This window comes from Diabrotica virgifera, chromosome 8 (assembly GCF_917563875.1).
Source record: "Diabrotica virgifera virgifera chromosome 8, PGI_DIABVI_V3a".
NCBI lineage: Eukaryota > Metazoa > Arthropoda > Insecta > Coleoptera > Chrysomelidae > Diabrotica > Diabrotica virgifera.
Window position 1 is genome coordinate 155,906,972 of NC_065450.1, and position 144,179 is coordinate 156,051,150.

At 33.2% G+C, this 144,179-nt stretch overlaps 2 protein-coding genes across 2 annotated transcripts; one reads left to right on the top strand and one right to left on the bottom strand.

Annotated features, from left to right (window-relative positions):
* The first annotated feature begins 21,576 nt into the window (after positions 1–21,576).
* LOC126889704 (GTP-binding protein Rit1-like) lies at positions 21,577–88,932 on the top strand. Its single transcript, XM_050658235.1, has 4 exons — positions 21,577–22,037; positions 42,774–42,830; positions 59,628–59,701; positions 67,446–88,932. Exons 1-4 carry the CDS (start codon positions 21,851–21,853, stop codon positions 67,887–67,889), a joined length of 762 nt encoding a protein of 253 aa, XP_050514192.1. The 5' UTR covers positions 21,577–21,850; the 3' UTR covers positions 67,890–88,932.
* Positions 88,933–99,681: 10,749 nt separating this feature from the next.
* LOC126889705 (adenosine deaminase-like protein) lies at positions 99,682–120,108 on the bottom strand. Its single transcript, XM_050658236.1, has 5 exons — positions 119,853–120,108; positions 116,596–117,049; positions 110,458–110,694; positions 103,365–103,465; positions 99,682–100,010 (listed from the first exon to the last, which is right to left on the bottom strand). The coding sequence occupies exons 1-5, from the start codon at positions 119,910–119,912 to the stop codon at positions 99,729–99,731; spliced, it is 1,134 nt and encodes a 377-aa protein (XP_050514193.1). The 5' UTR covers positions 119,913–120,108; the 3' UTR covers positions 99,682–99,728.
* Positions 120,109–144,179: the final 24,071 nt, after the last annotated feature.

Sequence of the window (144,179 nt, forward strand, 5' to 3'; positions counted from 1 at the left end):
CTGTTGTAAACTTTTCATTACCAAAGATCATAATAACATCAGGTGACAATAATTGTTTTGTAAAAATAATTTTTTAAGATTGGGATTGTTAATAATAAATTCAAATGTAGAACAAAGGTGATAATAAATAAATTTTACTGAATCCGTTGCTAAGCACAAACCAACCCTTTGCAAATAATCCTAGTAATGTGCTCCAGTTGTCTCTCCTTTACTGTAAAAAACAAGCTGTTTGAACTAGAATCATCTTAATAACATACCTTTTAAAGCGCTTTATAATTTGTAGCACGAAAGATTGTAAAATCTTTCAGTTTCTCTGTAAATTTGGTGAATATTGTATACAAACAAATGAGAACTGACAGAACTAACCGGTCCACGATACACTCAACCAGAGATAGGATGGTACACATTTGTGGGCGGATCCTCCTTGGCGCGAAATACGTCACTCACAGAGTTGTTTTAAAAGTTAGCGTGCAGTACACATATAGTTGACATACGTTTTCGCTTATAAATTCGTTTAATTGTGTTTTTTTGAGGTTTTTTGGCTTCTTTTTATTAAAATGAGGTGTGCTGTGTGTACGGTCTAATTCTGACAATCAGTCAAAGAAAAATCCGTGTGATAAAAGCGTCAAGTTTTACCGATTTCCCAAAGACTCTAGTTTGTGCAAGCAGTGGTTACATGCTGCAAAAAGAAGAGACAAAGTGAACGTTAAAACCGCTGTTATTTGTTCCAAACATTTTCTGGAGAGTGATTATGAAACCAATTTAAGACATAAATTTCTTAGTTACACTCCCAAAAATTATCGTGGTTTGAAAGACGATGCGGTTCTTACCCAGAATCTACCCCTATCCTTGGGGCCCATTCCCGGGAAATCAGTAAAAAAAATTGAAATCCTGATACCCGGGTACTCTTACAGATTTCCAGGGATTTTTTTTAATATTTCATTTTAAATAGGACTTTTCCACACTTCTTATTTGTTGTGAGCTTCCGTCATATTATGTCGTATATTTTAATATTATACACGGATTATACGACATATGACCGAAGCTCGAAACAAATGCCACTTAAAATATTTCATTTTTTAGTTACATTTTTAAAGCATAAAAATTCTATTGTTTATGCAAAAGATCTGATTCATTTTGAAGGGTCCAGGATTATATCGTAAATATTAATTTTTAATTAAATTTATGTTTATGAAGAATGCGATGAAAAATTATAAACGGTCATTAAAAAGAGGTCACGTTGTACGACAATTCAAATCAGCTGACCGGACATTTACAAAATTACTCACTGCACTAAAAAACATCAGACCTTTCTGACCTTCATCAACAGAAAGCGAAAAGCGAACGTGTGTATAATTTCAGCAAATTTCTGTTCAAAAAAGGAATCAGCTGGAAAGATCAAACACTGAACAATTTATGTTTTCCTAAAACTTATTTCAATAATAAAAACAACGAAATTTCAGATTAAACACAAATTTATAATTTTTCTGTTTTTAAAATTTTCTTCTAAATTTTTGAATGTTTCTAAATATGTTCAATATTTAATCAAATTTATACGTTTTAATACTAATTGCATTGAAAAATAATGAAGATAAAATAGAAAAATAAAAAAGAGAGTAAAAAATAATTAAAAACCAATTTCTTCTCTTCATTTTTAAATTTCCCGATTTCCGGGAAATCATAGGGGGCGGGAAATGGAACTCTAACTGTAAAAGATACAGAATGGAGTTAAATGATCTGGCAGGATTCATTTGCCATAAATTTAAGAACGACTTATCATTGCAAAGTTCGTCGAGTGCATCATTTACGTGGATAGATCATTTGAGCGAGGGTGGTTTGTCAAAACCATCTTCTGCATTCATGAATGCCATTGAGAGTCTCAACAGGGTATTTTTTGTTGCACCTAATAAAGATGTATTAGTATGTTGTGAAAATTTCATAAAAAGTCTTTTGTTGCAAAGTGTAGATATTCAATGCCCAGAAAAGGCAAAACGCTTGTTCTTTAGAACAAGAATGTTCATTCGCATAAAAGAACTAAATAGATCAATTACCCTCCAGAGAGCTACCAAAAGAAAATGGAAAAAATTTCTCAGAAAATTAAAAGTTAAAAGAAAATTAAGTGTTGAAAATTCTGGGAAACTGTAGTAACCGTCTCGTAACCTCGTTCAGGTTACAAGAATTTTCCCAGAATTTTCAACACCTAATTCTCTTTTAAATTTTAATTTTCAAAGATTCAAGCTCGACTCTTCAATACGATTTGATTGTTATGTCACAGGTACCATTTCTGAGATTATATTATATGGCACTTCCGGTTAGAACTTTTTAACCGAAAATTATATAATAACCAAAAGTATCTCTACATTTATTCTCATCTTGCTAAGGCACGTCAAATAATATATCGCTATAAAACGGTAGGTACTTCCGGTTGCAACTCTAAAACCGGAAGTCCGATGTCAAGTGTCTTATCTTTAACACCACCCCTGGGTTATAAGCCTCACTTGTCATTCTACCTGGTATAATGACGTAAGAGTTGTGTCTACGGACGGACGTACGGACAGACATACGTAAATAATTCAACGTTTTCACATTTTTTCAAAATTGGGTGAAAAAAACATGCATATTTTATTTAAACTGCTGCATATGGGCATATTTCATACGTTTTTATTAGCATACTTGCCTAAGTTTAGTAATAAGTATAGGAATAAAACTTTTATTTATACAAACGTTAATTCGAAAACAGCACTTTTTTATTTCATGTTCTCTATTCAAACCTAACTAAATATTTAAAATAATGCTCGAACATATTTTGTAATTATGTACTTGTTTAGTTTTTAAGTTACTTATTTATACAAATTTATTTGGTCTTCTAAATACCTTTTTTAATTTTAATTTGTGGGTAATTATTTTAAAATTTCTTGGACAAAAAGTTGTATTTACGTATATAGTAACTTCTGTGCAAATTTCAAATTTTTACCTTTTGTAATTTGAATAAAATAAGAGAAGTTTGACGTTATTTATATTTGTTTCCTTATATCTCGCCAGCGATTACTCTGTGAGTGACGTCATGCGCTCGGCAGACGAAAACTCGTTTTTAGGAACATCCGGGCCTGTAACCGGTCTACCATTACTTGTTGCCAAGTTTCAACTTCATGGCTTATGTTAAGTAAAGGTGGCTATGACTAAACGCAACAGCAAGTGACAGTAAGCAGCTACTGCTCCTATAACTGGTTAAAATTTTAGTTATCAAATATGTGTTTTATCTCGCTAGGTATTAATGACGCACGGGTAAAGAATCGTGGACTCAACTGTACGGGGGTTTTTGGGCATTGCGCTTCCGTTTAATACTTGCGCGCATCTATGCATTTCACGACTTTTGTGGTAAACAAGTTCGTTAGTGTAAAATTGAATAAACAAGCACACAAGATAAACGTTTTATTAATTCAAAAATGAATAACCATTTTCAATTTCGTTGCAACACGAAACTACAGCCGCATCATTATTCCAGTTCAATCAGAGAGTGCAGCAAGCACCTCTACCGGTTTCGAAACTTTAGTCTCTCATCAGGAGGCACATATGCTGCTCTCTCTCTGACCCAACTAGGACAAACTCCGGCGTGCAGTCACGGATTGCAACGAACGAAATGGCAGGGATGCCCTAGCGGCAACTGCTATCAAAAAACTAAGTTTTCAATCTAATAGCACATAAAACAACATCCATAAATGCTATTCCACATCACAGAAGGGAACCATTCTCGGAATTTTTTTTTTATTATTGTAAAGAATTATCTCTTATAATATTAAACCTCTTGACTTTTCGTAGTTTATTTGTAAATATCACTTGTAAATAATTTATAACTGAAGATAAAGTTTCCAATAATTTCTTCTCTCAAGCAAATTTACTGAAAAACGCACTCTCTCTCTCTCTCTCTCCCTCACCCTCTCTCTCTCGCTCTTACACATAACATTTATTTTCCTTATTTAGGGCGGGAGAATTATGTTAGAAAGTTTTCTGACATATGTGTAATTATAATTTCTGCTTATATAATCTCAATATATAATTCATTGATTGCATCTTTGACTGTTTCAAAATGAACATATAGGTGCCTTTTGTAGATTCCAACTAACTAAATCCGAGAAAATATTGCATTTCCGTTGGTCCCTATTTGAGTCTTTGATACAAGAATATGGTATGACTAGACCCAAACCAGACATCCAAAATGAAAGTTATCCTCCAACAAATTGTTCTATATGGTCCACATAATGTTCAGAAAAAAGTCACACCATTTTGAGCGTCGGGTTTGGGGGGGGGGGGGGGGGTAAATTCGTAGTTTTTACGTTTTTCGTCAATATTTCTAAAACTATGTGGCTTAGCATAACAACCTCCTATACAAAAATGTTCTACATTAAATTTTAAATAAAAAAAGGCCCTATGCATAATCCTTCTAAATGACCGGTTCCAAAGTTACGGAGGTAGTATAGTATAATTGGTCTAAAAAAGGCCTATCCCAGACATCCAAAGTAAAAGTTTTCCTCCAACACCAAATTGTTCTATATGGTCCACATATTGTTCAGTAAAAAGTTACACCATTTTGAGCGTCCGGTTTGGGGGGAGGGGAGATGGGGGAGAAGTCGGTAAATTAGTAGTTTTTTTACGTTTTTCGTCAATATTTCTAAAACTATGCTTTATCGTAAACAATGTTCTATGCAAAAATGTTCTACATAAAATTTCAAACAAAAAAGGTCCCAAGGTCCCATACATAATTGTTATAAAATCAACGGTTTCAGAGTTACGGAGGGTGAAAGATGCAGGTTTTCGATACTTTTTATATTTATCGGACAATTTATAATATTATTACTGATGAAAGAAATTTTCTTTAACAGGATTGTGTTTTGTAAATAAAATTTGCTATTTCAGGAGCCGATGGTATGTTAGTGATAAGCCCTTGAAGAAACGTCAACCTCACCACCCAAAATCATCATCAATTGCCCAAAAGATATAAAAAGTATCGAAAGCCTCCACTTTTCATCCTCTGTAACTCTGGAACCGTTGATTTTACAACAATTATGTATAGAACATTTATGTTTGTTTTAAATTTTACGTAGAACATTTTCGTATAGAACATTGTTTACGCTAAAGCACAGTTTTAGAAATATTGACGAAAAACGTAAAAAAACTACTAATTTACCGACTTCTCTGCCATCTCCTCCCCAAACCGGACGATCGAAATAGTATAACTTTTTACTGAACACTATTTGGACCATATAGAACAATTTGGTGTTGGAGGAAAACTTTTACTTTCTTCGTAAATTTGGAACCGTTCATTTTAGAAGGATTATGTATAGGGCCTTTTTTATTTCAAATTTAATGTAGAACATTTTTGTATAGAAGGTTGTTCATGCTAAACCGCATAGTTTTAGAAATATTGATGAAAAACGTAAAAAACTACGAATTTACCGATTTCCCCCCCCCCCCCCAACCCGACGCTCAAAATGGTTTGACTTTTTTCTGAACATTATGTGGACCATATAGAACAATTTGGTGTTGGAGGATAACTTTCATTTCGGATGTCTGGGTTATGCCATCTTTTGGATCAATTGTATCATACTAGAAGCTTTGCGCTTTAAAAATATTCGATTCTAAGATATGTATATCTTATTTCTCACAGGTTTCGGCCGAAATAAAAACAGTTTTATATCCTAACTTGACCATGTGTGGACAGTTATAGTTGGAATTGGAAAATTAAGCTGTTTCGTTGCTGGATTTATGTTTCCTAACATTAATAAAAGCCTTTGTGGTCCCACAAATTCTTATGCTCTCATTTAGTTCAGTTTCTCAGTCAATTATTAGCCACCCTCAGAGCTAGTCGCTCGCGTTTTTAGCTCAACTCAGAATGTATTCTCTCGAATGATTACATTCTCACTTCACGGCACGCATTTTCTTGTTACACATTACACGGTTATTCACGCGAATTATTTCTCCCACTCCTTATTACTCACATACTTTACTCTCTAATCGAGGTTCACTTTACTTTCAATTCTACATAGCAAATGTATGTAGCTATGTTTTTGTAGTTAACCCAGTAATAATTATATTGTACAGTGATTGTAAATAGCGATTGTGTTAAATAATAATAGCTATATGTATAAGAAGGGAGGAAAGTGCTACTTTTCCTCCCGGGAATGAAGTTTACTGCCCGACGCGTAGCGGATGGCAGTAATCATTTAAGGGAGGAAAAGGCACTTTACTCCCATGTTATACATGTGATTTTGCCACCTTCCTCAAATAACAAGTCAATTTTTTATTTTAAATAATTTATTTATGTAACTAACAAAATTTATTAGAGAACTAAAACTAACAAGTAGGTACATTCTAACTGTCAACTGTCAAATATAAGTCAAATTATTAATGTAAACATTGTTAAATCAAAATAACAATTTACTGTTTTTTACCATTCTGCAAAATACAGGGTGTACTATAAATAAACCTTAAAATGTGTAGATACTTACGTATAATAATAGATAACACATTATTGTATAGGGCGTCAATAAGTTATTTCATCAATTACATAGCATGACGTCACTTTTACTTTTACTCCGTAGGGAGGAAAAGCACGACTTTGCTCCCTACAATCAGGTCAGGAAAAGTTTACTTTCGGTAGAGGTAGGTGGAAATAGTTATTTTCCTAACAAGTGCAGAAAGTCATACTTTTCCGCACGCGACTGCAGTTTGCCGAACGACGCGAAGCGGGAGTTCGGCAAGCAATCGAGTGCGGAAAAGAGACTTTCTGCAAGCGTTAGGAACAATATTTTTTCTACCAGTCTTTAAAAAATGACCAAATCTTAATCAATTAATTTAATTAACATGAAAATACATACACAAATTAATTCTTTGACAAGGTTGTCAAAACCAAAGTTTCAGCATAATTGGTTAGCATGACGACGATCTTGGTTTCCATGACGACGATTCAAAACCACTGTTATTATCTACTGATTTGACTTTCGAATATTATGTCAAAATTATTTTTCCACCTACCTCTACCGAAAGTATACTTTTCCGGACCTGATTGTAGGGAGCAAAGTTGTACTTTTCCTCCCCAGGGAGGAAAATATTTTTCCTCCCTAGGGAGGAAAAGTAAAAGTGACGTCATGGTATTTCATCCATGAAATATAACTTATTGACGCCCTGTACAATATCTATTTTCTATTACGTAAGTATCTATACATTTTAACGTTTATTTAAAACCACTCTGTATTTTACAGAGTGGTAAAAAACAGTAAATTGTTATTCTGATTTAACAATGTTTACATTAATAATTTGACTTATATTTGACAGTTGACAGTTATATTGGACCTACTTGTAAGTTTTAGTTCTAATAAATTTTGTTGGTTAGTTACATAAATAAATTAAGTAAAAATGAAAAAATGACTTGTTATTTGAGGAAGGTGGAAAAACCATATGTATAACATGGGAGTAAAGTGCCTTTTCCTCCCTTGAATGATTACTGCCCTCCGCTACGCGTCGGGCAGTAAACTTAATTCTCGGGCGGAAAAGTAGCACTTTCCTCCCTTGTTATACAAATAGCTATTATTTCATCGAATTCTCGCGTTAATTTCATTAAAACATGAACACAATAAGATATATTTGAAATAAATTAGTAAATAATATCTAAATATTAGTTTATTGCATGTATTATAATTATTTTAAGGCCATATTAACATCTAAATTAACACGCGTGCGGAAAAGTAAAACGCGTGCGGAAAAGTAAAACGCGTGCGGAAAACCAGGAAAAGTAAAACTTTCTAAACTAAAATGCGTGCGCGAAAGTAGACATTTTTGCACGCTCGTAGAAAAAATAATTATCCCACACGTTTCTTAATCATTTCAACACATATAATGTACACCTTACTTCGACTCGACAAAGATTATCAGAGTCTACTTATCAACCACTACAGAAACCTGGTTCCCGTCTTGTCTGAAGGACAGAGATATTCACCAGGTCCATTTAACAACTGGTGAAGCGTTCTGCACATTCTGATTTGTTCTATTATTTTTTGTATTAGTTTTAATAGTCGTTTAGTCAGATCTTGTCCCCCGTACTTTAGGAGCTCGTTCGATATTCTGTACTCTCCTGGAGATTTTCTATTTTTTAATTTTCTTAATGCTTCCTTTACCTCTCTTTCCTCGATATTTATTTCTTCGTTTGTCGTAACTTCAAGTGTTGATGGTTCATTTTCGTCGGCTTCAGCAAATAGAGATCGGAAGTAGTCTGCCCAGGCTTCCTTCTGAATGTGTTTCGTTTTTATTAATTCGTTCATCTCCTTTCTTTGATAATTGTCCATACTTCTTTTTGTGTTCCTTAGAAGTCGTGTTCAATCTGTTTTTTGGGAAACTATATCATTGTTCCCTTTTAATTTGGCTCACTAAAGTATTCGTTTCGTTTCTGATTCGTTTGTAATGGTTGTATGCCCCTTGTGGTTGTTTTGATCTGTATTGTAAAAACACTTTCTTCTTTTCTTCACATTTTATCCTCATTTCCTTTTTGAACAACGGGGTTTTCTTTATAATATGTTTAGTACTTCGTTACTTTTCTTTTTCCAAGTGATTATGTTGCAGCGTTGATTATGTTATCTGAGTTTTTGCCAGATTTTCTCGATGTTATCGTTTTCTAATATTCCATTCTCAGCAATCTTCTCTGATATTATTTTTCTGTATAAGTATTCCGTAGATTCCGTATTTAGTCCTTCGACTCTGATTTTTTTTGTGTTGGTGCTGTCCTCTTGGGTGTGAAGTATTTTATAATTTACATATAGTACTAGGCTATGTCGCTACCTACATCTGCTGAGTTGAGGCATCTTACGTCGATTATTTTTGATGGATGTATGATGTATATAGTATATCTCTGTTGGTTATAACATAATCTATCATAGATCTTTGTCCACGGGTGTTATTAAATGTATATTTGTGTTGGTCTTTGTGGTCAAAAAATGTGTTGTTTATCTATGTTCGTTATTCGTGCAGAAGTTTATCATCAGTTCTCCATTTTCGTTTTTAACATTTTTATTATGTTTTTGCTTAATTCCGGGTATTACTTGGTTACCTATTCGAGCGTTAAAATCCCCCCAGTATTATCATCTTTCCTCTAACTTGATCTACTACTTGTTGTAATTCGCCATAAAAAATTTCCCTTGTTGTTTCTTGTTTCGTGTTCAGCAAGCCCAAATACCCCGCAGTAATAATATTGAACTCATTTTTGTCAATTATTTCATAATTACAAATTTATAATTTTTCATCCCTTCACAATGCATTTTGGAAAATGGATTTTAATTGTTCAATGATGCAATTGTTATTTCGTCATCATAATTTTTGTTCACAAAGTTACCTAAGGCTCTTACGAATTGAATGTAAAAAATTTTATTGTGATGCAGAAATTTTGTAGCTTTTGGGCTTTTTACTGCTTCATTTTCTCGCCTACAAACACAATGAACCATGAACCTCTTCATTTGGCATTTGTGGATTACAATATGGCATTCGATTCCAGAGAACTCAGGGCTGTATTATAAGGTAATGTAAAAAGATAAAAAGAATAAATAGATTTTACAGAAAAAACAAAAATCAAATATATTAATTCATAAAAAATGTAATCCGACCCTGTCTCACAACTGTGGGAAGGTCAGTTGTTATTTGCTACCAATGTTCTTAAGTCAGACTCACACGACTCGTGTACTTGGCGAATAATCGTTACTTGTGTATGCTTGCCATGTCGTGTAAGTGGTTTACTAGTACAATAATAATTATTGTACTAATTAACAAATATAATTAACAAATGTAATAATTAACAATAATAATAATTAAGCATATATTGTCAAATAATTGTAGTAGTAAATCACTCATACGACATGGCAATGGCAAGTATACACAAGCAAGGGCGCAACCAGAAATTGAGTTTGGGGGAGCCCAAAATAATACAATAATATAAAAAGTTTATTGGACCACATTACACTACATTACATAACATATTGTTTGTACCAAAGGAGGAATATTTAACAAAATTTTAGATTACCTGGAAAAAAGAGGCACAAAATAAAAATAGCCCAATAAATGAACGGGAAATTCGGCGATTCCGTGTAATTTTCAGGGGCAACTCCGAATTGCATGAAAATTTGGATTTAGGTTCTACTTACCCTCCACTTCAAAGTTGAAATTGTGCCGTTGGTTGCTTTTACTTGGGGGATGACAGTCACCCCTTCTCGGGGGTGAAAAAACATACGTTCAAGATAAGACCGGAAATGAATAAATTGACTGATTTTAAGCATTTTTTGTATAGAGTTTTTTTACGTAAGTCAATACTTTTCGAGTTATTTGCCATTGAAAATGTTGATTTTTCGACAACAAAACTACGTTTTCAGACGGTTTTTCGCAAATAACTCACAAAGTAAATATTTTATCAAAAAAATATCCTTAGCAAAAGTGTCGCTTATAAAAAACCCAAAAAATGGTGTAACAGTAAAGTCTATCAATCAAATAAAAACAAAGTTGTAGCTCATGAAAATACGTTCTTATTCGTCTAATTCCAAATCGAATATTTCAAGGTGAAATCACCGAAAAATTAAGCACTTTTCGGGAAAAACCCATTTAAACTTTTTTAAAGTGTTTATAAAAAGCTTTGTTTTAATTGTTAATAAAAGTTTTAGCATTAAAAATAAGCGAGTTACGCTCAAAATAAAGTTGGCCCTCTTTTTTTTGTAAAAAATCACGAAAATCTCGCCGTGTTTAGCTCCCCAAATGAAATTAATCGCTAGCGTTTTACAAACAATTTACTTACCTATCTATTTTTTATATGAACTGTCAGTCTCACCGGTTAAAGTGTTTATTTTTGAAAGGGTTATAATTGAGAAAGCTTCAATGGGTCACTAACACGAGTGTATGCAAATTTTGAACAGCCATATCTTAACCAATTTTTGTCTTAAGGCCGCGTCTCACCATCAAATAATTTCATCAAACAGTTTGAGCAAACTTGACGTACTTGAGGAAGTACGTCAAAGTGACGTCACAATTGCAGTTTTTTTGAAATTCTAAAAGTCTGTGCTCTCACTATCAGTCTAGTTTTATCAAATTTTTTGTATTGAGTTGTCTAACTTATTTGTACTTTATTTAAAATTAAAATTTTTCATTATTATCCACAATGAACACTCAGGATGTGACGTCACTAACTTTCAGTTTGCTCAAACCAGTTTGATCAAATTATTTGATGGTGGGACGCGGTCTTTACGAAGAAACAAAATGGAACTAGCATATTTATAATAGCAAAACCTACATTTTTTTTATTTTTTAAGATTTTTCTTATCACTAATACTTTTTAAGTTATTTTGAAAAAAAGGAATTTTTCAAAAAATTTTAGAAAATTTTTTTTTACTATAAAATTAAATGTTTTAAAAAATAAGCACTTCAAACCAATCAAACTTACAGATCATCTAAACAATACAAATACAGTTAAAATAGATGGTAAAGCCAAACGATGAATTTCATTTGGGTGCTAAATAGAGGGAGGTTTTCACGATTTTTTTACCAAAAAAAAGGTGTCAACTTTTTTTTCAGTGTAACGCGTTTATTTTTGATGCTGTAAACTTAAAAAAAAAACAAATGATTAGCTTTTTTTCGATACTTTAAAAATGTTAATAAGGTTTCCCGAAAAACGCTTCTTTCTTCAGTGATGTCGCGTTGAATTATTCGATTTGTAATTAGACGAATAACAACGTATTTTTCATGAGCTACAACTTTGCTTCTACTCAATTTGTAGACTTTACTGGTACACCATTTTTTTTTCGTTTTTTTTTTTTATAGGCTACACTTATGCTAAAAATATTTTTTTCGATAAAATATTTACATTTTGAGTTATTTCGGAAAAATGGTCTGAAAACGTAGTTTCTTTGTCGAAAAATCAACATTTTAAATCGCGAATCACTCGAAAAGTATTGACTTACGTAAAAAACTTTATAGAACAAAAGGTGCTTAAAATAAGTTAATTTATCCATTTCCGGCCTTATTTTAAACACGCGTTTTTCACCCCCCGAGAAGGGGTAAATGTCACCCCCCAAGTAAAAGCAACCAACGGCACAAATTCAACTTTGAAGTGGAGGGTAAGTAGAAAAATTAGTCCAAATTCTAAAGACAAAAAACGTAGACAAAAGGGACTTACGAATAATAACAAACCTTTACTGGAATCAAAGAGCACAAATTGTAATAGATAACGAACCCAGTCCAGAAATTGAAATCAGGAGAGGAGTTCGGCAGGGATGTATTATGTCTCCATTACTCTTTAATGCATATAGTGAAGCCATTTTTGAAGAAGCATTGCTATCTCAAAGTGAAGGAATAATAATTAACGGAAGATCTATTAACAACATAAGATATGCAGATGACACCGTGATTGTAGCAAGCTCTGCTCTGAACAACTCCAACTACTACTGAACAAAACAAACAATTTCTGTAAAGAATATGGACTAAAAATGAATATAAAAAAGACCAAATACATGATAATAACTAAGAAAACAAACATACAAACAAGCATACATTTGGGAAATGTACCGATAGAAAGGGTTGATAAATACAAATACCTAGGAACCTGGATTTCAGAGAAAAATGATCAAACAACAGAAATAAGGACCAGGATAGAAATAGCAAGAAATGCGTTTGTAAAAATGAAAACAGTTCTCTGCAACAAAGACCTTAGCTTAGAACTGAGAGCAAGAGCTTTGAGATGCTACGTGTTCTCGATACTACAATATGGACTTGAAAGCTGGACATTAAAGCAAGAACACATAAATAAGCTAGTCATTTAAAATGTGGTGTTACAGAAGAATGCTTAGAATAGCATGGACACAGAGGAAAACGAACACGGAAGTACTGCGAGAAATGGGTAAAGAATGCGAAATAATAAACACAATAAAAATAAGAAAGTTACAATATCTGGGACACGTAATGAGGGGACCGCGATATGAAATGCTAAGACTGATAATACAGGGAAAGATAAGAGGCGGAAGGAGTATAGGAAGAAGGAGAGTGTCATGGTTAAAGAATTTGAGGGACTGGTTTAGATGCAGTTCTATAGAACTCTTTAGAGCAGCGGTGGATAGAGTAAAGATAGTGATGATGATATCCAACCTCCGATTAGGAGACGGCACTTGAAGAAGAAGAAGGAGAAGTAGAACCTAAATCAAAATTTTCATGCAATTCGGAGTTGCCCCTGTAAATTACACTCCAAAACTGTCATTTATTGGGCTAAAAGGAGTTGAAGCAAAGGAGACCTATGTTCAGCAGTAAAAGTCTAAAGCTGATTACGATTATTTTATTTAAATAACAAATTCATGTCTCCTAGGTGATTCTTTTAAGATTTTTAGATTATCCTTAAAAGGAATCTCGCGATGTATATATTAAGACTCGCTAGTCCATTCAGTCGAACTTCACCCGTCGACCTGCGAAGATAAGTTTTCAATCGTCGTAACATTGAAAACGAGCGCTCAGCAGTACTGGTGGTCACTGGTAAAGTAGAATAAATTTTTAGCAGTGCAGATACATTCGAATACATGCTTTCATTACACTGATTCAGACAATCAATCGCAGTGTGAGGTATATAAGATGATCCACTAAAACTTGCATGCCACAGCTTAAGTTCACTTATAAGGATGCATGTTGATATTGTACGAACTAATGTCAGTAGCGTACATCGTGGTCAGTTTCTGCATTGCGATTTCTTCTTCTTTATCAACCTCGCGCTTTAGTGTAGTTGATTTAGCTAATTTTTGTTGATAATATTTAGGGAGGAGGCAAACGTAACTTGTCAATACTTCTTTATGTTTTATGAGGCGTTGTTTAATACTGCTTGATAAACCCTCGGCAAAAGGAAGGCCGCGTCCCACCATCAAATAATTTGATCAAACTGGTTTGAGCAAACTGAAAGTGTTAGTGACGTCACATCCTGAGTGTTCATTGTGGATAATAATGAAAAATTTTAATTTTAAATAAAGTACAAACAAGTTAGACAACTCAATACAAAAAATCTGATCAAACTAGACTGATAGTGAGAGCACAGATTTTTAGAATTTCAAAAAAACTGCAATTGTGACGTCACTTTGACGTACTTCCGGAGTTTGCTCAAACTGTTTGATCAAATTATTTGATGGTGAGACGCGGCCTTTACCCTCCGAAAATATTCTTCACCATCAACACCTGGTACATTGTCTCGATGAGCTTGCTTGCCAACTCTTCTTGGAATTTTAATCTCCGTTCCCAAAAAGTTTGCTCTCTCACTAGCGGCTTTAAACAATTGTTGAAAAGATTGTTCTGCGTTTTCTCTTAATGACTGAATTTGATCAACTGCACATTCGGCATGAGCAATAGCAGATACTAGATCCGAGTCAACTGTTTGGAGTAGCTTACTCAAAATTAATGTGAAACTCAGCAGCTTTTCGGACGTCGATAACGCGATCAAAAACTCAGACTGTCTTATTAGTCTGGGCTGATTATCGGAGAATAGGCCATTTTTGGGAAAAGTTATTTACCAGCAATTTTATTGCTGGAATCGAATCTTATGATTGTATATATTAATAATATAGATATGCAAAGTCCGCAGATAGTGTGCTACTTTTTTTATAAACAAAATGGCGCTCGAAAATCGTGTTTTTTTCAATTTTTGCTCTGTAACTCCAAAGATTTTAACTTTAGACCAAAAACACCCAAATAAAAATTCACCGCAATTAAATTCTACATAGAGATCTGTTTTTCCGATTTACTTCGACGAAAACTTTCCCCGGAAAAAGCGGGTTTTTCCAACAAAATCTTTAATTTTCAACTAAACTTTTAGATAAGTAATTAATAATCAATAATTAAATAACTTGGTAACGTAAAAGCCCTTTCCGTATATATTATAATTCCAGAAGCAGATGGAAATTAAATGAATAGTTTAGCAACAATTGAAATGTTAATTAAAAATTTACGGTCGCTATAATAACGACAATAATTATGATGCATAAGAATAACTATGATTTTTTCATAAAAAGACACTATACCTATCTAATGTACTTTACAGAATTGAAATTGGACTATTTAAGCGGCCTCAAGAATATTTTAAAATTATAACCAATTTTTTGACTTAAAAACAAATAGAATATCTCGGGAAATATTAAACTAAATTAAATTGTGAAAACGGTATTCGAAAGACAGTGGCAGGACGCTTCTTTTCAAAGAAAAAACGTTTAATTACGACGAGTGGTTCCTGAAATACAATCGGTCAAAGTTGACCGAAATTTACAGCAAAGATATAAACAATAGGATCATAATTCTCGAACCATCACCTTTTTATTTTTGTCCTCTTTCTCCACACCAATTTTCATATCTTTAAAATTCTCATAACATATATTATTATAATAAAAACTATCGATAATACGTGTGAAAATTGCCAAAAATAGCAAAATTCCAATCAAAAATTGGTTGGAGAAAATGTAACCCTCAAAGTTCAAAATCGGTATACGTTAACAAAATGCATTTTCTCGGCTTCCCATGGAGCAATTTCCTTCATTCTTTTTTTGTTCCCAAGTAACTCGAGTAGAGCCATCGAACTAACGCATTATTAAATGTCAAACTTGCTTTTGTTTTGTTATAATAAATTAATTTATTTATTATAACACAATATTTTAATTTGTTTAAATAAAAATTGTTTAAATAATTATACAGTTTTAAAATGAGAATATTTATGTTTTTAACTTTAAAAGGTACACTTGTAGTAAGTTTATCTAAAAAAAAGCCTACAACTGGAAAAAATATGTAATTTTCTGTTCTTATAAATAAATTAATCTATTATAACAAAACAAAAACAAGTTTGACATTTAATAATGCGTTAGTTCGATGGCTCTATTCGAATTATTAGGGAACAAAAAAAGAATGAAGGAAATTGCTCCATGGGAAGCCGAGAAAATGCATTTTGTTAACGTATACCGATTTTGAACTTTGAGGGTTACATTTTCTCCAACCAATTTTTGATTGGAATTTTGCTATTTTTGGCAATTTTCACACGTATTATCGATAGTTTTTATTATAATAATATATGTTATGAGAATTTTAAAGATATGAAAATTGGTGTGGAGAAAGAGGACAAAAATAAAAAGGTGATGGTTCGAGAATTATGATCCTATTGTTTATATCTTTGCTGTAAATTTCGGTCAACTTTGACCGATTGTATTTCAGGAACCACTCGTCGTAATTAAACGTTTTTTCTTTGAAAAGAAGCGTCCTGCCACTGTCTTTCGAATACCGTTTTCACAATTTAATTTAGTTTAATATTTCCCGAGATATTCTATTTGTTTTTAAGTCAAAAAATTGGTTATAATTTTAAAATATTCTTGAGGCCGCTTAAATAGTCCAATTTCAATTCTGTAAAGTACATTAGATAGGTATAGTGTCTTTTTATGAAAAAATCATAGTTATTCTTATGCATCATAATTATTGTCGTTATTATAGCGACCGTAAATTTTTAATTAACATTTCAATTGTTGCTAAATTATTCATTTAATTTCCATCTGCTTCTGGAATTATAATATATACGGAAAGGGCTTTTACGTTACCAAGTTATTTAATTATTGATTATTAATTACTTATCTAAAAGTTTAGTTGAAAATTAAAGATTTTGTTGGAAAAACCCGCTTTTTCCGGGGAAAGTTTTCGTCGAAGTAAATCGGAAAAACAGATCTCTATGTAGAATTTAATTGCGGTGAATTTTTATTTGGGTGTTTTTGGTCTAAAGTTAAAATCTTTGGAGTTACAGAGCAAAAATTGAAAAAAACACGATTTTCGAGCGCCATTTTGTTTATAAAAAAAGTAGCACACTATCTGCGGACTTTGCATATCTATATTATTAATATATACAATCATAAGATTCGATTCCAGCAATAAAATTGCTGGTAAATAACTTTTCCCAAAAATGGCCTATTCTCCGATAATCAGCCCAGACTAATAAGACAGTCTGAGTTTTTGATCGCGTTATCGACGTCCGAAAAGCTGCTGAGTTTCACATTAATTTTGAGTAAGCTACTCCAAACAGTTGACTCGGATCTAGTATCTGCTATTGCTCATGCCGAATGTGCAGTTGATCAAATTCAGTCATTAAGAGAAAACGCAGAACAATCTTTTCAACAATTGTTTAAAGCCGCTAGTGAGAGAGCAAACTTTTTGGGAACGGAGATTAAAATTCCAAGAAGAGTTGGCAAGCAAGCTCATCGAGACAATGTACCAGGTGTTGATGGTGAAGAATATTTTCGGAGGGTAAAGGCCGCGTCTCACCATCAAATAATTTGATCAAACAGTTTGAGCAAACTCCGGAAGTACGTCAAAGTGACGTCACAATTGCAGTTTTTTTGAAATTCTAAAAATCTGTGCTCTCACTATCAGTCTAGTTTGATCAGATTTTTTGTATTGAGTTGTCTAACTTGTTTGTACTTTATTTAAAATTAAAATTTTTCATTATTATCCACAATGAACACTCAGGATGTGACGTCACTAACACTTTCAGTTTGCTCAAACCAGTTTGATCAAATTATTTGATGGTGGGACGCGGCCTTCCTTTTGCCGAGGGTTTATCAAGCAGTATTAAACAACGCCTCATAAAACATAAAGAAGTATTGACAAGTTACGTTTGCCTCCTCCCTAAATATTATCAACAAAAATTAGCTAAATCAACTACACTAAAGCGCGAGGTTGATAAAGAAGAAGAAATCGCAATGCAGAAACTGACCACGATGTACGCTACTGACATTAGTTCGTACAATATCAACATGCATCCTTATAAGTGAACTTAAGCTGTGGCATGCAAGTTTTAGTGGATCATCTTATATACCTCACACTGCGATTGATTGTCTGAATCAGTGTAATGAAAGCATGTATTCGAATGTATCTGCACTGCTAAAAATTTATTCTACTTTACCAGTGACCACCAGTACTGCTGAGCGCTCGTTTTCAATGTTACGACGATTGAAAACTTATCTTCGCAGGTCGACGGGTGAAGTTCGACTGAATGGACTAGCGAGTCTTAATATATACATCGCGAGATTCCTTTTAAGGATAATCTAAAAATCTTAAAAGAATCACCTAGGAGACATGAATTTGTTATTTAAATAAAATAATCGTAATCAGCTTTAGACTTTTACTGCTGAACATAGGTCTCCTTTGCTTCAACTCCTTTTAGCCCAATAAATGACAGTTTTGGAGTGTAATTTACAGGGGCAACTCCGAATTGCATGAAAATTTTGATTTAGGTTCTACTTCTCCTTCTTCTTCTTCAAGTGCCGTCTCCTAATCGGAGGTTGGATATCATCATCACTATCTTTACTCTATCCACCGCTGCTCTAAAGAGTTCTATAGAACTGCATCTAAACCAGTCCCTCAAATTCTTTAACCATGACACTCTCCTTCTTCCTATACTCCTTCCGCCTCTTATCTTTCCCTGTATTATCAGTCTTAGCATTTCATATCGCGGTCCCCTCATTACGTGTCCCAGATATTGTAACTTTCTTATTTTTATTGTGTTTATTATTTCGCATTCTTTACCCATTTCTCGCAGTACTTCCGTGTTCGTTTTCCTCTGTGTCCATGCTATTCTAAGCATTCTTCTGTAACACCACATTTTAAATGACTAGCTTATTTATGTGTTCTTGCTTTAATGTCCAGCTTTCAAGTCCATATTGTAGTATCGAGAACACGTAGCATCTCAAAGCTCTTGCTCTCAGTTCTAAGCTAAGGTCTTTGTTGCAGAGAACTGTTTTCATTTTTACAAACGCATTTCTTGCTATTTCTATCCTGGTCCTTATTTCTGTTGTTTGATCATTTTTCTCTGAAATCCAGGTTCCTAGGTATTTGTATTTATCAACCCTTTCTATCGGTACATTTCCCAAATGTATGCTTGTTTGTATGTTTGTTTTCTTAGTTATTATCATGTATTTGGTCTTTTTTATATTCATTTTTAGTCCATATTCTTTACAGAAATTGTTTGTTTTGTTCAGTAGTAGTTGGAGTTGTTCAGAGCAGAGCTTGCTACAATCACGGTGTCATCTGCATATCTTATGTTGTTAATAGATCTTCCGTTAATTATTATTCCTTCACTTTGAGATAGCAATGCTTCTTCAAAAATGGCTTCACTATATGCATTAAAGAGTAATGGAGACATAATACATCCCTGCCGAACTCCTCTCCTGATTTCAATTTCTGGACTGGGTTCGTTATCTATTACAATTTGTGCTCTTTGATTCCAGTAAAGGTTTGTTATTATTCGTAAGTCCCTTTTGTCTACGTTTTTTGTCTTTAGAATTTGGACTAATTTTTCTACTTACCCTCCACTTCAAAGTTGAATTTGTGCCGTTGGTTGCTTTTACTTGGGGGGTGACATTTACCCCTTCTCGGGGGGTGAAAAACGCGTGTTTAAAATAAGGCCGGAAATGGATAAATTAACTTATTTTAAGCACCTTTTGTTCTATAAAGTTTTTTACGTAAGTCAATACTTTTCGAGTGATTCGCGATTTAAAATGTTGATTTTTCGACAAAGAAACTACGTTTTCAGACCATTTTTCCGAAATAACTCAAAATGTAAATATTTTATCGAAAAAAATATTTTTAGCATAAGTGTAGCCTATAAAAAAAAAAACGAAAAAAAAATGGTGTACCAGTAAAGTCTACAAATTGAGTAGAAGCAAAGTTGTAGCTCATGAAAAATACGTTGTTATTCGTCTAATTACAAATCGAATAATTCAACGCGACATCACTGAAGAAAGAAGCGTTTTTCGGGAAACCTTATTAACATTTTTAAAGTATCGAAAAAAAGCTAATCATTTGTTTTTTTTTTAAGTTTACAGCATCAAAAATAAACGCGTTACACTGAAAAAAAAGTTGACACCTTTTTTTTGGTAAAAAAATCGTGAAAACCTCCCTCTATTTAGCACCCAAATGAAATTCATCGTTTGGCTTTACCATCTATTTTAACTGTATTTGTATTGTTTAGATGATCTGTAAGTTTGATTGGTTTGAAGTGCTTATTTTTTAAAACATTTAATTTTATAGTAAAAAAAAATTTTCTAAAATTTTTTGAAAAATTCCTTTTTTTCAAAATAACTTAAAAAGTATTAGTGATAAGAAAAATCTTAAAGAGTAAAAAAATGTAGGTTTTGCTATTATAAATATGCTAGTTCCATTTTGTTTCTTCGTAAAGACCAACCAATTTTTGATTGGAATTTTGCTATTTTTGGCAATTTTCACACGTATTATCGATAGTTTTTATTATAATAATATATGTTATGAGAATTTTAAAGATATGAAAATTGGTGTGGACAAAGAGGACAAAAATAAAAAGGTGATGGTTCGAGAATTATGATCCTATTGTTTATATCTTTGCCGTAAATTCCGGTCAAATTTGACCGGTTGTATCTCAGGAACCACACGTCATAATTAAACGTGTTTCCTTTTAAAAGAAGCGTCCTGCCGCTGTCTTTCGAATACCGTTTTCATTATTTAATTTAGTTTAATATTTCCCGAGATATTCTATTTGTTTATAAACCAAAAAATTGTTTACAATTTTAAAGTATTCCTGAGGCCGCTTAAATAGTCAAATTTCAATTCTGTAAAGTACATTATATAGGTATAGTGTCTTTTTATGAAAAAATCATAGTTATTCTTATGCATCATAATTATTGTCGTTATTATAGCGACCGCAAATTTTTAATTAACATTTTAATTGTTGCTAAATTGTTCATTCAATGTCCATAGACTTCTGGAATTATAATATATACGGAAAGGGCTTTTACTTTACCAAGTTATTTAATTATTGATTAACAACTACTTATCTAAAATTTTAGTTGAAAATTAAAGATTTTGTTGGAAAAACCCGCTTTTTCCGGGGAAAGTTTTCGTCGAAGTAAATCGGAAAAAACACGTCTCTATGCAGGATTTAATTGCGGTGAATTTTTATTTGAGTGTTTTTGGTCTAAAGTTAAAATCTTTGGAGTTATAGAGCAAAAATTGAAAAAAACACGATTTTCGGGCGCCATTTTGTTTATAAAAAAAGTAGCACACTATCTGCGGACTTTGCATATCTATATTATTAATACATACAATAATAAGATTCGATTCCAGCAATAAAATTGCTGGTAAATAACTTTTCCTTGTATTTTGCTAATTAGCCCAGAGTACATGGCATTCACTAAAATATTCGCTTGTGATGCCGAATCTCGTTCATCCCATTCGCTAATTTCTTCTAATGCTGCTGCTATTGAAATTAATAAATCCCCCGGCACCGTTACGTAATATCAAATGGGGGCTTGGGCCCCCTTGGCCCCCTCCTTGGTTGCGCCCTTGTACACAAGTAACGATTATTCGCCAAGTGTCGTATAAGTCCGGCTTTATAATATTATTCTTGGTTTTATAATTTGCGTTTGCGGTCAAATGTATAAAAATAAAAACAGATGTTATCTAATAATTTCACAAACAAAACATCTATTTAGTAGTAAAGTTTCCTAAGAATCTATGGTAATGTTATGACAACTGACAGTGACAGTGTCTCATCAAGGGATTCTAAATAGGGAGGGATGGAATATCGGTAGTTGGGTTTATTTAGTGTGGGGGTATTTTCATGTGCATTTTCTTGACAGTTATGTATTTCGCATAATTAGTAATTAAATTTAATTATGGCCTGTAAAACGTACTAATTAATCTCTTTACGGTCCCTCTCACTCCTCTGTTTCCAGTTCTATGCTGTTAATTAGTTACCGCTCCTAATTTTCTACTTCTACTTGACAAGGCAGGACCTCACTTATAGGACATGGCCGGAGAGGCAAGTCATAAGAAAAAAGGAAAAATATCACGACAGGAGTCAAATAGATCAGGAAAAGATTCAGAAATTGACGTGGATAGGCCTATCGCAGGTGCCAGCACTCAAGACAAGACCAGGAGTGGAATAAGAGTGTACAAAATTGTGGTTTTAGGTGATGGGGGTGTAGGAAAATCAGGTAAAATAACAATGTATACAGAATTTTAATCTATTCTAAATATGTTCACAATCATTATGTTTATGTTCCATTTTATATTCATTTAATAAAAATATTTATTTACTATAGAAGTAGAATTTAAACATAATGTACTCTGGACCAACTAGATCCAGACAGAGAAATCAAACCCAGAATAAAAATGACTAAAACTACTTTTATGAAAATGAAGTCATTTCTTTGCAATGAATGCAATGATCATCTCAGTTTAGAATTGGATTTAGTGTCCGCAGTCATATAAACCCAAACAAACAACAACAGTTTAGAATTGGACGGCTTTATGCATAACTCGACCAAGTGCCATTTCTTTAATATCGAGATAAGGGCTAATTCTGGTGACACATAGCTAAAACTATCTTGGAAAAAATCCCTGTTATTGTTACGTTAACGGTTACTAAGAAAAACAAAATTAAACCAAGCGACATTAATCCACTTACCATTAAGCGACCATTAAGCAACCAAGAAACGAAAAACTTTGAAGCCATTTATCTCAAAACTATGTTTTGGCGCTTGGTCGAGTTATGCATAACGCCGTCCAATTAAGACAAAGAATCAGTGCCGGTTTAACCTAACTTCGGGCGCTGGAAGTTTAGGGGCCCCCTTCATTGCTATTCGTTGTCAGTTTTTTAACAAGAAAACACATGCATTAACTATAAAGGTTTATTGTAAAATCCATAAAATATTTTTTTAAACAAGCAAGAAGAATAGCAAACATAAAAAATAATCCAAAACATAAATAAAAACATAAAATAAAAAAAAACATTTAAAAACATAAATAAAAACAGAAAGTTCCACAAAACAACACATGACAAGCAAAAAACATTCTAAAAAATACATAAAGACAAACATTAGATCACTTTTTTTCTTAACTTGGCATTCGCAAACTGCCATATAATATTATCACAATTCAGTTTCTCCAGTTCTCCATTCTCTATATACAATAGTGATAATGCATCTAGGTTTTCTTGACCCAAATTTGACCTTAAATATGTTTTTATTCATTTTAAAGCCGAAAAAGACCGCTCGCCTGACGCATTAGAAATTGGTATCGTCGAATAAATTTTGCAGTAAAATTAAAATATTGGGAAAAGTTGCTTTTACATCCTGGAAGAATCAAATTTTTCATAAATTGTATGATGTTTATTCAAATTTTGGTATAACGTTACAAAATGGGTAATTTCATTATGCAAGTTCTCTTTGGTTTCATCAACATCGTTTTTATGTTTCTCGCATAAAGTATTTAATTGACGTCTTGACTTCTTCTTTATTTCTAGATTAAAAAATCATCTAAAAGCTGATGTTACATCCTTGTAGCATTCAATTCGCGATTCTGAAAACAGCGACTAATTTTCTAGACTCTAGATTTTCTGCGACAGCGATTTTTTTGTCGCTGCGACTACAAATCGCAAGTGGAGTGCTAGCCTTAGAGGCCACTGTATAATGCCAAATTGCAATTTTTGTAATCGCTTTACTTTTTAATGTTTGAAAGAGTATGTACCTATTGTTTGGGTATTGGCATTTTCTAAAATAATCTATTCTTTATCTATAAACTAGATTTATGTATATCTATTTTTGTCTTTCGTTTAACTATTTTAAAAGGACTTAATTTGTTCCTATTTTAAAAGAACTTATTTTAAAGCCGAAAAGTGGAATAAATTATTTTTTAAGCCACACAATTCAAAATGAAATTATTAGAAACTAAAAAACTCCGTTTGTACGATTATTTTGAATACAATTCGAGACACGGCCATTGATTAATAACCGACACAGTTTTTACCCATTACCTGGGTAGTTTTTAATCAATGAGATGGCGAAATCTGACAACTTTCTGTAGTTTTTATAACAGGAACCCGCCACAAACATTGACACGGGGCCCCTGTCCTGTGGGGCTAGGCTAAGGCACTGTGTATAGGCGTGAAGAGATGTAACAATAGAACAAAGGTATTTGCAGTGTATTGGCGTATCTGCGTATGAGATTTTTTCGAAGAATATGTAAATTATTTAGCGACTTTATTTTTTTATAATTATAAGGAAGCCCGCCCGCCCCAAGCGCCCAGTGGATAAACCGGCACTGCAAAGAATGGTTAAGTGCTTTGTTTGGTCTGTACTTTTGTACGATGCAGAAGTCAGAAGTGTGGACACTAAAAGTATCAACCATGAACAAAATTGAAGCATTAGAAATGTGGATTCATAGACAGATGTTGAAGATACATTGGACAGCAAGAAAAACTAATGAGGAAGTACCGGGGAGGATCAACAAAGATGTGGTTGGTACAGTATAAATACCCTTGGACTCAGAGATCTAAGTTGACATTCTTGCCAAATTGCAAAAAAATTCCTAAATTCATTTTAAATCAAATATATCACATAATTATTGCAGAAGTGGATTATACAAGAAAAAAACATTATTATTCAATGTAAATCAATAAAAAAATTATAAATAGAAAACAAGAATTAAGTACTTAATAATCTTACATTAAAGTATATAATAAAAACAATAAATATAATAAAACAAATACTTATAGTAAATATAACAAAAACAAATCTGAGGTGTCAACACAGCAATTGTTAAATAAGTGTTAACAATTTATGCCAAAATGCCATCTTCATTCAATCACAGTTAAAGTGATAGCTGGACAAATGTGCTTCATAAAAATGCTTTATACGCTGTGAGCTCGTACGTAGAGGGGATATTTAAAAGTTCGTGAGCGCCAGTAGTGACAAGTCAGTGAACATTTTCTGGAAATTTGACATAAATGTCAAAGTGATTAATTTAAAATATTGAAGTTTTTTTAATACTTCGTAAAATGTAATTATAAATTAATCTCTTCAGCTAAGCGCCATCTACAGTCCCTGGCCATATTATTATGACCACCTATAAATTTTTATAAAAATCAACTATTCCACTAGGTACGTTTTGTTTAACCTTTAACTACCCGCGCATCAAGTTATAACATAACTACACGCGTGGCATACTTTGTATGCCACAAGAAAATACACGTAAAAACAGCAGATTTGTTTAATTTTTTTTGAAAAAATACACTTAGTTGTTTGTTATAAACCTTATTCGGCATCAGTGAATACTTGGAGTTCCTTTTCAGTAAGCCAATTGGGATTTATAACTGGAATCATGGAATAACTGGATTCCATGATAAATAAAATTACTAATAAAAAATTTTTTTAAATGTGATTTTTTACAGGAGAAAAAGTATTGTTTACAAAGAAAAATATATTTTTTGCCATAATGACTAAAAAACAATTAAAATATTGTAGCGGAAGAGAAATCTTGGCCGATCCCCGTATAACAGTAAACACCTCGAGAATGACGTAATCGGATGTGCTAGGCCTCGCCGGAGAATTCTGGAAGGTACGTCACGTAGGCGGAACAAGCCGATAGCTCGAGATGGGAGTCGATTGTTCCAGAATAACAACTGGGTATAAATACGGGCATATTTTGTGAATAAGTTTAGTGTATAAGATAAATTCGTCTGTAACTTATATAAATAAAGTCGTATATAAATACCCGAACGCTCGTTTTTGGTACAGTTGGTGTCGGTGTTCGGTAAACTTAGTGCGATATAAATAAGTGAATTACAGAGAGACTTTAAAAGACTTTTGAACTTTATTCGTCGGGAATAACCGGAGTGCGTTAATTGTTCGGTATTCGGAAAGACTTTAAAAGACTTTTGGACTTTATTCGTCGGGAATAGTTAAAGTGCGTTGATTGTTCGGTATTCGGAAAGACTTTTAAAAGACATTTTGGAAAGTACGTGTGTGCCGACCAAAGATGTTGCTACGAGAACTTACAGTAAAACAGCTCCGTGAACAGCTAGAGGAACGGGATCTGGACAGCAGTGGGCTCAAGATAGTCCTACAAGCACGACTCGAGGAAGTCCTAACGAAGAACGGAGATGATCCAGAGACGTTCCATTTCCAGTCAGCAGAACAAGCAATCTTATCGAAATTAAAAACTGTTTCTGAAACGATTGATGATACTTCTAAGATAAGCAACGAGAAATTTGAAAGTGTTTCTCAAAAGATCGATGAAACTTCTAGACAGAACAACGAGAAATTTGAAAGTGTTTCTCAAAAGATCGATGAAACTTCTAGAAAAAGCGACGAGAAGCTTGAAGAAGTTAGTAAAAAAAACAATGAGAAATTCGAAACCATTTCTCAAAAGATCGATGAAACTTCTAGAAAAAGCGATGAGAAATTTGAAAGTGTTTCTCAAGTAATAAAAGACGTTTGTAGACAGACCGACGAGAAATTTGAAGAAGTTTCCAGAACATTCGATAAGATACAGAAAAGTGTAGACGACAATAAAGAAATGCTAGAAGAGAAGATCAAACAACTAGAGAGCATGATAACTGATACAAAAGTACAACCATCAGTTAATGCAGTAGCTTTAGATCTTGTAGTGAAAGATGAACTACCGAGAGACGAAACGTCGCATAATATGAGATTCAAATTACCACCATTCGATGGAAAGTCCTCTTGGTCCATATATCTTAGACAATTTGAAGCTATTGCGACCGCCAATCATTGGACCGAACAGGAAAAGGCTGTTTCCTTGACTGCTGCTTTGCGAGGTGATGCTGCAGATATATTAAGATCAATTCCTAAGGGTCAAGAAAATTGTTACCAGACCTTGTTCACTCGTCTAGAAAAACGCTATGGAGATGCCCATCTACAACAAGTATACAAAGCACAACTGCGAAGTAGAAGTCAACGAGCAAGTGAGAATCTGCAAGAATTTGAAGCAGATGTGGCTCGTGTGGTGCGGTTGGCTTATCCAGAGGTGCCAGACAGCGTTTTAGAAGAAATTGCAGTAGATACCTTCGTCAATGGGCTGAAAGATAATGAACTACAGAAAGCTTTACGACTAGCAAGGCCGAAAGTTTTAGATGAAGCACTTGCTATTGCCTTGGAACACGAAGCAGCTAGCCAAGCTTCACGAAACAATCGAGTAATAACCGTGGAAAAAGGCGATAAGAGAAAAGATGAACGTTTGGTGGAAATGGTACGGAGGGTGATTCGTGACACGATGCCGAAGAGACGCATGAAGAGGGCTGGAAGAGTTGGTTCAAATACAGATGCTTCCTCGATACGGCCATGCAGTGAAAGTTGTAATCACCGGCTTAAAGTAGATGAACAGCTTTGCCCTGTGAGACGAACTACCGTCGTTAATGAGCAATGGCAGCCACAACAGTTACAAGAAGCCCAAGAAGACGATCCATGTATAAAAAGAGTATTGGATTGGATGCGTCGAGGTGAGAGACCTAGTTGGCAAAACATTAGTGCATGTAGTCCGGAAGTCAAGGCCTACTGGAGCCAATGGAATTGCCTGATACTAAAAGATGATCTTCTGTACAGAACCTTTGAGAACGATGATGGTACAGAATCTAAGCTTCAGTTGATTGTACCTAAAAGTAAAGTGTCAGAAGTATTGCGTCAGTTGCATGACGGTACATCAGGTGGACACTTTGGTATTACGAAGACTCTGCAAAAGGTTCGAGAACGGTTCTATTGGGTGAACTGTAAAGATGATGTAAGAAGATGGTGCCAGAAATGTGAACTGTGTGCATCCGGTAATGGTCCAGTTGGTAAAAAGAGAGCACCCATGAGACAGTACAATGTTGGCAGTCCTATGGAAAGAGTAGCAATCGACATTGCAGGTCCATTTCCAGAAACTGATGCTGGAAATAAATACATCCTGGTAGCCATGGATTATTTTACGAAATGGACCGAGGCCTATGCATTACCAAATCAAGAAGCTGCTACCGTTGCAGAGGTACTTGTTAAAGAATTCTTCAGCCGATTTAGTGTTCCCTTGGAGATCCACTCCGACCAAGGGCGAAACTTTGAGTCAGCTCTTTTCCAAAACGTTTGCAAATTGATTGGTGTCAATAAGACCAGAACAACACCCCTGCATCCTCAATCAGATGGGATGGTCGAGAGGATGAACCGAACGATGGGTAAACACTTGTCCAAAGTTGTATCTGAACATCGGCGAGATTGGGACCAACACATTCATTTATTCCTGATGGCCTACCGCTCGGCCGTGAATGAAACTACAGGTCAAACACCAACCTGCCTGATGTTGGGTCGTGAAGTTCGTTTGCCCTGCGACCTAGAGTTTGGCTGCAGACCTTCCGAGGAATATGTTGCAGGCGAAGACTACGTTGACCGCCTGAAATTACGAATGAACAACATTCATGAACTTGCCCGACAACACATCCAGATAGCCAGTGACAGAATGAAAGATCAATATGATTCTCGATGCAAGAATGAAAGCTTCGAAGTAGGTGATCTTGTCTGGCTTTATAATCCGCAACGTCGTCGAGGCTTATGTCCTAAACTGCAAAGACAATGGGAAGGTCCATATGAAGTTAAGAAGAAAATAAATGACGTAATATATAGAATTAAGAAGTTGCCAAACGGTAAACCAAAAGTTATTCACATAAATCGTCTTGCACCATATGCTGGCTCAAATGAAACAGAAGAAGCACGAGTCCTCCAACAGGAGATGAAAGATGTCGCACAGCCAAGTTTTAATCAATTTATGTCAAATTACGCAGCGAGAAAGAGTGCTAGATTCGGCGTGACCACAGAAGTTCAGCAAGATCTGTTTGGTGTTCCAGAAAACGTCTCTCTGGCCCACTGTGTTGCCCAAGACCTCGAGATGACTAAAGGAATATCGTCCGTATTCAATAGAAAGTTCGGCCGCCTGGACGAGTTAAGAAATCAGCAGCCTAAAATTGGAAGAGTACTGCGATTGGAAGATGGTCCTCGATCTTTGCTGTATATGGTGACCAGAAAGTCTTATACGGACACGCCAAGCTACGAGAACATATGGCGTGCTCTAACTAATTTGAAGAAAATCGTGTGTAATTATGACATCAAAAATTTGGCTTTACCAAAAATAGGCCATGCAGTAGAAAATCTGGATTGGAAGATTGTGAGAAGCATGCTTGAAGTGGTCTTCAGAGGAACTGGTGTACAAATCACTGTGTGTTGCATGAACCCGAAGATGTCGTACCCTTCAAAGACAGTAGACTGTTATTTCTTCTTGAAGGGTGTATGCAGAGCTGGAGAGTCGTGTAGATTCCGCCATCCTGGGCCTTCATTTAGAGTTGCTGATCGAGACGCTCAGATCTTAAGAGGGGAGCAGTGTAGCGGAAGAGAAATCTTGGCCGATCCCCGTATAACAGTAAACACCTCGAGAATGACGTAATCGGATGTGCTAGGCCTCGCCGGAGAATTCTGGAAGGTACGTCACGTAGGCGGAACAAGCCGATAGCTCGAGATGGGAGTCGATTGTTCCAGAATAACAACTGGGTATAAATACGGGCATATTTTGTGAATAAGTTTAGTGTATAAGATAAATTCGTCTGTAACTTATATAAATAAAGTCGTATATAAATACCCGAACGCTCGTTTTTGTTACAATATGTACTTATATTACGACTTATAGTAATATAATCCTGGGGTATCTTGTCCACCACCGTAAATAACAAATAATAAAATGTAAATTACGATCTTTCCAGAACGCCGATTATAACGAAACTAAAACCAAATTGTAAAGCACATTCCAGTGATAGGTTAGAAAAATAAGCAAGGTCAAAAATTAAATTTTTAAATATATTTCCAGTAGAATTCTTATATCTGGCGTACAAAGTATGCCAGCGCGTGTAGTTAAAGGTTAAAATATGATTTTTTAAATTTAATTTTGTTATGTAATGTTAATGTTATACATTAACTATATTATATTTAATAATAAACACAAATAAAACATTTGAAAATATTACATGTTTATATACTTTTTAATAATGTGTTGAACTTCTGACCTTAATCAGATGGAAAATATTTGGGAGCTTTTAAAACGAGAAATTTCTGATGAAAAGGTCACTAACGAAATTGTTTTGATTAAAGGACTAACATATCATTGAAACCACAATGACAAATTGAAGCAAAAAAAATTAATTGCATTCAAAATATGCCAATACGGATACAAGCGGTAATCAAATTTAAAGGTGCCGAAAAACCGCTTATCCGAACCCCAACTCCTCGTGTAAAAACTTGATTGAAAATGCCTAAACGTAAGCGTATTTTCTGTTCTATGGAAAATAAACACGAGATTTACAAACGGTTAGAGGGAGGTGAATCTGCAACCAATTTATCCAATGAATACAAAGTTGGTAGACTGGTAAGACGAATAAAAAACAAAAGACGGGCATTAGTAACTTTATGTTCTGGCTTAATTCGTCTGACGGATCCACAAATCGTAATACTATAACACTTGCCTTAAACACGCGATGTGGATGATGCTATATATAAGAGGTATACTAAAAAAACCGGGGGAGAACCTATTTTTCCTTCCTAGATCCCAGAGAGTTTTAACTTTGTTGCATGTAGTTTGTTATGCCAAACTGACACCGAAAATCAAATTTCATATTTTTTAATCCATTCTGAAATACTTTGCCATATACATGGTTAAAAAACACGTAACTCAGCTGCTCGTAAATTGAAGATTTTTAATGCTTAAAAAATCTTCATGTTGTTGCAAATACATCACTTTTTTGTTTAATTTCTATCCTATTTGTCACTAAAGATATGCATGTATGTATGTAAGTATGTAAAGATTTATGTAAATAAGGATTTCATTCGCCTATGGATAAATAGTGTTGCTATATCAATACAGTTCGATTATCCGAAAAAATCGATTTTCCGAATACCCCTGTCCCCCAATTAGTTCGGATAATCGACGCTCTACTGTATTGAAAAAATAAAAATATGTGATATTTTTAAATGTTTTATTGGTGTTTATTATTAAATATAATACATTTAATAATAAACAGCAATAAATCATTTGAAAACATCACATATTTGTATTTTTTTAATATTTTGCTGAGCCCCCTCTAACTTTGATTACCGCTAGTACCCGTCTTGGCATACTTTAAATCCAGTTAATTTTTTTTGCTTAAATTTTTCATTGTGGTTTCAACGATATATTAGTTCTTTTCTCAAAACAATTTCGTTAGTGACCTTTTCATTGGAAATATCTTGTTTTAAAAGCTCCCAAATATTTTCCATCCAATTAGGGTCATAAGTTGAACAAAATATTAAAAAAATATAAATATGTAATATTTTCAAATATTTTATTGCTGTTTATTATTAAATATATTTTAGTTACTGCATAAACTTAACATTGCATAATAAAATTAAATTTAAAAATCATATTTTAAACAAAACGTACCTAGTGGAATAGTTGATTTTTGTAAAAATTCATAGGTGGTCATAATAATATGGCCAGGGACTGTACATGATAATTGTGAAAGTATCCGAAGTAAGAAACTAATATTTCATCAATAGAACGTCAAAATGATTAGCAAAATATTTAAAAACTCAATTACAATTTAATTACCTTTTTGCATTGTAAATATTACAGGATAAAAATTAAATAATAAATTTAAAAATTTCCGGCGGAAGTCGCATTAGTAATCTGCTATGGTTTATTTTTTAACCAGGAGGAGTAAACTAAAAAGACAGATTCACACCCAAGAAAGTCACTAGAAAAATAACCAAATACATCTTCTTTTTTGGTTGATCATGTCGGCCCTCAACGGTAATCCATAAATATGTATTATATTATATCAATACGTCCCTGAAGACTTTTTCTATCTGTGATTGTAAACATGTGCACATGGGCTCCAGAAAATATGTGATTTTATTGTGAAATACGTTAAACTTAGAGGAGAAACTTATACCTATCAAAAGGAAAATTCCAGGACTTTCTTATGAAAGGTTGAGCTCAAAAATATAATAAGATTTGACATCAATATTGTAAATATTAAGCAAGTATTAAATTGATAGTAATTAAGGAAGACTGATAACAACTGACTAAAAACTGATCTGACTTTTTTTGTGTCATTACCAATTTATTTGAAGATAATTAGAATTAGGCCAGGAGTTGAGGTGACTGATTATTAAGATATTAAGACATTATATTTGGAAGATGGCAAGTGTGTGCATTTGTTTTTATTGTGACCGGGAGGTTAAACCAAAGCAAATTTCCATTGAGTGTATCACTTGTTGCTCATGGGCCCATAAGGGATGCACGGGTTTGACTGAAAGTGAATATGAAAAAATCTGTGCTGACTTTCGCAAAACTAAATCGCATAACTGGGAATGTAAAGTATGCAAAGAGACGGTGGTGAAGAGATTATCTTTGAATTCTGCTTCAAATAGCCGGAAAAATTCGGTATCAAAAGAAAGTGCTGACAATGGAAAACAGGTGCCCAATGCTGATTTTTCAAGTCTACTGTGCAATACTATGGATGCTGTAGAGAGTGAAACTGCAATCAAGGATGAAATAAATAATTTATTAAAGAAAAGTACCACTACCAATAAAGATGTACTAGTAGTTATTGTTCACATAATTAACCTATTGTTAAATCAGAGGACTGAAGTGCAGGCACCAATAGAAACAATTAAAGCGTCTGTAAAATCTAATGAGGCGAAACTTGAAACTTTAGAAAAGAAACTTGAAGGGTTACAAGAAAAAATTGAAACCATGTGTGGAAATGGAAGTGAAGAGATAAGAAATCAAAGTGTACCTATTATCAAAGATGAGCAAGATATGTTCCTGGAATTAGAAGATAGAAGTAGTCGATCTAAAAATATACTAATCTATAATGTTGATGAGAGCCAATCTAAGGTTACTAATGAGAGAATAGATCATGACAAGGCAAATACTCGAGAAGTACTAACGAAACTGGAGGTTGGAGCAACTGAGTTTAAGGTTTTGAGAGTAGGACGTGGTAACACCACGGTTTTGAGTGACAGGACAAGACCACTTAAGGTAATTTTTCAAAATAATACCACAGTGATTGCATGTCTTAAAAACAAACATAAGTTGAAGCCATCGAGCATATTGATTAACCCTTTGACTGCGGGAACCGCATATTTGCGTAGTTTCAGTTCAGTAGTAATGATACTGAAATTTTGTTTTGTGACGAGTTTAATTTCTTAGGATTAGGTCAATATAATTATTTTAAAAACCAGTATGACTCAATTCTTGATCTGTGTTTCTCTGATACTTATTTAAATCTAAAAAAATCATCCCTCTATCCCTATCATCCCTCACTTGAAGCATTAATATTATTTGATAATCAATATATCAGTTTGGAAACTAATATTTATTATAACTTTCACAAGGCGGATTATGGTGCCTTGAATAATTATTTGCTTCAGATCAATTGGATTGAGTTGTAGTGTTTAGAGGATGTAAATGACATTTTAGATGCTTTTTATTCCATTATTTGGAACGCAATTGAACTTTTTGTACCAAAGATATCTGTAAAAAGATCGAATTTTCCTGTTTGGTTCTCATCTGAACTTAAGAGTAAAGTCATTGCCAAAAAGATTGCGCATAAAAAATATAAAACTACAAATAAGTATCACCACTATATTGAATTTAAAAATTTGAGAGAAGAATGCTCATCACTCACTGAGCAGTCTTACAATGCTTACTTTCAAAGATGGAAGTGAGAATAAATGAGAACGCTGGTGAATTTTGGAAGTTCATCAAAAATAAAACCAACGGACATGGTGCTCTCCGTGGCTCTATGTTTCTAGGTGAGGAAAGTGAGAATGACAAACAAAAAATAACAGAGTTGTTTGCGAAACATTTTGGTACTGTATACAGCACTTTTAATGGTAAATTTCTGGATAACCTGGAGAGTAATGAAATTTTCTCACAACAGCTGGAGGTGGAAATTAGTAACCTCGAAGTCACTTTCGACAATTTACTGAATGTGTTGTTGTCATTAAATGTCAATAAAGGGGCTGGCCCTGATTTGATACCGAATTTGTTCCTAAGAGAAAGTGCAGTGTCCTTGTGTGAACCATTAGTATATGTTCTTAATAAATCTCTCCAGACGGGAATTTTCCCGAACAGATGGAAACATTCCTTTGTGTGTCCTATTTTCAAGGCAGGAGATCATAGTGATATCAAAAATTATCGGCCAGTTTGTATTCAGTTATCCTTATAGTCCTGTCGCCAGGGGGGGTACAACGGCCTCCTTAATTCAGATGGACTTACCCAAGTTTTTTTTATATATTTTGACCCGTAAAATACGAATTTTTTGGGTAACAGTTGATTCGGATGTCGATAAGATTGTTAAAGACAAAGAACTTGAGGAATTACATAACAGCGATTTCTCGCAAAACAAAACATATTTTTGTATTTCTTGGGTCATTTTAAGCAAAAAATATTCCTACAAGTTTTTTCGTAGAATGCATAGTTTTCGAGATAACCGCGGTTGAACTTTCAAAAAATCGAAAAATTGCAATTTTTGAACCCGAATAACTTTTGATTTAAAAATAAAGTAGCAATTCCGCTTACCGCATTTGAAAGTTTAAGTCAAATTATATCGGTTTTGATTCTTTTCATTGCTAACAATTAATTTTTTTATTGTTAAAGAAAGCTATAAGCACATAGTGTTTCTCATGCCTAATACATGCGTTTTAACGCATGCTACGTAGAAATTGCCTCGCTTGCACTTGTAGCTACTCTACCTACTCGTTCGATTTTAAATGAGAAATCATTGAAAACATCACTCACGCACTAGGTGTTTATAGCTTTGTTTAACAATAAAATAATAAATTTTTAGCAATGCAAATAATCAAAACCGATATAATTTGACTTAAACTTTCAAATGCGGTAAGCAGAATTGCTATTTTATTTTTTAATCAAAAGTTATTCAAGTTCAAAAATTGCAATTTTTCGATTTTTTGAAAGTTCAACCGCGGTTATCTCGAAAACTATGCATCCTACGAAAAAACTTGTCAGAGCATTTTTTGCCTAGAATGACCCAAAAAATACAAAAAGATGTTTTGTTTTACCAGAAATCACTGTTATGTAATTCCTCAAGTTCTTTGTCTATAACAATCTTATCGACATCCGGATCAACTGTTACCCAAAAAATTCGTATTCTGCGGGTCAAAATATATAAAAAAAACTTGGGTAAGTCCATCTGAATTAAGGAGGCCGTTGTACCCCCCCTGGCGACAGGACTATTATCTAAAGTATTTGAAAAAATGGTTTTGCCAAGTTTGGATAATTGTTTTAGGAACATTATTACGGACAACCAACATGGATTTGTAGGCGGACGTTCTACTCTCACTAACCTCTTTTTGTATATCGATAGTATAGGTACAGCAATGGATGAGGGTTACGAGGTGCACTCTATATACACCGATTTCAGTAAGGCCTTTGACCTACTAGATCATAATGTCTTAATTACAAAGCTGAGAAACTTTGGTATCACTGGTTCTTTATTAGCTTGGTTTACTTCGTATTTGCAAGGAAGAACATTGCAAGTAAGATCAGCAGGATGTGTTTCTAACGGATTTGAAGCCGTGTCAGGGGTTCCGCAGGGTTCCCATTTGGGTCCTAAGCTTTTTCTGTTGTTGGTAAATGATATTGGTAGGAACTTTAAATCTGAATATCTGATATTTGCAGACGACTTAAAGATATTTAAATGCATTAGGTCAGAATCTGATTGTGAGGGTTTGCAGAGAGACTTGGATTCTTTAGTACATTGGTGCCAGGAAAATAATCTTAGATTGAATGCTTCGAAATGCTCATATATTATTTTTTCACGTAATAAGACCATCAGTGATTTTAAATACAAGATAGGAGATGTGGATTTATCTAGGGTTCAGGTAATTAAGAATTTAGGTGTGTTACTGGATAGTAAGCTAAGTTTCGTGGACCATTATGATGCCATTATTGCGCGTGCTAATCGGACATTAGGGTTAGTCATCTAGTCCTGTCGCCAGGGGGGGTACAACGGCCTCGTTAATTCAGATGGACTTACCCAAGTTTTTTTTATGTATTTTGACCCGTAGAACACGAATTTTTTGGGTAACAGTTGATCCGGATGTCGATAAGATTGTTATAGACCAAGAACTTGAGGAATCAAATAACAGCGATTTTTGGCAAAACAAAACAATATTTTGTATTTTTTGGGTCATTTTAAGCAAAAAATATTTCTACAAGTTTTTTAGTAGGATGCACAGTTTTCGAGGTAAACGCGGTTGAACTTTCAAAAAATCGAAAAACTGCAATTTTTAAACCCGAATAACTTTTGATTAAAAAATAAAATAGCAATTCTGCTTAGCGCCTTTGAAAGTTCAAGTCAAATTATGTCGGTTTTGATTATTTGCATTGCTACGAATTTATTGTGTTATTGTTAAACAAAGCTACAAACAACTAGTGCGTGAGTGATGTTTCTATGATTTCTCATTTAAAATCGAACGAGTAGGTAGAATAGGTACTAGTGCAATCAAGACTATTTCTACGTTACATGCGTTAAAACGCATGTAAAAGCACGGGAAACCCTACGTGTTTATAGCTTTGTTAAACAATAAAAAAATAAATTTTTACCAATGCAAATAATCAAAACCGATATAATTTGACTCAAACTTTCAAATGCGGTAAGCAGACTTGCTATTTTATTTTTTAATCAAAAGTTATTCGGGTTCAAAAATTGCAATTTTTCGATTTTTTTAAAGTTCAACCGCGTTTATCTCGAAAACTGTGCATCCTACGAAAAAACTTGTAGAAATATTTTTTACTTAAAATGGCCCAAAAAATACAAAATATTGTTTTGTTTTGCCAAAAATCGCTGTTATTTGATTCCTCAAGTTCTTGGTCTATAACAATCTTATCGACATCCGGATCAACTGTTACCCAAAAAATTCGTGTTCTACGGGTCAAAATACATAAAAAAAACTTGAGTAAGTCCATCTGAATTAACGAGGCCGTTGTACCCCCCCTGGCGACAGGACTAATCAGAATGTCATATGATTTTAATAATTTGTTTGTAATTGTGAGATTGTTTTTGAGTTATGTTCGTTCATTACTAGAGTATTGTTCAGTGATTTGGAGTCCAAGTTATGAGAATCACAAATATCGAATTGAATCGATTCAAAATAAATTCGTTAGATATCTGCGGTATAGATTAGGTACTAGAGGAATGCAATTGAATTCCAGTCAGGTCATGCAGATGTTTCATTTGCACCGTCTAGAGGATCGCAGGCGATACTTTGACCTTAATTTCGTGTTTAAGGTGTTATATGGTATTATTGTTGCACCTAGCATTCTGGGTCGAATAGATTTTTATATTCCAGCTAGGAATTTGAGAAGATGTCCCTTGCTATCCGCTAGATCGTGCAATACACGTCATGCAGAAAATATGCCTTTAAATAGAATTGTTTCTAGTGTAAATGAGTTTCCAAATATAGACTTTATGGGAGTCACACTAAATGCTTTTAAAAGGACTATTTCACGTGAATTATTTTAATTTGATTTAAATTTTTTTTTTTGATGTCGTTAGTTTAATTGTAAGTAATGTAAGTTAACTTGTGTTCAATGTTTAATTTTGCCTTCTAATTGTAATTGTAAAATGGAGTTTTCCGTCAATAAATATTAATTTAATTTAATTTAAAGAGTTCTAAAAACAACTTCTTTTTATATCAAATCAGACTAAAAATCTAAAAATTAAAGAAATAACACAGAAAACACAAAAAATCGCCGATATAACTGAATTAACCTATGAAATGCCAAAAGTGTCCAAACTTGATAAATGTCATTAGTGTCAAAATTTTATAACAGTGGAGTAAACTTGCCTGCGGTTGGACCAATTACAAACAAGCATTACAGAGCGGTAAATTTGAATCACTCCTCTTGGTTTAAAAACAAACTATAGTTAGCAACACCAGCGAAGCTCAGAGCATATAATCCATTTATACAAATTAAACGAAACAAGTTATGGTATATTTCTATCATCATCATCATTTCTATAAGTTTACATTAATAGAAATCTTCAAATATTACTTCTAAGTGTATAATAAATATAAAATATGTCTAGTGGCTGTAATTCCAGGGTACTTGGCTAAACCATTCTAAAACTGAACAGACTTACGACTTAAATATTTTGTATTGGTATTATGTGATGTTACTTGCTAGGACTTGGATCCTCGGATGACACATCAGGATGTATACTGTACGAACCATAGAGAACTTGCAAAAGACTTAAATTTCCGAAAATGTCTTATCTGGGACATATACTGACGGGAAATTGATATAGAATACTACAACTGATCCTAAAAGACAAAATAGAGGGCTGTAGAAGTGTAGGAAAAAAACAAGTTTCTTGGTTAAAAAACATTGTTATGACTGAACTCAGACATTAACCTTTAACTACCAGCGCATCAATTTTTAACATAAGTACACGCCTGGTGTACTTTCTACCCCACTTAAAAACAGCGGTTTTGTTTTTGAAAAAATACACTTAGTTGTTTGTTATAAACCTTATTTGGCATCAGCGAATACTTGGAGTTCCTTCTCAGTAAGTCGATTGGGATTTTTAACTGGAATCTGATCCATTGAAAAATAAAATTACCTACTAATAAAAAAATTTTTGAAATATGATTTTTTACATGAGAAAAAGTATTGTTTATACAGAAAAATATATTTTGTGCTATAATGACTAAAAAAAAATTGGAAGATGTACTTACATTAGGTACTACAATCGTGGCATATTTTGTACACCACCGGAAACAACAAATAATAAATAAACAATACTTACGACATTCTCAGAACGCCGATTCTAACGAAACTAAAACCAGTTGTAAAGCACATTCCAGTGTTAGGTTAGATAGATAAACTAGGTCAAAAATTAAATTTTTAAATTATTAACAGTAGAATTCTTATATCAGGCGTACAAAATACGCCAACGCGTGTAGTTAAAGGTTAAATATTGTAGAAGATCAAGAAGCCGTTGCAATGGTGATCGCCAACGTCAGATAATTCTAATAGGGGGCCACATAATGCTAAAGAGTGCTATTGCTTGGGAAGGACATACCAAACTTGTGGAGGTGAATGGTCAAATGACAGCTGTCATGTGCATTGAAAACATTATGAAAGATCAAGTTTTGCCATTTTCTACTACTGCATGATACACACATCCTCATGTCGCTAGAATAGTAAATCTTGCCTTTAATGAGGTTCAATGTGAAAGATCATAGTGACCACCATATAGCCCGGATTTAAATCCTATCGAGCATTTGTTGGATACTTTAAAATGTCACATTCAGAAAAGAAACCCTGTTTCTATGCGACATGCAGAGCTAAGGATTGCAGATGAGAAGAGTAGACTTTAATTCCTCAAGTATATATTCAAGATTTAAGTCAAAGCATTCCAAGACGGTTACAAGCAATAGTCAAACTCAAGGAGGGAAAACATTAAAATATGACATCTTACATAAAACTTAGTTTCAAGCTATTTTTTGTTTACATTACACAAATTTCAGTGTTTAATTTCTTAAAATTATTTACTAAAAATGACTTTCATTTTTATATTTATTCACATAACCCCTTAACCCTTAAACGCCTAAGGGTGGGTAAAAAATGTCCACCTAATGCGTATTCCCTTGTAACATATTTATTACGTGCTGAAAAATTAAAAAAAATTATTTATTGTTAAAAAGACAGCCCTTTATCGAATGTTAATTTGGTTCTACCGATATTATTGAAAATAAAAGTAGCATCTTGAGTTAAATATGGGTGGGCATAAAAAGTACACCCTTGGTAAAACTTTTTCCTAAAGGTTTGTATATAATTTCTTGTCGGTAGGAAGATAATCCATATAATTATCGACGTATAATTACATAATCTACATAATTATCGGCCAATCAGGAGGCTGAAAGGAAGAATGTGGAGAAAATCGACAAATCTGAATTACAGGCTTTTACTGGTATGTTAATTTTGATGTACATGGTAATTTTGTTGTAAGGTTTGTAAATTGTTTATATTAATATTTTAGAAGATGCTGTGTTTATTAAGCATAAGATTCTTAAGTCTAATCCATTTCTAGTCCAGTCATTAACGGTAAAATATTGCAAAACCTTTAAATTTTAAAGAACCGCTTGGATTGATATGAAATTTGGCATACACACAGCTAACAAGTCAAAGAAAAAAAGTGATATTGTGCCGATATGTGCTTTTGCCCTGGGGGTGGGTTTCACCCCCTCTTGGGGGTTAAAAAATATTCGTCCAAACAAAGTCAGGAAATGGGTAAACTGGCTAATTTAAAGTAACTTTTGTTCTATAGAGTTTTTTCACTAAGTCAATACTTTTCGAGTTATTTGGCAGTGAATATGTTCATTTTTTCAACAAAATAACCACGCTTTTAGACGGTTTTTCGCAAATAACTCAAATTGTAAGTATTTTGTCGATAAAGCATTCTTAGCAAAGATATAGCCTATAAAAAATTTAAAAAAATAGTGAATATATCACGTTTTTTTATTTAGTAGAAGCAGAGTTATAGCTAATGAAATATAGGTTCATATTCGTCAAATTCCAAGTGGAATATTTTAACGTGAAATAACCGAAAATGAAGCACATTTCGGGGAAAACTCATTTAAACTTATTTAAAGTGTTTAAAAAAAGCTTCATTTTTGTTTTATAAAAAAAATTTCTAGCATCAAAATTAAACAAGTTACGCTCAAAATAAAGTTAGTCCCTTTTGGTTTTGGTAAAAAAATCGAGAAAATCACCCCCTAATTAGTATCTTAAATGAACTTAATCGTAACGACTTCACAAGTTTCTTGACTCGTGTATATATTGTTTATATGATCTGTAAGTTTCATCGGTTCAAAGTCCTTATTATTGAAACGGCTGTAGTTAAAAGGGGTTGAACGAGTCACTGATCACGAATGTATGCAAATTTAGAAACACCAAATCTTGATCAATTTTTGTCTAACAGAAAAACAAAAAAATACATGATATTCAGAAAAGCAAATCTGACTTTTTTTGTATTTCGAGACTTTTGGTATCTCTAACAATTTTTAAGTTATTTTGAAAAAAAGCATATTTTTCAAAATTTAAATTTTTAAAAATTTTACTTTGAAACCAAATTTTTTCAAAAATAAACACTTTGAATCGATGAAACTTACAGATCATATAAACACGATATAAGTAAAATAATTTATGGAGCGGCAACGATTAATTTTATTTAAGTTGCTAATTAGGGGGTGGTCTTCCCGATTTTTTTTTGCAAAAACAAAAGGGACCAACTTTATTTTTAGCGTAACTTGCTTAAATTTAATGCTAGAAACTTTTCGTAAAAACAGAAATAAAGCTTTTTTTAAACACTTTAAAAAAGTTAAAATGGGTTTTCCCCAAAAAGTGCTTAATTTTTTGGATATTTCACGTCGAAATATTCTATTTGAAATTTGGTGAATATGAATCTATATTTCATTGGCTATAACTCTGGTTCTACGAGATCCAGAGACCTAACGCGTACACCATTTTTTTTACTTTTTTATAGGCTATATTTTTGCTAAGAACGGTTTTTTCGACAAAATACTTACTTTTTGAGTTATTTGCGAAAAACCGTCTAAAAATGTGGTTATTTTGTTGAAAAATGAACATATTCACTCGCAAATATCTCGAAAAGTGTTGACTTGGCGAAAAAGCTCTATAGAACAAAAGTTACTTAAAATTAGTCAGTTTACCCATTTCCGGAGTTGTTTTAGACATATATTTTTTCACCCCCAAGAGGGGGTGAAAGTCACCCCCAGGGCAAAAGCACACGTCGGCACAATATCACTATTTTTCTTTGACATGTAAGCTATGCGTATGCCAAATTTCATGTCAATCCAAGCGGTTCTTTAAAATTTAGAGCAAAAACCGTGAAAGAATGGACTATTCCAACAACTCTTAATAAATATATATTAGTTATTTTCGAGGTGGACATTTTTAACCCACCCTTGGGCGTACATGGAACCTAAAAAAGGTTGGGCGTTTAAGGGTTAATGTAAGCGCTCAACTCTGACACGAGCATGCCTTACTGGCAATTTTGTACATGCTTCACTGGGACACGAACAACCATTAAATTTTAATTCTTGAATTTTTTAAGCACTTGGGAAGATGGTATTTGTATAGAAACATATAATTACCTAAATACTGGTAACTAAATGTAGGGTCAGGGGGTAAAACGATGAATGTCAATTTCTGGTCATTTTGCGATTTTTGTGCAATATGTTAGCTTAGAAAGAGTACTATCAACCTGTGAATGACCAAGGGGAAATAATGATGAGAATAGTCTTAAAAACACATCACAAGATTGGACTCAAGGGGAAAAAACAATGAATGTGTAACTTTGTTTCTCATTTTACCGAAAATGCTTCCAGATAGACATTCATCTTTCTTCCCCATGACCCTTCAAATACTTTTTTTTATTGCCCAGCCGGTTTTAAGTCATTGTAAAATGATATTTATTTATCTAATAACTTGCAGTCGGAACCATTGACAATTGATATGAATTGAATTTTGTTGAATTGTCAGAATTTTGTTCTTATACAAAACGGTTTGAAGTGAATCCTGTTTTTTCTTTATTCTTAGAACTTAAGGGGTTAATAAGGGAGAAGGCACAGTGACTTCTTGTTTGTGATCTTCTTCTTGACAGCTCCGATGGTCAATTGAATAGAAACACTGACATTACATAAATCATAAAATAAACGATTCCTTTCAGCTTTCATATTAGTCTCTGTTCTTTATTTTTATTTCTTATATTTAAATGTTACTTTAATTTAAAAACGATTTAAATTCATATTTATTTGTTTTAGCTGTAACCTTGCAATTTGTTAGCCACAGTTTTTTGGACTATCATGATCCAACAATCGGTAAGTCTCTTGTTATTTATTTAATAAGCAGTGTAGTGTAGTCTGTGTTGTCATCTTAGTTAATGTCATATGCATATTATGTCATGTCATTTTAGTCATTCAAACAAAAGAAAACCTCATGCTAATTTCTTTAGCATGGTATATTAAAACCTAGTTTATAAAGGTTTTGCAGTTTCATTACATGCAGTATATATTATGTTACCGTCCAAACCAGATTTCAGGACAAACTAGTTTAGCCTAGGCCAAAATAGTTTGTCCTGAACACGTTAGGATAAACTAGTTTGTCCTAAACGCGATAGGAGCAGAGTATGGGCCGGTTGAACCTGGGAAAATTTTGACGACCGTGGGAAAGAGCGGCATCCTTTGATGTTTGCCGCCACAAAGCCACGCCCACTGACCAATGAGAACGAAGCTCCGCCCACCGACCAATGAGAACGAAGCCCTGCCCACCACAAGCCCCGTCCAGCGACCAATGGGAACACAGCCAGGCCCACGTATGTCACAAAGCCCCGCCCCCAAGATGGCCGCCTCTTCATTTCTTCTGTCTCTTCTTATAATATACAGGATGTAGTCAGAACGTCAAACAAATCGCGTTCGCATGCCCACCTACGTCACAAAGGCCCGCCCCAAGACGACCGCCTGTTCTTCTTCTTTTCATCTATGAAATCTTCTTCTTTTCTGATTATCAATTATTAGTCCTTTCATATTGTTACAGTTCTTCTTCTTCTTATCTGTCAAATGAGACAAAGTTTTTGCTTATCTGCCAAAACGTTGTCTGTCACGTGAGACATAAAAACATTGCCAAAATGGCACTATAGGATCCTGGACACTCCATATAAAAGCATGGAAAACTTTAAGTCCACCTTGGACAGTGGAGTCCTGTGGTGGACATTTAAGTCAACCTTGGACAAAAATTCAATACAAATTAAATGAGTCAATTTTCTGTTAGACATTATAGAGTCTAGCTTGGACTGAGCTATTCTAAAGAAAGTTTTAAGGATTATCGCATTCAAAAAGTGTTTTTATGTTACGAAATAAAGCACCAAGATGTTCGTATTATTTATTTGAAAAATTATAATAGTTCTAGTAATTTTAAAATTGTTACTCTTTGCAGTTCTGCCTTTTTATTTAAACCTATATTCATTAGGTCACTAATTATTTTACGTTTCTGAAGCATTTTTTCTTTGTGTGATTTTCGTTTTCCATCCCATCGCGTTACCCAATATCTGGCGGCTCTTTTAAGTGTCAACGACATCAAAGCTCTTTCGCCAGCGCATATGGCAAAGGACTACGAAGAGTCACCGAGAGAAGGGTATAATTTACTCTTAAATGAGAGTGACTTTTCTCTTCTAGCATGTGCTCCTAATGTAAAATGGTATTCCATTTGCCGTTGTCATTTAGTAGCAGACGACGGAAGTACTGCACACGAACATCTCCATTCATTAATTCACTTTACAAATAGATCTACAATGTTTTTCTTACAAGAAAAAAATACAACGTGCAGAGAAAAGATTACATTCAAAAACTACATTTAGAAAAATTATTTGTTTGGATCATTGTGTTGGTGTGTTAAGATACATTGCCTGTGCTGATGGTCAAAAACCCCTTCGTCGCGATGGAGATGGACTTTTAGGTAAACCTCACTCCCATTACGAGAGAAGAGTATTTAAATCAGAATGGTTACATTCGAGAGGAAAATTCTGTGAAGTATACGCAAAGAAATTTCTAGCCTAGCGAGCAGAGTCGTTAGCAATTTAGAAAAATATACATCAGAGCATGAACTACACGTAAAATCAACCTGGAAGTGTGAAAGAGGAGAGGAAGGTATTAGAAAAAAAGTTGAAGCAAATGAAAAAAGAAGAAAATTTTACAAAACTGAACTAGACCAGGGCACATCTGTAAAAATATTAGTACATTTGGACGTTGAGAGGTGACTCAAATTTTTTTGCAGACATTTCTTGAAAATAACTCAAATAATAAGATTTGAGTTATCCTCCCTCTCAAAAAAGTCCGGAACATTGTTTAAATAATCAAAATGTCAAAAAATGAAGGAAAAATTCGATGTTTTTCTTCGTTTTTTGATTATAACTTTAAAAGTATTCATTTCCAAGAAAATTTTTACTGACAAAAGTTGCGTAATTAAATTTCCTACAATATAGAATTGGTTAAATATTTAGAAAATAGTCACCTTTGTTGCAAAATAGCAATAATTGCGAAAAAACCATACACAAACAAGTATTTGCATTTTACGTTTTTCAACCATTTATGCCACACTTAGGACCTTCATATTTCACCAAGAAAAACTTTATGATACGGTAAAACAATACTGTAAATTTCATTAAGATCGGTGTAATAGATTTTGCAAAATAAATTTTGCAATCCAGCTTTCGCAAAAAAAATTCATTTTTTCAAAATGTTACAGCACTGAAAATAAAGCAGATAGCAAGTTTAAATTTTTTTTGCGTATAGAAGTGTAATGTACCTTTAATATGCAATTTGCAAAATTAAAATCGATTAACTACGACGGCGTTAAGAATTTTTTTAAATAAACATTAATTATTGGTGCTACTCACAGGACAGCGGATAGTTTGTTCTGATTGGGCATTCCAATGACCTTTGATAATTATTGATACATTTTAATTTTTATTTCATTTCGATATAAATAAATAAATTTGTTTATTGCAAAATAAAAACACATACACTATCCTTTGAAATAATACTTTTTTTAGCAAAAACTTTCGTTGTTCATATATTTTAACTTAGAGAATAAAAGTTTATTATTTTTAAACATATGCAATTGTTTAAACAATATTTCACAAACAATAAAATTAGTTTGATTTTTGTGGAATTAAAATATTAAAATACAACAAAATATAGAGTAAGAAAATAATATATTAGATAAAGATAGAAAGAAATTTTGGTGGAAATCAACTTGTGTGAATCGAACACCGCTGTCCTGCGCGTAGCACAAAAATTAATGTTTATTTAAAAAATTTCCTGACGGCCTCGTAGTTAATGGATTTTAATTTTGCAAATTGCAAATGAAAGGTACTGTACACTTTTATAAGCAAAAAGAAATTCAACATGCTATCTGCTTTATTTTCAGTCCTGCGACATTAAAAAAAAACGAATTTTTTTGCGAAAGCTGGATTGCACAATTTATTTTGCAAAATCTATTAAACCGATCTTAATGAAATTTACAGTGTTGTTTAACAATATCATAAAGTTTTTCTGAGTAAAATATGAAGGTCCTAAGTGTAGCATAAATGGTTGACGAACGTAAAATGCGAATACTTGTTTTTGTATGTTTTTTTTTTCGCAATTATTGCTATTTGCAACAAGGGTGGCTATTTTTTAAATTTTTAACCAATTCTATATTGTAGGAAATTTAATTACGCAACTTTTATGTTAGTACAACATTTCTCAGAAATGAATACTTTTAAAGTTATAATCAAAAAACCATAAAAAATATCGAATTTTTCCTTCATATTTTGACATTTTGATTATTTAAACAATGTTCCGGACCATTTTGAGTGGGAGGATAACTCAAATATTATTTGAGTTATTTTTAAACAGATGCGCCCTGGACTAAACGTGGGATGGCGATACGAAAATCATACAAAGAAAAAATGCTTCAGAAACGTAAAATAATGAGTGACCTAATGAATATAGGTTTAAATAAAAAGTCAGAACTGCAAAGAGAAACAATTTTAAAATTACTAGAACTATTATAATTTTTCAAATAAATAATACGAACATCTTGGTGTTTTATTTCTTACTCTATAATGTCTAACAGAAAATTGACTCATTTAATTTGTATTGACACGTTTTATGTCTCACGTGACAGACAACATTTTGGCAGATAAGCAAGAACTTTGTCTCATTTGACAGATAAGAAGAAGAAGAACTGTAACAATACGAAAGGACTAATAATTGATAATCAGAAAAGAAGAAGATTTCACAGATGAAAAGAAGAAGAACAGGCGGTCATCTTGGGCGGGGCTTTGTGACGTAGGTGGGCATGCGAAGGCGATTTGTTTGACTTTCTGACTACATCCTGTATATTATAAGAAGAGACAGAGGAAATGAAGAGGCGGCCATTTTGGGGGGCGGGGCTTTGTGACATACGTAGGCCTGGCTGTGTTCCCATTGATCGTTGGGCGGGGCTTGTGGTGGGCAGGGCTTCGTTCTCATTGGTCGGTGGGCGGGGCTTCGTTCTCATTGGTCAGTGGGCGTGACTTTGTGGCGGCAAACATCAAAGGATGCCGCTCTTTCCCACGGTCGGCAAAATTTTCCCAGGCTCAACCGGCCCATACTCTGCTGATAGGATAAACTAGTTTGGCCTATGGAGCGTTTCACGTTTAGAATAGAACATTGCGGAGATAGCCCCATGTATATACGAGCGATAGCAGCGCAGCGATGCCATGCCGTGTTGACTAGAATGAATCGTATATCGGTAGTCGAGTATCCACCCGTACGCGAGAGGTTTGGCAATACTGATCTCCGTAAGCGTAATGTTCTTAACTTGAAATAAAGATTGGGCCAAACTAGTTTATCTTGATATTAATATGGATACTGCAGGACCCACTAATAATACGGCCTAGTATAAACATTATAGTATACCTACAAAGCCAAAATAAATAGATAAACTGAATAAAATCCTCTGTAATTGGAAAATATTCATTTTTATTAAAACGATAACGAATCGTCGTTTAAATTAATGGACAATTGGCAGTGGTGTCATGGCAAAATTAGCAGTGCGGGAACGCAGTGCCGGGACGCACTGCTAATTTTTGTTTACAAAACCTAAATTCTCTATTATTTTTTTTTCTTTTCTTAACCAGTGCGGGAACGGCGTTCCCACGCGTTCCCACACCATGACATCACTGACAATTGGTAATACAAACAAACATATCATAAAAAATAATAAGTGTTACGAGAAATGTTAAGAAGCTACGAGAGGTTCAGTTGGATCGGGACAAGGTTTTGTCAGATGTACCTGCAACAAAAGCTGTTCCACAAACAGATGCAAGAGCAAGAAGGCAATGATAATCCTCAATTCTAAGTTTCACCAAAACACTCCATGGAAAAATAAATAATGTTTATAATTGAGGTCGGTATGAATATCATTGCTTTTATAAAAAACACTGATTATTTTTTATATGATTGTTTGTATTACCAATAATTGTCCATTAATTTTAACGACGAGTCATAATCATTTACTAAAAATGATCCAATTACAGAATATTTCATTCGGTTTATCTATTTATTTTGATATTGTAGGTATATTGTGAAGGGCTTACTAGATTATCCTGCAGTATCCGCTAATGTCAGGATAAACTAGTTTGTCCTAGGCCAAACTAGTTTATCCTATCGCGTTTGTCTAGTTTTTCCTGAAATCGGGTTTGGCCGGTAACATATACATATAACCAATTTTTGGAAATTCCAGCGAGACGCGTCAAAGATTTTGCTTTCGAATATTTTAAAAACAGAAATTTATGATAGATATGGAGGAATAGGTACATTTAACCAATTATATTGTATTATGTACTTATTACTAATTTAAATAGAATAAATGCATTACTTACTTCCTTTTATAGTTCATAAAAAACCCTTCTTTCACTGCGTCATAGTTTATCGAATTCTCTCCACCACCTTAAGTTGCAAGTGACAGAAAAAAACGAACCTCCTTGATTATTATACATGAACTCAGAAAATTATGTATATGTTGATGGGTAGTTGCGTACTTTCACAATGTCAAGGGGTAAAATTACAATTGTCATTCTAGTTTAGTATATTTTGATAATTTATAGTGAAAATTTTATTTTATATTTATTTATTTTTTCATTAAATTATTTTAAATTAATATTCAGGCAAATATGTAAGTATATGCACATATTTATATTAAATATATACATTTTATATAAATACAGGGTGATTGATTAGTGGGGTAAAGCTCAATAGATCCGCTATAGTAATAGATAGCAATAAAAGTTAATAACAAAAATTGTAGCCAACTTTGAGCTTCACATTACAAAATTAGTTAGAATGTTACAGGTTATTCAATAACACAGTGGCAGACCAAACTTATGTTTTTTAAATGGAACACCCTATATTTTATTTTATATTCGAAATCCTGTTAACTTCTTCATCACAAAAATATGAAGGTTTGTTATGTTATATAGGGTATTTACAAAGTTATAACCAATTTTGTATGAAAATCGTAACAAGTTCAACTCCCTGTATAAATAAAAATAAGCACAACAGCAACGGTTTACTAATACTATATTTTTTATTTATTTTTCAAAATTTTCAAGAATTATTGACATTGCTAATTTTCTTTACATCACATACGGGGTGAGTCAAAACGCAACTACATTATTTTCTAAGTAATGTTAAATGGAACACCCTGTATTTTATATCATTATTGAAAAGTAACATTATCGTACTTTAATTTTTATATAACATTCCCTTTGTCCAAATTTATTAGTTTTCGAGATATTTTCATTTTTCAGAGTAAATTATTTTAGGTGTCTAAATTTATCTAAATTTTAAGTAAGCCATGACTCACGACGATTACTGATTATCAATCCGGTAATCAATGTAACAACGTAGCAAATAAAGAAATAAAAATAATTTATTAGTACTTAATACATTTTACAAAAAAAAAACACAACCACAACATGCAACATTTTTGAAACAATTAAAGACTACTTTTTTATGTAAATGTTATTAGAAATAGTAGATAATAAAAGGTACAAATAATACTAAACAAACTATTTATTTTAACCGAACCGTATTATAATAATATACAAACAAAGAAATTAAGATGTGTCTTTTACAACGTATACTTCGAGACTACTGTAAAAATATCAAAAACAAAACTACTAAAATCGCTTTCACATCCATATGTCTTGTAACACGATACTTTCATGCAATCAATCCTATGTAAGAGTTTTCGACCTAAAAGGTTCGGGGAATTAGCCCGCCCACTTTGACTGCTATGTCCATTTTAACACTAATAAGAATACCATAATTTATAGTTGAATATATTCTAACATCCCCTCGCAACTAAAATTATTTTTGAATTAGTCAAACAGACCCCCTTTACTACTTAAGTACTCTAACTTAACCCTATTCAGCGGCTTAGTCAACATATCAGCTATCATATCCTCGGTAGGACAATACTTAAAGTTAACAACCCCTTTTTCATGCAATTCTTTTACGAAATGGTACTTTGTATCGATATGTTTTGTCCGATTACTGAATTTGTGATTTCCTAAAAGTTTTAGACAGCTTTGATTGTCTTCGTATATAACTATTTCCGGGTCTAAACCCACAAATTCCTTTATAACCTGTTTTATCCAAATTGCCCAATTTATAGGCGAACCCCGTAATAAAAATATATACCCGCTATTGGATTTTCTGTTCCCCTTGTCTTCTGCCCAGTCAGCGTCTGCATAGCCGTATAATGCATTATCTGTTCCTTCTTGTCCTAAAATAAGCTTTTTATATTTAGTTTTCTTTAAATATCTTAACACCCTCTTTGCTTCGTTCCAATCTACTTCTTTTGGATTTTTATTCTGTTGACTTAGTATGGTGACGCTTGCCAATATATCCGGTCTAGTATTTACCGCAATATATAATAAACCACCAATCAGTTGTTGGTATATTTCACTGTTTTTCATCGGCTTCTCTCTGCTAAGCTTATAGTATCCAACATCCAGCGGTATATTGGACTCTTTTGCATCTTTCATCTTAAACTTGTTCAGCAATTTGTCAATATAACTGGCTTGATTTAAACTATATATCCCTTGATCGCACCTTTCAATCTTCATACCTAGATAATTTTGTAATAATCCCAAACTCGTTATTTCAAAATTACATTTTAGATTCTCTTCAAATGTATCAATTACCTGTGTATCCTTTGCTGCTATTAAAATGTCATCCACGTATATAAGTACGTAAACCCTTTCATTATTTATTACCTTGATATATAAACATGTATCAATATTGCTTTTACAAAAATTCTCTTTAGATAAAACTTCATCAAGCTTTTTGTTCCAAGTTCTGGCAGATTGTTTCAAACCATATAAACTTTTATTTAATTTGCAAACACAACTTGTATCCTTTTCTTCAAATCCCTCAGGCTGTTTCATAAAAATTTCTTCTGACAGTTCTCCATTAGAAAGGCTGTTCTTGCATCTATATGCCTTACTATGAGATTTTTTCTCCATGCCTCTGTCAATAAAATTCGAAGAGTAGCTTGCCGCGCAACCGGAGCGAACACTTCATCGTAGTCTACGCCGAACTTTTGGCTAAAACCCCTTGCTACCAGCCGTGCTTTGTACTTCTTCGAGCTTTGATCTTCGCCTGTTTTTAACTTGAATACCCATTTACATGAGACTATATTCTTTCCCTTTGGTGCTTGTATTAAATCCCAAGTTTTATTTTTCCTTAATGACGTGATTTCCTCTTCCATAGCTTGCTTCCATTTTTCACTATCACTTCTTTTAAGCGCTTCTTTAAAGTTTCTAGGTTCTACTTCTTCGAGTTCTGTCAACTTTGCTATGTAGCGCTCAGGTGGAATACCTTTATTTATTCTGCTAGATCTACGATCACCTGAATTCTCTATATCGAGATCTGTATCTAATTGATAGTTAGAATCACCGTCATCGTCATGGGATTCTTCCCAACTTAAGCTCTCATACGTGTTAGATGTGTCCGTAGAATTTTCTATTTCCTCCGTGTTTTCAAAATTTGCAACCTCTCTGTCTTCTACGTCGTTTGGCTCTATTTTTTCCCGTTCCATCATGGACCCAATGGATATTTCCTCACTTTTTGCCTCCTTTTTCTCGACGCATATATTTCTCTTGGAAAACACCACACTACGGCTAATTGTAATACGTTCTGTATCTACATTTAACAATCTATACGCTTTTGATCCATCAGAGTAACCTACAAATATCAGTGACTCACCTTTTGGATCAAATTTATCCTTCATTTTTTCTTTGGGAATGTGGCTATAAACCGTAGACCCAAATATTTGCAAATTCGACACATTCGGTGTTACTTTATGCCACAATTCATAGGGCGTTTTTTCTTTCGACTTAGTAGGTAATCGATTTTGCAAATAATTGGCTGTCACTATCGCTTCCCCCCAAAATTTCTTTGCTAAACCCGCATCGATTAACATACACCTAGCCATTTCAACTAGAGATCGATTCTTTCTTTCTGCAACCCCGTTTTGTTCTGGAGAGTACCCCGCTGTATATTGAATTTTTATACCTTTACCCTTTAAAAATTCCCTTAAATTATTATTTACGTACTCGCCACCCCTATCCGACCTAATTACTTTTGGAACCCTACCTAACTGATTACTCGCAAATTCTATAAACTCTTTTATACATTTTACCGCTTCATTTTTATGATTTAATAAATATATAGTTGTATATCTAGAAAAATCATCAATTAAAGTCAAAATATAACGTTTACCCCCTGGAGTAACAGTCTTCATGGGCCCGCAAATATCCGAATGTAATAAGTCAAGAATATTAAATGTATTGCTATGAGAAAATTTTGGAAAACTCTTACGTAAAATTTTACCTTTCATACAGCATTTACAAGTTTCCCTAATCCTACAGTCTGTCATATCAATCCCGACTGCTATTTTCTTTTCCATTAAGTGTTTGACTGCATCCATGTCCCTGTGTCCAAACCGTGTATGCCATATATGTTGACAGTTGCTGGAGTGCTCCAAAGCACTCAATCCATGGTCCACAGTTGAAAGTTTGTATAAGTCCGGTGAAGGCACCGCACTCGCGACGACTTTTCCGTGTAAAACGATTTTACACTCGTTTTTATCGAATTGCACATTATGTCCCGCACTTGTTAGCTTTTTCACCGAAAGCAGATTTGAGTCTAATCCCGGCACATACAACACTTTGTCGATTTTTAAATTTTCCACTCCCGATCCAGTCACGCACTCAATAAGTCCTGTCCCTATACCCTGAACCTCGGAGTATTGCCCTTTCTCCGCCAAACTTACAACGCCCTTTCTGCTACCGTCAAATTGGGTATAGAATCCTTTGTAATTAACCATGTGGCTCGAAGCTCCTGAGTCCACATACCACGAAGCAGAATCCCTTTTTCCGTCCCTTGAGCTATAATTGACCATAAAACATGCATCATCAGTACCTTCAGTGACTTTATTGGCCTTTTCCTTTTTAAACGCTTTGTACTTAAAGCAATCTCGTTTAAAATGGCCCTTCCGGTTACAAAAATAACACTGCCTTGCTTCTGCCCTTGCAGTACCATTATTTTTGTTACCCTCGTATACTGACTTCATCACCGACTCCTCCTGATTTCTTCCCAAAGCTCCCTGACGTCTCCTGTACTCATCTATTAATTTACTCGTAACAAATTCTAGAGTAAATTCACTCGATGGCCTACTTTCCAGCGCTGTAATCAAAAAACTGTATGAGTCTGGAAGAATTCCCAGCAAAATTCCTGCTGAGAACCTGTCCTTAATTTCTTCCCCTAAGGCGGCCAGTTTATTCAACGATTCTAGGAATAAACTAACGTGTGCTTCCATATCACCATTCTCCTCTAGCGATAGCCTACAGATTTGCTTTAACAAAAACACCATACTAGACAAACTTGATTTCTGATGATACTCCCTTAGCGCTATCCACGCATCGCGCGCGAATTCCCTGTTCCGGATATGCACTAATTGATTAACGTCAACAAGTAAGGCTATAGTTGACAAAGCCTTATCATTTTGTTTTTTCCAAGAACTGCTTCGATCTGCTTCTAATGGTAACTCACTCGAAACTATTTCCCATAGATCAGCATTGATGAGTAACATTTTCACTAAATAACTCCAAGATTGATAGTTCTTGCCGTTCAACTTTTCGACGTTATATTTCGCACTCTCCGCCATTATGTATTCGGTTAACACGAAAATTTCGCGACTGTACACTTTTAATTATTATCTTAATACAGGTGAGCTAACAACGTAACTGAGCCCAGAACCTATTAGAAATAGTAGACAATAAAAGGTACAAATAATACTAAACAAACTATTTATTTTAACCGAACCGTATTATAATAATATACAAACAAAGAAATTAAGATGTGTCTTCTACAACGTATACTTCGAGACTACTGTAAAAATATCAAAAACAAAACTACTAAAATCGCTTTCACATCCATATGTCTTGTAACACGATACTTTCATGCAATCAATCCTATGTAAGAGTTTTCGACCTAAAAGGTTCGGGGAATTAGCCCGCCCACTTTGACTGCTATGTCCATTTTAACACTAATAAGAATACCATAATTTATAGTTGAATATATTCTAACAAATGTAACAAATAAAGAAAGAAAATTAGTAATAAGTTTTACAAAAAAAAAACACACACACAAACACAAAATACAACATTTTGTGAAGACAATTAAACACTACTTTTGTATGCAAATGTAACAATTTAACAAATAAAGAACGAAAAATAATTTATCAGTAATACATTTTGCAAAAAAACATGTTTGAAAAAATTAGAAGCTACTTTTAATAAAATATTTTTAATATTTAATTACATAAGGTGTTCAGAATTACCTCCTAACACATTTATGCACGCCTAAAAACGATCATTGGTTGAGCTACTTACTCTACGAAGCATTTGTAAATTAACACATCGAAATACACTTTGTATTCTATTTTTCATCTCATCCCTTGTTGTTAGAGGTATTTTATAAACTTCATTATTAACGCAACCTCAAAAAAATCAGTCCAGTTTATTAAATTCTGGTGATTTGGGTGGCCACGCTACTGGTCCATTGAAAAATGAAAATATCTCGAAAACTAATAAATTTAGACATAGGGAATGTTATCTAAAAATTAAAGTACGGTAATGGTACTTTTCAATAGTGATATAAAATACAAGGTGTTCCATTTAAAATTACTGAGAAAATAATGTACTTGCGTTTTGGCTCACCCTGTATTTGATATAAAGAAAATTAGCAATATCAATCATTCTTGAAAATTTTGACAATACGTAAAAAATATAACATTAATAAATCATTGCTGTTTTGCTATTTTTATTTATACAGGGAGTTGAACTTGTTACGATTTTCATATAAAATTGGTTATAACTTTGTAAGTACCCTGTATAACATAACAAACCTTTATATTTTTGTAATGGAGAAGTTAACAGGATTTCGAATTTAAAATAAAATATAGGGTGTTCCATTTAAAAAAACATAAGTTTGGTCTGCCACTGTGTTATCGAACAAGCTGTAACATTCTAACTAATTTTGTAATGTGAAGCTCAAAGGTGGCTAAAATTTTTATTATTAACTTTTATTGCTATCTATTACTATAGCGGATCTATTGAGCTTTACCCCACTAATCAATCACCCTGTATAAATATTGGCTTAGTTACTTAAATATAAATATTCTGTCAATTGTCAGATTTAAGTAAAATGGCATGCAATGATTTGCGACATTTTTAAAATCCTATGTGACGTCAAAATTAATGACGCACTGAAAGAAGTGTTTGGTATGAACTATATCTAAAAATGTATAAACATTTTCAATTTCTTTGCAACCTGAAAATGCAGCAGCATTATACTCTAGTTAAATCGGAGAGTGCAGGACGAGTGTATACCGGTTTCGGGGATTTATTCTTCTTATCAGTAGTCCCATATCCTCTTCTCTCCAATTCAACCAGGTACCTCGATCTGTGCCTTCCTAGATTGCAAAGAATGAAATGTCACGAATATCGTAGCGACATCTGCTAAGAAACAAACTAAGTTCTCAATCCAGTAGTAAAGAAAAACGACAATAAATATCGTTCTCATACCACCAGATTGACAACAGATGGAAACTCTCTAGTTACTACCTCCGCGACTTTCAAAAAAAGTGAATGAGCTATATCTGTTTCCTTGTATGGTTTTTGTGCCGTGTTCATTATTTTCTAATATCATCGTACAATATGGTCATTGGTCAGTCTCGTTTTCATTTTTCTACCCATTGCTTTCGTCATGACATTTTATTAGTAACTCTAGTACAGTACATTATTTTTGAATGTCAGCCCATCTTCATTTATTTGTCGTTACGTTATTCCCTTTCCATATTTTGTTATGTAAATTGAAGTGTGCAGATGATATAAAAGTTAAATGCCACGAAAAAATAGAATATTTGTAATAAGTACGTATAATAAGTATAGAATATAATACTTATAATAAGTATAGAATACTTATAATAAGTAATAGAATACTGAAATGTAAATTTAAAAGAATGCAGGAAGCCTGTGAACAATAAGAGAAGCTTACGAAATCCATAAGAAGTCAAAGAAGATAAATGAAATAGTTGATAGAAATTAACCACAATGCCAAAGAAGAATGGACAACATATCTCAGGCGAATAAACTGATCAACGGAAACTGAACATATTCTAGAAATTCCAGAAATAACATCAAATAAATTAACAGAAATAACAGAAACTGAGATGAGAGAAGTCATAACAAAGTTAGAAATAGAAAGGCGCTCTGAAAAGATGGATTAATGAATGAGCTTATAAAATATGGAAAAGGTCATACGACTTTGTTTTCTCTTATCTATTTACATGTTCCCCCACTCCAATCAAAAAAATGTACGTACAAAAATTATGCAGATTTTTTTTACGAACATTGACAAAATAGAAATAGGTGACGGAGAAATTGTTGAGTGATTTACTATAATAAACGAATTAAATGAGTTATAGTTCGAACAAAACTATTCTAAAGTTTTAAATTAAATAATTTATGCCTTTATCTAACAAGTAATTGGACTTCGTAAGTCCTAGGTTTTCACCCAAAGTAATCGAAAGTAGAATTGGAAGTCGATATTTGAATTCTTCGTGTAACTTTGCGTGGATTGATATACAAATTTACTAATTTTGAGTCATTTTTACTAAACTGTTTACACAGAAATAACTCTGTGTCAGAAGATTCAAACCTTTCAATACGCTTCGATTTATGTGTTACATATACTATTTCTGAGTCTATTGGGACCGTGTAAGTTCGGCAAAACGACACCTGGTTTCTACGCTCTGCAACTTTATTCGCACTTTTAATTATATTGGCCAATTATATTAGTCCTGGTTACTGGATAATTGTCAAGGCCATAGTCCAAAAAAATAATAAGAAGAAAAAATAAGATTCAGGTTATGTTATTAAAACGTATGTAGTAAATAAAATTAGTTATTAAAATGCAGTACTGCAAGCAAAATACAATTAATTTAATTTACCTAATTGCATATAATATCAATATTGTAGAGCAACATATAATTTTTCTTCTTCATTGACAGTAGGTATAAAATGTACGTCAATTTGACAATTTCAATGGACAATATGAATTATTTAAGAAAGTTGCAATATTTCTCCGCTATTCGCGCATGATCGTTTCTCGTATCCCTTCCAAGTACTTGCACACCGCGAATAATGGCATTTCCGGTTATAACTTTTTAAGCGGAAATTACGTAAAAACGAAAATTTTACATTTGTTCTCATCTTGCTAAGCCATGTTGAATAATATATAACTTATTCTCTTTCGGCGACTTTAAAATAGTAAATACTTACGGTTGCAACTCTAAAACCGGAACTCCGACGTCAAATTTCTCATCTTTAATAATACCATCCTTAGGTTAAATGCTTTCATTCGACACCCCATTTATCATTCTATCTGTGTTAATAACGGAGGAGTTGTATTCGCGGATGGACAGACAGACGGACAGACAGCCTAGGTAAAATTTTTCATCTTTAGTACCTTGCTTGAACTATAAGCTATCATTTGGCACCTCATTTGTCATTATACTGGTATAATGACAGAGGATTTATACTCGCGGTCGGAGGGATCGACGGACAGACAGCGTAAGTCAAATTTCTCACCTTTAGTACCATCCTTGGATTATAAGCTTTCATTTGACACCTCATTTGTCATTCTACCTGGTATAGTAGAGGAGTTATATTCGTGGTCGGACGGACCGACGGACAGACAGCCTAAGTTAAATTTCTCACCTTTAGTACCATCCTTCGATTATAAGCTTTCTATAAAGCACGGGAAACCCTACGTGTTTATAGCTTTGTTAAACAATAAAAAAATAAATTTTTACCAATGCAAATAATCAAAACCGATATAATTTGACTTGAACTTTCAAAGGCGCTAAGCAGAATTGCTATTTTATTTTTTAATCAAAAGTTATTCGGGTTTAAAAATTGCAGTTTTTCGATTTTTTGAAAGTTCAACCGCGTTTATCTCGAAAACTGTGCATCATACTAAAAAACTTGTAGAAATATTTTTGCTTAAAATGACCCAAAAAATACAAAATATTGTTTTGTTTTGCCAAAAATCGCTGTTATTTGATTCCTCAAGTTCTTGGTCTATAACAATCTTATCGACATCCGGATCAACTGTTACCCAAAAAATTCGTGTTCTACGGGTCAAAATACATAAAAAAAACTTGGGTAAGTCCATCTGAATTAACGAGGCCGTTGTACCCCCCCTGGCGACAGGACTAAATAGCTGTGTTTAATAATAAAAAAATTAATTTTTAGCAATGCAAATAATTAAAACCGGTATAATTTGACTTAAACTTTCAAATGTTGTCAGCAGAATTAATATTTTATTTTTTAATCAAAAGTTATTCTCGTTCAAAAATTGCAATTTTTCGATTTTTTGAATGTTCCACCGCGTTTATCTCGAAAACTATGCATACTACGAAAAAACTTGTAAGAACATTTTTAGCTTAAAATTACCCAAGAAATACAAAAAAATGTTTTATTTTGCGAAAAATCGATGTTATGTAATTCCTCAAGTTCTTTGTTTATAACAATCTTATCGACATCCGGATCAACTGTTACCCAAAAAATTCGTGTGCTACGGGTCAAAATACATACCCAACTGTTACCCACAAACTTGGGTAAGTCCATCTAAATAAAGGAGCCGTAGTACCCCCTCCTGAACACAGCACTAATTTGTTTATAAGCCAAAAAATTGCTTATAACTTTAAAACATTGCTGAGGCTGCTTAAATAATCCGATTTCAATTCTGTAAAGTGCATTAGATAGGTGGAGTTATTCTTTATATGTAAAAAAATTCACAAATTTTTGTATGTTCTAGTTTTTGTTGTGCAAGATTTTAAAAAATTTTAATTTTTTTAAAAAAGTTTAGATTGCAAAATTATTATGCAAAATCTAGTAAGTCAATTTTAATGAAATTTGGTGGACGGTTTTAGCACATTAAAAAATTTTACAAGCGAATTAGGAAGGTTCCAAGTGTAACCTAAGTGATGGAAAAACATTGAATAAGGACAGGCTTGTTTTGCCCCATTATTTTATATTTATTGCTATTTTGCAGCAAGGGTGTTAAATTAAGACATTTTTAACCAATCATATCTGATAGAAAATTTAATTATCTTTGTTTTATTCCTGTACGACTTTGTTCCAAAATGAATCGTTTTAAAGTTATAAGCAAAGATAGTAGAAAAAAAAACGAATTTTTTTGAAATTTTTTGAAATTTTTAAATATTTTATTTTTTTTATTAATGTTCCGGGCATATTTGAGAAGGAGCATAAGTCAATTATTATTAACGAAGTTATCACCTAACTTTATCCGCAAAAATCTGAATGCCAACATCCACCTAAAAACAGATATTTCCTGGTCTATAAATAATTTTAGCAGTTTATAGAAGTTGTATAGATATTTGAAAATTTTGTTAATATTATTTTTAGTACAGTTATGATTTTAATTTTGCAGAGGACTCTTATCAACAACAAGCTGTTATCGATGGAGAACCTGCATTATTGGACATTTTGGACACAGCGGGACAGGTAATGCAATTCAAAAGAGGTTTGGTTATTGGTTTTATTAAATATACGAACATGTTTTTCTAACAATAATTTTTTTTTGTACACAATATACTATACAGTGATAGCCAAAAGTCCCCTTCTCCCTCGTATCTTTTGAACGGTTATATATTTGTAATAGTATAATTTGAAGGGAGGAAATAAACGGGCGTAGGCTTCTCAACTATAGGCGATGCAACGAAGCATTCAACATAGGAATTTTGTGCAGTAAGATGAATCGTCATGCAATTTTTTTCATTCGATTCGGGAGAACGTCAGGAAATTTTGTGAACTAAATTGATCTCCGGGAGATGAAAATTGCATTTTGGGCATAAGAAAAATGCATGTTCAATGAGCATCTCAAAGAGATGGAAAATGAAAAATTTAGAACGATATTTTTAGATTTATCTCAACATCATTTAGGTACCTCACTGTAATACATTCTAACTAGTAGATTAGGCAAAGTATGGGCCGCTCTGTGCATCGAGGTGTAACGCCAATATTATGAATTGAGTGGTGGTCTAGCCATCTTTGTCTGTCACATGCGCGGGATCGCTTGGTTAAAAGGGATAGATAGACCGATAGACTTTTTGCTCTGTATTCCCTGTCTGTCTTTCCCTTAATAATATGTCTATGAATACATTGCCATTTAAGATTATTATAGTCCAAGCTATAGAGACTAAAAACTGTCACTTTTGACAATATAATTCATAATAAATTGCAATCGTAACTTCAAATTTAAACTAATCGATTTATTTTGGCAGCAAATTATTTCTAGCCATGTGACATATTACATTATATTATATTTCATTTGTAGAAATTTGAGAAAAATTAGGATATCAAATTTTAATAAATAATTTATTTAGGTACCCTTCTTCAATCAAGCCCTTTTTAACTAAAAAAGCATTATAGCACGAAGAATGATATCCAATAGAATTTTCACAATTATTTGGCAACTGAACCTCATTGAATTGATGGCTAAGTATTTTACGAACTTTGTAAAATGTTCGACAATTAATTACTCAAAAATATTCCGTTGAATTGTTTCTCTTTTTCATTTGGTGGCTTAAAATGTAAACTGTTCACACTCAAAAATAGACACAAAACACTCCATAGTTAATATAAATTTTAATTTCCAACACACGAGGCAAACAGAAAGTGAGAGACTATGTACTTTCAAATACTACTTTGTATAGTATAGAGCACAAAGTGTCACACAGACAAATGCAGCCTTCTACATATACATACTTCTAAGTAGTTTTTTATTTTTATTTAGCATATGGCACCTGACACATTTACATTTACATATATTTTGTATAAGATAATACATAGGTTCACAAACGTACATCTAACTTATTTACATAGTCTATCGACTCTAGAGTCGCCATCAGGAAATCCTCTGACCTGCCATGATATAATCTTGTGGGACACTGTTCTGTGATGTGATAGATGGTTTGTGGTTGTCCACAGTCACAGAGTGGGGATGGTCGTTTACCCCATTTCTGCATCATGTAACCACATCTGCCGTGTTGGGTTCTGATTCGGTTCAGCATAGACCATGTGTTGCGTGGTAAGTCAAAGCCTGGTGCTTTTTGTGTGATGCAGGGTAAGTTGCTATTTTGTTGTTCCATCCATTCTCGAGTCCATGTTGTCGTTAAATTGAACTCACCCTCCACAGCAACCTTTGCTGTTTTTATTGGTGTTCGTCTGGAGCGTAGACGGTTACGGTTGGCGGCATCTATATCTTGATGGATTGGCAGGTTCTCGTTATCTACTATCTTTCTGTACTCACTAGTGAGTGTGTGTATGCGTCGTAGTTTGGGTGGTGGAATGTGGCTCAGTACTGGGAGCTATTGCGTTGGGGTGGATTTGATAACTCCAGCAATCATTCTCATTGTATTATTCAATTGGGCATCTACTTTGTGTATATGTGGGCTGTTAAGCCATGCTGAAGAGCAGTATTCCGCAGTTGAAAAGACTAGGCCCAAGGCAGATGATCGCAAGGTGGAAGCCGATGCTCCCCATGTTGTGCCGCACAGCTTCTGGATGATGTTGTTTCCGGATTTAAGTTTTTCCGCTGTTTTTGTCAGATGTTCCTTGAATGATAGGGTTCTGTCAAGAGTCACTCCAAGGTACTTTGGTGTTTTATTGTAGGTGAGTGTGGTGTTTTCGAACTGAATATTGAGTATTCTTCCTGCAAGCTTGTTATTTAGGTGAAACTGGAAACCTCTGTTTTCGTAGCGTTTGGTTGGAGCCTCCATTTACGGAAATATTTTCCCACTATGTGTAAGTCCGCCGTGAGGATTTCTTCTGTTTCTTCAAATGACTTACACCTTGTTGCAAGGACCCAGTCATCGGCGTAACCAAACTTTCTTGATCTGGTTTCTGGCATATCAGAGATGTATAGGCTAAAGAGAAGAGGAGCCAGGACAGATCCCTGAGGCAGTCCATTCTTCAGTTTCCTTGGGGTGCTGATGTCAGATCCCATGACCACTTGAATCGTTCGGTCGGCTAGCATGCTGTTGATTATTCGAGCGGTGGATTTACAGGGGATTGTACGGAGGAGCTTGTATATCATGCCTTCTCTCCAGACTGTATCGTAGGCCGCTGTTACGTCTATGATTGCGGCTGCAGTTTTAAGTTTTCGCTGGAACCCTGCCTCAATAAATGTGGTAAGTGAAAGAACCTGATCTGCGCAGCTTCTTTTGGGTCGGAAACCTGCCTGATCAACCGGTATTGTTTCAAGCAGTTTTGTGCTAATTCTATTGTAGATAAGGCGCTCTAGAAGCTTAAACGTAACCGATAGTAGAGCTATTGGTCTGTAATTCTTAGGGTTGTTATAGGGTTGTTATCATTTGGTTTCCCTGGTTTTAATATGGCAATTACCTTCGAGCGTTTGAGTTCCTGTGTTATGATACCGGTCTTCATAATGTCCGTGAAAAAGTGGGCTATCCATTCTCTCGCATATTTGCCGCAGTTAATTAAGAATTCGGGATGAATATTGTCAAAACCTGGGGCTTTATCTGGCTTTACATCCTTGAGAGCAATAGTGACTTCTTCGGAAGTGAAAGGGCGGCAGTATTCGGTGTCTGTAGATTGGAATTTTAAAGTTTTGAGCTCTCGTTTTACCTTGGTTGTATGTGGCTTGTCTTTCGGTGCTCTAGATGTTGATACCAGATGTGAGGCAATAGTGTTTGGGTTAATTGTTCTTTTGTTCCTTGTTATAGGAGTTCCGCTTCCTAATTTTCTTAATAGTGTCCATGCTTGCCTGCTTGATGTTGTTTGAAAATTAAGACTTTCTACAGTTTCGGTCCATTTTTGTTGCCTCGCCGCATCTAGGCTATGGAGCAATTCATCTGCTATTTCTTGATCGCCACTTTCAAGGAAATTTTGGTACAGTTCTTCACTATTATGGGACCAACCGGCTTCTAAGTAGTCTAGGAAACAGAGGTTGAACCTCGCAAAATAGACACAAGTCCGGTTTTATCTTTTTCTGGTTTATCAAGGGGTGCTTATTATGAGACTAACTTTTTCTTAAAAAATTTCTTCCCTGAACCCCCCTTTCCATCCTTTTAAAGGGGGTGATTTGTGTTTTTGCGAAACGTAGCCCTTTCTGTACGTTTTGCAAAAAATTTGCTTTTTGCCCTCTGTTTTTCAACCCTCCATTTTATTTTTTGAAGATATTCTTCTTTAGCGGCGAATCGATTGAGGGTAAAATTTGATTGATCCGCGCGCATGCGCACACCGACAGTATGGTATTAGTTGTTATACGGGCTCTGATTGGGTGTTGAAATTTTGAAATGATCTGTCAATAATTGTTCAATATGGAGGTTATCGGTAAACAAAAATATTGTATAATATTAGTTTTTATTGATGTGGGGACAGAAATAAAATCAAATTTATAATTATAGTGACTTTTTAAATAGTTTTGAAAAGCCGCAGGTACGTACCTAATTCTAAATGTTTCAGTTGGAAATACCTAATAGTTTCAATACCTATCTATTTGGAAAATGTAAACAAAATAATGTAGTTACCTATTAGTAGGCAATGCTTTAATTTACATAATCTGATTACGAACAAACTTTCTACAAATCTTCATCTCATATATCGTTTTCTTACTCTATATTTTGTTGTATTTTATTTCGACAAAAATCAAACTAATAATTTTATTACATTCATATAAATTTATGGTGTAAACGTTTAGTTTGTGTATATTCCCACATGACGTATACGAGAGTTTGGTGCAGTTTGAAATGGCGTCAACTTTCGTACGGCGCGGTAGACGTGAAGTGGGTTCAAGCCCCAAGCAAGTTATTATTTTTTTATTTTTTTTTATAGATTTTATGATTGTAAGTATATTATTATATAATTTTTGAAGATATTCTTCTTTTTTGAAAGTGGTAGATAAGAAAGTTAGTTTGATTTTTAAATAAAATAAGTACAAATAACCTTTTAAGTATATTTACTTCGTTTAAATTACCTATTATATAATAGAAGAATATCTTCTTACGTGCGTACAAAGTACACACACATTCTTTTTCTACTACAGGGGTTGCACTTAGAAATCGCTTTTGGTGTCCATGCATGGGTAATAAGAACGTGCACAAAATGATATATGAAGCATTTTAATAAAGGGTGTGTGAATGATGGTGTGTGAATGATTCCAAGAAAATCACTTTCTTTATTAATTTTCCTTTTTTTTGGGGTGGTTCCGGGGAAAAATTGGGGTGCATTATACAAATTTGTAAATAACATCAGTACATGGATAATTGCTGAAAGTTTTTTACTCTAGCATAAGCGGTTCAGATGGTATAAAAAGAGGTTTTTTAAAATGTAACACCCTGTAATTAAAAAATAGGCAATTACCCTTAAATGAAACCTATACCAAAAAATCAGCCGCTTATTTGTGATTAATTGCCACAGGGTTTCTTCTTGATTTACATTACAGGGAAATTTTTTTTTTAAAACATCTTTTTTAAAAACTTGTCAACTTTGGGGCGCCACCCCCGCTAAAGGGTGGGTGATAGACATGCTGTCGGGAAATAAATAATATGAAATATAGTCCTCTTCATTTTATTATTCCCCTTTAAAGAGATGAAAAGAAGGGTTCCGGGGCGAAATTTTTTAAGAAAAAGTTAGTCTCATAATAAGCACCCCCCGATATACCAGGAAAAAAAAAATAAAACCGGACTTGTGTCCATTTTGCGAGGTTCAACCTCTGTTTCCCACACTATAAGCATATGTCATATTTACGTCTATGCTTATAAGCACCGAATTTTTACACTATTCATATTTTCAACGTCGCTTACAGTGTTAAGATTTGATTATTCAAAGTTCAAATGGTACTGGTTGTACCTTTTATATTCCAGATACATCTATAGAAAAAATGTTTAAACTGCCCTCAAATTTCTCCATTTTTACTGCTGAGGCCACGGCGGTATTTGAGGCTTTAATTTATTTCAAGTTAGCGTCCTATAATTCTGCAGTAATTTTATCTGATTCATTATATGTGCTTACTGCTATTCAAACACCTCAACTACCTTGTAGTACTTCTAATCCATACATTTTTTTAATAAAAAAATCTTATTTGAAATTAATAAAAACACCCCAAAAATATAACTTATGTGGATCAAAGCACATTCAGGACTTACACATAATGAACATGTAGACAAATTAGCTAAAAATTCCCTCATCCATGGAACAGTAACCCAATATCAGCCCTGCATTCTAGATGCTTTTGCTTGTGAACAGATGAAGAGCTGGAAAACACATTGGGAAAGGTACTGTAACATATCAACAACACAATACAGTTTGATACAACCGATTATTCCGGAAAAACCGTGGTATAAGAATTTCACCCTTCCTCGCAAATACATATCCACTATCAGTAGAATTAGATTTCCAATCAATCACCTAATTAAAAGAATTATAGACCAGAACATCCCACTCCCTGTAAATATTCTCTTTATTCTTACACTGAATAAAAAGAAATTTTTTGACTGTTTGGTATCTTTCTTGTCGGATAGTAAAATATTATTGTAATTAGTTCTAGGTATTTGTAAAATATGTTTAACAAAATAAAAAAATAATAATAATAAAAAAATTAAGCAACAAAATAAAAAAAAAAAATAAAAAAAAATTTAAAGAAAAAAGTCACTAAGAGGATTTAAACCTCCGAGGGAATGAACCGGGTTGACATCTTATCGTAGTGACAAAAAAAAAACAAAATAATCTAAAAAAAATAAATAAAAAAAAAAACTAAAAAAAAAAAATACAAAAAAAAGAATGCATTTATTTTAATATTAACATTAATATTTTTATTTGTAAAATGTATACACTATGCGTTCTTAATAAACATTAAGTAGTATAATATATTTATAATATTTATTAACATAGTATGTACATTAGCTGTAATGAGTAGGTAAATAAGAAGTAAAAAATTGTAATATTATTATAATAATCATGTTTCACTAATTGGCAATATCTTTAATACATTTACTTTTGATTGAGGCTGGCTGAATGACTACAGTCCAAGCCAAAAAAAAAGGATTTGATTATGGAAAAAAATGTATATATTATTTTTATAGGAAATTTTCCAGACTTTCTGATGCGCCTAATTAGAAAACCCTAAAATATTGCTTTCACATGTTCTATGACATTTTTTATTATCACTTTGAGAATATCTAGAACAAATTCCACCCAAAAAAATAATTTTTTTGCAATATATACATACATTGATACCTACCTCAATGTTTTTGGAGTGTGCATTTATGTATATACAAATGCAAGTATGTGAATATAAATAATAATATACAACTAAAATAGCTTTATCAATATACGACTAAGTCATTCTGAAAAAATGATTTTTTATTTATTTCCTTCGATTTTTCCAAACCATTTGTCCGACATATAACTTTTTCCGTTACAAAATATAATTTGTACATAAAAAAATCAAAATTAGCTTGCTATTTATCACCAGCATTTTTGTCTATATCTTATATGTTTAGAATCGGACTACGAAAACTTCCCATTAATTTTGTCGAACAGAACCAATTGATTTTTTAACCTTTCATTAAACTCTTATGCAAAAATCAGGCTGCTATTTATCACCAACATAATTCCTGTGATGTGACATGTTCTACGTGCCGGACTCGTTAAAATGCCCAACATTTTTGTCGGACGAAACATTTTTTCATATATTATATAACGATGGCTATGGAATAAACTTAAAAACAACTTGCATTTTTCACAATCATAAACTTGTCAGGACGACACGTTTATAATGCTCCACAATTAAAACTTCCCCTGTTCCCATGCATCAAAGTTTGTCCGACTAGACACCGTTAAGCTATTAACGAATTTTCAGCTTGCTATTAATAAACTTTCCTTTCTTACTCGGGATCCAGGACTATAAACCCAAACAAAATTAGTATGATTGAATAGGTATGTTCAATAACTTTCAAAGGAGATATCACTTGCTTTAAGGTCCCATTTAAAATTATCGCCCACAGTGACTCTGTAATGTCATCTGTGACTACTACGCCACCTGTTATGACTATTTGAGAAACCTCCGTTCGTTTATTTCCTCCTTCCAAATGTCACTATTATTATAAGTATAACCGTTTAAAAGATACGAGGTGAGGGAACTTTTGGCTAGTTCTGTATATTTCTTTGTTAGTTGCTTGCATACATTTTAGTTACATATTCTAAGGGAAACAAATCTTTTTAGGTGGAGTTCACTGCCATGAGGGACCAATACATGCGATGCGGAGAGGGTTTTCTAATCTGCTACAGTGTAACCGATCGACACAGCTTTCAGGAAGCTCTCGAATATAAGAAATTAATCCAAAAAGTGAGAGCTTCCGAAGACACGCCGTTGGTATTGGTAGGTAACAAATTTGACCTTCACGTACAACGTAAAGTTAGTACAGAAGAAGGTAAGTCTTTGGCCAGACAGTTCGGATGTCCCTTTTACGAAACATCAGCTTGTTTAAGAACCTATGTAGATGATGCTTTTCATACTTTAGTTAGGGAGATACGGAAAAAGGAAAGGGAAAAGCTAGGATTGCCCAGCAATGAACACAAGCCTCATAGACATAGCAAATGGTGGAGGCTTAGGAGCATATTCGCGTTAGTCTTCAAGAGGAGGAGACATCAAAATTATAGCTCATAGGTTTGTGGACATTGTGGAAAATTTCAAATATTTTTTAACATCATTAATTGTTTGGATAAATATGCTGAATACGGTTGGATGATGCATTGTTTCTAACAATGTATATATGATTTAATTCAAGATTTGCCAAAGTATTATGAATATTATACAGCATGTTTGACTGTCTCGTAAGAAGACTAATGTCTCACTGTCACAATATTGTACCTTGTTGTAATTAAAGGTAGCAGGACCTACCTATAACGTACCAATTGAAAATAATCACTTGGGAGAACAGTAAGTGATATTTTTTTTCTAGAAACACCAGAATGATCAAAATTAGAATCTGGATGATATTTATATTGCCTATCACTTAGTTTGCGTTTACTGATTTAGACATTTATTTAAATGTTAAAGCAGATTAACAAAAGCGAACTAATTTGTTTAGGTTTTTTACTTGATTTTGCCGAATATTATATCCGATATCTTGGGTATTATTACGGATCATTTAAACAGACAGAAATATTGTACTCTTTTACTGTGTTCATCTAAATGTCAAATATTTGCCATATTTATTAATGGAACAATAATAGTAGTTATTTTAATTATGCAGTATTCTATATACAGAGTCAGAATTTCCTATGTATTATTTAAGTAGTATACAGTACAAAACAACAAACTAATTCACTAAAATTTATTCATGTATGTATGTCGTGTTTTGTTTTTAAAAACAATTTCAAACTCCGATGAATACGTTGCCTCCATTGTTTTTTCAGAAATCAACTCATCAATAAATCTTACTGCTATCCTCAAGACTTTAAAGACAAATTGGTAGCCTGATTTTCTGTCTTCAAGTTTTATATTCAGCCTATCACTATCTGTTGGGATGCAAGTAAAGCGAAACTATAAAATAGGAGTACAATGTTTTATGTAGAAATGCCTTTTGAATGATGTTTACACTGTGCTGTGTAACCCTCTTGCAATTGTGTGCCAAAAGTCCAAAAGGCATACATGCGAGTCCTGTCTCTGCTTCAGCTTTCTTTTGAAAGTTAATCATTTACAGTATGACTTTTAAATTATTGAACTTATGAAACCTTCGATTCTGTAGATAACCTTGTAACATCATAAAGAAAGTACTAGTTGAAGAAAGCAGCAACTTTCATATCACAATTCACTAATGAACATCATAGATATGCCATAGGCATTTTTCTAGATATCCAGAAGGCCTACGATCAAGTCTGGCACGCTGGCTTAATTTAAAAAACACCTTTGTGGACTGACTACTTCCTTCATAAAAATAATACATCCCTATTTCTCTGACAATCCGAGTCAGGGTCGCCAACCATTTCTCAACACCATTCACTCAACAATGGAGTCCCCCAGGACTCAATTTTAGCTCCAATTTTATACACAGTCTATAACAGTGACATCCCCTCATCCCCTAAACACGTCAGAGTCTATCCTGTTATATGCTGACGATACTGCACCCTTCTTTACAGATACCGCTCATGGGATGCTGAACCCATGTCCTCAGGTGTATTCGATAGAGTTCAAAATCAATTAAATAATAATTTGTAAGGTGGTGCAACAAATGGAGTCAGGCATCCTCGCAGCCTTCGATACGAAGATGCGAGGAACCAGACAGTGCTCGTTGGAGGGAGGCTCGAATTCAGACCCTCGGTGTCCTATTTGGGAGTCCATTTTAGTAGAACTCTCAACTGGAACATCGATGTAAAAGACATCCTGCCAGGACAGGGTAAGAAAAAGAGCTAAACCAATTATCGAATACAAGGCGTGTGTTTCTGTGTTAATGCGTTTGTTCATACGAAATATGCATATTATCCATCAATATTAATCCATCCTCTTGCCAATATCTCCACTATAGACAGAATCCGTTCTTTCAGCAAAAGATACGTTTTACACACCTTAGATAGCTCCAAAAATAGAGCTAAAGACGTCCTAAAAACTCCTTGCCACCGCTTAGGCACATAGTCACCAGGCGCCCCAAAAAAATATGTAGTTCTATTCCTCCCAGCCAAGCTTCTACCCAATCCAAGCTCTCGCAACAATAAAATGGGAGCAGCCTCACCTTGAAGGCGAGGTCTCATAACGTTCAGATTTGATTGAAGAAGGGAAAATTAGAAATGTATATCAAACTCCAGAAATGTATACAGTAGGTTCAGCATGGACAGCATTCAGAAAGCTAAACTACATTTTGAGGAATAGGTATAAATAAAAAAAAATTTAATGAAAAAATCCTTTATAAAAGGCATATTTTTATTAAAAAGCTCTCAAAGGGTCACATATATCACAACGTTTTCGATCTACATAGATCATTATCAGTGCTGTTACAGGCAAATCACGTGCTGAGCTATCAAGAATACATGGGTAAAAACCCTTTAAATGTTAACAAAATATGTTACAGTTACATAATTATTAAGAAATCCAAGTGATGGATAAAAATCAGTAAGGCATGTATGGTCCGTCAGTATGGTCTTTGGCATCTTATGACTCCCCACGAGGCACGTGGGTTGCTTGTTTGAAAGTATGTTGTTACTCACCGTCCTTAATGTAAAGATATACTTTCAAACAAGCAATCCACGTGCCTTGTGGGCAGTGGCGGCCCGTGAGGTAGTGCCATAGAGGCATGGCACTACCTTCCTAACTATGAAGAAGCATATTTTTTATTTTTAAAATCTTTTAATGCCTGTTATTTTTTGTGTGTATTTCTTTTTATCTTCATAAATTATATAAAATCTGGTAACTGTGCGCGTAGTACAATCGCTGCTACTTACAGCGGAGATTATTCGGCTGGAGAATCTTGAGCCAAAATTGGTACTGGCACGGCTAAAAAGAGAAAGATTTTATGAGCATCCTATATAAGTGACAGAGAAAGAGCTATATTGGACTATTTAGTATACCTTAAATGAGAATCGGGTGCCGGGCACGGTATCTATTTATTTTGAGTTTCTTTAAGTGCTGGCTTGTCGCTTTTGTTATGTCTATTTTCTGTTAAAGTTTTTGTATTTATAATATTATTATTAAACTTTTAGTGCATCATGATCGTGGGTGTAGTATAAATAATATTTTGATTATTTAAGTTTAATTTCTTAATTGACAATGAATCAGATTAGTATCTTAAAAAACTCTTTTGGTGGTTTTTCTTTACAAATTTTATAAGGTTTTGTGGAGCTTTCGAGTTAGCTTAGAGAGGTCACGACGTAAAAAATTCACAAAATAGAGGCATATTTAAGGAACTGGTCAATTTTAGCGCCGAATTAGACAACGACCTAAGAGGTTCATAATATTTAAAGTTCCAGATCTTTCAAAGGTCTACCTTCTCCTGACATGTAGTTGCTTCTAATTTATTTATGTCGGAGAAGTTTTCTGCTTACAAGCGTCGGTTCCCCGCATCATTTTTTAATGAAATATGGAGACAATTTTAATTTTTAAACAAAACTCGGTTTAAAACTGAATTAGAAGTACTGTATTAGTGAGACGAATTAAGTACTACCTCTGGGGCTATTCCGCTATGAGTTTTATTAAACGATGAAGGTTTAAAAAGCACATTGGAAGAAACTATTAAACTTTTAAGCATTTTAATTACCATTCCTATATCAATATCTGAAGCAGAACGCTCTTTTCCGATGTTAAAACGAATTAAAACATTAGTTAAAAATACAATGAAAGAAGAACGACTTAGGTACGTTATCAGCAGAAAAGCATTGTGTAAATGGTATTGATAATTTTAATAATAAAGTCATTGAAAACTTTGAAACCAAAAAAACCAAGAAGGATGTATCGTAAACTTTAAAAGTGGTATTGACACAACTTTGTGCATGCGTGTAAATAATGAAATAGTATTATTTTTGTAATTTTGTAAATAGAGACTAAATCGTAATACAAGCTAAGTAATATTAGCAGTAAATAATGGTTGTACGTTGAGAGTTTTTTATTGTTAATGAATTTACGGAACTGTTTTGATAAATTTTGAACAATTTCTTGGCACCTCAGATAAATATACATAAGATACATAAGGTACCCGTTACTAAAAATTTTGGAGGCTGTCCGAATTCTGGCACTACCTTCTTAAAGTGGTACGAGCCGCCACTGCTTGTGGTGGTCATAGGATGTCAAAGGCCATATCCTTACGGATTTTTATCCATCACTTGGATTTCTTAATAATTATGTAACTGTAACATATTTTATTAACATTTAAATATGTAGTTTTTACCCATGTATTTTTGGTGGCTCAGCATGTGATTTGCCTGTAACAGCACTGATGATGATTTATGTAGATCGAAAACGTTTTTTTGTGATTAATGGTTTAGAGCCAGCTACAGGACAATTTTTTCCTTGTGGATGAAGTATAAATCATATTCATATCGTAATATCCAATTTATCCTTTTTATTATTTATTAATTCGCTAAACTGAGTCAAAGTATGAATATTTAAAAATATGAATTAAAAAAAGGAAACAATGTAAACAGCCGATTCGTTACGGGTTTGAACGACACAAATACTCACTTAGAATATTAAGTGCTATTTAAAATGCACCGTAAAATTAAGTTAATTACATGGTTTTACCCTTTAGTTACCGATTTATAAAATTCGTTGAATGTAAATTGGCAGAAACTATGTTATATAATATAAGATAGATAATTTTTAACATAATGAAACCTTTATAATGAAAATCGGAATAATATCGAGGTCATAAAAATTATTACGTCGTATTCATATTTAATTTTTTATTACCGATTGCTGAACGGCAGCGTGTAATCTTGTCAATTTCTATTGTGTTGTTTAAAATAGTGTGTTGATGACAGTTTTTGTCGTCGCCATTTTCGAGCAAAAGCTCAGTACAGTGGCAAAGTGGCAAACAGACGGAGTGGGAAAATGGAGAAATTCCGCCCCCCCCCCCAAGAAGCTAAAAAAATTGTTCAAACATAAAAGTATATTAGTTGACATGAAACTAAACCACATAGACCAAGAGGCAGCGCTGAAAAATCTCTTTGCATTTACTAAAGCTAGATTTTTCACAGTTGATTACTGTGAGTGTGTAGAGAAACATACTGCGGTCCGTCAAGCGAAACGTAGAACAGGGTTACTGAGAGGGTATCAAAGTTTCTTTCCTACGAAGGTAATTAAATCCATTTACCAAGGCTGAAAATCAGTATACATATTCTAAATTAAATATAAATAAAAGTTATTATAGTCGGTCAGCTGTATGATGGGACAGAGCCGGTCGGTCGGCCCCAATAGTCGATTGAGGAAATGAAACATTTTGGCTCGCAATTTTTTCGTCCAGCATGGATTTACTTGAAATTTTCACAGAAGATAGGGAATAGTCCAAGGATAATTTTCTATATCATACCGCTATTATAGGCTAAAACCTTGGGGGTGGGAATTTTTTATGTAATATAATATAATATTCCATGTAATTCGATGGAAAAAGTGATTCTAAGAAAAAAATGGTTTTTACATTTTCTTCGTAAAACTAATATTTTTCGAGTTATTCGCCCTTGAAGATAACAGTTTTTCGACTAAAAAATCGACTTTTTTAGAGGGTTTTTTGAGAATACCTCGAAAAATATGCAGCGAAAAATATGAGCGACAAAACCGGATAATATGAAGAATTAATATATTAGAGGAAGTCTAGGTGTGGCACCAATTGATGCCAAAATGAGAGGGCATAGGTTAAGATGGTTTGGTCATATTTAAGTCGAGAGGTTAAACGCCAAATATGAAGAATTGCCGATCTGCGGGTTCCTGGTAGGAGTAGCAGAGGAAGACCAAAGGCGACCTGGGGAGAGACGTTTAGGCAGGACATGTCGGTAAAGGGAATTGATATTGGCATGATCCAAGATAGAAACTTATGGACAATTGTAAATAGGAAAGCCGATCCCGCATGGGGTAAAAAGCAAAGAGAATGATGATTATGATGATATTTTAATAATTTTATAAATTATTACACCAATTACATTAGAAGTTATACACTTCAAATTCTAAAATAGTTTGATCATGTGATTAGAAAAAGAGTTGATATAAAAAGGCAGGTTGAATTGGCAGATGAAATTAACATCATTACCACACAGAATGTTATCCAAATATACTGTTAACTGTCTCTTTTCTTCTACAATTCTATGAAACTTTTTATGGCGCATGCTAACTTCAGTTCAAATTGCTTCAAATTTTTGAAGCGAAGTTTCTATACTAGTGTTGTATTACTTTTTCTCTATAGTAAAATGCTGAGGCGAATGTGACTGAACTAGCGACACGAAACACGAAATATTGGTTTGTGGTTCGCAGTCACAGTAAATTGTTGGAAGAGTCCATTTACGCGACAAGGAGAGTCCTTTATACATGTAAAATTTTTCAGTTTTATTAAAATCTATATAAAAAAATAAATAATAAAATTACTTTATTCCATTTTAAAAACATTAAGTATTTGAAATGAGAATAGTTTGTCATGGTCAATAGATAAGGAATATGACAAAGCCTGATAAAGAGGGAAGTAGATGAAGAACTTGTAAGTGTAATAAAGAGTTTGTATATCAATACAAAAAACCAGGTCAGGACAAGTAACCTAATCTCAGGAGAATTTTCTAATAACGACGGGGTTAGACAACATGGAGTGCTGAGCTGACTGTTATTGTTATTTATTTTTGTTATGGATGAAGTTATTAAAAAGTGTTAGAAAAAAACTAAAAAATGCGCTATATGGTATAGAAATGTGCAACAAATAAAAATTGAAGCCTGTGCATTTGCTGATGACATTGTTTTAGTTGGAAGAACTGAATATGCTCTCGCAGATAATATAAGAATCTGGGCAGAAGAACTAAAAAACTACAACTTAATAATAAATATGGAGAAAACTAAAGTAATGATAATCGCCAACAAAGAAGCAAATGTAAATATTCAAATCGAAGGGCAAAAAATCGGGCAAGTAGACCTCTTTAAGTATTTGGGAATAATGTTAAACAACAAAGTTACACAAGAAGATGAAATTGGAAACAGAATAAAATTGGCAACGAGAACTTATTATTCACTGTATAAAAATTTCCTAAACAAAAAGGAAATATCAAGAAAAACCAAATTGACAGTATATAAAACCGTATATATGCCAATTACAATATATGGGGCAGAAAACTGGGTACTTAATGACAGACAAAGAAAAAGATTACAATCTACAGAAATGAGATACTTAAGAAAAGTGGTGGGAGCAAGAAGATTAGACAAAAGAAGAAACGAAGATATAAGACATGAACTACAGGTAAAATCGCTCAACGAAAAAGTTGAAGAAAGGAAGTTAAAATGGGCTGGACACATTATAAGAATGAGTGGTGACAGACAAGTGAAAATGACATGGGAGGCTAAAGCAGTGGGTAAAAACACGAGGGACAGACCAAGAAAAAGCTGGAGCACTAGTGTAAACGAAATACTTAAGAAAACAGGAACATCGTGCCAAGAAGCAAAAGTTTTAGCAGCAGATAGGAAGAAGTGGCGTAAATTTGAAGAGAGTTTCATATAAAGGAGGAATCCTCGACACCTAATGGTAAAAGAGGCAATTGATTAAGTATTTGAATTTTAAAAGGACAGACAACATAGTATGAAGTTTCGCGCTAGACTGCAGTACCGCCTACTGTATTCCTTTTTTTGTAAATATAAATTGATTGTTGGCGATCTTAAAAATTTCGGTATTATTTGAGATTTTCATTATAAACGTATGTTGTATGTACGTATGTATCTAAATCGTATTGTAGACTTTGTAGGAAGTAACTTCGAAGCTGTAATAATGATGAAAATCATTAGGAATAATTGTTTACTCTATGTAAACTGATTTTATTTTCTTGAAAATTGTTTAACTAGGAGTGGTTGAATTGTAAAACCAGTGTTGCATTTATAAAAAATTATTGAGGATTTGAGATATTTGTTGTGTAGTGTTAAGGTACCTAGAATATTGTTGACGATTAAGATTTTATTTATTGTTTTTTTTACAAATATTTGCCGCTAAGAGGCTTAAATGCAATATGACAATTTTTTAGATATGTATAGATTTAATCTACTTACAGGGGAAGTTGAGACCAAAATATATGTTTAGTCAAGCATTTAAAATGTTCCTCAATTTTGTATGCACCAGGTAATCGGTTACATTGCAACCCATGCCCTTTTCCTTAATATTTCTCATCTTGTCCGAAAAAGCATGGGAATCACCAAAATCTATGCTGTATACAAAATACTGCTTTAAGATCCTCAGATATTATATACTACTGAGAAAACTCGACATAAAGGCTGATATGTGTATACAAGATACGGAACCGAAAGCGAAACAGATCGAATATCTGTAATTATTAAACATTTTTTGGTGCAAAAAATTCAAAACACGTCGATTTTTATTCCACAGGGGAGATTCTTCTATTATCTCCTCCTCTGTAATCCCTCCCACCTCGCCCCTCGTGTGTCACACAAGTACTGAGCATAGGCGTAACCAGGATGATCCTAAGGGGGGGGTTACAACTACCTGAAAGGGGGGGGTTACAACTACTGGAAGGTCTCTGAGGGCTATGGTGTTAAGCGTATAGAGCTCAAAGTACATCCCAATGGGGGGGTTATGACCCCCAAAACCACCCCCTGGTTACGCCTATGGTACTGAGTGTCACATATCATTGAAAAGGTTATTTCATAAGGAATTTAGATTCGTTAAGTATTTGTCCTCTTATTCTTCTCCAGGTCTGTCCACTGCGAACATTGACTATTAACATGGCAATTCTGATCTTGCTTACAGCAGTTCTGAATAGTTCAAACAATAAAAAACCCGAACAAATTCTGCAGATTTTGGAGCTACGAGTATCTTCTCCTGCTGGTCCTTCGTCTGCTGTCTTTTTTTCTCCTGGATAATCTATTTAAGTAGACGGTTCTTATCGCGTCTCAACATGTAGCCTAGATTGTTTAATTGTGCTCACAATTTGAAATACGGAACAGTTTTTTTGTATGAGGGAAAAGGTTATCTAACGAACAAATAGTCACAACGGTCATATTCAGTTCTTTATCTCTTTAAATTCTACTAGCGATAGTGGCGCAGTCACGGGTGGGCAGATATGACATTTGTGAATATGACCGAAATGTGTTCCATGTTTCCTTGTTTCCTAATGAATAAGACGTTTTGTTATGGTATAAAGTAAGTGCCAAAATGTGATCGATTGCCTGCTACTTTAGTATTTTTTGAATGACAGCATTTATACTACTTAAAATTTATATTTTGGTTCTACCAAATATTCTGTAACCTTTGTGCTGCAGGTGTGATTAAAATGCATCATTATTTTTAATATGAGACTATGATAACTATTCTGTTAAACTGAATGTTGTTCTGAAGCGATTTCCTTGTGGCATTTTTATAATCAACTATTTTCAATGGGAAATAAGCCACAATTTTACCAAAAAAATGATTTTATTAACGTTTCGAAGCCCAAATATAATACTACTATATCATACTACTATATATACTACTATATACAGTGCTAATCAAAAGTCCGTACCCCCCCTCGTATCTTTTGAACGGTTATAAATATAATAGTGAAATTTGGAAAGAGAAAATAAACGGACGTAAGCTTCTTAATTCCGATAATTTTAAATGGGACTTTATGGCAAGTGATACCTCGTTTGAAAGGTATTTAAAATACCTATTCAGTCATACTAATTTTTTTGGGTTTAAGTTGATTTTGATTTCGGTGAATAAATTAAATAAATATAATATTGTAGTTTCGAATTTAATTAATAAAAATTCAAATGTCCGCCTATGAATTTTCTGTCAAAAAACTTGACGTTCTCTAAACTTGAAATTCTCTAGTAGTTTTTACGTCAACGTCAACCTGTTTGACAAGTAATCATAGGAGGAATTTTGAATTTTTATTAATTAAATGGGAAACTACAATTTTATATTTATTTCATTTATTCATCAAAATTAGCTTAAACTAAAATTAGCTTAAACAAAATTAGTATTAATGAATAGGTATTTTCAATAACTTTCAAACGAGGTATCACTTGCCATAAGGTCCCATATAAAATTATCGGTCACAGTGGCTCTGTAACGTCATCTGTCACTATTACGTCACCTGTCGTGACTAGTTAAGAAGCTTACGTCCATTTATTTCCTCCCTCCAAATTTCACTATTATAGGCATAACCGTTCAAAAGATACGAGGGGGTACGGACTTTTGACTAGCACTGTATACTACTCTATATACTACTATTATAGTAGTATTTTGTATTTTGACAACGAAACCCGATTTGGGCTTCGAAACGTTAATAAAATCATTTTTTTGGTAAAATTGTGGCTTATTTCCCATTGAAAATAGTTGATTATGTTAAACTGAATTTATGAAACTACAAGACTACGAAATGTTAGGTCAAACGAGCCTAAGTCTTACATTAAAAATATAATTTGTTAGATCTCGGTATGCAAAAATTATTGGGTCGATAAACATAGCTATAATAAGAATATATTAACACGGTTATATCAATGCCAGAACGTAAAATACAAAAAAAATATATTTTTAATTATATTTCATTGTAATTTATTCTGAAATAAAAAATATTCAGCATTATAGTGGTGTGGTGGGGTGTGATATATCTTTTCAGTGCGACCTCTGGATATGCCGATAGTAATGTAATGACAATATGAAAATTATAGTTCTATATACTAGAATAATGTTAGATAAACAACAAACTGAACAATAGAGGGGACAACGATGTTCTAAAAAGTTCTATTGTTTTATATATCTTGGATGTATCATACCTTACCACACCGTAATCCTAAGATGAAACACCACATTATTTTGACTAATTTAAGAGCGATCAGTATCAATTTATCGCTTTTATTTAAGTGAAGTTATTAGGTCTAAGAACAATATTTAAAAAAATAACTTTATTGACAAGGAACTTCTTACTACATTGAATGAAATATAAAAAGTAACGCTATGATACAAAACAAAAGCAAATTTATAATCTCGGTGACGCCAAGGTGAAGCTTGCTGACGCCGCCTTATTAATATAGTTGAACTAGCAGTTCTTGTTTCTTAAGCCTGCGTTAGGCGCGTGTTTAATGTACCCACCAGTCAAAAACTCCTTTCTCATGTTCAAATGATACATTTTAATCACATCTACTACATAAATTATTTTTAGTTACCTATTTACTAGTAATCTTTTCAGGCTAGTTACCTAGAAATTTTATATTAAAATTTGTACATTATCACGTTACATTACAAAGTTTTTAAATATATCTTTTTGTTCTAGTCATTTTTTGCGAAATGTATCTTATTGGGAAGCACATTTATAAAGGTTAAAATAACAAAACGTGTTGCTAGTGTTTCATAAAAAGTATTATCTGGAGTCCAACACTAGCAGCTTATATGATCAATTAAAGCCACCTTGTATCCCAGATATTTTTGCTGCCCTATGCTTGGTATTTTTTGGATAAAATCCAAGTGGTTACTGCAGTTCTTCCTTCTTTTTTAGAAAGCTTAAGATATTGATAGCCTCGATTTAGGACGCCTCCCCAAGTCAGAGGTTTCACGGCACTATCATAATCTTAAGAGAAAATCTGAAATATTTATATCGAGTGCCACTTGCAGATCAACAGGGATTTTCTGAAGACGGGAATACACAAAAAATCTTAGAATCTACGTACGTTATATTCAGAAACGTATTGTTTAAAACAGAAAGTTTTAACAATACGTTAATTGCTAAAATTCATTCTATGGGAACCTACGTCCGACTTAAGATAGAAGAAATGTAATTAGTACAAGAGATTATTATAATTTTCTATAGTTAAGCCACTAATATCAAAATGCTTCTTCTTCTTCAGGTACCATTTTCTAACGAATGTTGGCGAGCTTGGTGTTGGTAAAAATTTAATTCTAAGTCAGTCCATTCTTTGCCGTTTCTTAGCCACGTCACCTATCATGTACCAGAGCCTGGTCTGCTCCTAATTTTTTCCCTCCATTATCAGCTATAGAAACTTACATCTCTCGTGCCTCAGAACGTGTCCTAGAAAAGCTATTTTTCGATTTTTTACTATTCTTTAGTCTTTAACATGCGTCGAAATACTCACATCTCATAGCTTTTTAGTCTTCATATTGTACTAAAAGTTTCAACGTCCATGTCCATGCTTCCATACACATAGCAGGATGATACTAACATAACATTTCACATGTGGTGTCTGAGAGTAAGTTTAAGATCATTTGCAATAAAGAACGGTCGCATTCTTAGGGAAACGTTTCTGGTGTGTGGTCTGTTGTACCCTGCTTTTTATCTCATATTCTGGATCTATTGTATTATTGATTGATAGTCAAGGTATCTAAATTTTTCCACCTGTTCAATGAAATGCTGATTAATCGATTTATTTATTGACACGGGGGAGGGGGTTGTTTGAAAAATACTTATTGTTTTTGTTTTCTTTCTATTGACTCTGATACCACATGTTTCTCCTTATTGTACGATTCTATCTATTAAATTTGTATATCGTTAGCGGTTACTTGGTATTAGGCAGACAAAAATACAAATAGGACTGCTACACACTTATTAGTCAAACATTAGCGACGTCAAGCGGATTTGGTACATCGCAAACCAGGTGCTACATTGAGCATGTGGCTGGGCATAAAGCACAGACCAGATGGTGTACTATAGTTTACTCTTCTCCAGAGTCGAATAGGACCGACTCACAGGGGAAGCTCCATTTTATTCGGTTGGCTTTGAATCTTGTCACCCCAGCACGAAGTCTATTGAGTTCCTTCCATATTCATCCATCTATTCATTACTGTTATCACTCTGAGCTCTTCACGCTCAGTCTAGTCTTGACCTTGGTAGCCACAGAGGAAGTGTACATGTAAGGTGGTGCCACAGTGGTGCTATGCTGGCCTATAAACGTATACACCTTGTTGAATGGGTCCTTCTCAGACAGTTCGTCTGCACTCTGCTGCTCGGCATGATTTGTACGAGGCAAGCATATTCCCCTGGGGAGTAATATTGAGACCGTGCAAGTTCGGAAAAGCGACACCTGGTTTCTACGCTCTACACTTTTATTCACACTTTTAATTATATTGGCCAATCATATGGTCCTGGTTACTGGATAATTGTCAATGCCATAGTCCAGAAAAAAATAATAAGAAAAAATAAGATTTAGGTTATGTTATTAAAACGTAAACAATTGTATGTATTAAATAAAATTAGTTATTAAAATGCAGTACTGCAAGCAAAGTACAATTAATTAAATTTACCTTTATATAATAATTGCATATCATATCAATATTGTGGAGCAATATATAATTTTTGTCCTTCAATGACAGTAGTTATGAAATGTACGTCAATTTGACAATTTCAATTGACATCATAGAAAAAAGTGTTGTGTGATTGGGTAGAATGTGATCTTACCCTTCAAAAAATATGTCACGTATTTCAGCACCTGGTTAATTGGAAGGATACTACAAATCTGGCCTCCACATAAGTGGTCTGTAGCTTTGACATGATGGGTGTGAAATTTTAAACGTTCTTGTTGTTGATTGGATAGGAAGGGTGCCATAATCTAGCCTCCATGCTAGGTACATAGCCTCCATACGGTACTTCCAATATTTAATATTTTATTCAAGTGGACAGTAAAGCTAAAACACAAACAACTTTTGTTTCTTACTTATTTATTTATACAATAATGTGACATTTTACATAGAAATATGAGTATTTAATTTGGATTAAATAAATGTTTACTTGTTGAATTTTTCCACCGTCTGCACATAACTGCTGAACGGAGCCATTAGACCTAACAACAAAACGCGAAATAAAGTGTGTATTTTAAAACTGTTGGATAAACAGTACCTACAATCAGAAAATCTCTACCTTACAATTAGAAAAACTTACCTTTAAAAAGGTACTCGATTACAAAATAACAAAAATATCAAAAAACACGACTGAATATCAGCTTTTTATGGTGACACAAACACATCACATAACCGACCATATAAAATAACTGAACGACAACGAACGAACGAACACGAACACTGAACACAGATTCACAGATGGCGCAGGATTTGTCAAAAGTCATGTTCCACCAATCACAATGCCGACATCAGCGCCTCTGACAAAATGGAAGGAAAATAAATACGATTACATGTTTTTTATTAGAGTGCGCGGGGCATGATTGACATGAATTATTTAAGAAAGTTGCAATATTTCTCCGCTGTTCGCGCACGATCGTTGCGCGTATCCCTTCCAAGTAATTGCACTCCGCGAATAGGAACATAGCACTAGTTTTCACTGTCTGCGGTTGCCACCCCTCCAGTAAATGCATTTGTCATTTTTAGCCTTAAAATATTAAATGATCTATTTTATTGATTATACACTGTAATATTGTTGTTAATTTAATATATTTCGGCAAGTAATGAAAACAGTTTGAAATCATTAATTATTAGAATAAATAATTAAATATTATTTGTACAGTCAACAAGAACAAAGAATCTTGCTCTGACAAGTAATGATGTCATAACTTCTCACTACGAGGAACAGGGCCATGATGAAAAGTCTTATTCTAAGGTTTTGGAAACGCTCTGACGTCAGATATCTTGAATGACGTAAGCGATTGTACTAAAAATTCATATGTATTGACATTAACAGTCATGTATAAATTAATGTGCTTCCTTAAGATACGTTCCGCGTATTTTTACGGGGTCTGGTAATATATTATTTAATTTAAATTAATCGTATAGACAATTTTTCACTGTGTCCCGAAACAATAAACGAATTTCTATCACAATATTTTTTAGCTTACGAATATGCAGCTTTCATGCCTGCCGTTGATATACAAGGATTTTTTTAATCGAAACAATTATTTTATATAGTTGTTCCATTATATCTTTGCACAAACGTCATGGTTCATTTGCAAACAAGTTAAATCAAAACATTAAGTGAAACGTACGTCGATATGTACTATCATTAGTTATAAATTCCAATAAACACAACAAATGTGCTAATGTCACTTTCACTGAAAATGATAAACGTCAAAATTCATAGTAAACAAGGTATCAAAGATATGCCGTATTATTTATACTTGTTTAACTTATTGTGGTTTCTATGGACAAGCGGCTTAATTTAGCGATACTAGTTTGTGTGAGCAAAAAAGAGATACAGTATAAATATTCGTGACCAATTTCATGCATGTGCAAAGATACAATGGAAGAGCTATATACGTGTTGCTCTATATGCACGTTAAACATGTTGACAATCAAAAATAGACGAAATATGTTCCAAAGTTGTTTACTAGGGTTTTCTTTTTAGTTCTTTTTCGATACATTAGCCCTGCGAATTTTTAGAAACAGTTCTGGAAGTCTAATGTTACCTCCTTCATGACTCATGTCGCTAAAAAATCGATGTTAAATAGATAGTGGCTTGGTACAAGTTTTTATACGAATTATAATAATTATAATTTATATAACTATGTCCTAAAAGTTTGGCACAAATTTCATTGGCTTTAATTTTAACGAAAACAAAATAATATCAAGTTGAATTTGGAAACAAAAGCTTGTTTAGGTATATTGTATACTGTCAGTTAAGATTTATTTATCTTTAAGTTTTCACTTTAAGATGTAGTATAAATTAGAAATAAGAAAGGGTATCTTCAACTTGGGTGGGCGGGTACTCAAATCTGAAACCTGTAGAATATTTCAGAATGAAAACAATTGACGCAGAATATTTTATATAATAATAACGGAGTGCGATGATGGAGTACCATGGATGAATCTACCAAAATATGAAAAATCACGCCCATTTACTGCACAGAAGTCGGAGAAATTGGTGAGAATTGCAAATCACCAGCTTGGAATGGAAATTAGAAGATTGGCTCGTCAATGCAGATCTTCTAAGAGTACGATATCGTTGTAATTGAGGAGGAATGGCCTTAAATATCTAAAGAGACGCAAGTGCCCCAAATACTCTCAAGCTATGATTTTTTTGTGACGGATATTCTTGGGTTAGGGTTGATTTCATGTAATCGAATGAACTATCTTTCAGTAAAGTCGTCAAAGGAAACTGAATTTTATCTTTTTCTGTTACACTTTTCTCTTTCGCAAAGCGCGCGTCTGCATGCTCCGTCGGATTTCTGTTTTAGAATGCCACATATATCATTTCTAAGTGGACCTAATATGAAAAAAGAAGTACATAATATACAGAGTGTAACAAAAATACAGGTCATAAATTAAATCACATATTCTGTGACTAAAAATAGTTCGATTGAACCTAACTTACCTTAGTCCAAATGAGCAAACAAAAAAAGTTACAGCCCTTTGAAGTTACAAGATAAAAATCGATTTTTTCCGATATATCGAAAACTATTAGAGATTTTTTAGTGAAAATGGACACATGGCATTCTTATGGCAGGAACATTTTAAAAATAAATTATAGTTAAATTTGTGCACCCCATAAAAATTTTATGGGGTTTTGTTCCCTTAAACCCCCCAAACTTTTTTGTATGTTCCAATTAAATTATTATTGTGGTATCATTAGTTAAACACAATGTTTTTAAAACTTTTTTGCTACTTAGTACTTTTTGGACTTATCGATTTATTTTGAATAGTTGTCAAATCCGCCACATATTTGTATACTGTTGCGTACGATTGTAGAGACCTGGTAATAATATGAAATTTTTGTATATAAATTACAGTTTGAGGTATATTTTGAACCATATTAGAAAAGAAGCCACATCTCGATAAAATGTGCCTCATCGGAAAAATACTAAGATGCAAAAAAGTTTTTAAAACATCCTGTTTAACTAATGGTACCGCAATAATAGTTTAATTAGAACGTACACAAATATTTGGGGGGTTTAAAGGCACATAACCCCCCTAAAATTTTTATGTAAACATATTAAAAAAGAAGCCGCAACAAGTTTTAAAAACATTGTGTTTAACTAAGGGTACCACAACAATAATTTAGTTGGAACGTACAAAGAAGTTTGGGGGGGTTTAAGGAAATGGGGTGCACAAATTTAACTATAATTTATTTTTAAAATGTTCCTTCCATAAGAATGCCACGTGTCCATGTTCATTAAAAAATTTCTAATAGTTCTCGATATATCAGAAAAAATCGATTTTTATCGTGTAACTTCAAAGGGCTGTAACTTTTTTTGTGTGCATATTTGTACTAAGGTAAGTTAGGTTCAATCGAACTATTTTTGGTCCCAGAATATGTGATTTAATTTATGACCTGTATTTTTGTTACACCCTGTATATGAGATACAAATGAATCGCGATGATTTTTTCTAACTAGCGATTTCGGTATATGAATCTGAATCCTGACAGATGTAAACATAGACTAAATAAACTACACTCAGAGAAAAAAATGATGTGAAATAAAATTATTCGGAGGTAGATAAGTGAAAAAATACGAACGAACAGTAGGAAATTAAAGGCCTTGGGGAAATGTGGATAAGGTCTGAAATGACAGGCTGCGTTCTGTTGATAGGTTTGCTCTTATTTAAAAAATGTGAAAAATTCATTATTACATCAGCAATTTATCTCTGGAGGAAAGGGCCTAGCCGGGTAAGATGGTGAAAAGTGCCCCCAGCTGGATTTAAATTCCATATAGGCCACTTTTTAGCACATATAGAGGAACTCACTTTCTGAAATTTTTAGCCCCCTAGGTGGTCACGTGACCCCCCTAGAGCCTAATTAGGCATTTTATGTTTTTATTTTTTATCTCAGCCGCATCAAGAGCTAGCCAAAAACTTTATTTAAAAAAGTTGTAAGTTTCAAAAAGATCTATATGAAATTTTTTTTTATTTTTTGGCGGGAAATTCGAATTTTTAGAACAATTTTAAACTTTTAAATAACTCTGAAAAAAAAAACTAAGTTTACGAAAATCAATTATAATGTGTATTTTTGCACAGTCTTTCACGCTGAATTTTTTCAGATTTTTAAAATTGGTGAAACGTACCTTTAAAAATAAAAAACCGCGTTTTTTCGGTTTTTTTTTCGTTTTTTGATACAATTTTATACATATTTTTCAAAAAAGGTAGCACTGTCACTAGAATAGGTAAAAACTGAAAAATAATTGGGGTTTGCTTAATAAAAATTTTTTGTAACGCCATCGATTTTCAAGATACAGGGCGTTGAAGAAATCAAAATTTTACACATTTTTTACGATTTTGCTGAAACTACTGACAACATTGCAATAAAACTTGGCGGGATTTAAGAGGTAGTTATTGTGCATGTTTTGACATACAATTAAGGATTTGATATTCATCATTGGCGCGCATAGTGGTAATGGTCTGAACTTTTTAAAGAATAAAGATAGTACGCCATTGACATATTTCAAATTAACAATGGTTTTTGAATTTCTCGTTCAATTTGTGACAAAAAATGTATCTTCTTATTTTTTCATCCGACGCGCCATTTTTATTCAAAAAATAAAAGATCTTAACCCTTACAAAGTATTCGAACTTCTAGTACTTTCTACATCTACATAATAAACTCGTACATCCATTATTATCAAAATTAATTCGAATACTTTGGAAGCGTTAAGATATTTTATTTTTTGCATATGGCCGTTTTGCAAACGGCGCGTCGTATGAAAAAATGAGAAGATAGATTTTTTATTGAAAATTGAACGAGGAATTCAAAAATGATTGTTAATTTGAAATATGTCAGTGGCGTACTATCTTTTTTTCTTTGAAAAGTTCAGACCATTACCCCTATGCGCGCCAATGATGAATATCAAATCCTTAGTTGTATGTCAAAACATGCACAATAACTACCTCTTAAAACCCGCCAAGTTTTGTTACAATGTTGCCAGTAGTTTCGGCAAAATCGTAAAAAATATGTAAAATTTTGTTTTCTTCAACGCCCTGTATCTTGAAAATGGATATCGTTACACAAAATTTTTATTAAACCTCAAACCCCAATTATTTTTCAGTTTTTTACCTATTCTAGTGACGGTGTTAAATTTTTTGAAAAATATGTATAAAATTGTATCAAAAAACGAAAAAAAAAACCGAAAAATGCGGTTTTTTATTTTTAAAGGTACGTTTCACCAATTTTAAAAATCTGAAAAATTAAGGGTGAAAGATTGTTCAAAAATACACATTATAATTATTTTTCGTAAAAACGAGTGTCTTAGTTTTTTTTCAGAGGTATTTAAAAGTTTAAAATTGTTCTAAAAATTCGAATTTCCCGCCAAAAATATAAAAAAAATTTTTTTATCTAGATTTTTGTGAAACTTACAACTTTTTTAAATAAAGTTTTTGGCTAGCTCTTGATGCGGCTGAGAGAAAAAATAAAAACATAAAAAGCCTAATTAGGCTCTAGGGGGGTCACGTGACCACCTAGGGGGCTAAAAATTTCAGAAAGTGAGTTCCTCTATATGTGCTAAAAAGTGGCCTATATGGAATTTAAATTGGGTTGGGGGCACTTTTCACCATCTTACCCGGCTAGGCCCTTTCTTGAGTTTATGGAACTTATCAGTTTTTCTAAATTAAGCGTTTCAAATCAAATTTTTTAGGAAGTGTTTTTAAAGGGACGATTATTCTTTAGTTTTTAAAATGCGTTTTATCCAATGTTGCCTACTTCTTAAATGTATATAACAATAAAAGCAATACCATTTTGGATGTTACATAGGTTGTTAATAAACAGATGAAAAGGTGTGTTTGTCTAAGAACAGGTATATATTTGCAATGATATAGAGATTACTGTAGTTAAAGAAACTATGCAAAAGATTAGAGGTGATAGTGGATACAGTTGATAGCTAATAAATCAATAATTCTATACATTTATCTTCGATTAAATAATTATGTTATTGTGGTTTCAATGGAAACTATTAAACTATTTTAATTAATGACGAAGGTAGAATACCTTAAAACTTCTCCATGGCTCTGTCAGCAGATATGAAGTGTTCATTTATTAGTAAGTTTCCTAGTTGTAAGGCATTCTAACTTTGTTATTATTAAAGATTTTTTACAAAATTTTCATCATATCTATCTGGAGGTTCTTTGAATCCAGCGCTGTTACAATATTTTTAACAAATAAATGTTAATACAAAATTTTATGGTAAATTTCATACGGGGTGGCTCTACACAGTAATTGTTTTTGTTATACTACAGAGTTTTGTGATTACATAGTGATACATAACTCAATTTTGTTTTGTGAGATTTATTATTTATTTATCTAAAACATCGGTATGCATACCTCCATTGTCGCAACACAACTTGATAATATGTTCGTATGTTGATCCGTCTCAGCATGTCAGGAGCCACTGACGAAAAGCTTGGCGAACTCCGTTTCTCAAGTGTTCATTCGAAATATATCTTCGTTTTCTAACCTAATCTTCAATGAAACCGCTCAGTGTTTTGTCCAGCGCTGTCAAATCTGGACTTCTTGGAGGCCAAGGCATTGGTACCGGGCAGTTTGGAGTACCTCATCGACTCTATCGGTCCGGGAAGATTTTACTCAGGCGTTTACGGACAGTGAAAGTAAAATGGGGTGGAGCACCATCTTGTTGAAAATAAACACTGTCAACAGTTCCCTGAGATCTCAATTGCGGCAGTAGCCACTCGTTGATCATCTGTCGATAAGTATGTTGCAATATTATTCTTATTAGGTACTGTAAAGAGACTTTCCAGCCACCCTGTAGATAGATATACGTATCTATGAGATTTAGTATAAAGAATAGACTATTAACTGGATTAATATCAATTGTTATTGATTTACCTAGGGACTACCTGTCCACCATTATCTCTATTCTTTCTTGGCCCCTTAGTAACCCAGACCCTGCGTGTATTGTAATACAAATCCAAATGTTAGTTATTAAAATGAATGTCTATATAAATATATGTATACAAGTCAAGATATAAAATGTAAAAAAAAATAAAAGCAATAATGTGTTATGATATAATATAAACCTGTAACTATTTTGCGAGTTATTGTGTATCAGCAGGTATGCGGTATTACCAGTTATTTTTTTAGAGCCCTAAAATAAAATATAGCTTTAATGTAATATTTTTTATTTGAAAGAATAAAAAAGTATTCTTTTTTGAATTTTGTTTTCTTGATTTAAAAGGGTATATAAAAATTGTGGATATTGCATAGCAAACTACTGTAAAATTCTTCCATCTTGGTGTGAGACTGTGAGTCCAGTCTCCATACAATGCAGTTACAAGTAACCAGACATCCATACAATGTTCAGACAACTCGCACTACAAGTGACTCACCGTTAGATGAGACTTGTACTGTGACTACAACGCTCTCTAATCACGAGGTTCAAGTCTATCATGCCTATGGGATGCTTGGTACAGTGGAAAAATTGTCGTATGTTGTTCCAGTGTCCCAGAGTGTTAGCGAATTTTGGGAGAATATAACTTTGGCACTCTACCTGACAACATTTCGTATCCCTGAAATTAGAGACTCTTCTGAGTCCACAATTTAAAATTTAGAGGGAACATGTCTTTGACCCAAATCCCAACTGGGTCTTAAATACCCCTATCAGGATCCTACAGACGAACCTTCAGTACAGTACGACAGCTTCAGCAGAATTTATTGTTACCTAAGGGGGTTCGAAGTCACCTTAGTAGATACTAGACCTCTAGATATACAAGGACCAAATAATAGTTTTTTTTGTTTACTATATGACCATATTGTCATCTAGCTAGAGAGCGCAGTTGCCATAATTGCCTTAATGTATACTCCCCATGTCCAGCCGAACAATTTACGTACTGTATATAATTACAAGAATAAAAAACCGCTAAACGCCGTAAAAATGAGTGGCGCATAAAATATTCCAGCTACAAAAGATCTGATATGAATGTTACGTGGCGCGAAAATGGATTTTCATTTGATGCAAAACAAAATTCTAGTTTTATTTTAAAAGATTTTTCCATAATATTTGCTAAATTTGAAGTAAACGCGCCACAAAAGAGTAACTTTGATACAGTTTGAATTTTGAAACTCTTTTGTAGCGCGTTTACTTCAAATTTAGCAAATATCATGGAAAAATATTTTAAAATAAAACTAGAATTTTGTTTTGCATCAAATGAAAATCCATTTTCGCGCCACGTAACATTCATATCAGATCTTTTGTAGCTGGAATATTTTATGCGCCACTCATTTTTACGGCGTTTAGCGGTTTTTTATTCTTGTATCAGGAGTTTTTCAAAGTTAGTTATAAATTAAATGTATGAAGTTGAATGCAATGTTCCTTTATTACACGTCAAGCTTTATAAATGGTCACCTTTGTTGCATTATCTCCCAAATGATCTAGTGTCCATCGAATGTACACCAGATTTTTTTCTATTCGAAATAGATTGAAAAAAAATATATTGAGATGGCAGGTAAATGAAGTCGGATTGCCCGTTGCCAGATCAAATTTAGCGTCGTAACCACATAAACCCATTTAGCCTACATAAACCATTTGGGGAATAATCGTTAATTGGATTATACTTTTGTATCTTAATAACTTCTAAACGGCTTAACCGATTTTAATCAGTAAACATGAGTTTGAAATGTATTGACCAGTAGTAACTGATGGATCTAAGGTCAAGTATGATAACTGAAGCTATTACAGCAATTATTGAGCTTGAGAAACCGTTTTTCCCACAGGAAATAGATTTTATCATATTTATGAAGCCTATAACCTAAAAATTCGAATTTTCCCGGATATGAGGTATACACCGTTAGATTAGTCTTGAGTCCTTCTACAAACGCTAAGTTATTGGCGCAATAGGGATGTTCACAAAAAATTAAAAAGTCATTTCAAACATGTAAAACGATTAAGAAACACCCTAGGAATAATTGTCCAAAATTTCAACAAAATTGAAAAAGTCTTTCTATAAAAAATCTTTACTAGAAATCTAACATTATTTTAAATTTCAAGAACGCTTCTCTATTGGCCTGACGTCACTAGTTGCATACCCCAAGCGCGCGCCATTCTCATAGTGTTATTGTTTACCTGTTTGACATTTCAGGTCATTTTATTTTGTTCTCTTCTTGTTTTATCAGGGTTAAAGTGGAGTTTTTTTTTAGTGAATTTGTTTATTTTAAAGTGGATAGACTGTTTGTAAGAACATATTTTGGGTGGTACAAAAATAAACAAATAAAATGGAAGAAGGTTTTCAGAAAGCCGATTCGTATAAACTACTGACTGTAGTGTAGATGTAACAATGGTGTATGATTTATTGGCATCTTGTAAAAAAATAAATCTACCACAGCTTTACTGAGTATATATTCCATATAATTTTCCATGTCTTCTTTAAGCTAAAAAAATAAATGCTTAATACTCCACAAAAAAATAGAGAAAGTTGTATGCATGCATTGTACGCATGCATATTGTATACATACATTGGCTGGTTATTACCTTACCTTGGTTAGGTGTATTAAAACTATTTTTATTCTTCTTCATGTGCATTGTCCGTTGTGGACGTTGGCTATCATCATGGCAATTTTAATTTCAAATGCGGCGTTTCTGAATAACTCGATCGACTTTTGTCCAAATCATTGGAGTAAGTTTTTAAGTCATGAGTGTCTTTTCTTCCGGGTCCGCGTTTGCTCTCTATTTTACCTTGCGTTATCAGTTGGAGTATACGATATTTATCATGCCTCATGAGATGACCGAAATATTTAAGATTTCGTTTCTTAATTGTAAAAGAGATTTCTTTTTGTTTTCCCATTCGATGCAATACCTGTACGTTGGTGTGGGCCGCCAGGATATTTTGAGGATACGTGGGTACACACACATCTCGAATGCCTCTAGCTTTTTCATTAACGTTTCCATTATTGTCCAGGCCTCTGCGCCATATAGCAAGACCGGAAATAATAACATTTTAGCAGCCGCATTTTTAGTGAAAGAGATATTATATGTCGCAATGGGTGAAAATATTTCTCATGCATGTTGTTAAATGTTACTCTGTCCTTTTCAACTCTAGATCTTATTTCGGTTGTTTCGTATTTAGAGTTGACAACTGTTCCAAGGTAAAAAATATTTTTGAACTTGGGTATTATACATTTTCATTTCAACCAATCTTTTCACTAAATTATTAATGATTTTAATATAATATAAAGTCATACCTACATCCACATGTAGTTATTTCAAGGTTTACTTTTACTGTCTGTATTATTAGAGTCTCGTTTTTAGGAATATCCCAGTTTAAGGAATACAAATTTGAGGTCCCGAAACTTTTTCATTTACTCCTTAAGGGGTAGGTGCAAAATCTTGGTCTAATGCTATTTAAATTCATTGATTTTTTTCGAATTCTGAGAAAACTAATAAGTATTTTTGAAAAATGTAAATGCAGAAAGAACAATTACATTATTACCAAGGGCCGAAAGTCTCTGGAAAACTTGTATAGTGTTTATTTTATTAAGTTAGTTCTATAAGTTAGTTATTTTAAGTTATAGCTGCAACAAACCATTTCTTTTTCTGTTTTAAATTGGCTGGAACGGTCTTAAAAATCTTGTCAGAACTGTTTTTTTGATGTATTTACACACCCAGGAACAAAACACCACTTATTTGGCTTCATTTTTAATAATCAAGTACGTAAAAAACTGCGCACATTCAAATACACTTCGTAAATAAGTATACAAAACTAGTCGTCGATCAAAGACATTACGACTGCTGACGTCACAGACCGTAGCCTCGCTGCAGGGTACCGTTTTTCTAGCCTCCAAGAAAATCAACATTATGAACTCATTTATCTTAAAAAATATACATTTTTAAACAGTTTTATAATTGTTACGTTTTTATATACCTTGTAATCTATTGAATTTAACTATATTTAAAAATTAGTGAACATGCCTATTCGTAGGTTGAAATGTTGAGTAATTGTCGAAAAACCAAAATTTTCAAAGTTTAGTTTTTCAGTTTTTCGGCTATACTGAGCCGTGTGTATGTCTGATCCTGACGGCTTAAACACTATTTGAAAGCTTAAGTCAACATTATTGATTTGATGTATTTGCGGTTCTCCTGCCTCTTCTTGATCCGAATATATATACCCCCAAAAAATATGCCGTTTTGAACCTACCGTCCTATAGCTGGCTTATGGGTGGTCAAAAGTCACAAACTATACCGGTTATAAATCGGCCTTGACCCCCTCTTTAAACACAGAGAAAAAATATCAAATCAGTTTAACTTTCAAACACACCTACATACATATCCACAAACATTTTCCCTTTTTTAAATAAAAATTGAGTCACATTTCTAAGCTCTATAACTTTTGAATGGTATAACCGATTTTCAAAATTAGACATGCGTTGGAAATGTAATGATCAGTTCTATTAGAAGCTGCAAAGGTTGGACTTAAATTTTTAAACTTTTTGGGAGTTTTGGGGACGAGAACGAAAAACAGACCCTAAATAGGAAGGGCCGTAAAATCTACACCCTTGGACCAAAATCGATGGTTGACATATAAATGGGTGAGTCTTTTTCTGAACTTTAAGATGGAAGTTGGCCCAATTTTCAATTCAGTCAGATTTAGAAAATCGAAATTTTTGTGTATATATAGTGTCGCGTGTAGGGGGGTGTGGGTGTGCGCCACTGGCGAGAACTGCAGTTCTCTGGTAATGTTCAAAATTAGACATTCGTTGGAAAGGTAATGATCAGTACTGTTAGAAGCCGCAAAGGTCGGACTTAAATTTTCGAAGTTTTTGGGAGTTTTGGGGATCAGAACGAAAAACAGACCCTAAATAGGAAGGGCCGTAAAATCGACACCCTTGGACCAAAATGGATGGTTGACATATGAATGGGTGAGTATTTTTCTGAACTTGAAGATGGGAGCTGGCACAATTTTCAATTCAGTCAGATTTAGAAAATTGAAAATTTCATGTATATAATAGTGTCGCGTGTAGGGGGGTGTATTTCTACGCCACTGGCGAGAACTGCCGTTATCTGGTAATCTTTTCGATATAAAACTAACAGCTTCGATAACTAATAAATCGAAAACTATTAATTTTATCACAAAAATCTATAATGAACATTTTTTGCTAGTAATTAATATTTTTACCAGCATTTGCGGTCAAAATATAAAAAAATTTCCACCTTCGAGATGAGGTGGCAACCACCTCATGGTAAAATCGTCTTTCGGCATCATATAGATTTTGATCCTTGGACTATCCGCTACTTATTGTCAAATTTTCAAGCAAATCTATCCATTCTGTAAAAATTGCGAAGTGAAAAATTTCAGTTCCTGGACTAATTATACTTTTGGAGCTCTATAACTTCTGAACGGCTTACCTGATATTGATCACTAAACATGAATTTGAAACGTATTGACAAGTAGTATCTGATGCATCCAAGATCGAGTATGATAACTGAACGTATTACAGGAATTATTGAGCTTGAAAAACCGTTTTTCCCATAAGAAATAGATTTGATCACACTTATGAAGCTTATAACTTAAAAATTCGAATTTTCCCAGATATAAGGTATATACCGTTAGAAGCGTCCTGAGTCCTTCTACAAACGCTCAGTTATTGGCGCAATTCGTAGGTTGAAATTTTGAGTAATTGTCGAAAAACCAAAATTTTCAAAGTTTCATTTTTCCGTTTTTAGCTATGGTGAGCAGTGTGTATGTCTCAGCTTGATCGCTTAGGCGCCATTTGAAAGCTTAACTCAATCCTATTGATTTGGTGTATTTACGGTTTTCCTGTCTTTCCTTGAACCTAAGATATATACGCCCAAAAAATATGCTATTTTGTATCTACCTAGCCTTCTAGCTGACTTACGGGTAGTCAGAAGTCAAAAATTAGACCGGTTATGAATCGGCCCTCAAACCCTCTTGAAACACAGAAAAAAAAATTCAGATCGGTTTAACTTTTCCACACACATACATACATACATACATACATACATACATATCCACAAACATTTTCCATTTTTTAAATAAAAATTGAGTCATATTTCTGAGCTCGATAACTTTTGAATGGTATAACCGATTTTCAAAATTAAACATGCGTTGGAAAGATAATGATATGTGCTATCAGAAGCCGCAAAGGTCGGGCTTAAATTTTTGAAATTTTTGGGAGTTTTGGGGACGAGAACGAAAAACAGGCTTTAAATGGGAAGGGCCGTAAAATCCACACCCTTCGACCAAAATGGAGAAGTAACATATGGATGGACGAGTCTTTTCCTAAACTTTAAGATGGGATTTGGCCCAATTTTCAATTCAGTCAGGTTTAGAAAATCGAAAATTTCGTGTATATATAGTGTCGCATGTAGGGGTGTTGTGCGCCACTGGTGAGAACTGCCGTTCTCTGTGGATGTCGCATGTAGGGGTGTTGTGCGCCACTGGTGAGAACTGCCGTTCTCTGTGGATACATAGCCAGTGGCGTGCGGTGACATTTTCGGAAGAGGAAGCGATTCAATAAGGGATTAACAAATATTTTCTTACGAGGGTCGAGATCAAAATATATACCTACTTAATAGGTGTATACCTAATGTATTACCTGTTAACTTAGATCGACTAAAAACAAGAACTACAAAAAATTAGGTATAGTGTTTAACCCAGTCTTACGAGACATGCACACGCCTTGAGAATGAGATTCGGGTGATACAAATTCATTGAGGCAAGGAGGATTTACTCTTATAAGCGGGCGTCACTCCATCCCGCCCCAATGCTTCATACTATCCACTTACCCTCCGATAGCACTCTGATGCGCTATATGGGCTCTCTATCAGCAAAGTGCTTATTATGTGGGAGTCCTGGATACAAGGACTCACAAACGAAATCCTACCCCGATCAATGCAGGTTAGTGACTCTAGTGACTTAGTATATCGTATATCTAGTGACTTATCATCGATCTGTACTGCTTGCTCAGGGTCGAGTCCCTGCTCCAGGCTTGGTTTCTTTAAACTTAAAAAGAAGAGTTCTATTCAAAATTGTTTTTATATTCCGATTTCGAATCACCTTCCATAACACAAGACTTTCAACAATATGACACTTATTTACTTATACTTGAGTCCTATTCTCTTATCAACCAATGTAAATTTTTTGTCGATAACATCGTCGTAAAATTTTGGATTTTCTGATAATTGTTTAATAAATGCACTCTTTTTCAATGGATAATAGGGCTAACTTGGAAAGTCTGTCTTCACTTGTAAAACTTATTGTAAAACTTTTGATGCGTTTTAATACTGAAAAACTTCGTTCAACTCATGCACTTGTAGCTGGGATAGTTAGTACCTACTACTTAATTCACACAACTTGACCACTTCACACAGAGACTGATTTAAACCAGTAGTAATCAAAAAATTCAACCGATTCCTAAGTATTTCTTTATCACTAATTTCAGGTGTTTTATAAATGACATTTAACTGAGAATGCACAGCTAGATTATCAAAAAAATCATAATTTAATCGTACTGAATTAAATAGGTACATACCTCTGTGGGAGATTTTAATGAATTATAATTAGACATATTAAAATTACATAATTCTACATATTTTATTTCTTTAAAATTTTCAAAGTGATAATTCATTTGTTGTAGAATATTATCAAAAATTTCGATGTATAATCGTCGATAGGTCTCTCTTTCGCCGACAATATCAATCATCATTATTTTTCTTTTAGGTTCGAAGCCCATATTTTCAGCTTTATTCCAAATATTTTTGAACAGCTCATTTTTTTAATCATCATAAGTCATCAAATTGTCTTATACAAAATGCAATGTCACTTGACTTCGTCTGTAAAATGTCGTAGGTATTATAAAATATCAGTAAAAGGAAAAATCTCAAAATGTCAAATAAAATATTAGTAAAAATATTAAGCAAAAAATTGAAATCGAGCCATTTGTACCTAAATACCTACCCCTTATAGCAGCAGTAACAGACTCCCGCATCTCGTTTTCGGAATCGGTCGGACGAGCGCTTCTAGGCGTATCAAAATTCGAGTGAAAGGAACATGACTAGCGGGTGAGGTTATTAAACCCTGACCAATTTTTGAACGGGACAAATGCATGACAAGCAGCGATTTTGAGATTCGCTTCCGTCAGGACAGGACTGAATCGTTGAATTGTGTGCTTATTTGAGACCGTTCGTATGCGATCAATTTTTAATAATGTTTCAATGCCTATTAGTTACATAATAGATTACTTAGATTAGGGAAACATTGTTGATAATTAAAGACTAATTAATAATATATGTATTTTCTTATATGGAAGAATAGGGAAGCGGTGCTTCCACCGCTTCCATGGACCGCACGCCTCTGTCTATGTTTCAGTAGCGAAATCGATTCCACGCTCAACATTTCCAACTAAGAGAAACTGTTTCTTTTTGCAAAGAACCCAAAATTTCTGTACAATATTAAAGGAAGGGGTATTGAGGTTAGGATGCTTTTCTATAATCTATCCAAGATAAAATTATTATTATACCTACTAATGGGGTACTAATCTGTTTATCTTCGAGCCGACCTGGGGGTTTTTAATATACCTGGGGTATCATAAAGGACTAAAGGATTATAGTGAGCCGAGATGGGAATACCCCGGTATGTTATATTCAGTACATTTTTCATGTATACCTCTTAACATATTATGTATTTGGTCTATAGTTGACCTCATTGCACAATGACCCTGCATATTCTACAGGGTCTGGCACAAAGAACGGGCGGTTTTTCAAAAAACCACAAAATCGGTCATTTTACTAAAAAAAAAATTTATTGACCGATTCGGGTTCTCAATGAAATAGCATTTATCACAATTACGTGTGGAAAATCACATCAGTCATGTGATAACAGCTTTTGACATTGCATCGCTGAAGGAAAAGTGTAGATGTAAATAATTTAAGATAAAAATGTGTGTACCATTTTTATATATTCGGCTGCAATACGAAGGAAAAACAATCTTACTTTTTAATTAGAATAAGGAGTGCAGCCAGTCCCTTTAACTGCAGTTTTCTGCTCTTATTGGAGCGTCATCAGAAGGAACGTAGGCACTGTTCTCCTTAATCCAATCAAACAGCATCGAAATGTTTTCCCAAATATTGCAGCCAAAATGATGGTAATGGGTGGCTAGCGCCATCTGGCCGTAAAAATACGAAGCAAGTTTTCAATCCTAATAGCAAATAATTAATATTGAAAAATATCAAAAATTACTAAAAGATTTTTAAATTGAAAACTTACTGGTACATCCCCATGTATACGCCTCCAAGACTTCTACAATTTTCAAGTCATATGGATGCTGCAGTAAAGACGATAGGGAAGGAATTCTAAACCTTGCAATTCAAATCCCCCGTCTGCAGCTGGCTAGGAACTGAAAGATGCACCATAGTTACTCTACTGAGTAATAAGAAAATAAAATAAAAATGTGTGTACCATTTTTATATATTCGGCTGCAATACGAAGGAAAAACAATCTTACTTTTTAATTAGAAAAAAATCTAATTAAAAAGTAAGATTGTTTTTCCTTCGTATTGCAGCCGAATATATAAAAATGGTACACACATTTTTATTTTATTTTCTTATTACTCAGTAGAGTAACTATGGTGCATCTTTCAGTTCCTAGCCAGCTGCAGACGGGGGATTTGAATTGCAAGGTTTAGAATTCCTTCCCTATCGTCTTTACTGCAGCATCCATATGACTTGCAAATTGTAGAAGTCTTGGAGGCGTATACATGGGGATGTACCAGTAAGTTTTCAATTTAAAAATCTTTTAGTAATTTTTGATATTTTTCAATATTAATTATTTGCTATTAGGATTGAAAACTTGCTTCGTATTTTTACGGCCAGATGGCGCTAGCCACCCATTACCATCATTTTGGCTGCAATATTTGGGAAAACATTTCGATGCTGTTTGATTGGATTAAGGAGAACAGTGCCTACGTTCCTTCTGATGACGCTCCAATAAGAGCAGAAAACTGCAGTTAAAGGGACTGGCTGCACTCCTTATTCTAATTAAAAAGTAAGATTGTTTTTCCTTCGTATTGCAGCCGAATATATAAAAATGGTACACACATATTTATTTTATTTTCTTATTACTCAGTAGAGTAACTATGGTGCATCTTTCAGTTCCTAGCCAGCTGCAGACGGGGGATTTGAATTGCAAGGTTTAGAATTCCTTCCCTATCGTCTTTACTGCAGCATCCATATGACTTGCAAATTGTAGAAGTCTTGGAGGCGTATACATGGGGATGTACCAGTAAGCTTTCAATTTAAAAATCTTTTAGTAATTTTTGATATTTTTCAATATTAATTATTTGCTATTAGGATTGAAAACTTGCTTCGTATTTTTACGGCCAGATGGCGCTAGCCACCCATTACCATCATTTTGGCTGCAATATTTGGGAAAACATTTCGATGCTGTTTGATTGGATTAAGGAGAACAGTGCCTACGTTCCTTCTGATGACGCTCCAATAAGAGCAGAAAGCTGCAGTTAAAGGGACTGGCTGCACTCCTTATTCTAATTAAAAAGTAAGATTGTTTTTCCTTCGTATTGCAGCCGAATATATAAAAATGGTACACACATTTTTATTTTATTTTCTTATTACTCAGTAGAGTAACTATGGTGCATCTTTCAGTTCCTAGCCAGCTGCAGACGGGGGATTTGAATTGCAAGGTTTAGAATTCCTTCCCTATCGTCTTTACTGCAGCATCCATATGACTTGCAAATTGTAGAAGTCTTGGAGGCGTATACATGGGGATGTACCAGTAAGTTTTCAATTTAAAAATCTTTTAGTAATTTTTGATATTTTTCAATATTAATTATTTGCTATTAGGATTGAAAACTTGCTTCGTATATTTGTAAATAATTTACTTCATAGGGAATTTTATAAATTTGGATAAAATACAAATTAAGCACAAATAAAGTGTATATTCTTGTACAGGTATTTCTTTATTAAAAAAAAAATAAACTAATTTTCATTGACGGTTAAAAAGATCGATAGCATCATACAGTTTACGATCTACACTATCGTCGAAAGCACTAGTCAAGTTAACTTTTGAAATAAGGGTATCATGAAAGCGGAAATACCATTTAGCCATCTTCTCCATAAGAACTTTCTTCTCTTCTTCTGACGCAAAGCTATGCCGCATTGATTCATAAGAAATATTCCATAGTTCTTGTGGAGTTATCTTGTAGTGTCTCATAACGTGCTCATATTCCTTGGACAAAGTCGTTGCAAATACTCCTTTATCGTCAGTCTAAAATAACGACATTTATAGCAGACTAGAATATAGAGTGAGCAAATAAAGATTGGAATAAATTCATTTTTTCGTAAATGGTCGATTTTTATTTTTAAATTACGTTTTTTAGCATATATATCATACTAGTGACGTCACCCATATGGGAGTGATGACGTAATCGATATTAAGAATAGGGGTCGTGTGCTAGCGCATTTTGAAACAAAAAAAGAAGAACTTCTGTTGGAGTGAAAGTAAAGAGAAAACTCCAACAGAAGTAAGGAAAAGAAAGTAACTGTAAGCTAGATATATATAAATAATGATAAGATAGTGTAGTGGAAGAAAGGGGAAGTAAAATGAAAATAAACAGAAAATAGCTTCTCGCTGGAGAGGCTGAAGTAATAAAAATACTACTTTGCAGTAGTATTGAAGAAAGGGGGATTAAAAGGGATAGACGTAGAAGTAGGAAGAGACAGAGCCAAACTAAATAGAATTGGCTAGCAAGAGATGCAAGAGAACAACTTGACACTCAAGGATGGGTACGGCTCGTTTGCATGCCTGTCGAAGAACAGTAGCTCAAACTAAAGAGGGATGATGACTAGAAAAGGAAATATGCTAAGATAAGAATAATGTTCTGAAAATGTATAAAGATGAATAACTGCTAAGGAAGAACAAATTGAATAAACATAACAAATCATGGGCGCCAAGAAAATGATCTTCGATCACTCTCCCAGGTATCTTACACTGCTGTCAAATATTAAATATATTAAATCAGTAACATGAACATAAAGGAATAATAAAAATAAATGATATACAAAATAAATAAATATTTATAAAAAATAACTACCTAGATTTTTGACAATCTTTGAGTTACACAAAGTGCATATCATGTGACTCTAAAATGACACTTACATTAAAAGTAATATAAATAAATAGGCACAAGCCTGACGAAGAGAAAATACAATGAAGAATTAAGCAAAATGAATTAATAAAAGTTATAAAAATGAAGCTAAGATAAATACCGAAACGATGACCTAAATTAACCGAACAAATGGAATAAAGCGAATAAATAATAAAATATTTGGGAAACAAGCAAGTAATATTACAAAATAAATATCAAACCAATAATAAAATATAAAACCCTAATTTTCTAGGCCTGATTACCTTGTGCACACAAGTACCTTACCATAGATACAACAGTTTGGGAACCTAATACTCTAATATACAAATATGTCAAATAAAAAACAAAGGTAACTAGATCTGAAACCAAATAATTAATAACATAATACGTCAACCAAATGTCTGAAATATAAGCACAATAATTACTCAAACCACAAACTTTAAATGTTCCCAAACCAATCCCTTCATCGAAAGACTTCAAGGTAAAGTCTGATGCTACAATCCATAAAATTAGCACCAGAGGAGGTGCTAAACCATGTTTCCTGTAGGTGCAGGTAGAAAGATGACAAAAATGGGACTGGAATGTCCCATAGCTTGGTCCCAAATCGACATACTTCCATGATGACTTGACTGTGGCTGTAGTGGTTTCCCTAGGTGGTCAAATAAGGGGCTACGACTTCATATTATGGTTTCTCCCAAATGGCTAAAAAACATTCCCAGTTTTATTTCCCATATAAACGAGCAAAAAGTAAAGAGAAGTAAATGAGAAAACTTTTTTTAAGAAAAAAAAAAGACCATTAAATGAAACAAAAACTAATCTCAGGTAACCTTGAACTATTTTGGGTGTGAAGACATGAACAAATGACACTGAAGGTGAAATTGGAATCTAAAATATGATTTATCCGAGAGAAAATTATATTAATATAATAAGAGCCATCTACACACATTTTATATACCTTAATGAAATGGTATGAAACCAGGCAAAAGATAGTTATTTGACAATTTATAAAAATATTGGATGCTCAATCAGTTTAAAACCTACAGCGAAGTAATGATAATTATTTTCAATATTGATTTGAGGACTTCAAAAATGTTTGGTTATGTAAAACCAAAAACCACATTAATACCTATAATTTCCCTTAATGAATATTCAATAAAATCGAAATAATCTACATACTTCATTTAATGGGTTCACTAAGGAAATTTACCAATGAAACTACTATTTCAAATATTCCATCACAAAAACATCAAAATGGCTTACTAGCTAAAAACTATCAGAAAAGAAAAAAAGAGATTTTTTTTACCGGGTGATTCGTATCCAGATTCCATGAGGTGTTGAGTTACACACATGTTTCCATACTCCAGACTCCAGATAACTTTTCACTTGAAAATTAACTTGATGTTTAATAAAAATAATTTAAATAGTTGAAATTATCAACCCGCCAATGGTATAACCGATTCGAACCACAGCCAACAGTCAAGTGTCGTCTCCCTCCTTCCAAGAGTACGATGTCAAACTCACAGAACGCGAAAGAATGTTGATCACCAGAGGGCCGCTGCCAATCCAACAAATCCAAAAGATAGTTTTAAATTGGTTTAATGGTGACGTATTGAAAATAAATAATTTTCTTAAAATATAAGAGAAAATATTATTTCTAAATGGAGAATTACCAGAAAATTAGAGAAATTTAATTAAGCGGTCAAGAGAAAATAATTTTAAAAATAATTAAAGCGCTAAAAATGATATTATAACGGGTGGACCGTTACAATTTGAAAGGTGATAAAATATTAACATAACTATTTATACGGGGTGTCCAAAAATATATTTTTTAATTATGTAACTTAATCGAGACAACAAAACGAATGTATGTAATTTATTTAATTCAAAATATATTTTACTGCTGTCAGAAAAGAGGAAAAATGTTTGTTTGACAAATAAATATTTAAAAACAATGTTTATTTGTGGAATAAACATTTTTTCTGTGGTCTGACAGTAGTAAAATGTATTTTGAATTAAATAAATTATATACATTCTTATTTTTGTGGCAATGAATTTAATTAAAAAAATTTTTTGGGCACCATGTATAAATAATTATGTTGTACATGGTGCTTTGCTGGAGATTCTAGAGCATTGAATAATCCTTCAAATGAGCTAGCACACGACCCCTATTCTCATTTAAAATAATCATCAATTACTAGTCATCACGCCCAGATGGATGATGTCACTAGTATGATACAATATAATGCCAAAAACTCATAATTTAAAAATAAAGATTGACCTGTTTCGTGATTTATTTTCAAAATCACCCATTCATGAAAAAATGAATTTATTCCAACCTTTACATGCTTACTGTATAATGTAATTAGTATATATACAGGGTTATTCTTTGAAATTGTTCTCAAAATACAAATTAAAATTATATTTAGTTGGTAAAATTAATAAACAGATTTTCCAATTTTACCAATTTTACTTACATTAATAGAGAATGGTAGACGGAAATCAATCCATTTTTGTATGTGATGTTCTCCATAATGCGCCACACTTTCACTTAAAACATTTGAAGTTAAACAGCATTCTAAAAAAAGACAAAATAATGACCCAACATTACTGAAATAAATTTGAATAGTAGATAAAGGCAACTAGTGAGTAGATCATCACATCGCTGGTACCTATGATTAATGTGATTCCTAATACATTTCTTGTGAAAAAAATAACTCTTTGATAAGTGTTGGCGATACAACTTTTTTTATATGCGTGTCCGCGAAGATTATAACTCCCAAAATATTTATAACGAAAATATTTAGTTCATAATAGATGCCGACGAAAACAATTATTTCCCGTTCTGTTTCTGTTTCTGCCGAGGAAAACAATTATTTCTGAGAACTTTTTAGTAATTATAATTTTCGTGGACCCACAAACAGAAATGATGTTTCTTGCTGATACTCCTCAAAAAATAAAATTTTTCGGTAACACTTTATTAGAGATTATAATTTTCACAATCATATAATCGAAAATAATATTTTTCGCGGCGTTCATTGAAAGTTCTACTCTTAACGTCATTTTTCGGAGTTATACTTTTCGTAGGCGGCGGCGACATAATGTTAAATTATGTTATTAACTTTTCATAATCAGACCCACCACATTCGTCATCGCTGGAACAATTCAATCAATCCTTCAGTAATTAACCCTTCAGTAATTACATCTAGGTATGCACGTTCATTTTACAATTACTTTTTTTCGACCTTGACATGTTCACACACTTTCGTCCCATTATCTACAGTTACTTTGGCAAATTTCTGTTCCACCAACTCTTTTACAGCTCCTAACGTAAAATTAACATTTTGTTTTGCAATTCCATTTCTTATCAGCGCCCAAACCATTTCTATAGAATTTAAGTACAGTGGAACCCCGATAAGTCGGCCACCGATAATCCGGAAGTCCGGCTAGCCCGGACCGATTTTCATCAGTAAAACATTTCAACAATAAAAATGTAAATACATGCGAGTAGAATACTATACTTTTTCTACGACCTTTTTTTTTTTTTTTTTTTATTTGGACTAGTAGAAAAATATAAATATCAACTACTAACATTATTTAATTACTTATCCGTGGCCTAGTCTTGTGTTGTTGTATGAAAATGTCCTGATGGGTCCCTGGACGAGAAGTGTGTGTCCCAGTTAATGTTCCTTTTGACATAATTATTGAATTTTATTTTTCATAAGAACACATATTTTATATAACTATGGCAACACTGTTAGAACTACGTTTCTTGAGCTATGAAACAGTTGTCATTTTAGTGTCATGGTATATGTATAATATGTATAGTGATAATGGCGGTGGCTTTTTAAAATAAGACATATTTTAAGGCAATTACAAATAAAAAAGAACGTTTGCTCCCAATAAAAATCTATTGTACAATCAACAGTAAGTGAAACAGAATCCATTGATATAGATAAATTTCATATCCGTAAACCTTTTTACGGATTAGTATCCATTGTTTATGTTTACCTTTTAATAACGTCAATCTTAAAATGTCAAATGTTGGAATTTAAACGTAAAAAATATACTGGTACAATATACCATTGTTACAGTTAAAAATCCTTAAACATTTTTCGAAAAACATTTTTCGTTTTATTAAATAAACAAGTTTAAGTAATTTTATTTGCTAATAATAAGTATATTAAAACATGCACCAGTTGAATCTAACTTCAACCCGTGAGTAATGACCCGTGAATATCTTCAGCCCGTGAGTAATGAACTATTACTCACGGGTAAAGTAATGGGTGTTATTATCTACTCAAAAATAGTGAATAATGAGCATATTATTAAACGGTCGTAGAAAAATTCTTTTTTAAACAATAGTCTTAGTTTTCACTGTTCTTAAATAACATAACATCGTTCCGATTGTGACTGTATTGTGTACGTTTGTGTTTGCGTGTTTTAGTACATAATTTAGATCTGTAGGTACTGTGCATATACAAAAATATATTTAATGTTATTTCAATTATAACGGAGTTTCTCTGTAAGTATACCGTATTTTATTAATTTTTACCGCATTCTCCGGCTAACTCAGTTTTTCGATAAACCGGATCGGCCGCGGTCCCGATTAGATTAATCCGAGTTATCGAAGTTCCACTGTATTGGATGACATGGAAGTTTTAAGGAAGAAAATATAATGTCCATATTCTTGCAATAACTTGTCAAATTTATATTCAATATCATCTTGTTCGCGCTTTTGATTTCATATAGTTGCGATTGTAACATTGATAGGTATTAATTACAAATGATATACTTTTTTCTTACATCCAAGATATCAATGAAGTTATCCGAAATTGAAAAAATCCACTTTTCGAAGTTATACTTCTTTAGGCGCTATTGGGAAAATTGTTGAGAGTGAATTTTTATAAAAATATCAGTAGGTATGAAGTAAGCGCCCAGGACAAAGTGTGAAAAAATATATCATTGTTTTTAGTAAATATATTTAATTTAGTTTCTGTGAATTTGGATTTGTCTTCGTTGAGAATAGGATAATTAGTATTAAAATATGATGACAAGAAGATTTAAAAGCAAACTTACTATTATTTGTACAATCTGTCAAAATAATTCATTTTGGTATCGATTTTATGGCCATAGCACACTGACTACATCGATTGTCGCCCGTTAACCCTAGTCAAGCAGTGTCGAGCGAGGTTAATCTTTGGATGGGTGACCGCTTGCGAACACCTCAAGTTGTTTCCTTGCCTTACATTCTTTTTAAGTATTACAGGAATTTTTTTAAAATTAGTTTATTATTTAAATAAACATACAATTAAACTGTTTAAAATATATTTTTATGTATTTTATATATTTTCGTTGAAATCATAATAGAAGTATAACTTCTTACGTGCACACACTCTTTTTTTATAATTACTGGTAGGTGATTTATTAATTTACCTATACATTATGGTGTGGAGCAACGTCAAGTACAATAACACATCCTATAAGCAAATTTGGAATGAACTGTTCTTTTAATAATTTTTCGTAATTTTCTGTATTCATGTCATCAGGATAATCCTCCTACTTAGCACTTGATGTGAAAAACCAAAAGGACATTCGGTATGAAACACATTTATAACATATCAACATAAATATGATAACCAACATCATTCTGTTTGGCGTAGTGTGTCCTGCATTTACGTAAGGTTCATAAATATATACCATAATTGGCTTCAGGGATGGCAAACAAATTATAGTTAAAAAGTATATCGATATATGCCTATTTTTCTTCCCATAAATCGAGCGGATTTTCTTTTAAGTACCTTTTGGGAAGATCGAGATATTTAGTTCGCTGTTCCCTTGATTGTAGGAGCTTTTTTGTTTTCTTTGTGTGAGCTATTCTTTGTGATCCACCTTCTTGCTCTTCACCGAACTTTGATTTGTCTATGAGTTTTATTTCATTTCCTATATAGTACACTGTATTCGCAAGTGCCACCAAATCTTGAAAATGTGGAAAATCATGGTTTGTTCAATGATCCCAATGGTCGTGACTTTACATGTAAGTCACGTGATAATTGACTGCAGACTGTCTGTATGATGCTCAAATACCTAGCCACCAAGTCTTCACCTGTTATAATGTTATTGAGAGTTCGTTTTCTTCACGATCTACATTGCATATGAATCATAAAATGTTAATATTAAAATCTCCAGTAAGTATATATTCACACTAGTTTATGATTTGATCATATACTATAGGGGCCGGTTGTTCGAACGCTAATCAACAATGATCACTATCAAATATTTAATTACTGTCACAACTGTCAATGTCAACTTTGGTTGGGTTGCTGAAAACATAATTGTTCATAATTATGAGATTAGTTAATCAGTTAACATAACAATTATTAACATAATTGATTAACTAATTTCATAAATGTAATCAATAATTATGTTTTCAGCAACCCAATCAAAGTTGACATTGACAGTTGTGACAGTAATTAAATTTTTGATAATGATCATTGTTGATTAGCGTTCGAACAACCGGCCCTAAGGGCCGGTTGTTCGAACGCTAATCAATAATGATCATTATCAAATAATTAATTACTGTCAATGTCAACTTTAAAAACATAATTAATTACAATTCTGAGACTATAATCAATTAATATAACAATAATTATTAACTTAATTAATAATAAATCTCATAATTGTAATTAATTATGTTTTCAGCAACCCAAACAAAGTTGACATTGACAGTTTTGGTGACAGTAATTAAATATTTGATAATGATCATTGTTGATTAGCGTTCGAACAACCGGCCCTAAGTATATCAAAACTATGATACGTTGAACATGAACATGATTATAACTATACTAATAATCTAAGAGCTAGTGAACCCTCCGACTAACGGTCGTCCTGTAAGACTAGAAATTTGTCTAGTAATAATTCATAGCACACCAAGGCTAAAAACCATGACCTGGCAGGCATCAGCGGTGCACGTGTATCTACCAGGTGAATCGAAAAGTGCAAATTTAGACTCTAAAATAAACTTTCTCCTGTAAGGTTTAAATTTAAGTATGTGTTTGAGTAAGTCATTTAGAAGAAATGTGTACAATGACAGGCGATTCTGAAGAGCATAAGACCTTGCCAGGCGAGGGGAAAGATTAGGGGTTTTTCCTAAAATTATTCTTTTTGCACCGAACAAATTTTTTTTAGGTTTTTTGAATCATTCCAAATAGAAAAGGTCTTAAGCGATTTTTCTCTTAAGTTAATAGTTTTTGTTATATAAGAAATTGAAAATTTTGAAAATTGCGAAATCGGCCATTTTTAACCCTAAATCGGACATTTAGCTAAACATTTCAATGTTGCCAAGGTACGTAGATATTCTTTAAACATTGATTGATGAAATCCCGAAGAGTTTTTTGCAATAAAATATCGAAAAGCCCTTTGTTTTTTTAATTGCTAATCAAGCGGGCGCGACACTGTAGTATAAGTGAGGACGTTTGAGTTTGCATAAATTCATTATCTCGAGAATGGGCAAATTTTAAGAGAAATCCTCAGACAGGTTGATTTTTATTTTTGAATTAGGACTTTTTGGCATATATATATATATATATATATATATATATATATATATATATATATATATATATATATATATATATATATATATATATATATATATATATATATATATATATATATATATATATATATATATATATATATATATATATATATATATATATATTTAAAAACATGAGATGTAGATCCTTGAAACACACTCAGTGATCAAAAGATCCAAGGTTAATGGTTTGACGACCACTCGTACGAAATCAAACAGATGAAATAGAGAATGTGGAAAAATCCCCTTACGAACAATTCACACATCCACCATTTCGGGTTGGGAAAAATTTTTTGAATAGAATCAAAGATCCAAACACCAGTTCTTAGAAATGTGTTTCGCCCTCTTCCCAACTTTTATTCCCAACCCGAAATGGTGGATGTGTGAATTGTTCGTAAGGGGATTTTTCCACATTCTCTATTTCATCTGTTTGATTTCGTACGAGTGGTCGTCAAACCATTAACCTTGGATCTTTTGATCACTGAGTGTGTTTCAAGGATCTACATCTCATGTTTTTAAACATATATTTTACTTTAAGTAATTAGGGAATTAAAACTTGAGACTGTCATTGTCGGACTTGCCGTAGATTTACGCACCTTCTATGTCTAGGTCTCGAATGTTGTTTTTTGATTGGAATGTGTCTAAAGATATTCAACCTCTCATCTTTATTGATAAGCCCAGAGAGGTTGAAGAGGGCGAAACACATTTCTAAGAACTGGTGTTTGGATCTTTGATTCTATTCAAAAAATTTTTCCCAACCCGAAATGGTGGATGTGTGAATTGTTCGTAAGGGGATTTTTCCACATTCTCTATTTCATCTGTTTGATTTTATATATATATATATATATATAATACTAGTGACGTCATCCATCTGGGCGTGATGACGTAATCGATGATTTTTTTAAATAAGAGTAGGGGTTGTGTGATAGCTCATTTGAAAGGTTATTTAATTCTCTATTCAGTAACATAAACATTAACATAATTATATATATACAGGGTGTACAAAAAAATTTCTTCTATTTGTCAAATTTAATCAAAGTTAATTTAATAAAAAAATTTTTGTACACCCTGTATAAATAATTATGTTAATGTTTATATTAGTGAATAGAGAATTAAATAACCTTTTAAATAAGCTATCACACAACCCCTACTCTCATTTAAAAAAATCGATTACGTCATCACGCTCAGATGGATGACGTCACTAGTATTATATATATGCCAAAAAGTCCTAATTTAAAAATAAAAATCGACCTGTCTGAGGATTTCTCTTGAAATTTGCCCATTCTCGAGATAATGAATTTATTCCAACTCAAACGTCCTCACTTATACTACAGTGTCGCGCCCGCTTGATTAGCAATTAAAAAACAAAGGGGTTTCCGATATTGTATTGCAAAAAACTCTTTGGGATTTCATCAATCAATGTTTAAAGAATATCTACTTACCTTGGCAACTTTGAAATTTCTAGATAAATGTCCGATTTAGGGTTAAAAATGGCCGATTTCGCAATTTTCAAAATTTTCAATCGCTTATTATAACAAAAACTATTAACTTAAGAGAAAAATCGCTTAAGACCTTTTCTGTTTGAAATGATTCAAAAAAACCTAAAAAAATTTGTTCGATGCAAAAAAAATAATTTTAGGAAAAACCCCTAATCTTTCCCCTCGCCTGGCAAGGTTTTATGCTCTTCAGAATCGCCTGTCATTGTACACATTTCTTCTAAATGACTTACTCAAACACATACTTAAATTTAAACCTTACAGAAGAAAGTTTATTTCACCTAATAAATTTGCACTTTTCGATTCATCTGGTAGACACACGTGCACCGCTGATGCTTGCGAGGTCATGGTTTTTAGTCTTGGTGTGCTATGAATTATCACTAGAAAAATTTCTAGCCTTACAGGACGACCGTTAGTCGGAGGGTTCACTAGCTCTTAGACTATAAGCACATGTTTCAAATAGGAGTCAAAACTCACCTAAAGGAATTTTTTTCTCGCAATAAAGGTCCCAGTTTTCCCGTGAACCACCGTGGTCTGGATGCAAGAATATACCATGCCCTATTCGATCCGGTCCAAATTTTAATATCTTGGAAACTTCCTCGTCATTTTTAACTTCAGCACAATGTATGGCAGTCTTAAGACCCGCCTGTCTGGCCTTTTCAAATAAATCTTCATCGAAAGTACCGACCATGGGATTTCCACTCAAATCTATACCTACAATTAAACCTTAATTCATTAAAAAATATTAAATAAAATGTACAAAAGACTGGCAAATAAAAGAAGTATGCAAAAGACAAACTAACGTAGATACCCAATTCGAATCCTTTTCCCCGAGTTCTTATCCCCGATCTAAAACGTTTAAAACTATTTACTCCATTAAAATGTTACAATTTTTAAGCGATACCTTGCATTTGTTAGAGGAGTCAATTTTATTTCTTTAATGTGTAAGGGGGATCAGTAGAAGCTTAAGTTCAAGTTTTTGGGATCGCCACCTTTGTCCCCCGGCCGCCATCTTGGAAATGGGGTGCAAAGGTATTTTGCGTTATATCTCGTAAACTACCAACCCTACGGAAAATCTAATTAAACATAAAATGTAGCAAATTAAATTTTCTATAACCGCCTCTGTGGCTCAGTGGTAAGAGCGCCTAACCTTTGGATCGAAAGTTCCGAATGGCAGTGAGTTCGAATCTCGCCAGGGTCAGAAATTTTTTCATTTATTATAAATTAATAAATGAAAATAGTTTCTGTCCTTGTGGGATCGGTACTCACCGGAGGGACCGCAGACGTTCGGATACAATTAGCGTCTCTTTGCAAAGACAATGACGTCGACTTTGCAAAGTAACACGACACTTACTCAACACACACACTACACATTACACCTGAGTTAGTGATAAGTTATACAATTACGTGGGTAAAGGTTCTAGTTCTAAACCAAGGCCAGAATCAGAGAAAAAAAATTTCTATAATTTTGTTGCTATTACTTTTTATCGTCAAGTGACCAACAAAAAAGATATAAGCAAAAATATGTAAAAAAACTTTAACAAGTTTCCTTTTGGAGGTTATAACTTTTTTTCAGTTCATTTTAAAATAAAATAACATTATAGCAATTTTGTAGAGGATTTTTCAGCGAACAATTTTCACTATAAAGTTGTTTAATTCTCATAGGGATTTAAACTGTTTAATGCTCATAGGGATAGAATAAAAACAAAAGTTAGGCTTACTTTTCTATCTATATATATTTTTTATTCATACAATTTATTATGATTTTAACATTCCTATATATTATAAAACTTATAACCCTAAGCATATATAGAAAAGGCCCAAGAAGTTTTTTGAGGACAAATTCGCCAGTTCAGAAGAAGAATGACGCAACCACAAAATGCAAAATTCTTAAGAAGAGCAAAAAACGAATTTTTGATATCACAATCATAAAGTATGATCACAATTAGCCATTCACCACACCGTGGTCAGGATCTCGAGATATAAGCGTTTTTGGGGTGTGCCGCTTGTATATGAATTAACATACCTTTTTTCCTATTGTATATTTTGACTTAAAATTTTCCAAAAAACTTCTTCATGAATTATATTTTATTGTTGTGTTGGTCAAAATTATAAACTAAAAAGTTTGTCACTCAACTTTTTTAAGTAAACATGAAACTAACGAAATATGATGACAAAATATTTTAAAACTAACAACTCCTTTTTTAATCTGTTTAAACATTTTGGACAAATTTCATTGTTATCCACATACTTCAAAGATGACACAGTAAAATTTTCAAAAGGAAATATTTACAGCGACCAAAATAGACCAAAATTGGTCATTCACCTTAAATTTTCGTGGTCGGCATAACGATTGCTGCTGCTCGACTAATATAAAATATTTTTTTTATTGTATTCCTATGAGAATTCAAGAATCTGGTCAAGACTGGAGCGCTGTAAAACCTAAATAATAAATAAAATTAAACAACTTTATAGTGAAAATTGTTCACTGAAAAATCCTCTACAAAATCGCTATGATGGTATTTCCTCCAAACCTCCAAAAGGAAACTTCTTACAAAATTTTCTCATATTTTTGTTTATAACTTTTTTGTTGGTCACTTGACGATAAAAAGTAATAAATATAAAATTGTAGAACATTTAATTTGCTACATTTTATGTGTAATTAAATTTTCTGTAGGATTGTTAGTTTAGGAGATACAGCGCAAAAGCCCTTTGCACCCCTTTTTCCAATATGGCGACCGGGGGACAAGGGTGACGACCCCAAAACCTTGAACTTAAGCTTATACTGAACCCCCCTACACATTAAAAAAAATAAAATTGACTCCTCTAAGAAATGCAACCCTAAATGTAACATTCCAATGGACTAGTTTCTTTTCGATTGCACAAGTATATTTTTCGAAATTACACTTCAGCTACAAATTTCACCCAATGCCTTCTTCGTGAAAGCATTATTGTGGCATGAGATCATTTGTAATGTGAAAGTTTAAATTGAGCGTTTTTAGGCCTCATATTTGTTGCCTAAACTCAAAATCGAAATTTCATGTAATAGGTTTTGAAGATTAGGCTCGAACAATGGAAATTTCATAGCGGCCCGGAAATAATTTTATGATGGTAAAGACAGCTTGCCCTATTGTAGGTATGTACTAAATTTTTAAAAGATTATAATATTGCGCTAACTGAAATTTTGTAAAAACATTTTAATGCAGGTCCGCGTTTAGGTCAAATGACGCCCTAGGCAATTCTCTAGTAGCCGCCCTTCAAATATGTTTTTGCGAAAAAAAATGCAAGCGGAATTTTTTATTTAAATAAGAATGTTAGGTTCTTCAAACAATGTTTGGAAATGTGTTACAAATATTCTTTATTTTACATCAGGCGTAATGTTACATATTATTACTATTATAAGTATAATTTTTTTTTTATTATAAGTATGTTTGAGCATTTTGACCTGTGCCCAATGCATGCGTTTTAATGCATGACACGTAGAAATTGCCTGTTTGTAGGCGCGCCTACTCGTTCTATTTTAAATGAGAGATGCATTGAAAACATTACTCAAGCACTATGTGTTTATAGCTTTGTTTAACAATAAAAAAATTAATTTTTAGCAATGCAAATAATTAAAACCGGTATAATTTGACATGAATTTTCAAATGCGGTAAGCAGAATTGCTATTTTATTTTTTAATCAAAAGTTATTCGGGTTCAAAAATTGCAATTTTTCGATTTTTTGAAAGTTTAACCACGTTTATCTCGAAAAATGTGCATCCTACGAAAAAACTTGTAACAACATTTTTGGCTTAGAATGACCCAAAAAATAGAAAAAAAAAAGGTTTGTTTTGCTAAGAATCGCTGTTATGGAATTCCTCAAGTTCTTTGTTACTGTACAATACTGTATAAGAGTTTAAAATTTTTTTTTTAACATTTAATATTTATTTTTTTTAAGCCTGTTATTTTTTAACTGTTATTTCACTAAAGCTGCTTCACACTGTGACAACTGAAATATTTAAGTAGCTGACTACTTTTTTATTTATTGTACACCTATAGGAAGAAAACCTACCCGTTTCCTGTCTAGAGTTCACATCCGTTTTTTTAATTATTACCAATAATTTAATTTGTATGTAATATTTTTTTAAATTTTTATGTAATTTCTACATACATTACAAATATGCAATTTTATTATAAATGTATTAATAAAGGGTCTAATTTGTTTAAACATTCCTTGAAAAAAATTTTTTTTTTCAAATATCTATTTTTTAAATCAAATCATTAATGATCACAGAAAAAGTTAAAGTATATTTTAATAAATAAATTATTTTTATTGAATAATTATTTATTGAACATAATTTGTTTATTAAAGTATACCTTAACTTTTTCTATTAATAATGATAGTATGATTACAAAAAATGTACTTTTGAGAAAAAATTATTTTTTCAAAAATTGTTTAAAAAAATTAGACTATTTATTAATTAATAAATGTCTAGACAAATTGTATATTTGTAATGTACACAAAAATACATACAAATTAAAAGAAGAAAGACCAAAATCCATTGAGGAGATCCCAAGATATAGAAAATGATAGTAGTTTTAAGTTGCTTTTTTAGTTTTTGAACTCATGCATTTGTCGGCTTAAGCCAGGTAGCTGACGACTATTTTAGTTATTGTTGACCTATAGGATGAAAACCTACCTACATGTTTCCTGCCTAGAGTTCGCGTCCGTTTTTTAATTATTAACAATTTAGTGCAATTAAAGTAGTAGCTCCCCCTTCAATTACCATGACAAGTCACCATTTGAACTACATTTTTAAAAATTCGAGTAAAATATCAACTTTTCGAATATGTAAAAAGATGTTTTCGACTGAAAATATTTTTAAAGTTATTCTAAATGTTTATAAACTAGGATTTTTTACTATATTAGATAATTTTTTATCTTTTATTAATACATTTTCATAGTATGTATCACTTTTCTACTTTCATTTGGCATACGCAGAATTGTCCTATCTTCATTATTTTCTGTCATTTGTTTTGCAAAACAAAGGTCTCTGGGATAAACAAATAGAATAACTTTTAAACTAATTAATGGATCGGTCTCAAATTTTGAGTGCTTATTATGTACCACAATACCCAACTTTGAGTGAAACACTACCGTTCTAAGTTAGTTTTAGTAAAAGTTATTAATAAATATGTAACGATTTTCAGTTATTTTGCAGTTTACGAAGCAACAAATTAACTTTTTGAATTTCAAAAATCGCCATTTTGAAGGTTTTTTAATGTTCTAAAAAAATAAATTTTTTAATTTTATGTCAACTATTTAGCTTTTTAATTGAGTGCAAAAAATGGAAAAAGTTGATTGCACTAAATTGTTAATAATTAAAAAACGGACCCGAACTCTAGGCAGGAAACATGTAGGTTTTCATCCTATAGGTCAACAGTCAACAATAACTAAAAAAGTAGTCAGCTACCTCGATATTTCAGTGTCCCGAACATGGTCTATTTCTTGCTTATTTCCCTGGAGTATATCTGTGCAACGACACGAACCTTATCTACTTGTAATAATACAGTTTGAAAATCCCAACTCTAATTCGATGTCCTACTGTAGACAAGTCAAATCTTTATTTTCTGCAAAATGTGCAATATTGAAGTGTTATGGCCCACCGCCTTTGCCGAGCTGCCGGCGGCTTAATAATCACTAAATTTATGACTTCCATCCTTTTTGAATGAATAGTGTTAAGATAACAGAATGCTATGTTTGTTTTATTTTTGTTATGAATGCAATTTGTTTTATTCTATTTAGAAATGAATGACCACTTCTATTTCATTGATGGATGAACATACATACTTGTTATTCGATTTTAATTTTTATATACAAATATTTTGTTGTACAGTATTTTTGTCGCCCTCTTACAATTTGCCGCCCTAGGCAACTGCCTATATTGCCTAATGGATAAAGCAGCCCTGTTTTAGGATACCTATAAATGGCATTTGAAAAATGTAAGGATATAATCTATATTTATAAGATTTCATTATAATTTTATATCGTGACAACAAGGTACATTAATCCTGTTTGGGTGATACATTGAATCTCAAATATCCATATGTTTCAAAATATCAAAAGTTGAATATCGATAAAATTTTAAAATAAATCGATACATCGTTGACATCCCTAGCTATTGTAGCTACGATACATACTTTTTTATACATACATATTTTTTATTAATGTTTCAGGTTTTAAATATACAGTGATGAATGCGCTAATAGCCGGCAAAATAGCGCAAAAGATGGAAAACATATAAACTTGTCGAGCTGGTACATTTAGCGATATTAACCTATAAATTTACATTATATTGACTGTTTCCCACCTTTACACCTATCAGAGGAGTATGTCAACTAAAACTGTTAAAAGACAGTGATAGTTTCCAAACTCGTGCAATACGTCTAAAGGTGGGAAACAATCCATATAATGGAAATGTATAGGTTAACATCGCTAAATTTTCCAGCTCGACTAGTTTCATTTCTTTTATCTCACAACTTAATACGTTTCCATCTTTTGTGCTATTTTGCTGGTTATTAGCGAGCTCATCACTGTATACAAAAATCGTTTACATGTGTTCCATCAACTTACCTTTGATAATGTCTGGATATTTTTCCTTCATTTTAATAATTACATCTAACGTTTTCATAGAAGACTCTTTATTGGCTCGTCTATTTATCGACAAAAGAAGTTTCACTAATACGTATTTACAAGTCTTTTTACAATCTATAATTGCTTTAATAACTGTTTCAACATATTTTTCTTCACTCATTGCCTCCTCACATCTAGGAGTTGTTCTAAGCTCTAAATATATTGTATGTTCTTTATCAAAGTCTTCGATAACACTCTTAGCAGCAAGATATACGTTTTCTTTGGTTTTTGTAGCATTATGGGCAACATTAAAGAGTTGAAACACTTCTTCCAAAGTACGACTAGATTTACTCATAATGTCCGTAAGTTGATATTCTGCTATAGCATCATTATTGCATCCTAATTTTTTTAAAATATCTGTATTTAAGGAACCATTGAGATGGGCATGCAGTTCCTGAAATTAAATACGAAAATATGATAAAAGAATAAAATATGAAATTATATGACTATTAATACATGAACTCAACTTAAAATGAAGATAAAACATTAAAGGAATATTAATATTATCTTATTTTTCTAACATACCTTCAAGCCCATTCGCATGTGAATTGGACGAAAACCAATATGCAACAAAACTTTATTTTTCTAAATTTATTTAACTACATACTAGTAATTTTGCGTCGGGGGATCCAATCGATTCCCATCTACAGTTAGTCCACCCAATTTTTTCAAAATTTTAGAATCAACAAACTTTAAAAAGATTTAAAAATTACGCTTTTAAAATAATAAAAGTCTTGCATGTAAACCAAGTAAATATAAAGTAACATAATGCTTTTAATTATTTTTCTTAATAAAGTAATCAACATAGGGACCATTCAAGTATTATGTAATGTAGGTTGGGGGGGGGGGGGGGGTCAAAAATCTTCAAAAATTGTGTTACATAATAGTTAAACGACCATGACAGTACATTACATAATACTTGAACGCTCCCATACATGTATACCTACATTTCTGTGGTGCTAAGGCAAAACCCGATATATCAAAAATGATCGATTTTTCGTTTTTAATGCCAATATGTACATTGAGCGATAAAGAATATGATGACAAAACCCTACATGGCTAAACGCAACCATGTAATTAGTTTCCAATATGTCCACTATTACAACGAAGCTGCGAACTTTTCAACTCATCTGCTGCGAAATTACGCTTTTTGACATATCTGGTTTTGCCTTAGCATCAAAGATTTGTAATAGGTTTGTTCTAGCATCAGTTTTAAACGGTTTGAAACCATAAGCGAATAGTGGACCAGCGCGAGGAGAGGGGCTAGCACTGGTGACTGTATTATGTTCTCTCACTGACCAACTGTTTGCTGACAGTTTCTGATTAGTTTGACTGTTTGCTAGAACAAACCTAATGTATTAATACGATTTAATGCGACTTTAATATGACATTTTTAATAAATCCGTACGACACTGCGATTTTATAGTATTACAATGTAAAAATGAAGGTGTAAACAATTCAGTGACCCGACTGTAGATCAAGAAACCCAAAAAAAAAACAAATATGATGGTGATTCCCATTTTTTTTGTAGAGATTCATTGATTTTATTATTTTTAGATGATTTGAAAATATATGTGCATTATTACTTCCTAACTCAACGTATGTTGCTTCTATTAATTTGTTTTAACTCAATACGGTGTACCATACTTTTTTACCTCAATATGGTGTAATTTTACATTTATAACAACATTCAAATTTCTTTCATCTGTGACAATAATACCAACGAATATAGAGGCATGCTAATATGCCTCTACATGGTGTAACAAAAAGGATAGTCATAAATTCTAGGGTGCTCGATAAAAGAAATATAATTCAATAAGTCAATTTTGTCAACTTTTCAGGAGAAGCAAAAAAACGATAATTAATTGGGATATCTACTACCAAAATTTTATTTAAGTATTTTATATTACCATTTTGACTTGTTCTATTGATACCAACGTAAAGATATGGTCCTTTATAGTCTTTTTCGGCACAAATAATATTTTACCCATTTTTGACTTTACACTTTTTTCCGAGCGCTTTTTTTATCTGGGACCAAAAATAGTTTAATTGAACCTAACTTACCTTAATACAAATGTGCTCATAAAAAAAGTTACAGCCCTTTGAAGTTACAAAATGAAAATCGACTTTTTCCAATGTATAGAAAACTGTTAGAGATTTTATATTGAAAATGGACATGTGGCTTTCTTATAACAGGAACATCCTTAAAATAATAACAGTGAAATTTGTGCACCTCATAAAAAGTTTATGGGGGTTTGTTCCCTTAAATCCCCCCAAATGTTTGTGTATGTTCCAATTAAATTATTATTGTGGTGCCATTAGTTAAACACAATGTTTTTAAAAATTTTTTGCCTCTTAGTACTTTTTCGATAAGCCACTTTTTAACGAGAGGCAGCTTCTTTTTAATAGGTTTCAAAATTTGTGAGTACCTAACGAAACGTGAATTATAAATAAATTTTGATATTATTGCCAGGTCTCTATAATCTTACAATTAAGAATTTACAAATAAGTGGTGGATTTTACAAATATGTTCAAAATATCTCAATAAAAACTGGATTATTGAAAAAATACTAAGAGACAAAAAGTTTTTAAAATTTGGGGGAGTTTAAGAGAACAAAACCTTCATAAAATTTTTGGGGGTGTAGAAATTTCACTGGTATTTTTTTTAAAGATGTTCCCGCCATAAGAAAGCCATATGTTCATTTTCAATATAAAATTGCTTAACAGTTTTTGACATACAGTCGAACCCGCTTATTAAAATACCGGTTATAGGAATATCCCGGTTTAAAGAATAGAAATTTGAGGTACCGAAACGTTTCTATTACTAGCCATCAATGATCGGTTATTAGAATATCCTGGTTATAGGAATACTTTTGCTTGGCATGAAGGCTATCCAATAAGTGGATTCGAGTGTATTGGAAAAAATTGATTTTCATTTTGTAACTTCAAAGGGCTGTAACTTTTCTTTTGTGCACATTTGTACTAAGGTAAGTTAGGTTCAATCGAACTATTTTTGGTCCCAGAATGTGATTTAATGTATGACCTACCTGTTACACCCTGTATATTCCTTGTTAACACTTCCAAAATTCTTGATAATGCTGTACATATTTGTCAGAAAAAATATAAATTGAAATCAAATAAACTGAATTTTAATTATTATTTTTTCAATATACCTACATTTTATCAAAAATACTTACAATTTTAGGCAAAATCCTACAGAAGCTACTTATACTATATTTTTTATCCCTTTTCTCCATTTTTTAGGTTTTTATAAAAGTAGATTGTTGCTTTTCTTTTTCTCTAAAGAACTTTAATTGTGGCTTTTCTTAGTATGTACTCATTGATAACCAGAGATAAATAGTCACATGAGAAGATCTTTTAAATATCTTTTAAAAATATTTCAAATTTAAATTTATTCAAAACAATTATTTTAGGTTATTTATTAAATCAACTTCTTCTTCTTCCACTCAATTGCTGGGCCTTCGTGTGGCCTTAGCTACTAGAGCTATCCGGACAGGATCTTAAGCTGGACTTTAAGCTCATAGCTCCCAAATCTGAAAAAATAGTTAAAGTTAAAAGTTAAAGGAGAAAACAGAAATACAAAAATAAATTGTTTATAAGTTCTTTCACATAAGATATATTATTAATTGTTTTTCTTTGTCCAATACTTACATATTTCGAATATCTTGCCCATTGTGTTAACAGGCAGATAAATACCGTTTAGAAGGATATGGCTAACATCTAAATTTATATTAAACGTGGTAGGTAGAATATGACAACCTAATATAATCCTCAATTGAGCAATTTCAAAGTCTTACTGAATTACTTTAACGTTAGTCTGGAGAAGAAGAAACTATCCACCAAAATTGGTGGCCTTCCAGAATATGCTACATGATAGTCATGAGGTAGCACATATCATAACTCCTTATTTCCTTGTCATTCCTTTCCACTTAATAGGTAGGTACTCAGATTTCTCCTATGGTTATGATTCCAACACATAGGACAATTAAGTAAAAGAGATTAGGTAGATACGTATGTACTATAATATGGTACTTCGGCTGAAAAACCGAAAGTTGACACTCGCTATGCAAAAAAACGAAAGCTTTGATACTAAAAGGACTAGAGACAGAGATGGCATCTTCTTCACCCCCGAGGGAGACAGAATAATGGCATCCAATACGGTTAAAGATTTAGGAGCGATGTTGGACAGTAAGCAGATATTTGACAGCAAATATGCTGCAAGTAAGATCAGTAACGTACTGATAGATCCGCGGGCCCTGGTTCCAGTTATGATGCGGGCCCCGCCCAATAATGCGTCCCCCCAATTATGTGGGCCCCCCGCCCAATAAAAACACGCATTGTATATTAAAAGTTTTTAATAAACATTAAATATAAATCATCATATATTTTTTATAAAAACTCAGCTAATTTAAAACAGTAAATTAATATTAATCCTATCGTTTTTCATACCAACGGAACTTCTGAGACGTACCTGTTAGTTCAGTTGTCCTTACTTTTGTTTTAGACCAGGGCCTAGATTCCGTGCACTGTAGATATCTACAGTCGCTTTCTGTCGATGGCAATTGTCATAAAAATATTTGAATTTTTAGTTTTAATTCAAATATTTTCTTGTTTTACTAAGGGCCGGTTGTTCGAACGCTAATCAACAATGATCATTATCAAATAATTAATTACTGTCAATGTCAACTTTGTTTGGTTGTTAAAAGTCTGTAGAGTCTATAATCAATTAATATAACAATAATTATTAACGTAATTAATAATAAATCTCATAATTGTAATTAATTATGTTTTCAGCAACCCAAACAAAGTTGACATTGACAGTTTTGGTGACAGTAATTAAATATTTGATAATGATCATTGTTGATTAGCCTTGTTCGAACGCTAATCAACAATGATCATTATCAAATATTTAATTACTGTCACCAACTGTCAATGTCTACTTTGTTTGGGTTGCTGAATTACAATTATGAAATTACTTAATTAATAATGTTAATAATTGTTATGTTAATTGATTACCTAATCTCATAATTAAAATCAATTATGTTTTCAGCAACCCAATAAAAGTTGACATTGACAGTTTTGGTGACAGTAATTAAATATTTGATAGTGATCATTGTTGATTAGCGTTCGAACAACCGGCCCTAAGTGTCACTTCAGCATCAATTAGAGTATAACCTAGCAAAACTAGAAAATAATTCAATTAAAGCTAAAAATTCAAATATTTTCATGACACGTGACATCGATAGAAGGCGACTGTAGATATCTACAGTGCACGGAATCCAGGACCAGGGAATCCGTAAAAATATTAGTACATTTGGACGTTGAGAGGCGACTCAATTTTTTTGCAGAAATTGCTTGAAAATAGCTCACATAATAATATTTGAGTTATCCTCCCACTCAAAAGGTCCAGAACATTGTTTAAATAATTAAAATGTCAAAAAATGAATAAAAAATTCGATTTTTTCTTCATTTTTTGATTATAACTTTAAACATAGGTATTCATTTCCGAGAAAAGTTGTAGTAACCTAAAAGTTGCGTAATTAAATTTCCTACAATATAGGATTGTCTAAAAATTTTAAAAATTATCACCCTTGTTGCAAAATAGCAATAATTGCGAAAAAAACATAAAAAAACAAGTATTTGCATTTCACGTTTTTCAACCATATTATGCTAAACTTAGGACCTTCGTATTTTACCTAAAAAACTTTATGATATAATAAAATAATACTGTGAATTTCAGTAAGACCGGGTCAATAGATTTTTCAAAATAACTTTTGCAATCCAGCTTTCGCAAAAAAAGAATATTTTTCCAAATGTTACAGGACCTAAAATAAAGCAAACAGCAAGTTGAATTTTTTACTACTTATAGAAATAGCTATTTGTATAACAAGGGAGGAAAGTGCTACTTTTCCTCCCGAGAATGAAGTTTACTGTCCGACGCGTAGCGGAGGGCAGTAGTCATTCAAGGGAGGAAAAGGCACTTTACTCCCATGTTATACATATGGTTTTTCCACCTTCCTCAAAAAACAAGTCCTTTTTTCATTTTTACTTAATTTATTTATGTAACTAACCAACAAAATTTATTAGAACTAAAACTAACAAGTAGGTACAATGTAACTGTCAACTGTCAAATATAAGTCAAATTATTAATGTAAACATTGTTAAATCAGAATAACAATTTACTGTTTTTTACCATTCTGCAAAATACAGAGTGTTTTTAAATAAACGTTAAAATGTATAGATACTTACGTAATAGAAAATAGATATTGTACAGGGCGCCAATAAGTTATATTTCATGAATGAAATACCATGACGTCACTTTTACTTTTCCTTCCTAGGGAGGAAAAGTACAACTTTGCTCCCTACAATCAGGTCCGGAAACGTATACTTTCAGTAGAGGTAGGTGGAAAAATACTTTACCTTTCATCTGCAATTTGCAAAATTAAAATCGGGTAACTACCACGGTGTCAGAAATTTTTTTTAAATAAACAATAATTTTTGGTGCTACGCGCAGGACAGCGGATACGTTTGCTCTGATTGGGCATTGCAATGACCTTTGATAATTTTATTGATACATTTTAATTTTTAGTACATTTCGATATAAATAAATAAATTTGTTTATTGCAAAATAAAAACACAGACTGTCTTTTGAAATAACACTTTTTTTAGCAATTTTTTAGCTTTTTTTTCTTTGTTCATATATTTTAACTATTTTAACGAGAATAAAAGTTTATTATTTTTAAACATATGTAATTCTTTAAACAATATTTCACAAGCAATAATCAAATTAGTTTGATTTTTGTGGAATTAAAATATTAAAATACAACAAACTATAGAGGAAAAAAATATAGAGGAAGAAAATAATATAATAGATAAAGATTGGAAGAATTTTTGGTGGAAATCAACTTGTGTGAATCGAACACCACTGCCCTGCGCGTAGCACCAAAAATTAATGTTTATTTAAAGAAATTCCTGACGCCGTGGTAGGTAATCGAATTTAATTTTGCAAATTGCAAATGAAAGGTACAGTACTCTTCTATATGCAAAAAAAAATTCAACTTGTTATTTCCTTTATTTTCAGTCCTGCGACATTTTGAAAAAATGGATTTTTTTGCGAAAGCTGGATTGCAAAATTTATTTTGCAAAACCTATTGAACCGATCTTAATGAAATTTACAGTATTGTTTTATTATATTATACAGTTTTCCTAGGTAAAATATGTAGGTCCTGAGTGTAACATGAATGGTTGAAAACGTAAAATGCGAATACTTGTGTTTTTATGGTTTTTTCGCCATTTACTGCTTTGCAACAAGAGTGACAATTTCTAAAATTTTTAATCAATCCTATGTTGTAGGAAATTTAATTACGCAACTTTTATGCCAGTGGAACTTTTCTCGGAAATGAACACTTTTAAAGTTATAATCGAAAAACGAAGAAAAAAATCGAATTTTTCCTTAATTCTTTGACATTTTGATTATTTAAACAATGTTCCGGACCTTTTTAAGTGGGAGGATAACTCAAATATTATTATTTGAGTTATTTTTAAGCAATTTGTGCAAAAAAATTTGAGTCACCTCTCAACGTCCATCTCAAAACAGATGCGCCCTAGACTATTTATATTTATTTCAGTTATCAAGAATTATTACTTAAAAGTAAAAGCTAAAGAATGATGATGCTATAAATACAAACAAAAGAAGCATCTTTCGTCGAGGTAATTGTCTTGGGATTAGGCATTTTTATAACCCTGTCAAAAGTATAAAATTTGCAATGACTGTGTCAATTTGCAAAATTTTACAACTTTCTAATTTACAACTAATCCATGAAACGTGCAGATATAAATATAAGTTTTTGAGTTAAAAGGTAGGTACCTATACAGGCGGTAATTCTTTACATGTGTTGAGACCAGAACTTGCGTTTTAGTCACTTTCTTTTAGTAGGTAAAACAAGTACAGATCCTTCCAAAAGTTAGTTTTCCTCGTGTCTATTATTAACAAGAATAAAAAACCGCTAAACGCCGTAAAAATGAGTGGCGCATAAAATATTCCAGCTACAAAAGATCTGATATGAATGTTACGTGGCGCGAAAATGGATTTTCATTTGATGCAAAACAAAATTCTAGTTTTATTTTAAAATATTTTTCCATAATATTTGCTAAATTTGAAGTAAACGCGCCACAAAAGAGTAACTTTGATACAGTTTGAATTTTGAAACTCTTTTGTGGCGCGTTTACTTCAAATTTAGCAAATATTATGGAAAAATATTTTAAAATAAAACTAGAATTTTGTTTTGCATCAAATGAAAATCCATTTTCGCGCCACGTAACATTCATATCAGATCTTTTGTAGCTGGAATATTTTATGCGCCACTCATTTTTACGGCGTTTAGCGGTTTTTTATTCTTGTATCAGGAGTTTTTCAAAGTTATTTATAAATCAAATGTATGAAGTTGCATGCAATGTTCATCTATTACACGTCAAGCTTTATAAATGGTCACCTCTGTTGCATTATCTCCCAAATGATCTAGTGTCCATCGAATGTACACTAAATTTTTTTCTATTCGAAATAGATTGAAAAAAAAAATATTGAGAGGGCCGGTAAATGAAGTCAGATTGCCCGTTGCCAGATCAAATTTAGCGTCGCAACCACTACAACTACATAAACCATTTTGGGAATAATCGTTAATTGGATTATACTTTTGTAGCTTAATAACTTCTAAACGGCTTAACCGATTTTGATCAGTAAACATGAGTTTGAAACGTATTGACCAGTAGTATCTGATGGATCTAAGGTCAAGTATGATAACTGAAGCTATTACAGGAATTATTGAGCTTGAGGAACAATAGATTTTATTATATTTATGAAGCCTATAACCTAAAAATTCCAATTTTCCCGGATATGAGGTATACACCGTTAGATTCGTCTTGAGTCCCTCTACAAACGCTCAGTTAGTGGCGCAATTCGTAGGTTGAAATGTTGAGTAATTGTCGAAAAACCAAAATTTTCAAAGTTTAGTTTTTCAGTTTTTCGGCTATACTGAGCCGTGTGTATATCTGATCCTGACGGCTTAAACACCATTTGAAAGCTTAAGTCAACACTATTGATTTGATGTATTTGTGGTTCTCCTGTCTCTTCTTGATCCGAATATATTCCCCCAAAAAATATGTCGTTTTGTACCTACCAAGTCCTATAGCTGGCTTATGGGTGGTCAAAAGTCACAAACTACACCGGTTCTAAATCGGCCCTGACCCCCTCTTTAAACACAGAGAAAAAATATCAAATCGGTTTAACTTTCAAACACACATACATACATATCCACATTTTCCCTTTTTTAAATAAAAATTCACATTTCTAAGCTCTATAACTTTTGAATGGTATAACCGATTTTCAAAATTAGACATGCGTTGGAAAGGTAATGATCAGTTTTATTAGAAGCCGTAAAGGTTTGACTTAAATTTTTAAACTTTTTGGGAGTTTTGGGGACGAGAACGAAAAACAGACCCTAAATAGGAAGGGCCGTAAAATCTACACCCTTGGACCAAAATCGATGGTTGACATATAAATGGGTGAGTCTTTTTCTGAACTTTAAGATGGGAGTTGGCCCAATTTTCAATTCAGTCAGATTTAGAAAATCGAAAATTTTGTAAATATATAGTGTCGCGTGTAGGGGGGGTGTGGGTGTGCGCCACTGGCGAGAACTGCCGTTCTCTGGTAATGTTCAAAATTAGACATGCGTTGGAAAGGTTATGATCAGTACTGTTAGAACGGAATGGGACGTTTCGATGCCGCCGGTTCATCGCCGGCCGTTTCGATGCCGCCGGTTCATCGCCAGTCCATTTCATCGCCGTCATATCTCGCATTTCCTAGAATTCCTAATTAATACTAAAAATAACTAATAATTGTAACTGTCGAAAATTCGGAAATATATCAGATAGCGATTGATTGACTGACGATGAATCGGCCAGCATCGGCATCGAACTGGCGGCATCGAAACGGCGGCGATGAAACGTCCTAGACCCTGTTAGAAGCCGCAAAGATCGGACTTAAATTTTCGAAGTTTTTGGGAGTTTTGGGGACCAGAACGAAAAACAGACTCTAAATAGGAAGGGCCGTAAAATCGACACCCTTGGACCAAAATGGATGGTTGACATATGAATGGGTGAGTCTTTTTCTGAACTTGAAGATGGGAGTTGGCACAATTTTCAATTCAGTCAGATTTAGAAAATTGAAAATTTCGTGTATATATGTAATAGTGTCGCGTGTAGGGGGTTGTATTTCTGCGCCACTGGCGAGAACTGCCGTTATCTGGTAATCTTTTCGATATAAAACTAACAGCTTAGCTAACTAATAAATCGAAAACTATTAATTTTATCAAAAAAATGTATAATGAACATTTTTTGCTTATAATTAATATTTTTACCAGCATTTGCGGTCAAAATATAAAAAAAAATTCCACCTTCGAGATGAGGTGGCAACCACCCCATAGTCAAAGCGTCTTTCGGTATCATATAGATTTTTATCCTTGGACTATCCAATACTTATTGTCAAATTTTCAAGCAAATCTATCCATTCTGTAAAAATTGCGAAGTGAAAAATTTCAGTTCCTGGACTAATTATACTTTTGGAGCTCTATAACTTCTGAACGGCTTACCTGATGTTGATCACTAAACATGAATTTGAAACGTATTGACAAGTAGTATCTGATGCATCCAAATCGAGTATGATAACTGAACGTATTACAGGAATTATTGAGCTTGAAAAACCGCTTTTCCCATAAGAAATAGATTTGATCATATTTATGAAGCGTATAACTTAAAAATTCGAATTTTCCCAGATATAAGGCATACACCGTTAGACGCGTCCTGAGTCCTTCTACAAACGCTCAGTTATTGGCGCAATTCGTAGGTTGAAATTTTGAGTAATTGTCGAAAAACCAAAATTTTCAAAGTTTAATTTTTCAGTTTTTTGGTTATGGTGAGCAGTGTGTATATCTCAGCTTGATCGATTAGGCGCCATTTGAAAGCTTAACTCAACCCTATTGATTTGGTGTATTTGTGGTTTTCCTGTCTTTTCTTAAACCTAAGATATACAGTGAGCACGTAAAGGTTGGAATAAATTCATTTTCTCGAGAATGGACGACTTTGCAAAAAATCCCGAAATAGGTCAATTTTTATTTTTAAATTACGACTTTTTGGCATATATATCATACTAGTGACGTCACCCATCTGGGCGTGATGACGTCATTGATGACTTTTTTAAATGAAAATAGGGGTCCTGTGATAGCTCATTTGAAAGGTAATTCAATTATCTATTCAGTAATATAAGCATTGACATAATTATTTATACAGGGTGTCCAGAAAAAAAATTTTTGAATTAAATTTATTGACATAAAAAGAAGAAAGTATGTAATTTATTTAATTCAAAATACATTTTACTGCTCTCAGAAAACAGAAAAAATGTTTATTTGAAAAATAATCATTGCTTTTCGCTTAAATTAAATGTTCAAACTGTCAAGAGGCAGGTGGATAGATGCTTTAATATTGAATTTAAGCAAATAACAATATTTATTTATCAAATAAACATTTTTTCCTGTTTTCTGATAGCAGTAAAATGTATTTTGAATTAAATAAATTACACACATTCTTCTTTTTATATAAATAAATTTAATTTAAAAAAAATTTTTTTGGACACCCTGTATAAATAATTATATTAATGTTTATACTGCTAAATAGAGAATTGAATTACCTTTCAAATGAGCTATGACTCAACCCCTATTCTCATTTAAAAAAATCATCGATGACGTGATTACGCCCAGACGGGTGACGTCACTAGTATGATATATATGCCAAAAAGTCGTAATTTAAAAATAAAAATTGAACTGTTTCGGAATTTTTTTCCAAAGTTGTTCATTCTCGAGAAAATGAATTAGTCCAACCTTTACGTGCTCACTGTATACGCCCAAAAAATATGCTATTTTGTATCTACCTAGCCCTCTAGCTGACTTACGGGTAGTCAGAAGTCAAAAATTAGACCGGTTCTGAATCGGCCCTCACACCCTCTTGAAACACAGAAAAAAAAATTCAGATCGGTTTAACTTTTCCACATACATACATACATACATACATATCCACAAACATTTTCCATTTTTTAAATAAAAATTGAGTCATATTTCTGAGCTCGATAACTTTTGAATGGTATAACCGATTTTCAAAATTAAACATGCGTTGGAAAGGTAATGATCTGTGCTATCAGAAGCCGTAAAGGTCGGGCTTAAATTTTTGAAATTTTTGGGAGTTTTGGGGACGAGAACGAAAAACAGGGTTTAAATGGGAAGGGCTGTAAAATCCACACCCTTGGACCAAAATGGAGAAGTAACATATGGATGGACGAGTATTTTCCTAAACTTTAAGATGGAATTTGGCCCAATTTTCAATTCAGTCAGGTTTAGAAAATCGGAAAATTTCGTGTATATATAGTGTCGCATGTAGGGGTGTTGTGCGCCACTGGTGAGAACTGCCGTTCTCTGTGGATTTTGTTTTAAATTTTTTTGATAAATAGGTATTCTTCGTTTTTATTTATAAACAACTACACAAAAATAACAATTTATTAAGAAGTTACATTTTCTATTGTGTACTTGTGTAGTGCAAAATGTTCCTATAAAATTAGAAAAAAAGCAAAGAGCGCGCTAAAGCGGGCCCCTGCGGAGCCCGGGCCCTGGTTCCGCGGAACCCGCGGAACCATGCTCAGTACGCCACTGAGTAAGGCTGAAAAGAGAGCAGAAACATTGTTGCACGACAAATTAGATAAACATGTGATGTACATAAACTTAAAAAAATACGTGCTACATAATTTAAAATCGCACCGGCGGCTCTAATCATCAAGAGATTTTAGGGTGTGAGTTCATACAACAATATTTAAGCTAAAGAAAAGAAATTATTAATTTTTTGGGCGCCATTAATAGATCAGAATCTATTGCTATTTATCTATATAAAAATTACAAAAATGTTACGAAAAAAATGGTATCCCTTTGGCTAGTAATGGTACTTACCCTTGTTGTCTGTGGTAGGCTGCGTTTCCTAATACAATAAGGATACATAGATGGATTGTGCGAACAGAAAAAGACGAAATAAGTTTTAACATAGTTACCATTTATTTAGATAGAAAATTGTCATTAAACTGAGTTGATTAGAAAAATAAAAAAAAATAAGTCTTTCGCGTTTCATCTTAAAAGTTCAAAAAAAAAAGAAAAAGGAACGAAACAGTTTATTGCAAAATACCTGGTGATGATCCATTGTTGTTGAATTGCTGGAATCGGTTAGCTCGCCAGAGTTGTGGGTACGACGAAATCACTTTCACTTTTCACTTTCATTTTTAGAGTTAAAGTACTGTTACATAGTTGTTATTATATTATACGAAAAATAAAAATTCCATAGTTCTTTTTGTTTTATGAAAAGAAAATAACTGCATTCATGATTATTAGTGATACTTCTCACTGACTTGATAATTAAACATATTTTATTTAGATCATTGTCTTTAAAAAAAATGGAACTGCGTTCCACGAAGATTGAATTAAGTGCGGTTTATATGAGACATATTAAACGGAAGTCTTATCCGCAAATGTTGAACTAAGTTCTGTTTGAACGAAACATATTACACGCCGTACTAAGAAAACTATTATTTTATCGTACCGGACACAACACAGAGAATATACCGGTATGGTATTTAAGACAACATATCGCACTTGCGATTTTCACGACAGAATCTTTAAGATTCCATTTTGCCTATTTAGGCACAGACAAGAAAAAATGCAGGTCTTCACTGCATGACCGCTAGAACTTAATTGATTTCTTCTTGTCCTAATCCCGGACAAGATTCCTCTCTGCTCTCTATATTCACCTCCCTTTTTCACAGCTATCACCTAATTTGACCAATAATCATCATTCCGAAATTTTCGTACCAATCACATAGCTGGAAAATAATGTTTAGACCAGCCTTATTATGATCATACGTTTCTTTTTCGGCCAATCACCACGAGTGTCCTTTTTGTAACCGTTTAAGGATTCCCAGGAAAGTTACTGCGTTGTAATTTTGTGGAATTCCTAGATTTCTATCACTCAAACATTTAGCAATCTTTCCTATTCTTCTTTTTATGAGGCATATCCTGTGCAAAGTAAATACTTTTAGGAAAGCTGTCTCCGAGCTCTAAAGTGTCTTTGTGATTTTACTGCCTGCAATAGCTAAATTATCAGCTTAGGCGTCTAGAATTTCTTAAAATATTAATCCTTCCGCTTTCTTGTGGGTGGCCTAAGAGAAACGCGTTGGGAAGTACATTTCGTCTTATTTCTATCTATAACGACAGAGACGGACTTTTGCCATATTTAGATTGTGATTCTCTGAGCCTGTTTCACTGCCTCCCCCACGATTTCAACTTCGTGCTAACCAGTTTGAAATCGGAAACGGAAATAAAAAAATGAAACAGCAAAAAAAAAAATGAAAACCACATTTGTTAGTCACCATATCGTAATATCGTTCAGAGGCCTTAGGCTTTCTCTAACGATCAATACATGTCTTACAATCTAGACATGGACGCGTTAATCATAACACAAAAAATTCACAAGAATACAACGACGTAATTCGTCATCGTAGACACAAAAAAAAATAAAAACACAAAAATAGGGCAAGATATGTTAACGTTTTTTCGGATGCATAGGTTTCTTTCAACCTAGACTAACACCACGAATAACATAAGAATAATGATGTCTTAGCATCATTAACGCCATAAAAAAATAACATCTTATCTTTGACTTGGATGCATAAAGTCTCTCATTCATGACTTATTCCAGAGATAACACAATATAATAACGCCATAAGCAGTTATTACTTACGGACCAAAAAAAAAAAACAAAAAAAAGGGGAGTTACTGATAGTTCTAAGTTGGACCTTGTAATTCTATAAAGATAAGCCTGTAATTAGTTTATTGTGGAAAAATGGACACATTGCTTTTCAGAAACTTACTACTCTTTCAAGAACAGGGGGGATTAGGAAAATATTGATATTTTAACTTCGTTGTGGTAACCAGAACAAGCGATAACTGACGCGTATCATACGCCTATCATAGGAACATTTTCGGTGGGGTCAACTTAAGGTAGGGTCATAGTCGGTAGAGTCTATTATTCAAAGTTACACAACCAAACGGAAGTTTTAGGAAATGACATAGGAAGTCATCACCTAAGGTCTGTGGCTAAATTGCGATTATGAATGGCTTCTCATTCCGACGAGTCAACTGGCGGGAATCCGCTCACTTCATCCCTAGCCTTCCTCAGTGTCTGGCCATCCATACCGTAAAGGGGGTTAGACAACATATTTTAATAGAGGGGGCTGAAATTCATAGGTCCTTGAAGTAAGAATAAACTTAGGCAAAACAAATAGGTTCTATTACGAACTATCGCTAGTAACTGTACTAAGGACTTCTGATATCAATCTAGATACCAAAAAAAAATAAGAAACGATTTTCAAAAAAAAAATATAAAAAACATTTTCCCTAAGCTTAAGCTGGATTGCATATAAGCGAAGGTAGTATATCCTAGAAGGATACCAAAAAAATAAAAAAAATAAAAAAAGCAAACTTTTTATTATGTAGAAAAAAGTTTTACTTCTATATCGGACTAACGCACGACATAAAAACATTTGAAGAAGGATTTTTAATATGTCCCTTCAACAAAACAAACAAATTTATATTCTTATTAACTAGGTAAAGCAGTTCAAAGAACTGGGGTGTGAGCCAAACTGAGTTGCTCTGGAGATCAACGTGCGGAATCCCCTACACTACTTCCAGAGGCTCGTCTCCTTCGCGACAACATCAAAAAAATATATCAAATAGATAAACATTGACCGCAGCGGGACAATTCCCTACTATTGGTCTACACCACACATCAAAAAAAAGGTTGTCGAGACAGCTCTAAAAAAATTAATGCGCGTCTCTCGTCCTGAAGGGACAAAGGCACTTGGGGACGGTTTTGCCGAAGCAAAGTTGTATTCAACGTACTACGTACTAGGGTATCAGTGCATTACTGATCCCACGCCAAAATTTGTTGGAAGAGAAACAAATCCCTTCCAGGAAAAAGTTCGCAATTTGCGCGACTTTTCCTTTAACACGGACCACGGAGGAAATGGGGTGTCGCTAAAAAAAATTACCGAAGTATTTAGATTATAATAGGCTTTCAGATCAAAAATTCATATGTCCAAAATCATTTATTTGAAATCACACTTTCCAAAATTTAAGAATTTCGACTAATAAAAAAATTTGGTGCACAAAACAAAAAAATTATTTCTCTCAAAAAAACTTTAAGCACCTGTACTATAAAATAGAAAAAATCAAAAATATCTAAAAAATTATATTTAAAGTTGGTTCATATCGCCCTGTAAATAACGGAATATACATTTCTATTCGCTATCGGACAAATCTGAAGCATCTGACGAAACATTGACGGATGTATAAGCTTTTAAATCTTTAATACAGTAGAACCTCGATTATCCGTCAGGTCACCGGACTAAGGGTGTGACGGATAATCGAAAAGACGGTTAACAGAACATTAAAAAAAGTTGAAAATTGATAATACAACTCTCAAATTTTATTTGTTTGTTTTGTTTGATAATACAATAAGAGGAATTTGTGTTCGTGTTAATATTGTCGAATTTGGTTTAAAATATTCTGAAATCTTTGTTTGCTTTACTGATGCTTCACATTTTGCAAGGGCTGAATTTCTTAATCAGCGTAAGATCATGTAATCTACTTTATTGGATTCTTCTTGTCGAGAATACCATTCGATAAATGGTTGCATGTGCGATGCAGCTTCTCTAGCTTCTTTAGGCAAATCTTTGTCAGTTGCAAAATCATCATCGACATCGCACCGTCAAGTTCCAAGATTTTGTCAGCTTCTGAAGCTGTTTCGTCAGCCTCTGTTTTGCCATTTCAACGACTTCATCATCTGTCAGCAATCGATAGCCGCTTGCTTCCTCATCACAAATTAACCATTCCTTTAAGTCATCTTTAGGCAACGAAAACAAAACAGTTGATTCAGCCATAACTTCATTTGTTACCGCATTGTACATTTCAGCGAATTTTGTTTGGTTTATCACAATGCTAAAAAAAATGAATTGATGACTCAAATTTTTTCTTATGTACTCAATCCAACTTACGTACGGACCCTGACGGTTAAGAGAGGTGACGGTTAATGGAGAGACGGATAATCGAGGTTCCATTGTATGCCAAAAAGTTCGCAATTTGCGCGACTTTTCCTTTAACACGGACCACGGAGGAAATGGGGTGTCGCTAAAAAAAATTACCGAAGTATTTAGATTATAATAGGCTTTCAGATCAAAAATTCATATGTCCAAAATCATTTATTTGAAATCACACTTTCCAAAATTTAAGAATTTCGACTAATAAAAAAATTTGGTGCACAAAACAAAAAAATTATTTCTCTCAAAAAAACTTTAAGCACCTGTACTATAAAATAGAAAAAATCAAAAATATCTAAAAAATTATATTTAAAGTTGGTTCATATCGCCCTGTAAATAACGGAATATACATTTCTATTCGCTATCGGACAAATCTGAAGCATCTGACGAAACATTGACGGATGTATAAGCTTTTAAATCTTTAATATGTATGCCAATTTCCAGCATTGGAACCATCTGGATTCCTAAGAACGTAAACTAAAGAGGATAGTTTTTTAATTATGGTACATAAAATATATTTGGGAGCCAATTTTGCCATGAAATGTTTCGGGGCGCTAGATAAAACCATATTTTTTCTCCAAACTTGATCGCCAACGTTAAACTGTACGTCGCGTTTACGCAAATTATATGTTTTTGCATTTCTCTGATATGCACGAGACAAATTTTTACGCACGGCCGTGAAAACTTCTTTTATTCCCGTTACTTCGGACGCGTAATTATCGCGATCACCCGGTAGGATTTCTATATCAACAAAATCATGGGGTATTTGACCGTAATAATTTCCAGACAACGGTACATGTCTAGCAAAATTTAAAAATGCCGGTGAATATTTGGTTACTTCATGTTTCGCTGTGTTTATGGCTTGCCGAATTTCATGTATGTGTTTGTCCCAATCGCGGTGTTCGTCAATATAACTTCTGATTGCCGTACCAATAGTACGATTGCTCCTTTCAACAAAATTTACTTGGGGAGAATAAACCGCAGAGAACCAGATTTTTTGGACTGCATATCTCTCACAAAGATCTTTCATTATTTTACAATTTAAATTAGAGGCATTATCACACATGAGATGTTGTGGAACTCCAAATATGAGAAACACCTGTTCCTCTAAAAATTTACAGATATTTGAAGCAGTAGCCTTGCGAAGAGGATGTAACAAAGTGTACTTAGAAAACCAATCTGAGACCACCAGCAACCACGTAAAACCGTTTCTACTTCTGGTTAAAGGGCCTATTAAATCAACGGCGATAATTTGCCATGGGTATTCGGCTTTTTTCTCTTTACCCATTTTACCCATTTGCGCCATATTTGGTGCTTTTTGTGCTCCACACGTTTTGCAGGCACGGACATATTTAACAACATCTCTTCGCATTTTTGGCCAGTAATAATTTTCTTGGATTCGAGCAAGAGTTTTATAAACACCAGGATGGGCACAAGTTGCAGGATCATGACACGACTTAATAACATCCTCACGTTGAGGTTTGGGAACAAGGACTTTCCACTCGATTAAATTTGAATTAAAAGGAAGACAAGCCGGAATAAATTTGTATATGAGATCGTTCTCTACTTTCCACTGTGGAAAACTTTCTGGGTTAGACAAAATCTTTGTACGCAAATCATCGTACCAGGGATCGATGCGATCAGTATCAACTTCAAGATAAGCAATTTGATCATTCTCATGAATCCTACTAAGTGCATCAGGCACCTTATGACATGCTCCTTTACGATGGACGATTCGGAAATCAAACTGTTTGAGACGCATAGCCCAACGAGCTAAACGGCCTGTGGGATTTTTTAAATTTCTAAGCCATAACAACGAATAATGGTCAGTGATGAGGGTAAATTCAACACCATCTACGTAAGGACGAAATTTTTCAACAGCAAACAAAGCTGCAAGGGCCTCTTTCTCGGTGGTTCCATACGAACGTTCTGCTCTTGTCAAAGACCGACTAGCATAGGAAATCACCTTTTCTCCACCGTCTATTTCTTGAGTCAATACAGCTCCTAGACCGGTGTTACTTGCGTCACACTGAATAGTGAAGGGACGAGAATAATCGGGTTGTACTAGAACTGGGGAAGATACTAAAGCTTCCTTTATGGCGATAAAAGCATTCTCAGCTTCTGATGTCCAAACTATAGGTTCTTTCTTTTTCTTTCCTTTCAAAAGATCATTGATAGGGGAAACAAGGGTAGAAAAATCTTTGACGAAGCGTCTATACCAAGAACAAAGACCAATAAAACGTTTAATCTCCGTTGTGTTAGTTGGACGGGGATAATTAACCATAGTGGAAATTTTGTCGGGGTCCGACCGAAGAGAGTTATCACCAACGATATAGCCTAAATACTTCAAAGTTGTTTTGAAAAATTCACATTTGTCTACATTTATCGTAAGGTTAGCATCCTTTAGTTTATCTCGCACTTGTCCTAACAAGGCAACGTGTTCCTCAGCAGTGGAAGAACAAACAATAATATCATCCAAGTAAGTAAAAATAAAAGGTTCGAATTCTGGTCCAAAAATTTGATCTACTAATCTTTGCTGGGTTTGAGCACTATTACAAAGACCAAAAGGCATCACAGTAAATTGAAAAGATCCACGGCCAACAACAGCAAAAGCAGTTTTTTCTCGCGAAGATGGATCAAGAGGGATCTGCCAAAAAGCTTTTTTCAAATCTATCGAACTTATATATTTAGCGTTACGCAATAATGACAAAATTCGGTCAATATTGGGGAGAGGATATGTGTCATGACGAGTAATTTCATTAAGATTCCTGCCATCAAAACAAAACCTAAACTCGCCTGTCTTTTTCTTTACAAGCAAGACTGGACTACACCAAGGACTGTTACTCGGTTCTATAACTTTAAGTTTGAGCATCTCATCTAATTCGCGATTTAAAATATCTGACATGTATGGCGACATAGGAAAAGGACGTTGTCGAAAAGGCTTTGCGTCACCCGTATCGATAGTCATTTTGATCTTATCTGTTCTTCCTATACCATTCTTTTTGTCTACCTCCTGAAAACTATGGATGACAGCATCCGCTAGAGGTCTTAACTCGGCGGCAAGAGAATCAATCGAACACAAAGATTGTGGGAACGAAACATCGCCTTCAGGTTTTGAAGTTACTATCTCGCAACAAGGATTTCTGACACTCCATTTATTTTGTTCGAAATTTATCGCTAAAGAAAATTTTGAAATAAAGTTACTTCCTAAAATAAAATTTATTGATAGCGATGGCACTACAAGACAACTAATCACATGACAAATTCCATTCGCCACAAACGGCAAATCTACAATACCAGAAACCTTTTTACTCGATCCGTCGGCTAAAGACACATTCTGACTACACGGTAAATCGATCTCAATGTTGTTTCTCTCAAGAAAATCCAATCCCTTGGATCCGACTACAGTAGTGGAACACCCGGTATCTAATAAAAGCGTAAAGGGTTGCGAAAGAATTTGAACCTCCAAGTAAGGTCTGTTATCGAATGGCTTTGAAGCAATGACCGGAGATAATTTTGACAAATGTTTATAAAATTTTTTTACTGTACCTAGCCATTTGTACCAATCAGAGACATTAAAATTTTCTGGAAACTTATTATCGGCCGCAAAACATGAATGTTCGGGGTTTGAAATTTTATTGTGAACACTCTTACCGAACTTAAGGGTGTTGGTTATTCGTTTTTTGAAGGTTTGACACAGTTTGGGCATGTCCTTACCGTAACATTATCTGCGCCACATCGGAAACAAAAATATCTATCAAAACGCTATTTACAGTCGTTGAAATTGTGTCCGCGTCTTCGGCAATTAAAACAAACGATCATCTTCGATTTATTCGAAGTACTTTTACTAAGGTTTTTCGCCTCAGAATTTCGCGGAGCCGAGCGATCGTCATTATTTTTAAAATTTGCTTTTCCGTTAGGAACATTGGCTTTTCTGGAGGGACCGGGGAACTCATGATTAACATAAGCGACGGACGTTTCCTTCTTGACACTAGGCACGACCACATTATTCTCTAGTTTACGAATAACAGCAGACAATTCCTTAACAGTATTGGTATCGACTAATGCAATCAACGGAATATATTCAGGGATAATATTTTGCCTCAAGTGTTTCACGATAGTTTTCTCTAAAGGCTGCACCGTCAGCCGTTTTGCCAAAGACATAACCTGTGCCTGAAATAAAGCGAACGACTCATTTTTCTTCTGCTTCCTGGATTTGATCTGGTTCCATAAATCCTCGTCGTAGTCTTGGGGAAGAAACGTAGCCTTCAAAAGACCAATCAATTCGTTCCATGAAGAAACGGTACTACGAACACTCCTGAACCACACAGCAGCGCTACCTGTAAATAACTCGACAGCTGATCTGAAAAGAACCTCTTGTCCTACATTACGGGATTCAGCCAGGTCTCTAACTTTTTCTATGAAAGGGAAAACTCCTTTAGAATCTCCACCAAACTTAATGTTCCAATCAGCTAAATTAGTTGGATGCGACACCTGCACGACGGGAGCTGGAATATTAACGACCGGCTGTGAAGGAATTATATTCGAAGAACCTGATGGCCCAACAGGAACGACTTTGTCATCTAATTGCCCTTCTAAAAGTAAACAATCTGCAGAAGCCTCTGCCTTATACTCTTCTTCTTCCTCAAATTCTACGGGTAACCTAGCTATTCTAAAAGATAAATGCGTAAGATGAGCCTTTGCCCTACGATAGACCGAATCTCTAACGTCTCCTTCGAAATCTCCAATTAAACTACGGATGTCAACAGCAGTTTCGTCTATCTGCTTCTTCTCATCGTTGAATATTAACCTATTTTCCTCTAAATCAATAACGACCTTTTTACTAAGTAATTTACGAAGCATTGTTTTTTTGTCACTAAGATTTTTCTTAGTCTTAACCCCTCGTATAAACAATTCATAATCAATTTCGTCATTTTTTAAATATTGAACCACGGAGGATTCCATTTTGAATTATATTCTCTCAAAAATTATGCAAAAAAAATTCAACAAAACTATTTAAACTCAAAATTTACTGTAAACTTGGAATTGAAAACTAGCAGTTATTATTTTATTTACCTTTGGAATTTTCTCTTTTCATATTTACATTACTATCTTATTTCTTATCTGCGCATCCATCGAAATTTTATAAACAGTATAAAATCTCTATTCAGACACCTTTAGACAACAAGGAGCCACATTTTAAATTAGTGCTGGGAAAAATACCATTTACGTGTAAAACAAAAAAAAAGGAATGCAATGACGTTGTTTTTAAGTACTCGTTAACACGGAGCAAAAAGAAACAAAAAAATGACAGAAACCTCTAGGTGCGGTCGCCGTTTTATGAATAAAACTTAGGTTGCGTTAAAAATAAAAAAGCCTTTTTGTGATATTACTAATTAAGAGTTAGATGAAAAACTTAGCGTTATTTTATGAATCAATAATGAGCAGAACAACGTGGACAAAATAAGAAAACAAACTAATAAGAATTAGACAAGAGATATCCCCACATGTTGCGGCGTCATTTTATGTTGCACGACAAATTAGATAAACATGTGATGTACATAAACTTAAAAAAATACGTGCTACATAATTTAAAATCGCACCGGCGGCTCTAATCATCAAGAGATTTTAGGGTGTGAGTTCATACAACAATATTTAAGCTAAAGAAAAGAAATTATTAATTTTTTGGGCGCCATTAATAGATCAGAATCTATTGCTATTTATCTATGAGCAATATTTCTACTTTTCGGTGAATTTTGTGGGGAGGGTCCTCGGATCTTCTTCAAATTTTAGTATATTATTGGACCTATTTAAAAAACGTTACCTGAGAGTTACAGACCCCTAGGGGCCTTAGAGCCCTAGATAGGGCCCGTCAAAGACCCAAAAAAGGTCGTTTTTGCCGTATATTTGACAGGCTGTATATCGGCTCCCTTTTAACCGATTTTAACTTACCAAACGTCATTGTCTTTGTAATTTTAAGTAGTTTTTTCAGCGACAATTTCAAGTCTTTATTCAATAACTCTGATTTTTGGGACCATTTTAAGTAACGCTAAAAATTTCAAAAAATTACTATTTTCAAAAATTTGTCAAAAATCTAATTTTAATCCGATTTTCATTTTCTGGACGACAGTTTAAAGGTATTAAAAAGGGCTTTAAAATGATATTTTGTGAGTTAAAATCCGTTCAGTAGAAGTGGAGATAAAACAGATTGAAAATAGACATTTTTGTAAAAATCGCGTTTTTACGCATTTTCAAAGTGCTGGTATCTTTTGGGGTATATATTAAATTGTACAAAAAATTTTTTACAGGTAGTTTTTTATATATATAATAACGTTTCATTGGAGATTTTCTTGGCCCGAGCCTCTATCTACCTTATATAACCCTCTAAAAATGAGTATTTTGTTACTCAAATGAGGCAACTTAACAAACAACTTACGGCTTATTTCTATCAATCAGATAGCCTGAAGACTTTATCTATTACAGATTATAAAAGTAGAGATTAAAACCTTTTATTTAAGGTGTCATACAAACTTCTAGGTAGCCTAGAAGCGCAGTTATGATATTTCAAAGTCTTAACTAAAATCAAAGTATCAATTCTGTGAACGCTACTTTTATAGACTAAGAGCCGCTATAGATGAAATTTGATAATTATTTTAAGCACGATAAGAGCCTAAAAATTAAATAGTAGAACCTAAAAGAAAAGCTATGAACACTCTGCCGTCACTTTTTAGAGGCACACACCACAGTGGCGCATCAAACATTCCACTTATGGAGGGGATAAATAAATTAAAAGGTACCCTCCCTCACTCCCAGAATTTATTTTTTTATTTTTTAAATTTATATGTGATTCAAAAATAAGACTCAGTGTAATTTCAACCCGCCTCCCCTGTTTTCCTACCCCCACCATCAAAAAGTTCATTTCTCGTTTTTTATTTTTTTTAGGTGGGATATAATCAATTTTAAAATTTCAAAAAATTCACACGCATACTTGTGGCTTTTACAAAACATGCCTATTTTTTATAGACACGTAGGTTGAGTGACAAAAAATATTTTTTTATTTTTATAAACTTTTAAACGAAAAACTTTTTTTGGGGACGGCTGTTGGACTATTTTGTTTTAATCTTGTGTATTTTATTAAATGCTATATTTCTAATTTATTTCAGAAGTTTCCGTAAGGTTCTCCATATTCAAAAATCCAAAAAATTGTTCTTAGAGGGGTTTTTTGGGGGTTTCGACGTATTTCTCCAATTTTTAAATATTCTACAGAACACAGTTACTTCAATTTACATATAACCTATAAAAAACATTAATTTAATCTATTTTGAAGTCTATGAAATAGGGAAAATCACCAAAAATCCCCTAAAAAACAGTTTTTTTAGGATTTTTTGGTGGTGGGGGATGGGGGATGGGGGTGGCGGGTTAAAATTACACTGAGTTTTATTTATTAATATCGTAGAACTTTAAAAAATTAACAAAATTGAATTCTGGGTGTAAGGAAGGGTACCTTTTAATTTATTTATCCCGTTCATAAGTGGAAAGTTTGATGCGCCACTGTCGAGGTATGTGCCTCTAAAAAGTGACGGTATAGTGTTCATACGTTTTCTTTTAGGTTTTATTGTTTAAGTTATGGCATTTTATCGTGCCTAAAATAATTAACAAATTTCACCCATAGCGGCTCTTAATCTATAAAAGTAGCGTTCACAGAATTGATACTTTAATTTTAGTTAGGACTTTGAAATATCATAACTGTACTTCTAGGCTACCTAGAAGTTTGTGTGAGCCCTCAAATAAAAGGTTGTGATCTCTACTTTTCTAATCCGTAATAGTTAAAGTCTTCAGGCTCTCTGATTGATAGAAATAGGCCGTAAGTTGTTTGTTAAGTCACCTCATTTGAGTAACAAAATACTCATTTTTAGAGGGTCATATAAAGTAGATAGAGGCCCGGGCCAAGAAAATCTCCAATACGAAGTTAGTATTTATATAAAAGCTACTTCTAAAAAAATTTTTGTACAATTTAATATATACCCCAAAACGTGTCAGCACTTTGAAAATCCGTAAAAACGCGATTTTTACAAAAATGTCCATTTTCAATCTGTTGTATATCCGCTTCTACCGAACGGATTTTAACTCTTGATATACTGTTTTAAAGACCTTTTTATTACCTTTAAACTGTCGACCAGAAAAAGGAAATCGGATTAAAATTAGATTTTTAACAAATTTTTGAAAATAGCAATTTTTTAAAATTTTTAGCGTTACTTAAAATGGTCCCAAAAATCAAGCTTATTAATTAGAGACTTGAAATTGTCAGTAAGAAAACTACTTAAAATTACAAAGAAAATGACGTTTAGTGAGTTAAAATCGGTTAACTGGGAGTCGATATACAGCCTGTCAAATATAGGCTAAAAACGACCTTTTTTGGGTCTTTGACGGGCCCTATCTAGGGCTCTAAGGCCCCTAGGGGGCTGTAACTCTCACGATGACGTTTTCTCAATAGGTCCAATAACATACTAAAATTTGAAGAAAATCCGAGGACCCTCCCCACAAAATTCACCGAAGAGTAGAAATATTGCTCCTATATAAAAATTACAAAAATGTTACGAAAAAATGGTATCCCTTTGGCTAGTAATGGTACTTACCCTTGTTGTCTGTGGTAGGCTGCGTTTCCTAATACAATAAGGATACATAGATGGATTGTGCGAACAGAAAAAGACGAAATAAGTTTTAACATAGTTACCATTTATTTAGATAGAAAATTGTCATTAAACTGAGTTGATTAGAAAAATAAAAAAAAATAAGTCTTTCGCGTTTCATCTTAAAAGTTCAAAAAAAAGAAAAAGGAACGAAACAGTTTATTGCAAAATACCCGGTGATGATCCATTGTTGTTGAATTGCTGGAATCGGTTAGCTCGCCAGAGTTGTGGGTACGACGAAATCACTTTCACTTTTCACTTTCATTTTTAGAGTTAAAGTACTGTTACATAGTTGTTATTATATTATACGAAAAATAAAAATTCCATAGTTCTTTTTGTTTTATGAAAAGAAAATAACTGCATTCATGATTATTAGTGATACTTCTCACTGACTTGATAATTAAACATATTTTATTTAGACCATTGTCTTAAAAAAAAATGGAACTGCGTTCCACGAAGATTGAATTAAGTGCGGTTTATATGAGACATATTAAACGGAAGTCTTATCCGCAAATGTTGAACTAAGTTCTGTTTGAACGAAACATATTACACGCCGTACTAAGAAAACTATTATTTTATCGTACCGGACACAACACAGAGAATATACCGGTATGGTATTTAAGACAACATATCGCACTTGCGATTTTCACGACAGAATCTTTAAGATTCCATTTTGCCTATTTAGGCACAGACAAGAAAAAATGCAGGTCTTCACTGCATGACCGCTAGAACTTAATTGATTTCTTCTTGTCCTAATCCCGGACAAGATTCCTCTCTGCTCTCTATATTCACCTCCCTTTTTCACAGCTATCACCTAATTTGACCAATAATCATCATTCCGAAATTTTCGTACCAATCACATAGCTGGAAAATAATGTTTAGACCAGCCTTATTATGATCATACGTTTCTTTTTCGGCCAATCACCACGAGTGTCCTTTTTGTAACCGTTTAAGGATTCCCAGGAAAGTTACTGCGTTGTAATTTTGTGGAATTCCTAGATTTCTATCACTCAAACATTTAGCAATCTTTCCTATTCTTCTTTTTATGAGGCATATCCTGTGCAAAGTAAATACTTTTAGGAAAGCTGTCTCCGAGCTCTAAAGTGTCTTTGTGATTTTACTGCCTGCAATAGCTAAATTATCAGCTTAGGCGTCTAGAATTTCTTAAAATATTAATCCTTCCGCTTTCTTGTGGGTGGCCTAAGAGAAACGCGTTGGGAAGTACATTTCGTCTTATTTCTATCTATAACGACAGAGACGGACTTTTGCCATATTTAGATTGTGATTCTCTGAGCCTGTTTCAACATTGGCATTGGCAATAAATATGCCAATATATAGGAGGTCCAAGTACGGGAAAGAAAAGGATTCTGATGAAACTGGTACACTCCACAATTTTATATGCGACACCGGTGCGACATCAAGTACCAAACAAATATAAGTACAAACAAATTTTAGAAAAGGCCCACAGAAAAAAGCCCTGTTAAGGGTCAAATGCGGACCTATAGAACGACCTCAACGGTAGCTCTACAAGTTACAGTTGGGATACCACTAACTGCAGGTAAAAAAGAGAGCCAAAA

What these genes read in the sequence shown, in the direction of transcription:
- LOC126889704 (XM_050658235.1), top strand. Translation starts at nt 21,851, where the DNA reads ATGGCCGGAGAGGCAAGTCATAAGAAAAAAGGAAAAATATCACGACAG. An exon ending in TGGGGGTGTAGGAAAATCAG is followed by an intron (nt 22,038 to 42,773) that starts GTAAAATAACAA and finishes TATTTGTTTTAG; the next exon opens with CTGTAACCTTGCAATTTGTT. An exon ending in CTATCATGATCCAACAATCG is followed by an intron (nt 42,831 to 59,627) that starts GTAAGTCTCTTG and finishes TTAATTTTGCAG; the next exon opens with AGGACTCTTATCAACAACAA.
- LOC126889705 (XM_050658236.1), bottom strand. Translation starts at nt 119,912, where the DNA reads ATGGAGAAAAGGGATAAAAAATATAGTATAAGTAGCTTCTGTAGGATT. An exon ending in GTAGGATTTTGCCTAAAATT is followed by an intron (nt 117,050 to 119,852) that starts GTAAGTATTTTT and finishes ATTTAATTTCAG; the next exon opens with GAACTGCATGCCCATCTCAA. An exon ending in GTCTACCATTCTCTATTAAT is followed by an intron (nt 100,011 to 103,364) that starts GTAAGTAAAATT and finishes TCGTTATTTTAG; the next exon opens with ACTGACGATAAAGGAGTATT.